The 144179-nt window shown below is 39.7% G+C and overlaps 6 protein-coding genes across 8 annotated transcripts; 2 read left to right on the plus strand and 4 right to left on the minus strand.

Moving 5' to 3' along the window:
* Nucleotides 1-16039: 16039 nt before the first annotated feature.
* Nucleotides 16040-40833, plus strand: LOC127618419 (vasopressin V2 receptor-like). Its single transcript, XM_052090855.1, has 6 exons — nucleotides 16040-16405; nucleotides 16729-16974; nucleotides 18788-18934; nucleotides 24205-24404; nucleotides 24561-24877; nucleotides 40365-40833. The coding sequence occupies exons 1-6, from the start codon at nucleotides 16040-16042 to the stop codon at nucleotides 40562-40564; spliced, it is 1476 nt and encodes a 491-aa protein (XP_051946815.1). The 3' UTR covers nucleotides 40565-40833.
* Nucleotides 40834-47668: 6835 nt separating this feature from the next.
* Nucleotides 47669-67123, minus strand: LOC127618501 (SLIT-ROBO Rho GTPase-activating protein 3-like). Its single transcript, XM_052090991.1, has 24 exons — nucleotides 66967-67123; nucleotides 64574-64663; nucleotides 63360-63531; nucleotides 62740-62902; nucleotides 62158-62220; nucleotides 61919-62047; nucleotides 61164-61292; nucleotides 60854-61075; nucleotides 57507-57608; nucleotides 57168-57353; nucleotides 56900-56984; nucleotides 56775-56799; nucleotides 56512-56608; nucleotides 56358-56418; nucleotides 56163-56240; nucleotides 54147-54275; nucleotides 51535-51640; nucleotides 51214-51438; nucleotides 50641-50702; nucleotides 50376-50544; nucleotides 50000-50098; nucleotides 49345-49476; nucleotides 48669-48735; nucleotides 47669-48372 (listed from the first exon to the last, which is right to left on the minus strand). The coding sequence occupies exons 2-24, from the start codon at nucleotides 64638-64640 to the stop codon at nucleotides 48217-48219; spliced, it is 2724 nt and encodes a 907-aa protein (XP_051946951.1). The 5' UTR covers nucleotides 64641-64663; nucleotides 66967-67123; the 3' UTR covers nucleotides 47669-48216.
* Nucleotides 67124-67772: 649 nt separating this feature from the next.
* On the minus strand, nucleotides 67773-76813 carry LOC127618803 (caspase-9-like). The gene is made up of 10 exons (XM_052091437.1): nucleotides 76477-76813; nucleotides 75877-76078; nucleotides 75228-75332; nucleotides 75008-75060; nucleotides 72122-72298; nucleotides 71914-72003; nucleotides 71521-71668; nucleotides 71062-71250; nucleotides 70435-70544; nucleotides 67773-69448 (listed from the first exon to the last, which is right to left on the minus strand). Exons 1-10 carry the CDS (start codon nucleotides 76606-76608, stop codon nucleotides 69341-69343), a joined length of 1314 nt encoding a protein of 437 aa, XP_051947397.1. The 5' UTR covers nucleotides 76609-76813; the 3' UTR covers nucleotides 67773-69340.
* Nucleotides 76814-81638: 4825 nt separating this feature from the next.
* On the minus strand, nucleotides 81639-97036 carry LOC127618945 (polynucleotide 5'-hydroxyl-kinase NOL9-like). Its single transcript, XM_052091647.1, has 13 exons — nucleotides 96709-97036; nucleotides 96058-96572; nucleotides 89002-89224; nucleotides 87976-88106; nucleotides 87496-87640; nucleotides 87283-87379; nucleotides 86978-87075; nucleotides 86602-86763; nucleotides 85801-86035; nucleotides 85574-85688; nucleotides 84107-84281; nucleotides 83427-83560; nucleotides 81639-82084 (listed from the first exon to the last, which is right to left on the minus strand). Exons 2-13 carry the CDS (start codon nucleotides 96517-96519, stop codon nucleotides 81968-81970), a joined length of 2094 nt encoding a protein of 697 aa, XP_051947607.1. The 5' UTR covers nucleotides 96520-96572; nucleotides 96709-97036; the 3' UTR covers nucleotides 81639-81967.
* A 297-nt stretch (nucleotides 97037-97333) lies between these two features.
* On the plus strand, nucleotides 97334-105808 carry LOC127618819 (telomere zinc finger-associated protein-like). Of its 2 annotated transcripts, none has more exons than XM_052091453.1 (11): nucleotides 97334-97474; nucleotides 98391-99125; nucleotides 99342-99625; nucleotides 99816-99924; nucleotides 100688-100780; nucleotides 100883-100969; nucleotides 101186-101340; nucleotides 102340-102476; nucleotides 102656-102820; nucleotides 103785-103873; nucleotides 103975-105808. In XM_052091453.1, exons 2-11 carry the CDS (start codon nucleotides 98391-98393, stop codon nucleotides 104404-104406), a joined length of 2286 nt encoding a protein of 761 aa, XP_051947413.1. In that variant the 5' UTR covers nucleotides 97334-97474; the 3' UTR covers nucleotides 104407-105808. The 2 variants fall into 2 exon arrangements, with proteins under 2 accessions (XP_051947413.1, XP_051947414.1); XM_052091454.1 differs by having other exon boundaries at nucleotides 99345-99625.
* A 7060-nt stretch (nucleotides 105809-112868) lies between these two features.
* LOC127619181 (kelch-like protein 21) lies at nucleotides 112869-123799 on the minus strand. Of its 2 annotated transcripts, XM_052091974.1 has the most exons (6): nucleotides 123635-123799; nucleotides 118591-118655; nucleotides 117375-118454; nucleotides 115353-115758; nucleotides 115151-115223; nucleotides 112869-114888 (listed from the first exon to the last, which is right to left on the minus strand). In XM_052091974.1, the coding sequence occupies exons 3-6, from the start codon at nucleotides 118399-118401 to the stop codon at nucleotides 114556-114558; spliced, it is 1839 nt and encodes a 612-aa protein (XP_051947934.1). In that variant the 5' UTR covers nucleotides 118402-118454; nucleotides 118591-118655; nucleotides 123635-123799; the 3' UTR covers nucleotides 112869-114555. The 2 variants fall into 2 exon arrangements, with proteins under 2 accessions (XP_051947934.1, XP_051947933.1); XM_052091973.1 differs by lacking the exon at nucleotides 118591-118655.
* Nucleotides 123800-144179: the final 20380 nt, after the last annotated feature.

Genomic DNA, 144179 nt, shown 5'->3' on the forward strand with positions numbered 1-144179 from the left:
AAAGAAACAGATATGAGGTCACTGAGATGTGGAACTTAACTGCTCATATCAGGCCCTTATTATTTTCCAATGGGGCCCTGTAAAAGTTCCTTTCAATAAATCTCCAGAAGATAAGAATGGACTGTGGCCTGCTCACTGTCTGCTTGATTTGTGCTGTAAATGCATTCTGCCTCCAAGATATTTGTACAAATGCATAACAAGAGGAGAGGGCCAAGAGACACCATGCATTTGTGTCTGCTGTGCTAAGGAGAAGTGTTGTTGTGCATTAGTAAGAAAGAGTACCTGGCTAACTTTGGATATTTTTTTCTTGTCCTTCATAATACGTTTTCATGCCCTTGTTTTAGCTTGAGGCGAGGACACCGTTGTTAAAATGCAAAATACAAAAGTCCATATTTTCTGTCCATCTTAACTCTTTCAGTCACACATTGCAGCTCTATTTTCAAGAACGTAAGGCTGACTTTCATTTATCCATTTGGAAGATACTTCTATCCAAAGTGACTTCTGGTTCATTCACAGTATACATTTTATCAGTTTGCGTATTGCCTAAGAATCAAACCCCTGCTAGGGCCATACTCTACATATTCAGCAACAGGGACATTTTACAGGACTTTTAAAAGACCCTTCAAAGAGAGAGCTTAGTTAAATTACAATTAAAAGCTATGATATGCCATTTCTTTATGGAGTACAATATACTTTAAGCAAATCATTTGCAAAAAGATCAAAGCAAAGCAATGATGTTTCACAATTTACAGATATGGGAACACATTATGTATTGTGTTAATGTCAATCAGATGGCCTTTTCCCACTAAAAACTGCCTAGAGTGCACACACACCCAGTCCGGGCTAATGTAAAAGTGGTAGTGGTGGTGGCGTAGTGGCTAAAGCACAGGGCTGTTAATCAGAAGGTCACAGGTTCTAACCCCACAGTCACCACCATTGTGTCCTTGAGCAAGGCACTTAACTCCAGGTTGCTCCGGAGGGACTGTCCCTGTAATAATTGCACTGTAAGTCGCTTTGGATAAAAGCGTCTGCCAAATGCATAAATGTAAATGGTAGTAAATGTTGACAAAGATTGCCCAATTTAAACAGCCCCTAAAAAGCTTATATTTTTTTTCTTTGTGTCACAGTGGAGATGTATGTATAGGACCACCTCGCATTACTCTGCTAGCTCCTCCCCCCATTTTACAACACAAGAGACCTGAGAAAAGGGTGTGGAAAGAGAGAGAGAGAGAGAGAGAGAGAGAGAGAGAGAGGAGACAGAGGGTGAATGAATATAAGAGATATGTTTAATATAAGCAAGGATCAAATACAGTGCACATGTAATGAGGGAAATTAAAGCTCATTAAGTCTCAGGAATGGTGGTATATTTCTTGGAATAATTCACATGGCTCTATTTGGGCTACTTTAAGAAGCATATCTCTGTCTTCTAAGAACATGGATGTGGATGAAAGCTGCAAAACTGAAGCTTCCTAAGTTCACGAGGGTCTGTCTTGCATAGGGTAGTGAAATAACTCAGCACTATTCATCAGCTGTAGCTGTTATGTCAACTAATATACACAAGGAGTTGGACCTCTGGAGAATTGAGTGAGGCTATTCAGAAGGCACATGGAATACAGCTGATCAGACTTCAGAGTAAGTTTTTATATGAGTTGATATTACAATGAAAGTGTGTTTTAAAATGTGCTTTCTATATTTTTCTTGTCTAATGCAAAAGTGTCATTTCAAAAGTGCAGAGATCATTTGAATGCATTTGTTATGCTATAAATGACAAATGAGTAAGTAGTATGGTGGTGAAGACTATTAAAATGTGTATTAGTGTTACTGAAGCACAGATGGTACAGCATGACACTAGCAACAGCAAGGTCATGGGTTTGATTGCTATGGAATGGATGAATTGATAAATGAATACCTGAATGCACTGTAAGTTGCTTTGGATAAACACATCTACCAAATACACAAAAAAAGGTTTTTAAAAAATGTAACAACCAATTGAATTTAACTGAAGATTAATTTATTCGTTCAATTATTTTTATTGATTAGGAATCATAAAGAACTGTAAAAATCATGATGGATTTTTTTAATGTAACTTGCATTGTAATTTTAGTTTTAACTATTTTTTTGTTTGATTAAATTATACAGTATTTTAGAGCAACACAATAAAGTGGGAAATTCTAATAGAGTGAGAACCATGCACTGAAAGAGGTAAGAGATATAAAGATCTGTCAATACTACATGTGCATGAATGCACACATATGCACCTACTTTCTGAATATAAAATAACATACTAGTTTGAGAATGACTGCTTCATACTGTGAAACCAAATCACAATTAATTTGTTTGACCTTTGGTGCAAGATTAATGAGTTCCACACATGCACAGCGATGATGTGGTCCTGTCTACACTCTTTAAGCTTACTGCTTAAAAGGAAAATACTGGGTACAAGTTAATTAACAGTATCTGTGGCATAATGTTCATTATCACATTAAATGATTGAGACTCGTCCCTCCTTTTCTTAAAAAAAAAGCTAAAATTTAAGATACAGTGAGCAATGGAAGTGATTAGGGCCAATTTTTGGAGGATTAAAAGGCAGAATTGTGAAGCTTATTATTTTATAAAAGCATTTACAATTATTCTTCTTGTATTATTTGAGCTGTAAAGTTGTTTAAATCATCATTTGCTGGGATTGCAGGGTTTACAGCATTTTTTCGTCATGGCAACGAAGTTGTCAAAATTATATCTTTACACAGAAAAGGTTATTTTAAAACGATTTTTTAAAAAAAACTTCAGACTTCTTAAAAAAATTTTGTTTATGTCTTGTATTTTAACATTTACAGATTGGCCCTATTAAGTTTCATTGTAAGTGCCCTACTGTAACAATTTTTTTTTTTTTAAGAAAAACTAGGGAGAACATTATGCCATAGAATGCTGTCAGTTGAACTTATACTGAACCCAGAATATTGCTTTAATCAGAATACTGCTTTATTCAATATTTAGTATAGTACAGTAAAAGTGTCTCTCATACCTGAAAGATGGACGCTGCCTGGTGGTTAAAGCCTAAAATGGAAGCCTAAGGCTGGCTAATATGAAAGTTGCATTTTAATGTGAGGTGTATGGATAATGGTCTAATCATGATTTAAAATAAGGCCTAGACAGTCTATGCAGTTTTTTTTTTTTAGTGGCCTGTTGTAAGCAAAGATTTTGTATTAAAGAATAAAAAGGTGGAACTTTGCCAAGTGGCCAAGTGATATTATTTTACACAGATTTAAAAGAACTAGTTCTAATGGGCCTTATGAAACTTCAATCCTGCAGGCGGGTCCTCAAAATGATTTTCAGTCAGTTAATTTTGCAACACTGAATGTGTTTATACTATTCTTATCAGGTATGAGAAGCTGTTGAAATCCAACACTGAGGTTTTGGACATGAGGCCATAAGGAGGTTTTTTTTTGTTGAGGCCATATATTGGGGTGCAATAGTTTAAATTCATAAGGTGCTAAATATTATGGAAATAAGTCATGATATCCTTTCTTATTGAACACCTGCAGGCATCCATGATGGTGTAAATGTATTTGCCATTGCATAAGCAATTAGAGGCTAAAACGAATGAATTTTTTTGGAAGGAAATTGATGCATCCAACTGTTATCAGTGGCGGTTTTAACCACCATGCAAACCGCGCAATTGCGTGGGGCCCCGGACGCCGAGAGGGCCCCCACCTGTTAGGAAAACTCAGCAAAATCTACTTGAAGTGATATGTTGTTCTGGGTACAGGCACAAACACCCCATTGTCAGCGCTCTCAGAGTCCTTCACGTTAGAAGCTGCCGGGTTCAGGTCAGTAGGACTTTGGGTTTGTAATTTATGAAAATATATAGGCCTTCTGAACTTGTTTCACTCACACACTCAGATATGCAAGAACGAATGAGTTAGGGGCCGTTCACACCAAAAGTTTTTTTGTGTGCGTCTGCTCTGTTTTTTCATTGTTTTCTTATGTAAACGTGTTGGACGAGCGTCCTTGACTGCTGCACCACGCCTTGCTATTTCTTCAGTATTTCTCGCAATGACTGGCACATTTTTAGACACTGTTTGATGTTAATAAGAACTTCAGGTTTCAAAAACGCACTTCGAGACACATGCGTTCTGTTTCATTTGCTGCGCTGCATCTAGACTGTTTTTAGTGCAGGTGTCACAAAGATTTAATGTTCAGGTTGCAAAGAGGTGACTGTTACAATGTTTAACATTTCAGTACTTGATAAACGGCAATGTTTTTTCCCCTTCTGCACTAGTGTGCTGAGGGGCTGCCGTGCCTTGTATGTTTACTGTTACTGTTATGAATGTTGCCTATGATTCTTAAAAGAAATACAGCTTTTTGCAGCATGGTGACCAATACACTGCAGCATCAGAATATAAGATCCAGGTGAAAGTAAATTAAATAAGACAGAAATATGATACTAATGTATAAATCCTCAAAGTAATAATAATACTGTATCATGTTTAATGACAAACTGGACAACATTAAATACTGTAATTGATGGGTTAACATATTCATAAATACCAACTCAATTCCAAAATTCTACTGAGTGAAGTATTAGGTTTTTGCACACCCTGTTCACAAAAAGAAAAAAAAAGTGTTTTGTAAAAATATATGTAGGTGAATATTGCTTTTTTACCTGTGGAAAAACTGGAAAACATGCATTCATTCTATTTAACAAGATTTATATTTTCATTAAACATTTTAAATGTACTTGGCTATAACAGCTTATAGGATGAATTTTAATTTATGATTTAAAATCAAATGTATGTATTTTTTTAAGCAAAGATTTTCAAAATGGGGCCATTTCGTTGGTCAGTTGCTTGGAGCCTCAGAAATCGTAAACCTGCCGCTGACTGTTATGCAGCCCAATCTGATTTCTAGACACTCGCCATGTTGAGCAATTATTACGACCGTATTTGGTGTAGCATCTGAAATGCTGAACAATCACTGGAAGTCCTATTATTTCCTGTTACAATTAATTTGAAATTACATTTGGTGTTTGTCGGAAATGTCTTGGGAACACAAAAAATACCGCAGCACCAATAGACCTTATTCGCTTTATAGGTATAAATAGGAAAAGACAGAAGTTGCAAACGTGGTTGGGGGGAGTTATGGGTGTTGCACAATTTCTTGGTGGGTATAGGACTTTAATTAATCACTTAGAATTAAAACTTGCCAAAGGACAACATACTCTGAGGACCTGCCTTTTAAACATGTTTGGGAACAGGAAGACATTGTATAATTAGACATAAATGTAGCTTTTAGACATTGAGTGAAAGGAATGTTCCGGGTTCAAAAGAAGTTGAGCTCAATCAACAGCATTTGTGGCATAGTGTTGATAACTGAAAAAAAATATTTCGATAGAAGCAAAAAAGAAGCAAAAATTGAGGTTACAGAGATGCCTTTACAATGGAAGTGAAAGGGGACAAGAAAAGGAACATGGCCAAATTGTGGGGGGTTTAAACAGAAATGTGAAGCTTATAACTTTATAAAAGCACTTACATTAATTCTTCTGTTAAAACTGCATTATTTGAGCCGTAAAGTTGTTTAAATCTGCATTTTTACAGTCATTTTAGGGTTTTAGGGTTTGTTTACATTACATCGTCATGGTAATGACGAAAAACTGGTAGTGAACCCGGAACATTCCTTTAACATGAATTAGAATAAAAAATTATTTTAAAAAGTATGTATAATTTTTAAATAATTAAGTGAAAAAGTTAAGAAGAAGAAAAAAAAAATATGTTTTTAGACTTGATTATAGCTTGCTGCACATATTTGAAATGACTTGAAATTCTAATCAATAATTTTTTATTTTAAGCGGATTCTACCCCATTTACAAGTATAAAACTAGTACAGAACCTGATAATCAGCTCCATGGATAATGTGTAACGAATAATAGACCAAGATTCTTCTAATATAAAAATTATTTTCCTTTATTACAGTACATGCTTCCTTCATGCTCTGATTATAGCATAAACCAGACTTGATTACTTGTCATTCAGCAGATTCTTTTTCTACAAAGAAACTCACAACAGCACACTTATTTCATCGACAGTCCAACTAGAGAAAACTAGGTGAAGGTCCCAAGTATATCATCACATGAAAAACACTTTCAAGTGGTCTGCATAAAAGAAGCTTGCTAAATCAATGTATCTTTTCCATATCATCAGCTTTATTTAGCCTAGGTCAACATTTCTGCTCTGCCATATAAGTGGATCCCTCAAAGGGAAATATTCAAGGAAAGGTAGAAAATGTCAAAGCAAGGGTAAATTGAACAGCTCATACATCAGCTGCTTTAGGGGATGACCTCTGGTATGACAGGGACAGTCGCGTTATTTATGACTGGACCTAGAAAGCCATGCAGCATAAAAAAGTGCATAAAAAAGTCATTCCGTAAACAGCTTAGGAGTTTAACTATCTTTAAAATCAGAAAAAAGTCTATACTTGCTGATAGAGAATGCAGTATAGAACGTTTGATAATATTTATCATTACAGGTATTATTTATGAGTTGGTGCATATATCAGTGTTTCCCAACCTGTTTTGTCTTGCACTACCTTTGTCCCATTAATAAATATCAAGTACCCCATCGTTGACAACAAAACAGAAATTTGTTCCATTTAACACATAATACAGCACAACATTTAGGGTTTTCATTACTATAGTCAAAGTAACTTTTAAACAAACAAAAACAATTAATACGTGCATGGGGTTCAAAACAGACTCACCAAGTAGCACAAATCTGCTATTAGCATTTCCACACTAATGTTTTTAAACGTATATATTGATGTTACACATGTTGTTTCCTTACAAAGCAACTTAAAAAAATCCTGTGAGTAATCATTTGTTTAGTTAAGTTTTAGATCAAATCATCAATTTTTTTGATTAATTAGTTAATTAATTTATTAGTGGCTTTATTAGTTATTTTTGTATTTTTGTTGTAACTAAGGGATAATTCACTCAAAAATTTAAATGTTGTCATCAGTTACTCTTGTCATCTTAAAAACTTGCTTGTATTTCCAAAATTTTATGACTGACTGACTTCTGTGGACCACAAAGATGTGAGGTAGAATGACAGCCTCGGTCACTATTCACTTTTATTGGAAGGAAAAAGGATGCTTTAAAAAAGTGAATGGTGACTGAGACTAACATACTACTTTTCACACTACCTTTCCTTTTTGTGTTCTATGGAGAGAAAAAAAAAATACTTCTAAAATTACATTAATATTTATTGGGAAAGTATATTTTATTTGGGAAAAATCAATTTAAGTAGTTTTATTCTATTGATATATTACCTTGTATATTTATAAGCATAATTTTTACTTTATAGGGTGTAACAGAGCAAAATCTAAATCTAAATCTTGTCAAGTAACCCCTGGGGTAACCTGGTTGGGAATCACTGTTTTATATGACCTTCATATGATGTCTTGACTCTTGAGGTTACTTGGTGTTATGTTTCATATGTTCTCATGGGTGGATAGTGAACTGCACCTTCACTAAACTGCACCTCAATAAAAAGAAAGACCTAACATAGGTACTAACACAAAAGCCCACATAATTACACAGAGAGACATATAGGTCATGCACACAGTGTAAAGACACCTCACACTGATTTACAATGAGGTGATTGTTGGAAAAAATTGTTACATCACAAGTCAGAAATAAAGAGACAGAAAGAGAAAAGGAGAAAGGATGTGCCGAATGTCATGCATCACTGGACACTAGCATAAAACTTTTGATAAATTGTACAATGAATTGCTCTCAGTCTAGTAATTTTCCTCTGAAAGCACCCTTTCTTGTTATTCTCATCATATTTGGGCAGTCTATGCATCTTATTGGTGGGTGTTCTCATCTCGTGTCCTGTATCCATTGCTTACCCCACATCCTCCTCCTTACTGTTTATTTGACTAAATGCTACCACTCATTCTCAAACTGTCAATTTAATTTATGCAACTGATATTTTTTGTTTGTAATTTTTATATGCATGGGCAAGAAAATAAACCACATTTTATTGGGATCAAGGAGCAGTTGATAACAGACGGATGGAAGCAATTGAAAACTCAAAGAAATGAGCAATGGAAAATAGTCAATAAGGGTTGAGGGATAGATTAACAGGGTAGAGGGTGATGGAATAAGCTGGGTGGGATAGTAGGAGTCAAATCAAGTCAGGGGAAATATGGGAAAGAAAGCAAAAAAGAGAGGACTTGTATCAGAGATAGGAGGGAAAAGGCTGACTGATATTTCCTAGGGGAATTAAAGAAATCAAATAGTGGTAGAGGAAGCAGATTTGTCTGCTTGCTTTTTGTGTCTGTGACATTGCTAAACCAACTGAGATCAACATAGGATCAACTCATAAAACAGGATTAATAGGAGTTAAATTGTTGGCCATGTCAACTAAACAAAGCCATACATTTATTTGTTTATATGTAACACATAACCAAACATGTAATTTATAATAATGTTTCTGGTGAAGGGTATCTCTATTATCTTTATCTTTCAACTGGAGGGTCACAACCAGGGGTATAGATTCCAGGGGGGATGGGGGAGGTAACCCCCCAATAATAAGCGATATGGTGACCTTAGTGGGAGCCTCTCTGCTGGGTATTCCCCCACGGACCTCCCACTCCCCGTCACCCTCGTATGCTCCAACCGAGCGCTGGGGTGAGGTTGCCGGTTCGTTTCACGGCATCGGAGAGCGGGTTTGTCATGTCTGGACTTCCACCGATGCGGAGCTGACGGTCATGCTTGCTCAGCAGCCGCGAGTGTTGGGCTGGAGTGGAATCCCCCCCCATACCCTTGCGGCTTGATGATTGGTTCCTGGGGCAAGAGCGCCGCTCACGGCCATGCTCTGTCCCCGTTTCTTTATTCCCGGAGGTGCATGATGAGCTCACGCGCTCGTGGCAGGCACCTTTCAATGCCCGCATGCGATCCGTGAGCTCTTCCACTCTCACTACCCTCGATGACTACATGGCGATTCCCCAGGTGGCTCAAGTGGTTGCGGTGCAGTTGTCCGAGGCTCCCATTCAGGGCTTGTAGGCTGACGTTGTCCCTGACGGCTAAGGCCTGAAGCACCGCTAGACATGCCACCTCCGCATAGCATGCCATGGCACTGCTGCAGAGGCACTCAGAGAACTACACGAGGGTAGTCCTGACCCGGGTCTAATGCAGGAGCTGCGCTCGGTGACCGACTTTGCCCTCCAGGCCACGAAGTTCACAGCACGGGCTCTCGGGCAGGTGATGCCCACCCTTGTGGTCCAGGAACGCCACCTCTGGCTCAACCTGGTTGAGTCGCGAGAGGCTGACAAGGTGCGTTTCCTTGACGCCCCCATCTCCCAGGTTGGGCTGTTTGGCGACACCGTTGGAGACTTCGCCAGGCATTTCTCAACGGTGAGGAAGCAGACAGAGGCCATACAGCACATCCTGCCCAGGCGGAGCCACAGACCCCACAATCCATACAGCACATTGCCCAGGGCATCCCTCTGCGGTGCCAACACCGACACCAGCACCGCCACCCACCTCACTGCCGGCCACCAAGAACCCCAAGAAGGCTTCAAAGCACCCCTGAGATGGGCAGTCCCTGGACTCAGGAAACTGCACTATGGGAGCTGGTAAGCAGACCACTCCCTCCCCCGCTAGAGGGTCGGGTGGAGAATCCTTGTTTCTTTACAAATTTTCCAAAAAAAGAGCAGTTTTCTCAGCTCCTGGGCTCTATTTCCAGTCTCTTGCAGGTACGGCGCCCTGGAACCGGACCACCCGCTTCCACGTGCCCAGCCGTGGCACAAGCCCGCCCCCGAGCCGACAGTCTCCACAGGCCACGAGGACGAAAATCTTCCCCCAGGCTGTTCCGGGAACAGTCACAAGGAGCCAGGTAAGTGCTTCGATGTCTCTAGACTCAGCACCCTGGGCTGTATTACCCTTGGTTCCTCTCGCACGGAGCTTGGGGACATGGCTCGCACTCCCCAACCCGTTGCGCTGGTTGATCAGGACCGTCCGACTTGGCTATGCGATTCAGTTTGCCAGGCGCCCGCCCAGGTTTAAAGGCGTCCGCTCCACCGCAGTGAGAGGAGAGAACACCGCTGCCTTGCGTGTGGAGATTGCCTTCCTTCTACGGAAGGACGCGATAGAGCCTGTCCCTCCAGCCGAGGTGAAGAAGGGGTTTTACAGCCCCTACTTCATCGTACCCAAAAAAGGTAGCGGGTTGCGGCCAATCTTTGACCTGCGAGTTCTGAACCGGGCTCATCACATACTCCCATTCAAGATGCTCATGCAGAAACGCATTCTAGCGAATGTCCGGCATCAGGATTGATTTGTGGTGGTAGACCTGAAGGACGCGTACTTCCATGTCTCGATTCTTCCTCGACACAGACCCTTTCTCCGGTTTGCCTTCGAGGGTCAGGCATATCTGTACAAAGTCCTTGTCCCCTGCACCTTCACGAAAGTCGCAGAGGCAGCCCTTGCCCCACTAAGTTAAGTGGGCGTCCGCATCCTCAACTATCTCGACAACTGGCTAATCCTAACTCACTCGCAGGACATGTTGTGTGCTCACAGCGACCTGGTGCTCAGGCACCTCAGCCGCTTGGGGCTTCGGGTCAATTGGGAAAAGAGCAAGATCGTCCCTGTTTAAGGCATCTCTTTACTCGGTATGGAGTTGGACTCGGTGTCAATGAACGTGCACAGTCAGTGCTGATCTGTCTGCACGTTTTCAGATTTAGTTTAGTAGATTTGGTATAGTGAACACCGTGAAGGTGTTGTATAAGATTAAGACGGGCACAGGAGGATGATACATTTATTCTACTCAAAGCCTCTTCCCATACATCATCAGATATATTCTCTTCCATCACTCTTGCCCACTCTTCTCTGATTTTGTTGATTAAGAGGTCGTTAGGGGACATGATTAAATTATACATTTACGAGGTCTGTCCTTTGAGTGTTGTGGGAGTCAGTAAAATGTATTCAGCTAGTGAAGTAGGCGGCAAATCTGGGAACGAAGAGCTTTGGTCCAGAATAAAATGTCAGACTTGGAAGTACCGAAATCAGTTGGATGGTGATAATTGAAATTTTTCAGTAAGATCAGTAAAGTTTGCAAACTTGTAAGGCCTATTTTCTGCCACTGAGCAAATGTATTAGCTAATTTCCCAGGGTGGAATAAGTGGTTATTGCAGAGGGAGTTTAACATAAAGAAATCATTAAGTTTATTCATTTGTCTAAATTGGGACTATATTTTAAATGTGGAATGCACTATATGCATATTTAAGCAGCCTCTGAACTTTGACCTTAAAAATTATTTTCCACAACTTTTTGTATTTAATAAAAGATTAAAACATAAAAAAAAAGAAAAAAGCCAAAAAATATCATTAAAGGTTAGGTTATAGAATTATACTGTTTAATTTAAAATTTTGCATTTGATTATTTTTTTTGGCTATTTGAATGTCTTTTCATGACTAAAAAAAGTCAAGGGACATGTTTGTCAACATATTTTGATATTGACCCAAATGTTGTCAGAAATAACCTATTTTGTGAGACACAAAGCTTTTGTAACGTTAGTAGGAGGAGGCAGACGAGGAGTGCGGATCTAAATGCGGGTCTTTATTTGCAAAATAACTAGACAAACACTGGAACAAATAAAACGTCCACAATGGTAAAATGAAACAAAAACACGAAAACATTCAAAGGGTATAAGAACAGAGTGAGCAGGGCAAAACATCAACATCCAGACAACTACAAACAACGATCGACAAGGAATGGAGGAACAGCAGGGTTTAAATACACAGACATGATAACGACAAAATGACATGCAGTTGAGAACAGTGACACGGAGATGGCAGTGATGAGGGCCGGGAATCATGGGAATTGGAGCTCATGACAGGTGACAAGAGAAACACGGGGCAGACAACAGGGGATCGTAACATAACCCCCGCTCTAAGGAGCGGATACTAGACACTCCTAAAAAGAAAAAGAAAAAATACCCAAAAAACAAAACAAAATCGTCCAAGGAGTGAGGGGGGGTGGGGGGGGGGCAGCCAGACCAAGGAGAGCACAAAGGGAAGCCAGACAGTCCAAGGGGGCACAAGGGGCAACCAGGCAGTCCACAGGGGCACAAGGGGCAGACAGGCAGTCCAAGGAGGCACAAGGGGCAGACAGGCAGTCCACGGGGGCACAGAGGGCAGGCAGGCAGTCCAAGGAGGCACAGAGGGCAGGCAGGCAGTCCACGGGGGCACAAGGGGCAGACAGGCAGTCCACGGAGGCACAGAGGGCAAGCAGGCATTCCATGGGGGACACAAGATGGGGACTGGGTCAGGAGGCCTGGGAGCTGGCCACAGGCCAGGGACAGGTTCAGGAGGCCTGGGAGCTGGCCACAGGGCAAGGACCGGTTCAGGAGGCCTGGTAGACAACATCGTAGAAGGCTCAGGAGGTGGAGCCGAGGGAGGCGGAGCCGTGGGAGGCTCGGGATGCAGAGCCATGGGAGGTTCAGGAGGCGGAGCCCTAGAAGGCTCGTGGAAGACTCGAGGGGTGGAGCCGAGGAAGGCTCGAGAGGCAGAGCCATGTAGGCGGAGCCATGGAAGGCTCTGGAGGCAGAACCGAGGGAGGCGGTGGCGTAGAAGGCTCTGGAGGCGGAGCTGAGGGAGGCTCCAGGATTGAAGCCGTGGAAGGCTCGAGAGGCAGAGCCCTGGGAGGCTCAGGAGGCGGAGCCCTGGAAGGGTCGAGAGGCAGAGCCCTGGAAGGCTAGAGAGGCAGAGCCCTGGAAAGCTCGAGAGGCGGAGCCCTGGAAAGCTCGAGAGGCTCGAGAGGCAGAGCCCTGGGAGGCTCGGGAGGTGGAGCCCTGGGAGGCTGGAGAGGCGGAGCCGTGGGAGGCTCGGGAGGTGGAGCCGAGGGAGGCTCAGGAGGCGGAGCCCTGGATGGCTCGTGAGGCGGAGCCCTGGATGGCTCGAGAGGCGGAGCCCTGGGAGGCTCGGGATGCGCTTACTCTGGGACGGTTGTGGCTACAGGCGCTGGCTCTGGGACGGTCGAGGCTACAGGCGCTGGCTCTGGGACGGTCGAGGCTGCAGGTGCTGGCTCTGGGACGGTCGAGGCTACAGGTGCTGGCTCACTGACGTTCGATGCTACTCTGGCTCACTGACGGTCGGGGGCTGCAGGCACTGGCTCACAGACGGTCGGGGCTGCAGGCAATGGCTCACTGACGGTGACAGGCGTGAACTGGGGAGCGGAAGCTTTTCCTCTCCTCCTCCTCCTCCGGGGGGACGAAGCTGGCAGCGCTGGCTCATTGACCAAGGCAGGCATTGGGGTTGGCTCGCTGGCAGGCGGGGCAGGCGTGAAGGGACGAGCCATGGATGACTGGGGGGTCACCACTGTGGGAGGAGAGGCAGGGTCTTCCTCAACGATGCCCACAGTAAACGGCGAGCCGCAGGCCAGCAGAGTCTCCTCCATGAATTCAAGGAGAGTCCCGCCGCGCGTCGCAAGTGGCAACCGCTCCTTGAGCAAATTGTTTAGGTTATCCCTGAAGAAAACCACCAGGGAGGAGCCGAGGGAGGCTCAGGAGGCGGAGCCCTGGAAGGCTCCACTGGGTGCAGTTTGAGCCACTGGGGTGCTCGTTGTTGTCCAAGACCATTTGTGGTTTTCTGTTTTCCCTGGTGCTCAGGACAGCATCTTTGTGCATGGTGCTCATCAGCAGGACATTTTTCCCTTTCTTGGGGCAATAGGGGATGACAGTGGCTCTGCCAATGAAGGCAAACATTGAAGATTTTACCTTCCTGTTCTTCATTGCAAGAAGCTCAGAGGGAATTTCCAGCTTGTTTTTCTCACTGTCCCCAACATGATAACCTTCCTTTTCAGCAGTTCCTCACCCAGGCGTATGATGTGAAAACATTGGAAAGAAAGTGTAATCGCTTGGATTGGAAAAAAAGTGTAATCGTGAACCCACTTGTCCCATACATCCCGTATTGCTGCGAGTTTGTCACACTCTCATCAGCCCTGCCTTTTTTCTCTTTCATCAAAGCGAAAGACACGGGAGAAAACATGGAATGTCTTTAGAGACATGGGGGCTAGAAATATTGCCCTTCCAGTGTCAGCATTCCAAAGGCTTGCTGTTGCTTCTCCTTTTGACTTGTACACTCCTGCCAAAATAAGCAACCCAACGTAGGCTTGCAAGTGGTTCACATCCAAGTCTTTCCAACTGACCCCATACACGCACCTCCCCTCTATAATTTGTTTTTTGTTTTGGATATGGTTAACAGCATATCTGGTGGGGCCTGGAACCATTTTGATGAATTTAGCAGCTACACTGTCCCCAAGTAGGGAGAAGGACCATAATAACTTTACATTTTTGGAAGGTAATGTGCCTGCTGGTGGTTGAGAGACAATAAGAGGGTCAACACTAAGAGTCTCATTCTCATCAGAGGAGGATGCCTCATAATCAGGGTCCTCCTCAACATTATCCTCTGTCTCAGACACATTCTCCTATATGTCACTTTCACTGTCAAAAAACTGTGACAAAACCTCATTGACAGAAAACCTTGGCTTAGAGGTCATTTTCAATTGAGAGAGAGCATAAAGAGAGAGCCCACAGAACACCAAGTGAAATGGTTTAGAAGGCTGCTGTGCATGCTTTTATATGTTTGCTGCTCCCCTATGTTGGGTGAACAATCAATGTCCTCGAGAGAATTATGTTTTCCCTTCCCCCATGCCATGTGAACTATCAATATCTTGCAATACTACAGGAATGGTTATGTTAGGTTAGGGGTTAAGTTTTTTAAAAAATTATAAAATTGCATGTTCTAGTGACCTCAATATCATCCAAAACAAATGTTTGTAAAATGTTTATATATCATATAAGTTTTATACAGCTAAAACAGCCTGGGGACAAATTGACCCCAAAGAACAGTAATGCTACAAAATGTGTAGAGGACATTGAAAACATTTCATCATGTTAATTTTATGTTTACCCAATTGTCCTCATTAAATAAGAAGCAAAAAAAAATATATATATATATTATGTCAATCATGTATTTAGAGACATTAAACATTGAATTGGGTAAAACTGACCACAAAGATAATAGGAGGGTTGTTTGTATTGTACTACACTTACATTTAAGAGTTGATACTCGTGATATGGCTGATAAGATTTTAATGGAAGACTTTATTATTTGTATATTATACTGTACAGCCTCAGTTGATAATGCAAGTGAACAGTAATACTACAATATTATGTCTATGCAATGCACACAATAACACCGTAAATTAAAAACATAAAATGAGGATTCAATAATATTGAGAATAAAATATACTTTATTAAACATAAAAATAATATGCTTAAATATGAAATATAACAGTTACAAGAATCAATTTCAGAAGTCATAAATATAAGTAAACATATTGCAGTAATTTCCCTCAACAACGCAGATACATTGTGATCGGTTGATCGAGTAATGTTTGATTCCTACAAGCAATATTAGGTTCAACAACCCTACCAGACAACATATACAAGCATTATAGCAGGTAAACAAGTTCCCAAATAAATATATATCCATCCAGACTGCAGCAATGCAGTCCTGAACTGTGAGTGTGACTGACTGACTGAACTGAACGCAGTTTCTCCAGCCGAAACACGAGAGAGCTGGTACTTCTTTCCTGTGTTTACGGACATGACATTATTATGCAAGGATGAACAACATACGCCAGTGATTTTGCACAAACTCTGACCTGACAGCGCAAAATACAAATAATTTGTAAAGGCTAATCATAGTGAATCAGGGTAAGGTAAGACAATTTTTTGAACACTGATTGTTTATCTACTCAATCAATAATAGTAATTTGTTCATTTTTAACCATTAACTTAGTGCAGCTTTAATAAAATCCCATTTATTTATTTTTAAATATATTTTTGTTTACTTTGTCCTATTTTGTTACTGTGTTGGTTCACCACTTGACATCCAGTAAAATCTGGGTCCAAAATCACAAGACATAGAATAACCAATCTATATCATATCATCTAATGAAAATCAAGGCATTCTTGCAGGCATGGAGACCTTTTCAGAGGAGGCAGGTTGGGATGGATCTGTCCATGCAGCTGTTGGATGGACCAACTTGTCCTCTTCAATCTCTGAGCATGCTGGAGTAAACAGTACTTTCAGAGGAGGATCATACTTCTGGTTGGTATCTCAGAACAGCTCAATAAACCAGACTCCACCAACTGCTTTGCCTAGACAGCGGGACATGGTTCTTGCTCAGGCAGAGATTGGAGTTCTTGGTCTAGTTCTTGCTCTCACGACACTTGGAAACAGCTTTGTACTATGGGTTCTGCTGAGGAGACGCAAATATAATGCACCCATGCACCTTTTTATGGTCAATCTGTGCGTGGCAGACCTTGTGGTGGCATTCTTTCAGGTGAGTTTCACTACACAAATTACCCTTAAGTCTATCATAGTATCATGTCTTATAAGTGACGATGTATCAGTGTTGCTAAGTCACTTATAATGAAGTCACGAATAGATTTCTAGTACAATAAAGTCTGACCCACCAGTAAAAGCAATTAAAAGTCATTATTAATTGGCATAGTTTTTTGTGCTGTTCATTTTGTCACTTATTTTGGTCTTGTTTTGTTGGCAGAGGTTGTTTTTTTGTAGCATGATCTAGCAACACTGAAATCCATGCTAGCATTCAAAATAGTGAAATCCTTGTCAACAGCAGTAAATTGTAATATTCTGCAGGTGCTCCCTCAGCTTGTATGGGATATCACAGAGAGGTTTCAAGGCCCTGATGTACTGTGCCGCTCAGTGAAATATCTCCAGATTGTGGGAATGTTTGCATCCTCTTACATGATTGTTGCTATGACAGTGGACCGCCATAATGCCATATGCTGGCCCCTGCAAGCGTACAAAGGAGGAGCCATTTCACGCTGGAATAAGCCCATCATGGTGGCCTGGGTTCTAGCTCTTGTTCTTAGTGTGCCACAGGTACTATGGTTGTTTATTCTGGGTGTCTAAAGCCTACTACATTTCAGAGGGTATAGTGTACATGAGATCAAAACTGACCCTTTACTTAACGCATGTTCCTCAATGCAAATAACAATAGACAATGCATTTGTTTGCACTTCTGCAGTTAATTAAGAATGTAAATTCTGGGGCCTGAGTATCTCAGCGTGTATTGACGCTGACTACCACCCCTGGAGTCACGAATTAGAATCCAGGGCATACTGAGTGACTCAAGCCAGGTCTCCTTAGCAACCAAATTGGCCCAGTTAATAGGGAGGGTAGAGTCACATGGGGTAACCTCATTGTGGTCGCAATTAGGGATTCTCATTCTCAATGGGGCACGTGGTAAGCTGTGCATGGATCGCGGAGAGTAGCATGAGCCTCCAGTGCTGTGAGTCTCCACGGTGTCATGCACAGCAAGCCACATGTTAAGATGTGCAGATTGACTCTTTTAGAAGCGGAGGACAACCTCCACCACCCGGATTGAGGTGAGTAACCGCACCACCAAGAGGACCTACTAAGTAATGGGAATTGGGCATTCTAAATTGGGAGAAAAGGGGATAAAAATGAAAAAGAGAGAGAGAAAATGAATGTAAATTTTAGGATTTGAGACATTAATATAATTACAATATCTTTTTGTTTAAACATTGGCCCCTATCACTTAGTTTACCAATTTCACTACTACACATAAATAACTAATATTGGCATTATATTCATGCTGTTTAGTCAGAGGGGAACTGGCCTCCACAGTGAGCCTGGTTTCCCCCAAGGTTATTTTTCCCCATTAACAAACATCTTTGGAGTTTTGTGTTCCTTGCCACAGTCACCTTAAACTTGCTCACTGGGGGTCTGTTTTATCTATTTTAGGGCACAATTTACAATCATGCCATTTTTTTAAACCGCACTATTTACTATATTACAGCGTTTTCTCTTGAAGCATAATTTTCTGTAAAGCTAGTTTGAAATGATGTGTATTGTGAAAAGTGCTATACAAATAAAAAGGACTTAATTTGGTCATATTGTGAACAATTCATTCATCAATGCGCATTATTCCAAATATTTTTTACTGTTTGTAATATTACGTAAAACGTAACTTACTCTTTCACTTAAATTACTTTTCTTTAACCCTGACATCTATGTTTAGATGTGACAGTGCAAGCTATTAGATAATGTTAGTCAAAAGCAATTTAGGCCTTGAAACTCGCATTCAAGTCTGGCTTTATTCTGGAATTGTTTTCATGATCCAATCAATACCCAATTAATAAAATCAAGTCCTATCCTATATTTTTTCCTGCTTAATATACTTTGTCACTCAGAAATATGCCACATTACAGAAGTAAAATGGGTTGGAAACTGGGTTTTATGTTAACTTAATTTAACCCAACTAAAAAGACCAGTTTAACCAGTATGCAAATCCCATGCTGGTCTAGACGGTGGACATACTGTAGCTGAACATAGCTAGTGAAGCTGGTTGACCAACAATGTCTTTCTGATGAAGCTGGTAAGCTAGTTTAAAAGCCTACAGCACACCAGCATCCCATGATGGGGGATCAGCACCCTAAATGTAACATAAGCTTGAGATGCTGGTCTTTTCAGTAGGGTTCTTTCATTGAGTATTCTAATAATCCTGTCAGCATTTATAAATTCTAATTTAATGATTGAGGCTTAAGTATAATAGGGTTACACATCTGCATAGAATCACATTTGACTGTAGCCAAGATGTATTATTTCCATTTTCTTATAATGGTTCTTTTATTGATGCTGTGTTTCCCATCCCATGCCGTCTTCCCCACAGGTTTTTATTTTCTCCAAGTCAGAGGTCGCCCCAGGAGTGTTCGAGTGCTGGGGGCACTTTGCTGAGCCCTGGGGACTGAAGGCTTATGTTACCTGGATGACTCTTGCTGTGTTTTTGCTTCCTACCTTTATCATCACCATCTGTCAGGTACTGCTGGTGTTTGTGCATTCCATCTATGATGTAACAAGTCTCTCTTGGTTCTTATGCCATTCAGTATGCTTGATTAAGACAGTACTGTCTTTACTGGCTTGCGTTTCCTTTGTTGTGCATGGTTCATTAGCTTTCAATTCTGCAAAAAAGGGATTTTTGTAATTGCAACATAAATCATTACTGCATTTATCAGGAACGTTTAAACCTGAGTTGTTGTACCTCTACCGAGAGGCAATTTTGGATTATCCTCCAATTTCCAACTGTAGATACTGAACACCTAAATGAAACTTTTGACTGGAATGCAGAGTTATCCAGCACATTTATGACTGATTAATCTGATTACTGACTATACTACATATAAATTCCTTATCCTGTTAGGCTTAGTACTTGTTCATAAGAGCAGTCTTCATGAGTTCCAGCTATCTTGTTTATCTCTTCGCTTCTTTTGTGCAATTACGTTTTCTATTTTGGCTACTGTGAGCTGTTTTCGGTCACAGAAAAGGCTGATTAAATTCTCTTAACACTCTCTCTCCCTACCATGCCATTGTAATGTCTTGCAAATAAATAAATGCTTCAAAAATATTTCAGTAAATACTTTATATAAATAGTAAATAAATAACTCATAATTAACCAATTTTGCTGTATCAGGTCAATCTGAAATGGATATGTGCAGGTACATTACAAAACAAATGGATTTCATTTTGGCATATTTTTAATTCATGTCATACTCCCTATAAAATGGTTTAAACAATAAATGTTTTGTACTTGTAGCACCTTACATACCTGTGCATCTCTGATCTGGCTCAGTGCTCAATGATGAATATGCGCATGCACAATAGGCTACCGGCTACCTTAATATTGCCCACGACGAGGCAATTCACAATAAACCCTCCTTTATCGGTTAATAATAAATAAAATTGTAAAATTTAAAATGTTCACAAGCATTCATTTTAAATAACAACATATATCAAACGGTATCAAACAGAAACAAACTGTACCAAACAAACCGGTTTCCATTTGAGTGTGAACATGTATACCAATCCCATGACGCTTTGCCGGTGGTGTGGGCAGAACTTCTGGTTCAGCGTAAACAATCGATAATTTTTGTACACACAGCATTAACAATGACAGAAACTTGAGAACAAATGATCACATAATTAACGTGAGGTGATATTGTTCTTCCTCACCTATCTGTTAATGATTATAGGTTTGAGGATAATGGCCAAATATTGCAAATAGAAGCATTTTAGTTATTTTATTTAGTCTTTATCCACCGATGGAAGAAACTGAGCAGACAAACCTGAAAAGCTATGCAGCGTATTAGTGCCTTCACAGCTGTAAATCTGGACATGTTTTGAGAAACGTAGATAATTATGTTTATTTTTAAAGCATATATTAAGTCTAGTCAGAACCTGATGGTTTGTTGTAGACAGCAGGATGCTTGTGTATTTCAGGAATCGATTTTCAAATAAAATACAATTATTTTCTGGGAGATGACTGTACAGAAAGCTCAATCTAGCTTTATGATTGTTAGTTTACATACATAAAATCTGTATCTAAATGCTATAATCTACATTAAATATTTTAGTGTTGACTGAACAACTGATCCTTTTGACAAATTGAATTTATTGTTCTTGTGTAGGAAATAACAATGTCTTAGCAGCCACACAATAAAATGTACCATACATAAATAAGTACATGCAATACAAATAAACATTTATTTGGACATACATTATAAACATTACAGTACACAAAAGTTAAATGTTCTCTGTAAATCAACTATAAAACAGTATGTATTATTAAAAGCACTACCTTTACAATAAATTGAACTGGTACTGAATTAATCCAAACTGTTTTCAAAATCACTTTTTCCCCATAAGGAAGACATGCACATTCTGGGGGTTCAAAAGGGTTCAAAACAGTGTTACAATGAATGCAAACTTTAATACAGTGAAAAAGACACTCTATTAGCATAACATAACATGTAACATGTATATAAATAAATACAAATTTCCTACATTCTTTCGAATGTCCATGTACTAAAATAAAATATTTGATGGCATTATACCTTCATTTACTATTACTATTATTTCGATTGGCCTTGGAAAATGAAGCAATGTGATAACAATTTTACCTGGTCAGAAAAAGTAGCCCGTTAGTTTACCTGATGAACTTTCACCTTTTGGTGTGTGCTTCTAAATCACTAACACCTTTATTAGCAGCTGACTCATAAGTGCCATCTTTACATGTCATACATTCTGCTTCCTACGGATCTCGACCTGGACGAAAGCATGGGATTTTTTTGCGTAAATTTTCAGTAAATTTGCACTTTTCTTTGGGCATTCTTTCCACTCAGCTGTCATTTGCTGCTACTGTCAAGCATCTGTTTAATGGCAAACACAACAGCGCTTCGCGGAGAGATTGACAGGCAGGAATTTGGCCAATTGTTGCTGCAAGCAGAGCCGGATTATCCATAAGGGCACTTGGGCAAGTGCCCAGGGGCACCAACCATTCACAACCACTAGGGGGCACCACATGACACACGCTTTAAAAATATTTTTCGTATATTGTTATATTATTAACTTGAAATTCTTGAAAGACTATACATAACTTGTTTATGAACACTAATTTAACAATAATAATAATAATAAATTATAAATAAATGAAGATTACATGACCACTATCACTCCCCCTCCCAATCTGTCACAGTTGAGTTGGTCCACAACAATTACGCGCAAATGTGTCATTTTTTTAACGGCTACAGAAAATGAATCAAAATCGAAAATGGACAGATGGCAATTGAGTGGTTTCGCAAAAAGAAGATTTAAGAAAGAGAAGGATGCTAGACGTTTAGCTACAATAAAAAATGTTCCAGGGATCGACAAATTTTTTGTTAAATTACTAGTTTTTTGGGAGAACACGGGAATTGCAGACACCAGCAGCACTAAGTCTGACACCGCTGGCGCTGCTAGCGGGGGAGATGCAGCAGCTGCTAATGTTAGTCAGGGCGTCGGCGATGACCGCCAGGCGAATGAGGATATTCTCCTTGTCCTTGGGGAGACAGGAGCGAGGAAGACTTCGGGTGAGGAAGAGGACATTAATGAAGATAAATATTAGGGGTGGGACGGTACATGTAAGTTATTCAGTATTGAACCGAAACGAATGCACGAATTTACACGGAGAATACACGGTATAAAAATAAATAAAACTAAATAGCGATACATATCGCTCTATTTCGCATAATGAACAGTCTGATCAAGATTGCAATGCTGGAGTGTGTGTGTGTGTGTGTGTGTGTGTGTGTGTGTGTGTGTGTGTGTGTGTGTGTGTGTGTGTTTGTGTGTGTGTGTGTGTGTGTGTGCGCGCGCGCGATCGAACTGTGTGTGTGTGAGAGAGACACTGATCTATTATAGAATGTCATTATATAGATCAGTGGAGACTAGAGAGCGAGAGAGAGAGGCGCGGTCGCGATCGAACTGTGTGTGTAGTTTGACAAGTTAGGAAATTACATTTGAGAAATCACCTTGATTGTGTCTTGTCTGATTTTTTTTTTGGGGGGCTTTTGAGGTATAGTGCCCAGGGGCACCACACTGTCTTGATACGGCCCTGGCTGCAAGCCTCTTATAATCGACCAATTGGTATGCGAGAAAGCGGGACTTACAAAGAGGAGTAAGTCATCATAATGTAACTACAGCCGAATCCCGGATATTTTCGCAAATTTAGAAATCCTGGCCGGACGCATTTTTAAGGTCCGAAAAAGAGGACATGTCCGGGAAAAAGAGGACGTACGGTCACCCTACAATAATGCTATTGTTTTATATAATTCATTGCTCTCAGTTTCTGGATGTCTGTTGTAACTGGACCGTAACGGTGGATAATAGAAGTAATCTCCGCTGATGTCTTCTTGCCAATAAAATGATAAGTGCACACAAACAAATTATTCCAAAGCTTTTTCAAACAGGTTTTCCGAAGTCAATCCTTCTGTAGGCAGCCAATGGAAGCAACATGTGTGACTGGAGCACTTTTCGAGTGGTTCCTGATCATAACATGGCTGTTTTAGATAAGACTTTAGTTTCGCTTGATTATTTGGATAACCATTAACTGCACACATTGTCTTAGACATCTTAAACATTTAAAAATCTAACCAAGCAACACTCAAGCAAGCAGTGATCGGTTACACACAAAACGGCAACCAATCGCACTTCCGCTAGCTAACCGAAAATTCAGCCAACATAGCGATATACAGTGGACACGCTGAGAATATTGTGGACTGTATACAAAAATGTCAGTGCATGCGCAGTACTTAGTGGCAGAAAGCCGATGGACTGTCGTATTCAATTTGACAGATTAGATGATTAAACTAAAGTACGAAACATAACCATCATAAATACACAAATATTCTTAGCTAAACAATTATTATGATAATATGTGTTAATAACAAAATTGTAATGCTTTATATGTTTACTGCAAAGCAGTGAGTTGAAATGATCTCCTCCTCAGTCCAATCAGCTCTGTTGATGGCTTGAAGCCAGAGCAGTCAAAAAAAGTTTACTGTTTGTGGACGGTTTCTGCCACCACTTCTGTGTGTTAAGTAAGAGGTGACGTTGCCAAAGGATTGGTCTATTTGGCTACAAATAATCTTAAAGGGATAGTTCAACCAAAAATGAAAATTATTTTACTCACAGTTTTCCCATCCCAGATGAAGATTTTAAGAAGAATATATCAGTTCTGTTGGTCCTCACAATGCAAGTGAATGGATAACAAAAACGTTAAGCTCCAATAAACCATTAAGGCATCGTTAAAATAAATCTTGAGTCATTAGATCTTTATCTTCAGAAGCCATATGATAGGTGTGGGTGAGAAACAGATCGACAAGTATTTTTTCACTATAAAAAGTAGTGAAAATGGAGATCGATAATAATCATTAATAATAATAAAAAAAAAGACTTATTTGGGTGAACTATTCTTTTAACTCCAATCTTTCAACTGGTTTGTCCATTATATATGTTTAAATGCACAATTATATTACAAAGATCTTTTGTAACTCAAGAAAAGTGTGCACATCAAAACCAAGTTGGGGACAGGATACCATTCAGCAAACAAATGAAAAATAGCATTGTTTGTTCTGAAAGAAGTGCATAATTTCTCCAAACTGGTCAGAACGTCAGTATCATTTTGTTACATTAATATCAATGTAGAAGTATTTACTATTTTTCCTACTTTTTAACACATGCCCACATGTATTAACTGAATTTTTGTGCGCCTAGGTACGAATATTCAAAGAGATCCATGATAACATCTACCTGAAATCAGAGTGTGTGGTTTCTGTTGACATGAAGAAGAACATGGTGCTTTTTCACTTTCCCAGCCTCAAAAAGCAGGCCAGCAAATTCAGAGAGCGAGCAAGACACTCTTGCACACCACAAGAAGATTTCCATAAAAAGAACAACAGTGACTCTTCTCATTCTAATACATACAACACTGAGGACACACCTCAGCCAGATTATTGTGACCATTCGTGGCAGGAGAGCTACTGTCCCAATGAACTAACCTCACAGACTCACACTTACAGTTCACAGTCCCCTGATGTCCTGCCTCACATTCAGACTCACCATCATACCATCTGTAACTCTGCCTCTGTCCAGGACTACAACCAGAGCAGAATCCCTTCTGCTGAGCCTCAAAATGCTTGCTGTCATTCCTCAAGTGGTTCCTCTGATCCTCTCAGGAATTCCTACAACCTCACTGAGGACTGCAACACTTCATCAATCCCCTCTTTCCCACCATGCCCCCTTCCTCCACCTTTCAAAGGTGTTTCCAAAGCTATGTCTAAAACAGTGAAGATGACTCTGGTCATTGTGCTCGTCTATACCTTGTGCTGGTCACCCTTCTTCATCGTACAGCTCTGGGCTGCCTGGGACCCTAACCCACCTGACCAAGGTGAGAAACACAGAAGTCCTTACAAGAAAGATACAGTGGTATTTGGAATAGATAAAGGTTTAACACCATTTGTTTGTAAATGCTACTTGATTTGATATTTTTTAATTAATGAAACAACAAATTTTAAATGTGGATAAATGTCCTAATGAGTCTAAATAATTATGGTGGCCATTATGGAGGTAAAACCATGAGTTACAATTGAATTAAATACATCAGGTTATTATTTATAGTAATTTATAAAATAATAATTTATTTACAAGAGCATTGAATCATTGGATTGTAGAGGAGATTTATAATGGTTGCAAATTATCCAGAAGATGTGGAGCCCATCAATGCAATGAGTGAAGTCAGTGTTTACTGTAAATGCCCTACATCTCTTGCTCTCTTTTTATTTTCTCTTAGACACCATGCATAGTTAAAGGCCATGTCTTAAAGGGATAGTTCACCCAAACATTTTAATTGTCTTATCATTTACTTACCTCTTATGAAATCCCAGAAGTGTATCACTTTCTTTCCATACAATGTAAGTGAATGGCGGCCAGAACTTTGAAGGTCCAAAAAGCATATACGGTAGCATATGACCATATGACTCCAGTGGTTAAATCCATATCTCCAGAAGCGATATGATAGGTGTTGGTGAGAAACAGATTAATATTTAGAAGTCATTTTTTTTATAAATCTCCACTTTCACTTTCACATTCACTTTTACATTCTTCTTCTTTTGATTTTGGCTATTCGCATTCTTCTTGCATTTCATCACCTACTAGGCAGGGAGGATCATTTTTAATGAAAAGGACTTAAATATTGATCTGTTTCTCATCCACACCTACAGAATCATATCGCATCTGAAGATATGGATTTAACCACTGGAGTCAAGAGGATTTTGTGCTGACATTATGTGCTTTTTTTAAGCTTTAAAGTTCTGGCCACCATTCACTTACATTGCATGGACCCACAGAGCTAAAAGTATTTGTTTGTGTTCAGCAGAAAAAAGAAATTCATAGAAATCTGGAATGGCATGAGGGTGAGTAAATGATGAGAGAAATTTCATTTTTGGGATAACTATCCCTTTAAGACCAATAAATAACCTGTTTCCATCCCCTGCTGCTCTTATGTTTCTAACAAGATGTTGATATCTCAGCAACACCACAGACCTCTCTCAGCTGCTTTTTGCACTGTGTACAAACATACAGTTCTGTACATTCAAAAAGTATTCACACCCCTTCATTTTTTTCACATTTTATGTTGCAGCCTTATGCTAAAATGATTTAAATGATTTAAATCTATTTCCACATATGATCTCTGGAGCTCAAACAGAGTGACCATCGGGTTCTTGTTCACCTCTCTTACCAAGGCCCTTCTTCCCCGATTCCTCAGTTTGGCCAAGTGGACAGCTCTAGGAAGAGTCCTTGTTGTTCCAAACTTCTTCCATTTACGAATTATTGAGACCAATGTGCTATTGGGTTACCTTCAATGCAGCTGAAATTTTTGTAGCCTTCCCCAGATCTGTGCCTCAACATAATCCTGCCTCTGATCTCTGCTGGCAGTTATTTTGACATCACAGCTTGGTTTTTGCTCTGATATGCATTTTTAGCCGTGATAACTTATATAGACAGGCGCGTGCCTTTAATCATGTCCAATAAAATCATGTCCAATCAATTGAATTTGCCACAATCAAAGTGTAGCAACATCTCAAAGATGATCCAGAGAAATGGGATGCACCTGAGCTAAATTTCAAGTGGTGTAGCAAAGGGTCTGAATACTTATGTCAATAATGTGATATTTCACTTTTTCTTTTTAATACATTTGCAAAGTTATCAAAAATCTGGTTTTTGCTTTGTCATTATAGGGCATGGAGTGTAGATTGATGTGGAAAAAAATAATAATTTAAAGCATTTTAGCCGCAACATAACAAAATGTGGAAAAAAATTAAGAGGTCTGAATACATTCTGAATGCACTGTATGTGCTCCAGCGCCAGCTGCTTTTGATTTGTATCAGCTGGGCAAATAAGCAATTGAAAGAACAGTTAAATGCCTATATAAACAGTTTATTTTCTGTTTGGATTTTCTTACTGCCATTCACATAATTGAAAAATAAATTATATTTATTAAAATATATATTTTTTATCACAAAATGTGAATTTAAAAGCAATTCAATAATTTCGGTAAAGAGGAGCTAAGTGCTTGTTATTCCATCTTTCTGATGAAAGTGTCATGGAAGTCCAAGGCGTGCGTGTCGCGCTCTCGCTCTCTCTCTCTCTCTCTCTCTCTCTCTCTCTCTCTCTCTGTATATGGGCAAATACCAATCGAAAGTGATCTTTCCTCTGCCCTACTCACACCGAAGGACAGATCTCTTGATGTGGGCACTCTTAAGGGAGAATGGCATTACTGTATGAACGAACCCTTCGCTAACAGTCTTGTTTATGTTTGTGAATTTAATTTTCTTACTTTCATTTGGAATGATCCTTCGTCAAGGGAGAGGACTGGTCATAGGGAGAACCAGGATTTTTCCCAGTGAGCCGGCCGCAAAAGCAATAAGCTGAAGCGGGCCACCATGTTATGCCAAACAGGCCACAACTGGCTGAAGAGGGCCACAAAACGGCACCGTGGCAACACATCTCTGCTCAACAACTTTTGAGCCAGCGACACCCACGAAATCAACAACTTTTAGGCTGGTTTGTATTTAAATCCAGGGCCGATATCTCTTCCCAGTCTGCCCTTTGTGTTGTCCACTGTGTTTGGCAAATGCCCTATGTTTCTGTCATCTACTTTCTCTGCTTTGGTGCTTTTCATCTTTCTGTTATATCCTGTTTCAGATTAAAATGTATAGGTGAAGATTTAAAGCCAGATAATTTTCAATGAAGGCTCAGATCAGAACATTTTCTGGATTAAATGTCATCCCCAGAATGTTATATTTATTTAGATGTTGATTCAACAGTGAGTTGGGCAGACAAAGAATTTGCTTGCACACAGGGCTGGACTGGGAACAGTAAGAGTGCATATCGCTGCAGCGTTTTGTGGTCCGTTCTGCATAACGCGGCAGCTCATTTTAGCTTATCACGCCCCATTCGGCACGTTTCGTGGCCGACCCACCGGGCCGCTCGGTTCTCCCAATGGCCAGTCTGCCCCTGATCGGCCCCAAAGTGCAATGGCCCACCAGGAAAATGCCCGGAATGCCAATTACCAGTCCAGCCCTGCTTGCACATTAATATTAATTGTAAAAAAATCATAGACTCGTGAAAAACACAAGTAATTTTGCGATCACACACACACACACACACACACACACACACACACACACACACACACACACACACACACACACACACACACACACTCACACTCACACTCTCTCACACTCTCTCACACACTCTCACACACTCTCACACACACACACACTGCAGTTTTCTTTTAAAAAAAAAACACATCAAAAAATGTTACGTTTATTGTTTCCTGAATAAAAATAAAATCCATGATTAAAGAAAAAACCTTATGTACTTTATTATAAATTACATTTACTTTAGGTTTAAATAAATAAACAATAAACAAAGTTTTATTGACATTCGTAGGGAAAAGTTTATCAAGTTCATCTATTCATGGTGAAAATTATTCTAATTAGTACTTTCATGTAAAATATGATTTTATTAATCACTTTAATAAAAAAAAATTTTAATAATGTGAACAATTCTCTCAAGTATTTTTTTTATGTTATTTAATATAAGTTCTTAGTACTTACAGTACTGTTGAATGAAAACATGAAAAAAAATATGTGAAGTCATTGACAAAATGAGTGACCACTACTATTTTCTGAAACTACAGTTCCCTCTCGAGAGGTCTCTCCTATTGCGTAAGTAGCTTACGCTATGGGAAAACTCAGTTTCTCGAGAAATATTGAAGTCTTTATGTAAAACGCATTGCAGCTTCACAGCATACAGCAATGAGCGAGGCAGCTCGGTCATTGGCTGTGCTGTGGCAACTTGCTCGAACCAATGACGGGGCGACTCTGAACGCGCGACCAATGGGCGCTTCGCACTCGCACGCTCAGAGCCCGCCAAGATGGGCGTGGCTAGGGCTATATATTAGGCGCCCCGTCATGAGAGTTCTTTAGATTTATTCTCCTTCAGCGAAGACCTTCTCTTCGCTGGATCCTCCAGATTGTTGGAGTCTTTTCGCCCGCCGTTGAAAAGCCTACAGCAGGACTGCTAAGAGGACGCCGGCGCCTTCAGCCGCCTTCGAAGCCTTCTGCTACGCCATCCGGCGCGCATCACTGATATCCTTTTTTACTTACAAGTGTTCGCCTCTGCGACGCTTTTGATTTAAGTAAAAGAGCAATTTTCGAGGCGTTGTTCCAAATGCCTTTAACCTGTGCCTCGTGCAGAGGCCCTCTTCCTGACGGGGACCGTCACGTTATCCGCACTCGCTGCCTGGGACCTGACCACGCAGAAGCTGCTCTCATTCAGGGCGGATGCCCCGAATGTGACTCCCTGGGCCTCGCCGAGTGCGCTTCGCTTTGCCGCCTTCGCCGCAAACAAGCCTGCTTCCACCGTGCTGCCGTCTCCTCCGTTCGAGCCGTGCAAGAAAAAGCGCCGCTCACAGAGGCTGCCAGAGCACGCGGAATTCAGTGACATCATGCCGGGCCAGTCCCCGCGTGCTTCACCACTACCCAAGATCTCCCCGCCGCCAGTCCATTTCACGCAGGCGGACCAGCACCCCTCCAACAGAGCGGTGGGTCTCGTCTCGTTTGGCGCGTCAGGGGACGACGGTGAAAAGGATGACAGCCTTTCTATTGATGCTGCATCCGACGACTGGCCGGGCTCGGCCTTCGACCCCGCGCCGTCGACATTAGCGGACACGAGCACGGGCACCAGCATGGACTCTGAGATCGTCCGCATCCTGTCCAAAGCCGTGGAAGACCTCGGGCTCGACCGGTCTTCTCCGGAAGAACCCGCCCGCAGCCGGCTGGACGAGTGGTTCCTGCAGGGGCGCCAGCAGGCCCCTCGACAGAGACCCTCCCCTTTCTTCCCCGAAGTTCACGACGAACTCACAAAGTCGTGGAAAGCCCCGCACTCTGCTCGCCTGAAGCCTTCTTTCTCTTCCTCGCTCTCCTCGGTGGACGGCGCGAGAGAAAGAGGCTACTGAGGAACCCGCCCCTCGAAGAGGCTGTGGCCAACCATCTGTGCCCACCCTCCACCGCTGGATGGAAAGCCAAAGCTTCTCATCCCTCGAAGCCCTGCCGATCTACCTCAGCTCGCCCGGCGCGCATACGCCGCCGCCGGCCTAGCTGCGCCAACGCTTCATTCCATGGCTGTTCTACAAGTTTATCAGGCCAAACTTCTCCATACCATGGACGAGTCGGGACCTGAACCTGAGGCTTTCAAGGACCTGCGCAGCACCACTGACGTAGCCCTGCGAGCCACAAAGGCCACCGCCCAATCCATCGGCTGGGCCATGGCTAACCTGACTGTCCTTGAGCGCCATCTGTGGCTGACGCTAACAGAGATGAAGGACGCGGTAAGGCGCCATTTCTTGACGCGCCTATCGCTCCAAGCGGCCTGTTCGGACCGGCGGTAAAAGAGTTTGCTGAACGCTTCACTGAAGCTCGGAAGGATTCGCAGGCTATGCGTCACTTCCTGCCCAAGTGCTCCAGCTCGTCAGAGCCGCCAGAGACCGCCTCAGCAGCAGCAGCGAGCCAGGGCGGCGCCTCCCGTCTCCCAGCCAAAGAGCAGACCTGAAACGGACGCTCGACGCCATTCGCATTCCGCTAACCGAAGGAAGCCGCCTGAGCAACGGGGTCCTCGGCCCAAGATCGTGCTGAACCCGGAGCCTCGTAAGTCTTCCTAGCAATAGGAAGAAAAAGAGAGAGTGCGTGTCTCGCAAAAGCCGGACCACTCTCTCTAAAACGTGTGAAACATTACCCAGTCCCCTTACAGGCGGCTGGAAATGTCTGTACAGCAGTCAATGGGCCAGTCACAGAACTCGCTCACCTGCAATCAAACGCCGTTTTAACGGCAACACACAAAAATCACAAAAAGAGTCATTTTCTGCCTGTGTCACTAAGGGGTCACGTGTCCACACTAAAGTGCGCATTCCCACGTATCAATACTGTCCAAACAGTGCCGAATACTTCCCCAGCTCCAGCTGGACGCACCATATATGTAGATCGTGTGCCTATTGTCATGTATGCACCACTACACGCAAGCACTGTTCCCACAGTTATAAACAGTTATAAACACTTCCCCTATAAATACTATAAATACTATAAAGGTAGCGCGCGTGCCTGCTGTCCTGCATGCACCCCTACACACAAACACTGTATAGCCAAAAAAACCCCGCCGTGAGCGGGAGGCTTTATGAAAGTGGCGCGCGTGCCTACTACGGTATATGCACCCCCACCCATAAGCACTGCCCATACAGTTTCAAACAGTTCTCTGTCTCATGCCGCAAACATCACAGATGCGACGCGCGAGCTAAGAAACTCCCGCTAAGAGCGGAAGCTTTATGAAAGTGGCGCGCGTGCCTATTACAATGTATGCACCCCCACCCGTAAACACTGTCGATACAGTTTCAAACATTTCTCTGTCTCATGCCGCAAGCATCACGGATGCGACGCGCGAGCTAAGAAACTCCCGCTAAGAGCGGGAAGCTTTATGACAGTGGCGCGCGTGCCTATTACGATGTATGCACCCCCACCCGAAAACACTGTCCATACAGTTTCAAACATTTCTCCAGCTCATGCTGCAAGCATTTCGGAGATAGCGCGCGTGCCTGTAATCTCACACGCACCCCTGCACTCGGCACTCAACAAGGCTGCTCAGAGCGCGCCCGCGCCTCTGACAGCTGTAAGCTCAGTGTTAGCACAAGGCAATTTGCCGGTGGGGCCCATACGTCACTGCGACACGCCCCCAGCCAGCATTCAGCCCATATCTGTGCGAGCAAAAGCCTGGGAAAAAATCCCTGACATGCCGAAATGGGTTTTGAACATAATAAAACACGGTTACTCGCTTCAATTCGCTCGCAGACCACCCAGCTTTTCAGCGGTGGTCGAGACGAAAGTGAGGAGAGATGTGTCACATGTTCTACGCACCGAGGTGCTCAAACTAATAGAGAAGGGCGCTATAGAAACTGTTCCTCCCTCTATGAACGAGGCAGGTTTTTACAGCTGCTATTTTCTCGTCCCGGAAAAGGACGGTGGCCTCCGCCCCATCCTAGATCTCAGACATCTGAACAAAGCTTTAATGATTCAGCTCGTTCAGAATGTTAACGACCAAACATATCCTCGCGCAAGTTCAGCCCGGGATTGGTTTCTATCAGTGGATTTGAAAGACGCTTACTTTCACATTCGATAGCACCTCATCACAGGCCTTTTCTGAGATTCGCTTTCGAGGGACAGTCATACCAGTACACAGTACTACCATTCGGCCTATCATTGGCCCCCTGTACATTCACAAAATGTATGGACGCAGCACTTTCCCCCCTGAGACAGCGGGGAGTGCGAATACTGAATTACCCCCGACGATTGGCTAATCATAGCACAATCAGAGAGTCAGTTAACGAAGCACAGACCTTGGATTATCAGCCATCTAGACCTCTTCGCCTCCAGGGAAAATGCGCACTGCCCCCTTTTCTTCTCAAAGAGCACGGACGCGCTCGCCCAAGTCTGGCCGAGCCGCCCCTTGTATGCTTTTCCCCCGATCGCGATGCTACCTCAGGTCATCAGTCGGATCAGGGAAGTGAAATGTGCAGTGCTCCTGGTAGCCCCTCTCTGGAAAAACCAGACGTGGTTTCCAGAACTGATGCAGATGATGCAATCTGCCCCATGGCCGATTCCGCTGAGGCTAGACCTCCTCAGGCAGGCCAACGGGATGATTCTTCATCCCCGCCTCGATCTGTGGGCCCTCCATGCATGGCCCCTCAACGGGTTCCCGAGAACCTCCCCAGTGGAGTTTTGAGAACCATCACGGAGGCGCTGAGCCTCTACTGAGACGCTTATATGCCCAAAAGTGGAAAGTGTTCAGTGACTGGTGTGATACCAAGAGCTTGCACTCCAAATCGTCGCGAGATACCAAGTGTACTCGCCTTTTTGCAAGAGCTGCTGGAGGCGGGCCGCACACCCTCCACGCTCAAAGTCTATGTGGCTGCCATAGCGGCGTCACACAATCCTGATAAAGGACGCTCATTAGGAAAAACGACCTAATCATTTGTTTCCTAAGAGGCTTAGGAGGATGAACCCCTCGCCCCTCGGTGCCGATCTGGGACCTGGCCACGGTCCTGGGCGACTCAAGAGTGCCCCGCTCGAACCTCTCCGAACCGTGCACCTTAAACAGCTCTCGCTCAAAACTGCGCTCTTGCTGGCGCTCGCCTCAGTCAAGAGAGTGGGCGACCTACTGCACGCTGTCATCAAGCGCTGCTTGCCTGGAATTTGGACCTAACGACTGCAGAGTTGTCCTTAGGCCAAAGCACGGGTATATTCCTAAAGTGCTCTCCACACCCTTCAGAGTACAGGTGATATCTCTGGCAGCTTATCGTCCCCAGCGGATCTAAAGTGATACTAATTTACTCTGCCCGGTCAGGGCACTCAGAGTATATTTGGAACGTTCTGCCCCGTTCAGACAGACGGAACAATTATTCGTATGCTTTGGCGGCCGCACTAAAGGTCTCGCAGTTTCAAAGCAAAGAATATCGCGCTGGTAGTGGATGCTATAGCGCTGGCTTATGAAGCCAAGGGCCTTCAATGCCCCTTAGGCGTCAGAGCTCACTCTACGAGGAGCATGGCCTCCTCCTGGGCGTGGTCAAGTGGGATACCCATTGAAGATATTTGTGCGGCGGCAGGCTGGGCCTCGCCTTCAACATTTATCAGGTTTTATAACCTACAGGTCCCCTCATTGCATTCCAACATTCTATCAGCCTGACTGTAGAATGGACTGGAGTATGTATATGCTGAGCATTATCTCCTCCCTTATAGGTCTGTCTCTGACTGACTTAGAGGTTTTTTATGCATATCAATACATAGAAAAATCAGTACATAAGTTATGTGCTTGTGTTTTTACAATGAGCGCCCCACCATGGACCTCCTTGGGGCAAAGGCGCTCTGTATTTTCCCATTATATAGCTCACCGTTGGCCGGCTTGTTGGATAATCACTTTGCTTTAAGGCTCAGGCATCCGCCTCTGGCTTTATAGAGCGAAGTCAGCATGCACAGCGTTTTGCATGGTGTTCCCATAGCGTAAGCTATTTACGCAATAGGAGAGACCTCTCGAGAGGGAACGACTCGGTTACTAACGTAACCTCGGTTCCCTGAGAGGAGGGAACGAGTATTGCGTAAGATGCCGTGCTTGTGCTTGGTCAGTTCGCTTCAGTCGATTGAACCTAAAGAACTCTCATGACGGGGCGCCTAATATATAGCCCTAGCCACGGCCATCTTGGCGGGCTCTGAGCGCTGAAGGCCGGCTACCATTGGTCGCGACGCTCAGAGTCGCCCGTCATTGGTTCGAAGCAAGTTGTCGCAGCACAGCCAATGACCGAAGCTGCCTCAGCTCATTGCTGTATGCTGTGCAGCTGCAATGCGTTTTACATAAAGACTTCAATATTTCTCGAGAAACAGAGTTTTCCCATAGCGTAAGCTACTTACGCAATACTCGTTCCCTCCTCTCAGGGAACCGAGGTTACGTTAGTAACCGAGTCGTTTTCATACTCCATAAATATATGTATTTTTTCTTAAAAAGTTATGTTTTCCAAAAAAGTACTTTTTCTTGGCCATTTGTCAACTACCCAAATATCATTAAAACTTGTATTATATACCATTTGCAAATATGCAGATATCTGTTTTAAACAGATGTAATTCACAAACCTCACAAAAGTCCAGCGTTTTCTTCCTGTCAAGCACTCATCTAATATCTTCCTCTGAAGCGGGTAAGCAGAAGGTTGTTGGTTCGAGCCCCACAGCCACCACCATTGTGTCCTTGAGCAAGGCACTTAACTCCAGGTTGCTCCGGGGTGATTGTCCCTGTAATAAGTGCACTGTAAGTCGCTTTGGATAAAAGCGTCTGCCAAATGCATAAATGTAAATGTAAGCGCATGTTCTATCAGCCAGAATCCAAGCTTCAGGATCAAAAGTTCCTCTCATTCACAAATCATGATGGTCACTCCGTAACAATCCAAGCAGGCGATCCAGGCCGTTTAAAGTGTCAGGAGATTGAGGCTCACGCAGGATCTGCACGAGCGTGTGAGTGCAACCAAAATCTTTCTAGCAAATCCACTGTCGGCCATGTTTGGAACACTCTCGGGAGGCTATTTCGAGTCATGCCGGTGCAGCTCCTATCTACTTGAATGGGGAAAGACCGAAAACTCCAAAACAGTTGTCCAAGATTATGATCAAAGAACATATTTCAAATCAGCAGTAAAATCTCACATAATTGCTATCAGAAATGCTGCTTCTTTTCCCAGCTTTTATAGCTAATGTGCATGCACATCCTCAAGTTGATTGACGGGTGAAGAAAAATGAATATCTAATCTGAACTACAAGAATCTGCTATCTATCTTTTCCTAAACTAGGGGTGCCCCTGTCTCAGTGGAGACACCAAGAGAGACCTCCTTCTTTCTGATATATTAACAATTTCTTCATGTGCAAATAAATTACTAACATTTTATGACTAAGCAGAAATCAGAAGAAGCTGCTATCTGTAATGATTACCTTGTCTTGTTTCACCGTTGCCCTTTGTTTACCATTTTTGTCACTTTTGTGTTCCTTACTTTTCACTTTTGTCCCTTGTGTAGCTCCATAGTCTCCCTGTTAGCGTTCATGTTCTCTGTCATTGTTTTCACCTGTCCTCATTCGTTTGCCATTGGTTTCTGTTCATCACCTTGTTAACTTGTTTGAGTTCTGTTTGTTCATTGGCCCCTTTTTCCCTTGTTCATGTATTTAAACCCTGCCTGTTTGTTCAGTCTCTGTCGGTCGTTGAATGTTGTTGAATGTTCGCGTTCCCACCGTTCCTATGAATGTTGATGTTCGCTCCCATGCCTGTTTTCCCGTGTTCCCAGTTCCTGTGTTTTCATGTCTTGTTTTCATTTTGCCCATCGCGGTAGTTTCATTTGTTATGTCTGTTTATCTCCTTGGTCAATAAACCCGCGTTTGGATCCTACCTTCTGTCTGCCTTCTCCTGATTACCCACATCGTGACAGAGACAGAACGACCGACCACAATGGATCCAGCGGCCCAACAGGCCAACTACCAGCTGCTCTGCTTGAAGCAAGGGGACCGACCGATTGAGGACCACGTCCAGGACTTCCTCGAACTGGCGTTTGTCTCCGACTTCCCGGACTTAATCCTGGCATCTTTCTTTCGGGGAAATTTGAATGCCTCACTAAGGGAGCGGTTGCCACCAGCGACGCTCGGCTGGACTTTGGAGGAGATGGTGGAAGAGGCTCTGCTGGTCAGCGGCTCGTCACTCACGGTGTATGTGGCAGAGGAGAATCCTGCCTCACCTCCCGCGGTGGCGACCTTCAGCTCGCCCTTGGCTCTTCCTGTCACGCCAGTCCCACCTGTCAACGAGGTCACCCTCACGCTAGTCGCCTTCCATGAGCCAGCACGGTTCACTTTGTCTGCCCGGAGGAGGGAAAGAAGACGGGCTTCCGCCTCCCGGCCCGCGCCTGCCCCGGTCTGCGAGCCAGAGTCCACGTATGTAACTGTGAGTGAGCCAGAGCCCACGCATGTCACGGTAAGCGAGCCTGAGTCCTCGTCAGCCACGGTGAGCGAGCCTGAGCCCTCGACCGTCCCTGAACCAGCGCCTGTAGCCTCAGACGTCAGTGAGCCAGTGCAGATAGCCTCAAACGTCAATGAGCCAGTGCCTGTAGCCTCAGATGTCCGTGAGCCAGCGCCTGTAGCCTCGACCGTCCCCGAGCCAGCGCCTGTAGCCTCGACCGTCCCAGTGCCAGCAGCCATGACCGTCCAAGAGCCCGTGCCAGCAGCCATGACCGTCCAAAAGCCAGTGCCAGCAGCCATGACCGTCCCCGAGCCAGCGCCTGTAGCCTCGACCGTCCCAGTGCCAGCAGCCATGACCGTCCAAGAGCCAATGCCAGCAGCCATGACCGTCTAAGAGCCAGTGCCAGTAGCCATGACCGTCCAAAAGCCAGTGCCAGCAGCCATGACCGTCCAAGAGCCAGTGCCAGTAGCCATGACCGTCCAAAAGCCAGCGCCAGTGGTTGTGCCCGTCCAAGTATCAGTGCCTCTCGAGCTGCCCAGAGCTCCTCCTCCCGAGCCTTCCAGGGCTCCTCCTCCCGAGCCTCCTAGGGCTCTGCCTCTCAAGTCTCTCGAGTCTTCCAGGGCTCCTCCTCCCGAGCCTCCCAGGGCTCCGTCTCTCAAGCCTCTCGAGCCTTCCTGGGCTCCGCCTCTCAAGCCTCTCGAGCCTTCCTGGGCTCCGCCTCTCAAGCCTCTCGAGCCCTCCTGGGCTCCGCCTCTCAAGCTTCTCGAGCCTTCCAGGGCTCCGCCTCTCAAGTCTCTCGAGCCTCCCAGAGCTCCGCCCCTCAAGTCACTCGAGTCTTTTATGGCTCCGCCCCTCAAGCCTCTCGAGCCTTCCAGGGCTCCGTCTCTTGAGCCTTCCAGGGCTCCGTCTCTCGAGCCTTCCAGGGCTCCGTCTCTCGAGCCTTCCAGGGCTCCGCGTCTCGAGCCTCTCGAGCCTTCCAGGGCTCCGCCTCCAGAGCCTCTCGAGTCTTCCACGGCCCTTCTCCCTGAGCCTCCTACGGCTCCACCTCCAGAGCCTCCTACGGCTCTGCTCCCAGAGACTCCAGAGCTTTCCAGGGCTCCGCCTCTCGAGCCTCCTTCGGCTCCACCTCTCGAGCCTCCTACGGCTCTGCCCCCAGAGACTCCAGAGCTTTCTAGGGCTCCGCTTCTCGAGCCTCTTACGGCTCCGCCTCCCGAGCCTCCTACGGCTCTGCTCCCAGAAACTCCAGAGCTTTCTAGGGCTCCGCCTCTCGAGCCTCCTACGGCTCCACCTCTCGAGCCTCCTACGGCTCCGCCTCCCGAGCCTCCTACGGCTCCGCCTCCTGAGCCTCCTATGGCTCCGCCTCCCGAGCCTCCTATGGTTCTGCGCCCAGAGACTCCAGAGCCTTCTAGGGCTCCGCCTCTAGTGCGTCCTACGGCTCTGCCTCCTGAGCCTTCCTCAGCTCCTCCACCAGAGCCTCCCAAGCCTCCTACGGCTCCGCCTCCAGAACACCCGAGCCTCCCTTGTCTTCGCCTCTAGAGCCTCCTGTGGCACCACCTCCCTCTGCCCTGTCTCCTGGGCCTCCCATGGCATCGCCCCCTGAGCCTCCTGAGCCTCCCACGGCTCTGCCTCCTGAGCCTCCCACGGCTCTGCCTCCTGAGCCTCCCACGGCTCTGCCTCTTGAGCCTCCCACGGCTCCGCCCCTGATCCTCCAGAGCTTTCCATGGTTCTGCCTCCCTCGGCTCCACCTCCTGAGCCTCCAGAGCTTTCCATGGTTCCGCCTCCCTTGGCTCCGCCTCCTGAGCCTTCCTCAGCTCCGTCTCCTGAGCCTTCCAGGTCTCCGCCCCTAAAGCCTCCTACGGCGCCCCCTTCCTCGGCTCCGTCTCCTGAGCCTTCCTCGGCTCCGTCTCCTGAGCCTTCCTCAGCTCCGTCTCCTGAGCCTTCCAGGCCTCCGCCTCTAGAGCTGCCTACGGCGCCACTGCCCTCGGCTCCACCTCCTGAGCCATCCTCGGCTCCGCCTCCTAGGCCTTCCTCGGCTCCGTCTCCTGAGCCCTCCTCAGCTCCGTCTCCTGAGCCTTCCTCAGCTCCGTCCCCAGAGCCTTCCAGGTCTCCGCCTCGAGAGCTGCCTACGGCGCCACCGCCCTCGGCTCCACCTCCTGAGCCATCCTCGGCTCCGCCTCCTAGGCCTTCCTCGGCTCCCCCTCCTGAGCCTTCCTCAGCACCGTCTCCTGAGCCTCCCTCAGCTTCGTCCCCAGAGCCCCTCTCAGCTCCGCCTCCAGGACCTGTCCCTGTCCGATGGCCTCCTCCCAGGCCCCCTGAACCGGCCCCTGCTCTACGGCCATCTCCCAGACCACCAAGACATGTCCCTGTCCTGTGGCCACCTCCCAGGTCCCCTGAACCGGCCCTTGCCAAGTGGCCAGCCCCCGGGTCATCTAAACCGGCCTCTGTCCTGTGGCCACCTCCCAGGCCCCCCGAACCGGTCCCTTTTCCTTGTCTGCCCCTTGTTGCCCCCTGGACTGCCTGTCTGCCCCTCGTTGCCCCCTGGACTGTCTGTCTGCCCCTCGTTGCCCCCTGGACTGTCTGTCTGCCCCTCGTTGCCCCCTGGACTGCCTGTCTGCCCTTCGTTGCTCCCCTTGGTCTGTCTGCCCACCACAAGCTTCCCCCCCCAGTCAATGGACATTTGTTCTTCCTGTTTTTTGTTATGTCACTTTTGAGCGTCTGGAATCCGCTCCTTTAAGGGGGGGCTCTGTAATGATTACCTTGTCTTGTTTCACCGTTGCCCTTTGTTTACCATTTTTGTCACTTTTGTATTCCTTAGTTTTTTTGTATTCCCTTGTGTAGCTCCATAGTCTCCCTGTTAGCGTTCATGTTCTCTGTCATTGTTTTCACCTGTCCTCATTAGTTTGCCATTGGTTTCTGTTCATCACCTTGTTTGAGTTCTGTTTGTTCATTGGCCCCTTTTTCAATTGTTCATGTATTTAAACCCTGTCTGTTTGTTCAGTCTCTGTCGGTCGTTGAATGTTCGTGTTCCCACCGTTCCTATGAATGGTGATGTTCGCTCCCATGCCTGTTTTCCCGTGTTCCCAGTTCCTGTGTTTTCGTGTCTTGTTTTCATTTTGCCCATCGCGGTAGTTTCATTTGTTATGTCTGTTTATCTCCTTGGTCAATAAACCCGCGTTTGGATCCTACCTTCTGTCTGCCTTCTCCTACCCACATCGTGACACTATCTACCATTTAAAATACAATATTATTTTTTAGATTCTTTACAAATTTTTGCATAAAATGTAGTAATTATAGTGCTAAATAAATAATACATTTTTAGCAATTTTATGTTTAAGTTATTTAAATTGTGTGATATATTGTCATTGGTCATTAAAAAACCCATATCGGTTGACCTCTATAAAAGACTATCATGCAGACTTCCCCTTAAATTAGCACATTTTGGGCTGTCACTATACACATTGTGGTTTATATTAGTGGTATAATGAGGACCATACACCACATGGCCAAAAGTAAGTGGACACACCTTTCTAATGAATGAGTTTAGTTATTCGGGTAATTCTAATGTTTTGGCATACTTAAAAATTCTTGAAAATTCTGTGTTTCCAAATTGGTGACAACAGTTTGGGGAGGCTCTTTTCGGTTCCAGCATGGCAATGCCCCTGTCAACAAAGAAAGATCTATGGAGAAATGGTTTACTGAATCTGTTGTGGAAGAACTTAACTGGCCTGTACATGGAAAGACTTGTAGTGTATGATATTTTTTCACTCATTCCTCTCCCTCATTCTCAGGTGTGGCTTTCACCATCCTGATGCTATTAGCCAATCTGAACTCCTGCACTAACCCATGGATCTACACAGCATTTTCCAGCAGTGTGTCCTGTGAGCTTCTCGCTCTGCTGCGTTGTCGCCCAAAACCGGCCCGCAGGAGCTCACTGCACGACCACTCCAGTGACATAAACACCTCCACCACCAAGGACAACCAGTTCTGAACCCTACAGAATAACAAAGTCACCCTCCTCTTAAGTGTAGCAGATGTGGAGATTTATAGCTGCAGGTGTATCGGCCCCACGCACTGTGATATAGAAGGTTTCATGACATCCTGTTGTCATGAGTAATTGCAAGGGAGCCACATTCCATTCAGGGCAACTGAAGATGCAGCTTTGACAGAGTGAACCATATATGCATGGCAGCATGGCATATTAATGACCAAACAAATTCAATGTATTACATGAGGATGAATTCATGAGCATTTAATGTAAACAGGGCTCAATAGACCTCTGAATATGAGATTGATCTTTCTTGTTTCATCTATCAGAATAAAGAACTTAATGAACTTAATTACACTCCAAAGAAAAATGAAATAATTTTTTTAACCATGTATTTTATAAAACAGCTGAAGTATTGTAGACAATTGTGAGTCAGATAAAAATAACAGTCTTAACTGCTGCGGAGGAGGGAGGGATCAACGCGTTAACATCAGAGCCAGCTATTTCATCCCATTTATCAGTCTTTCTGCCATAAGTCTACTTGAGATTCAGCGCTTTCATGGCAAGGACTGAGGAAGAGGATGAATTATGAGATGCATGCATGGAAACTATATCTAGGGGACAATTCTAAATTTATGCCAAAAGGAGAGAATATTCAAAACAAGAAGAACAAAATGCCAACATAGAAACAGCTCTATAAAACTGCAAGAGGATGGGGATTCTCAAAAATAAACAAACAACAGAATGCAAAGATAATGATTCCAAAAATGCAGGACTAAAAAGTTGAAGTAACACAATCCATATTGGACTGTTTTTTTCCCCCATACACTTTAATGCAGAAAAAAGAACAGGAACGTGTAACACATATTGAATCATAAATAGGCTGTGGGGAAATAACTGGCTAGTAATGGCTTGATTCAGTGAATCACCAGCAGGTTGCAAAAGAGCAATACTTTCAATTCCTTATTAACAGTTAAACTATTTATTAGGGCACTTGAAAACCGCATCCATAGCTTACATATATAAAGTTGTGCAAGATAGCATGATAGGAAGTCATAAAGAATATTGGAAGATAGTAAAGCAAGAGGAACTGAACTCTTATGATATCAGATTACATACAGTGCCTGTAAGTACACATACACATACAATGTAGAGAAATAACAAAAATTATATGGATACAGATGTTTATCTAAATAACTTCAGAAATGTAATTCCAAAATCCCTGAAATTATATTGTGGGGCAACATTTTCTCAAATGTTGGTGTGTCAGTAGCATTTGTTACTTTGTCATTTTTTTTCTTTAATTTATATTTGCATGTGTGCTCCACACATTAAAATATTTTTGGTTTAAAAATTTTGAAATATAAGGTTTTTCCCATATGAGAGAAAAAATTGAAGTGAAAGTTTGTGAACTTTGTAGAATTATCTGTAGTCCTGCATCAATCGTCCTTAAATAGTCTCCCTTTAAATTATAGTGAAAGTCAAAGTGGATTTGATTCATGAAATCTTAAAACTCTTACAACAACTGACCTAAATTAACCTCTCCATACAACAGATGACCCAATGGGATCACAATGTGCTTAACACAGTCTAGGTGTTGATATCTTAGCACATTGATTTAAAAAGTTTTGTGGGCCTTGGGAATGGGTTAAAAAACCATTTGAAATCTTTGGCAACTGTACATCCTTATTCAGGCAGATGGTGTTCAAATGGAGGAAATTCAGCCCAATTGTTAGTCTTCCCAGGAGTTTTTGAAATCAGTGTAAGAGCAAATGTAACCAAATGTTACATTTATTTTATTGTTGTGTACCTTACTGCTGATAATATGTAATGATAGTAACATGTACATTCCAATTTGAGAATTCTAAATTGTAATTTCAGTGTATTAAATATAAATATCTATTCTTGGGAGATTTTTTAGACGATGCATTCCTTGTAGAGCGACAAATTCTTAATTTTTCCATAATTTGTGCATTGCCAGTTGCTAAATATGTGCATGAAAATGTGCTATGAATATGGTACAAACATGCAACTGTTCCCAGACAAATCAACAATTCACAATAAAATAAAATGATTACTTTATGGAGAAATAGAAATGGAAATATGATTTGCTCACATGCAATACAAAAAATATGCCCTTATACTATACATGTATAGTATATACATTACAGTAAATATACACCCCTCTGACATACACATAACCTGTAACCTGGTTAAAACCTGTAACTTTGTAACCTGGATTATCCATTGAATCCTGTTAAATCAATTTCTTCTGAGAACAGGAAATGCAATGAACACCAGTATTAAACTAATGTGAACCGCTCAGCAAGTGATTAAGCCTTAACGCTATATTAAACACAGTTTAGGTGCCATAATACACGACAGGGCTGCGGAATATAGATTTTAATCTCTGAAACATTCCTATGAAAAAAGCCATAATTTTTTCCGATCCCTAATGCTTTGCAGGACAGCTATGCAGTGCTTATTAATGGCGGGTTTTCAGGAGGACAGCAGAACATTTCTTCCTTTTTATGCTGTGCCCAAGGCCATTCTTTAATTAATTGCTGTTGCTTTAATAGAGAGGGTTTATAGAGATATAAAGGGAGAGTGTAGCCTATTTGTTGAAAGGTTGACACTGAATGGTCAAACCACACCATGAATGAGTATTAAGGGTCAGATATAAGATGGGAATATGAAGTGTGGAGCGGAGGGGGGCGGGGCCGGTCGGAATATCGCGCGCCCGGTCCCCAATCAGCCTGATGAGGCGCGCGAGGGATAAAGGCGGCCGGTGACGATTGTTCGAGAGAGAGAGAAATTACGGACATGTCCGTCATGTGTGCTTGTTTATGTGTTTTTCAGTTTCTCATTAAAATATAATTTATGTGGACAAGCCGGTTCTCGCCTCCTCCTTGCCCATCCTTCAACTGTGTTACATGAAGTTTACGAAAATATTTTTATAAGATCACTAACAGACTTAGCAGTCACTTAAATCAATATAGAAAACTATATAACTCCAATAAACAGCATAATGTGGCAACAAAGGTTTATAGGGATAGTTCGCCCAAAAATGCCCATTTACTCTCATGACATTCCAAATGTTTATGACTTTCTTCTGCAGAACGAAAATTACGATTTTTAAGAAGAATATCTAATCTCTGTAGGTCCATGCAATGCAAGTGAATGGATAGATATTTGTAGCATAAATATCACATAAAGGCTACATAAAAGTAATCTATACGACTCCTGTGGTTTAATATATGTCTTTTGAAGTATTCCAATCACCTTGGGTGAGAAACAGATCCTTTTTCAGTATAAATCACAATGTTTACTTTCAGAATGTGAAAGTAAAAGTAGTGATTTATAGTAAAAAAAATAAAAAGTACAAAATTTTATCTGTATAGTGATCTGTTTCTTACCAACACCTGTCATATCACTTCTGAAGATAAAGATTTAACCACTAGAATCTTATGGACATGGTTGGGAGGGTTACTTTTGAAATGTATTCCACTACCGATTACAGAATACGTGCTGTGAAATGTCATTTGTAATGTATTTCGCTAGATTAATCAAGGTAAGTAACGTATTCTAAATACTTTGGATTACTTGTTCAGAACTGGTAGATTTGTTTTACTTGTTTTGACGATAAAAACTCTGCCAGTACAGCAAGACAAAATACACATGTTAAAAATACATTATCTGAAAAACCTAAATATCTTATGTAGTGTTGTTTCTAAAACAAGATTAATCTAATTGATCTTGTTTTAAGGATTTTTAGATATTTTTACAGGAAAACAATACAAAAGTTATTATCAAGAATATGATTTTTGCCCTAATATCAAAAGTCTTACTAGAAAAATGAAATTACGATCCAACGTGAATATTCTTCATGAAAAAATATGATCGTATCTGGTAACGTGCATGTAAAATGGCTTGTAAAATAATAAGGCCTCTCAACAACTTCTTAGACAGTACAACTTTGTTCTTCCTGTTCTGCAGGACAGTTGATGTGTTGCAAGCTGTTTCCTGTTTCATATCAGGGTGTGTCGACAAACTGCCATTCTTGTGTTTCTTGTATCTGTACTCTGTCCTAAGCCCTCATGTATCTCATATCAAATATGTATGTCACATCCAGAAAAGGTAAAGAATGATTTTATTGGTTAGTCTAGTGGAAGTGTTACTTTGCTGAACAGTATATAATGATGTGTTGAACAATAAACATCGGAGAATGATATGATATGCTTTGGTGTATGCGTGTCATTCTCTCCTCATGAGGATCCGGATCGAGAACAGCAACTGCAGACCTGAATTTAGATTTTAAGGGGCACTCCTAAAATTATTTACAGTTCTTGGGGGCTCGTCCGGGATATTTCCAGACAGGTAGGACAAAATGATATACAATTGTGAGAATCCCCGTCTGTTGAAATATTACACGCAAAATTTAATAGAGAATTCGACAGTTATGACTACAGTCGGGGGATCCTTATTTTGAAAGACAGATAAGGAGGCTTTATACCTCAAAATGTGACTATAGTCAAGGGAACACTATTTTGCAAGATAGATAGGAAGGAGAAAAAAACTCAGTTCTAACTTGCCAGTATACTGTAAACAATATCGTCTATCAAAGCAAAAAGAGGAAGGTATTGTTCCAATAATACAACAGTGCCTGAAACAAGGTATTTTGAAACCAATTCAATCACCATATAACACACCAATTAATCCCATGAAGAAAGCTAATGGAACATGGCGATTAACGCAAGATTTGAGGGTCACTATGGTCAACAGTGGTTCCTGATGTGTGCACAACCATTAAATCCATCCCAGCAGATCACACTCATTTTAATGTTATTGATTTGTGTTCTGCCTTTTTCATTGTGCCAGTCATGCCTGTTATGCAGCCCCTGTTTGCATTCATGTATGAAGGCCAACAGTACCAGAATATTTAGAGACTTGCCTGCTGTGTTTTCTGCTGTATTGCACGCTACTCTGAAGACACCACGAACCTGTCTATTGCAATATGCTGATGTCATCCTGGTGTCCGGCCCGGACGTCGAGTCATGCACAGCCACTTCGACCATTGTGTTAAATGTGTAATCAAAGGCTGGTTTCAAGGCATCCAAGAAAAGCTGCAATGGGTGAAACTGAAAGTTTGATGTGGCCATATTGCCTCCGGAACCACGCCTGCCCATCCCTGGCAGGTCAGCGCTGACGAGTCTCGAGGACGTCCCTACAGGACCCCCTCCTCTGACTACAACACGCCCCCTGCCGGGTGCGCGGAGCAAGGTAAGTGCTTTGAGCTTTTTCTCAGCACCCAAGCCTCGGAACGTGTGTTTGCCTCCCAACGTTTTGGGACGTTGGGAGGCAAAAAAATTACCTGCTCCCCCCCGCCGCGAGGCCCCACCAGGTACGTCCAAAATGATCGTCCCGTTAGTGCCCCTCGAACAGAGTTTAGACGCATGGCTTGCGCTTCCCAGTCCATCGCGTTGGCTGGCCAGGACCATCCGACTCGGCTACGTGATTCAATTTGCCAGGCTCCCGCCTTGTTTTAGCGGTATTCGCTCCACTCTGTTGAATGGCGAAAACGCCAGCACCTTGCGAGCAGAGATTGCCACTCTGCTACTCAAGGACGCGATAGAGCCTGTCCCTCCAGCCGAGATGAAGAAGGGTTTCTACAGCCCTTTTTGATTGCCCCAGCCGCTTTTTAACTCTATGATGAGAAATATATAGCGAGAAAAGGTTCGGCTGGCTGGCTGGCTCCCATGCAAGTCATGTCGTCTGTTTCCGTATGGGTACGGGGAACCTAAGAGCGGTATATGACACCTTATATTGGGGGCGTTGTGGAGGGTTACATGCACCCGACCCAGCTGCTTCTAGCACGCAACAGCCTGCTTGGACCTGGCTCAGCAGCCACGTAACATGTGTTAGTGCATGCCGTTTTTAAGTGGGACCCCTTGTGTCACTAAAATCGACACAACGTCGAGTGAGTGAAAGAAGGGGAATGTCATGGTTACTGTTGTAACCTCAGTTCCCCAATGGAAGGAACAAGACGTTGTGTTCCCCTTGCCACGTCACTATCCCTACCACTGTAACGCGCTGTAACCATATTCTCGGCTCCTCAGTGAAAACCTGTCTGGCATTCGCTCGCCCGCACCATAGTTCAACCAAATATTAAAGTTCTCTCATAATTTACTCTCCCTCATGCAATCCCATACTTTCTTTCTTCTGCTAAAAATGTGAATGGTGAATGGTGGCCAGAACATTTGAGCTCCAAAAGCACATAGTAGTATAAAAGTTATCCATATGACTCCAGTGATTAAATCTATACAGTATATTCAGAAACGAAATGATAGGTGTGGGTGAGAAACGGATCAAAATGTAAGTCCTTTTTTACTATCAATCACCACTTTCACTTCCCCATTCTTCTTTTGTTTTTTGCAAATCGTATTCTTCATGCATATCACCTCTTACTGGGCAGGAAGGACTTAAATATTGATCAGTTTCTCACTAACACCTATCACATCGCTTCTGAAGACATCGATTTAACCACTGGAGTCATATGGATTACTTTTATGCTGCCTTTATATGATTTTTGGAGCTCAAATGTTCTGGCTACCATTCACATGCATTGTATGGTCTACAGAGCTCATTTTTAGCAGAAGAAAGAAAGTATGGGATTGCATGAGGGAGAGTAAATTATGAGAGAACTTTAATATTTGGTTGAACTATCCCTTTAAAGTCTAATTATCTTAATTGTTCATTCCATTCCATGTTCATTAAAGTGGAAAATTCTGAAATTGTGTAAGACTGAAATCAGAGATGTTAATCTTACCATGAAGAGAGAAGCTAAAACTGAATAAAATTATTTCTAAGGGCAGAGAGAAGTTTTCAAGCAGCTTGTAAAAAAGGATGAATATTATTTTTATGTCTTAGAAGTTAAATGTGCTATATCATAAAGCTTATGTAAGAATGCCAAAAAATACTTTTGTTTAGGTTTTCTTAAAGGAATGGTCACATTTGAGGAGTCTGACTGCCCTCAAGTGTTTGTAAGGCAGCACTACAATCTGCTTTAACATTATGATGACAGAAAAAAACAGTCACTCTATACATGTTTATTCACTAATATGTTATTTTACCCCCCAAAAAGGCAATGTCATTACACAATACATTTCAATGATCACTCAAAAATTTTAAATCATTCAGTGATTAAATTTAAATAAGTTCTTGTTCCTTAAACAATGACTAAGAAAATGAAATATACTTTAAGTATACATAAGCATTTTTGACCACAGTCATGAATAATGTGTTTTTTTCTGGGATAATTGTGTAAGAGCTCTAATGGGGAGAGCTCTGAATTCTGATGGCTGAATTGAGTAATGACAATAAATTATAGAAAACATATGTTAAACAGACTTTAAGAAAGGAAATGGCAAGATATTATTATCACTAAAAGTCAGCTGTATCCACTCATACCCAGCCAACATAGAGAATTCACATCTTTGGGTTGAAAGCACCTCTGCAGTGCAAACTATAATAGCTCAGACATCTGTGACACTAATGTTTCACATCAATTTTCTTGTGTTTTTAAATGTAGTCACCCAAAACTTCCCCTTGTTCTCATTTTTTTTTCTTCATCAGTCTGTTTGGTCAGCTGATCTAAATCAACATTTTCCTTTCCATCCCAGTCCTACTTTGTTTTGAGGTGTTTGCACAGGAAAGGATGAGGAGATCTCGGAGGATGTAGGTACGTGTTGATCCTGGGAAGATTGTTTGGAATGGAGCTCCTTAAACACTGAGTGCATCATATCACTCACTTTCTGCAAGATGTGATGGACAAGAACACACTTTTGTTTAGACCAGTGACTCTTCGAGTGTACTTGGAAAGATTTTTATTTTGCCAAACATATGAAACAGAAATGATGATGGAACATTAAAACTATTAGGGCTTTCAGTCTATTCATAATGAATTAATCTATGAATAATTTATCTTTTGTTTGTAGTTAATGCATTAACACAAGAAAAGAAAAAAGGAAAAGAAAAAAATGGACAATACCACAAAATCACTTAGTATGGAGAACTCATTTGGATTATAACTTGGAACAAACTTCCTGACCTTATCCACTTCTGTTGAAGTACCCTCTCCACTGCCTCGTTCTATAGTGGATTGTCCCTTTTGAGGGCTGTCCGAGTGACAATACAACAAAGACAAACACTTCTTTAGCTGACATTTAGATACACATTCCAAAACAGCCATTATTCTAATTGTGAACATTGTTTCTAGAGATCGACCAATGTTGTTTTTCATATGTATTTTCATATGACTCCATTGGTTAAATCTACATCTTCAGAAGTGATATGATAAGTGTGGGTGAGAAACTATTTAAGACTTAGGATTTTTTTGAACTATAAATCATCACCCTAACCAGTGGCTGGATGTGAAAGTTAGAATGGAGAAGTGAAAGTGAAAGTGGACATTTAGGGTAAAAAAGGACTTAAATATGAATCTGTTTCTTACCCACACCTATCATATTGGGGTGAACTATCCCTTTAAGTGTTTTGGAATATAAAACTTTGGACAATATGTCTTCAACTATGTGAGTTCATCTTTGTTTTGGATTATGTCTAACTTTATTGGTTAACCCAATATTTAAGAACCAATAAATAATTAAGTGGAAAAGTGTGCAGTAAATATCAGTTAAAATATTTACCAAACCGTTTATTGGTCTGTCTCTAATTATGTTTATTAAAACCTCCATAAATAACAAACAAACAAAAAATCAATTACTCACTCTACTGTTTTCCGTAGAGCCCCTGGAGAATTTCCTGACCGCACATATTGTCCTGTCGGTATTTGTAACAAAACCTTTCCAGAAGTGACCTGACTGGAAACAACCCCAGCTTTGTCACTAGTGACCTTTAGCCTGGAGTATGAATAGAGTGAGAATTATTTTCTAGTTTAACTAGTAACTGAGTCATTAAATAATTGATCATCATTATGTGGTATGAATGAAGTTTTCACGTCACCTAAAGTTCACATTGATTACATGCATGTTTCATTTCCTGTGGTTATATAGACAATGTAGAAGTCACATCCTAAACAGATCATAGGGTTAAGCATCCCTGTGCTGCTTTACTAAACATCAGCAAAAACAAAAAACATCCAGTGAGCAGCAGTTCTGCTGGTGGAAATATCTTGTTGATGAGAGAGTTCAATAAAGAGTGGCCAGACTGGTTCGAGCTGACAGAAAGGCTATGGTAACTCAGATAACCACTCTGTACAACAGTAGTGAGCAGAACAGTATCTCAGAATGCACAATACGAATGCACTTGAGGCGGATGGGCTACAGCAGCAGAAGACCACGTTGGGCAATTTATTAAGACCATTATTAAATGTTGCACAGTGAGTGTAGTTTATGCTCATAAACAGTCTGTAAAGTGCATTACCGGGTGGTTTGCTCAACTCTCGGCTTTTCCTCTGTCTGGAGTCTACCACAGCTGAATTTCACAGCATCCTTCCCTTTCTGATTTTGCCATCCATCCACACTGAAGAACAGTGAGGGAGAGAGAGAGAGAGAGAGAGAGAGAGAGAGAGAGAGAGAGAGAGTTCAGAGGTGTTAAGACTCTGGGTTCTGCCTTGTGGTAAATGACTGCCTTCAATTAAAATTCAATTCTTGTCATCAAACTCCAACAGAGAGTGACATACTTGGGTATATATATATGACTTGATTATGAGCAGTCATGTCAATAAACATGAGAATCAATAAGTAGCTTCTTCAGACAAAGCTTTTCGACCCAAGAGATCCACATAGAAAAAACCTACCTTGACACACTAATATATTTATTTGGGATGAGACCCTTTGTCCCATTCACTTCCCCTCTCCACCAGTCAGAGGAAGCTTTGCTGTGTAGAATGAGACAGTCCCTATTTTTAAAGGACAACTCAGCTGAGGAACGGCCTGTGAAGTCAAACAAGGCCACTCCCTGCAGCTCTGCACATCAAAAACAGGCACTATGTATTAAGAACAGACCAAAAGGAATGAGTTCTTTTAGTCCAAATGTTGAAAAGTGAGTCATTTTAACCTTACCTTTTGCCTCTTTAATTTGAGATTGGTCTGATTCAACCTCTCCTTCCTCTGCACCAGCTTCACTGAAGACATGAAAAATATAAAACATGCTTAAAAAGATTTTTGCTTTGTGTTCATAACACATACTCTGTTCATGCATGTGTGTGTTTTAGGGATGGACGAGGCCACTTTCTTTTCGATCGAATAGTACTGTCAAAGCCAGTACTGATATTTCTATTATATGGAACGCTTTTGTGATTTCTATGCATAAAATGGGTCATTATAGCCATTTAAAATGATTAATAACTTTAAATAAACTGTAAATATTTTAACTTCTTGAAATGAAATAATTACTGCATCATATGTTGAGCAGGTGGAGACATATTTTCTAACATAGTTCATTTTCTTTTTAACTTTGAAGCTCATAATACACTGATTTTCAAGGTAAATATATAATAAAATCAAACATTTTGGATCAACATTTTTATGTGAGGATCAATCCTCTCAATTCAACAACATTATCAGGAGTATTAATATTTCAAGATCGATCTGCCCATCACTTGTGTGTGCCTGTGTGGGTACACTAATTCTTACCAGTCTTCTTCTTCCAGTGTCATGCACTTCTCATACACTGGCCCGGGTAATTCATTGTGGCTGGGGAAGATGCTCTCATGATGAATGATGATACTCGTGACCAAGAAATTGATCTGCTGAAGTGCTGTCGCATCTCCACTGTCTGGCCCCCTCACCAAACTGGGCCCAAAGCACACTGCCAGGTTATATGGCTGCATCATATTTTCATCACTGTACTGGGAGACACTTTACACACACGCACACACGCACATGCACATACAAACATTCAGTAGTGTGAAAAAAATGTAATAAACTGCTATAATATAGTGTTGCGATACTCACTGGTGAAGAAATGAAAAAAGATATCTCATGACAATTATCAGTGGAGAAGGGTATGAGGAGATGACAGACTTCAATTTTGCCAGTTTTTTTGACTCGTCATCTATTTCTGAAATAGAGAGGAGGTTAAAGTTTTGTGGCTTTTAGACCATTTCTATTAACTTTGATGTCATGCAAATGTAAACATTTAAAACTAACAGTCTATTCAGTGAACATGGACCAAGCGAGAACATGGCCTCAGCACCTGAACTTGTTGGGAGAGCACGGTGTCAACATTGGATTACCTACAAGACATGCCTTTCAGTATGTCGCATAAAACTTCCCGATTCAACACAGAAATTGTCCTCATCAAACCATTTTGAGGGGTCTTTTACCTCCTGAGACCCGAGCATGACAGTTGTGTGCATTTTCCATTTCTCTTTTTGATTTGTAACTAGTGGCACCTAATAAACATGCAAAAACAATAATAATAATAAAAACATAATTCTTGAACAAATAGTTTTCCTAAAATTTGATAGCGACATATGTGAACAGTGGGACTAAGTTGTGAAATAATAAGAAATGGAGTAATACCAAGCTATAGAAAGTTTTTTTTTATTATGTTTTCAGGAGTGTGGGTTATTCATGTTTTTCAGATGTTACAGACATTACATCAGAAATGAGCATAATTAATTCTGAATTAATTAATTATAAAACTGGCAACCATGTTGAAATAACATTATACATTATAAATCCTGAATCTATGTACTGACTACCATTGTCCCATGTCTGCTAAACATGTTGAGTGGTAAAAACATCATCTGCATCCTGAAACTTAATTTGAGGTTGGATTTTAGTTGTACATGCACTTAGCTGCATGGAGAGCTATAAGATGCTCCCTTGCTCCCTATTTAGTGAATGACATAACCTTCAGTATGTTGTCTGTCTGCACTGGTCTCAGAGAACTGTTCGAAATGCACCTTATTTTCATCCAAACTCCAACTAAAGCCTCTGAAAGCACAGTTTTGACAGCTTTTGGATGAACCCATTGATTTTCATTGTGAAAATGCACAGTGAATATAGGATTTCTAAGGAAAACATTTGCTAAAGTACAGATTAGTGCACATTGTGTTTAGCAGTGTTGTATTTAGCGATACATTGCTCAAATTAAAAAAATGGCATATCTGATGAAACTAGAGAGTCTAATCTTTGGACTCAAACAGGTTTCAATGTAACAATGTAACCCTGTAAAGCCTCACATGAAAGAATTGTCAGATTTGTATTTATTTATTTTATGTTTTTTGCACAGTTTTGTTTTTGTATATCATATATGATACATCATTAGGTCATTATCCTCCTGAGGCCCAGCAATTCATGTTTGTGTAAAAATCTAATCTTGAAGTATTATTGAAGGACCCCCTGGGATTTATAGAGATTCCAAATGTTTGAGAGTTTGGCCATGACAACTTCCTCTCCTTGAGCTATAAATATGAATTGAAATGTATCACAGTTCAACTCAGCACATCAAATGAAATATGAATGAAATATTCTTTTTCAATAAACAATTTTTATCATATGTATTTTATTCACCAAACACTATACTGACATTTGAAAAATGGACATTTTGGAAAACTTTTTTCGCTGGGTCTCAGTAACTCAAGATGACATCATAATAGCTTGTAATGTAAAATAATGAGATCTTTATAATGACTGAGCAGGCTGCATATATGAAATACACAGAAATATTAGTTCACACTTGAAATATATCTTAGGAAAAGTATGCCAGAATTTTCAAAGCTCTGTGATTTTTTATTTATTAATTAATAATATTATAATTTTTTGTGGTGGGTATGAATATAATGTAATTGTGATTGAGCTCAAAAGCCTGTTGTATAATATTATATACATGGATTTCAACTGGCTTTTTCAATCAAATAATATTTTTTTTTTAACCAAGCACAATTTGCTAATATTCAGCAAATACTCATTTTAAAATATCAGTAACAATATAATAATTTTTGTCACTTTTACTTTATAAAAATCACCAAAGGTTTCACACACCAAAAAAACATTTTTGGAAAATTTGTACAAATATTTTTCCACCAAGAAATGCCTGGAAACGTCCACCAGGTGTCAAATTTGATACAGATGGGCAGGGTTTATTATGTTTCTTAGCAGATATAGTTTTGTTTTGTGGCATTTCTCATAAAGTCAAACGCCACTGTGGTAGGCGCCATATTGTTTTGTCACATGACATCAAAAGTTTAACTCTTTACTGACAGCCCAGAGTCTTCTGAACTAAGATCAGGTGGTTTAAATTAATTTAAATTATGCGTTGCGCATATCTAAGGGCAAATACAACATCCATGCATGTGTACGCGGGGTCGCACGAGGAAAAATAAGACATAACACACACACACACACATACATATGATATTCCATCCATCCATCCATCGTCAACCGCTTATCCTGTGTACAGGGTCGCGGGGGCTGGAGCCTATCCCAGCTAACATTGGGCGAAAGGCGGGGGACACCCTGGACAGGTCGCCAGTCCATCGCAGGGCCACACATAGACAGACACACACACACACACACACACACATACATATGATATTATTGTTGTAAAATATTCTTACGACCACATTCCATCAGTTGGTCATAACTGTCCTCAGAGAAGAGGGGTTTCTCTAGCCCTCTAAAATAAAGCTTCAGTACTCCCGCTACTGAGTCCATGTCACAACGCCCATCAGTGAAGGGGTCATCTCCTATGGAAAATCAAAAAAATCTAAATCTATTATCAATGCTGTAAAAGGGAAGTGGAATATTTTCATGCCCATTCAGTGGATGCAAATTCAATGCAAAATAAATAAATAAATGTACAGTATCTCTGATAATTAGGTTAGAAATAACCAATTCACATGCCTAAATTTGGTATTTTAAATTGAGTTGCATGCACACTTTGTAGAACATTTGCTTTTTTGTCACCAACCCTCATGCTGCCAAAACTTGACTTTTTTTTTTTTTTTTCAAGTGGAACAAAAAATTATTTTAATATACTTTTAAATTATTTAAAATTTTTAAATAATATGTTGGGATTTGAACATTGCACACTAAACAAAAAGTATACCACAAGACATACTTAACCTACTAAATTGTTAAAAAAGTGTTATTGTTAACAGCTTTTCAGCCGGGTACCTTTCAGTGGCGCAAACAGGGCAATAAGTATAGTATGGGTATTTTATTTCCAGCAATTTTGTGTGATTTAGCTAGTGTTAATTTTGACCCTTTAATAAAAAGATGATCGTGAAGGTTAATATTATTAAAATTAATTGTATTCCAAAATTCAACTACCTGCAACAATCTCTCCCTATAGGTGTCCCCCTCTATTATTTCAAGCAATTCGATAGCATAGCAAAGTCCTTCATTTGGAATGGTAAACATCCCAGATTACATTTCAGTAAGTTACATAGGCTGATTGACAATGGTGGGCTAGGCCTACCCAAGATTGTTTTTTTTATTATTATGCTTTAGTTCGCAGAAATTTGGCCCATTGGTCGCTTCAACCTGAGAGAGCCCCTCCCTGGTTTTGTATTGAACAGGAAGTTCTTGCTCCTATTTCGCCAATGCAGAGCCTCTCTATCAAACAAACTGGAGAAGTTAAGTTACACCCCGTTATCTCGCATTTGCACTCGGTATGGACAAAAGTGTCCAGAGTGTTTAATTCAGACATTCATTTAAATGTTGCCTCGAGCATATGGATTAACACAAAATGATGTATTAATAAGTCCCCTTTCTGCTGGTGAGAGTGGATTTTAAGGGGGGTTACTACACTCGGTGACCTGTCTGAAAGTGGAGTGTTGAGATCCTTTGAAAATATGGTTCAACATTTTGGGATTCCCAGATCTCAGTTCTTTAGGTATTTACGTTAGCGGCACCACCTGCTCTGTCCTATATTTGAGAATAGCATACACCCCCCTTGAGCGGAAGATACTCTGGGAGTGGTGATTACTGCTTTTGGGAAAAGTCATGAGGCATCATTGTATTACTCCCTGCTAATTCAGAGTCTGGGGGACGTTGCTTTAACATCTCTCAAGAGATTATGGGATAAGGATTTAAACTTGGTATTGGAGGAGGGAGTGTGGTCTAGATCCTAAAAAACATGAAGTCTACATCAAGAGACGCAAGGGTGTGTCTTATGCAATTTAAGATTTTACATGGATTCTATTGAAACCCCTCTAGACTGTATAGGCTTGGTCTGAAAGACACACCCACCTGCTGGCGCTGCCAATCAGAAGATGGGGGACACAACCCATGTTTTTTGGTGGTTTGTTAAGATCCAAGAATTTTGGTTGAGGGTTTAGAGTTTTATGTGTGACATACTGGGCACTCAAATTTCATTTTACCCCAGACTCTGTATTATAGGCAATGGGGCAATCATTAATAAACACATAAAAAAATGGGTCCTAGCCAGTGTTATGATCGGCAGACAGATTGTTCTAAGGGGATGGATGTCGGCTGGAGCGCCCTCATTTCAAGAGGGGCGCTCAGAGATGGTATATATATATATTTATTTTTTTTCTTTGGAAATGTCTTATCTCACAGAGGTAGAGATATGAGCCTGGAGCCTGCACTCACTGAACGAATGTGTGTACCTTTCTCAAACTCATCCTTCAGCTGATTCACCACCATTTGAGAGCCTGGCACTCTAAACAATCCCTCATGATGTAAACCTTACCAGATGGGAAAGAGGGAATAGGTTAGAAAATCAGTGATTAACATAGAAAGAATGGAAGAAAGAAACATTAGCAACTGACTCAGTGTGGTTTGAAGATTAGACTTTGATTTACCATTGAGGTTGATGAAGCGAATGCAGCTCTCCACCACTGTAGGAATGAGCTGTCCTGTTGCCTAATGGGGAGAAAGTAGATGTGAGTCAGAGGCCTTCATCTGAACTCACTTTCGAGTGAATACAGAACACTTCTTGAATCAGAGAGAGTTTACTTGAATGTATGATAGTAGATCCCCATTGAACAGCCTCTGACTGATCTGGCCACAGTGCTGACTCTTTCTGTAACGCACAGATCTTTTGGAGCATGTTCTAATTACATAGAAATGGTAAACAGAGAAATCTTGAGTTATAATCAACACAACTCTAAACTGCTCTGTACAACTAAAACATTAAAAATTTAAAGGCACGTATCCTTTGGTCCAACCATTACCTCTGGTTGTGAATGATACCAATTAAAGGAGCTTTGTTTAATTACCTGGAGTAATCATCAATGCTTTCCACTGATAAGAAAAAACAACCAGAAGAACATATGAGATGAAATGATTTCCCTTGATCATGTGAAATGGTCTTATGGTATTGTGGTAAAGGACATTATATCACCTTTCTGAATGGCAATTTTAAGCAGGTCATGTTTGGCCTCCAGTTTTGATATTAAAGAGCTGTTAAACAGTTTGTCCCTGACTTTCTGGAATATGAAGCCAAAGTAATAGAAAAGTCAAATAAAAATAGACAATACAGTAAATTAAAGTGCACTTTTATTATTATTATTATTGGCATTATTATCAGTGGTGGTGGTAGTAGTAGTAGTAGTAAAGGTAGTAAAAGAAGTAGTAGTAGTAGTAGTAATATTGTTGTTGCTTTTGATTACCGTAAAGTACAAACTCTCAGTGTCGGGAAGGCTGGCTCGACGCTTAGGCTGGTTGGTCTTGCTGCTTGATATATCATTGCTTCCCTCCTGAGATGGGCTACTGGGGAAGTCAGAGGTGGATCTAAATGTATCATCAGCAATACCATCCAGCATGGAAGACTGAGCTGACTGAAGTATTTTGCTGGACTGCAATGGATTTTATTCACGTTCATGTTTAGATGAAAAAGAATTACAGTATATTGAGTACACAAACGTAAGTATTTAATCATCCAAGGATAAATTATGCATTCTATCATTTGAATTTGATTTATTTGTGTTTAATAACAGATGATTGTGTACCTCTTCAACCTCTACAGTAACTAAAGACAGCCTGGACTGGAGCTGCTGAAAGCGAGTTACCAATTCACTTCTCATCTCACACTTGGCAGACACCTCACACACCTGGAACAGGACAGATATAGACACAGATTTTGACAAACAGCCATTAAGGCCACTCCTGAGAACATACACCTTAAGACTAAAATATATACAGTAGGTAACACTTTACAAAAATGTTCTATTTGTTAACATTAGTTAACAACACAAGTTAACATTAACTAACAATTAACAATACTTTTACAGCATTTATTAATCTTGATAATTGTTAATCAACATAAAGTAATAACTGTTTGCTGTAAAACTTGGCCAGGATTTTACAGTAGATTTAACAGTAATTTCTTACAATAAAATACTGTTTTCAATATTTTCCTGTAAAATCAGTGTAGGCTAGGCCATTTTATGCCACAACACAAAGAATTACTGTGAAAAATACATTTGAATATCGCATAGCATTATGGGAAAATGGTGTTTCGTTTGACACCATTATGGTGTTTAGTGTTTATGGTCTTTGGATGAGACCTTATCTTAAATATTTCTAATTAAATTTCTCCCAATTAATGCAATTGTGTTTAGGAACACAATTTATTGTACTGTAATGTATAGAGATATTAATCAGTTTAGGTGCAACTTTATGTCGGACAATTAAGTATACTACACCATGTGATGCACTTAAAAGTAAAGAAATAGTATCACTGTAACCTTAAAACAGGGAACGTGCATCACAATACATATTTTTGGTTATGGTTAGTTTCTTATAGGGGATATGAGAAAGAGTTTCTCACACAATCTGGTTATTATTTATCATATTTGGGTCTGTTTTGAGTATGTGGGTCAGCCTGACCTAAACCAACTTGGCCGCCCATGGTGCAGGACTTTGTGATATTTAATTATATATTAATCAATATTAAGTGAACATTGTCTAGCACATTATTTAGCACCTTTTGAAGTGTGCGTATACCCTGAGATATGTTGCCAGATTAAGGGGAGAAATTGGGTTAATCCACAATATAACAAACACAAAATTTATTACACTTTCACATGTCATAAATGCAACCAAAAGCTATTCTTTTCTCAGTTTTGTCACATACACTCTCTCTCTCTCTCTCTCTCACACACACACACACACACACACACACACACACACACACACACACACACACACACACACACACACACACACACACACACACACACGTATGATATGTTTTAAAATAAGAGGGAAAGTGTTATGTATACCCTGTCTTGTTGCCCTTTTGTTTGCCATTTTTGTCACTTTTGCATTTCTTAGTTTTCACTTTAGTCCCTTATGTAACTCCATAGTCCCCTTGTTAGCGTTCGTGTTTTCTGTCATTGTTTTCACCTGCCCTCATTAGTTTGCCTTTTGCTTCTGTTAATCACCTTGTTATCTTGTTTGAGTTCTGTTCGTTCATTGGCCCCTTTTTCCCATGTTTATGTATTTATACCCTGTTTCTTTGTTCAGTCCTTGTCTATCGTTGTTTGATGTCAGCCTGGTGTGTGTGTGTGTGTGTGTGTGTGTGTGTGTGTGTGTGTGTGTGTGTGTGTGTGTGTGTGTGTGTGTGTGTGTGTGTGTGTGTGTGTGTGTGTGTGTGTGTGTGTGTGTGTGTGTGTGTGTGTGTGTGTGTGTGTGTGTGTGTGTGTGTGTGTGTGTGTGTGTGTGTGTGTGTGTGTGTGTGTGTGTGTGTGTGTGTGTGTGTGTGTGTGTGTGTGATGCGCGCATGCGCTTCCCTAGTCCGCTGTTTGTTTACATCGTGTTTAGTTAACAGTTTTTTATGTTTGATTTCCCCATTGTGTGTTGTTCCTTTGTGTTTAACTGTTTTGTTAATTAAATAAAGTTTAAACTGCGTTTGGATCTGCATCTCCTCGTCTGCCTCGTTGCTCAAGCGTTACAGAAAAGTCAGAAACACCTAATTTTTTAAAAACACAGAAATATTGATGACTTTTTTGTACCTTAATAGGGCAACGTATCCTGGGACATACAACTCATAAAATCCAAAATATCTCAAATATATAATAAAATTCAAAATTATATATAAAATTTACTATTTTCATGCCTGTTTTAGGGTTAAATGAACAATGAGGAAGGGATGTTTGCAAAGCTAAGCTACGATATGGCTGGTTTATCACTCATTAACTTTTTATCATGAGTTGTCAATCAGGCATGGAAAATATCAACACTCTGCATACAAAAATCAAGGATGGTTGATTTGGTTTGAAAACCATAAAGCATCTTGAGATAAAATGATGTCCTAAGTTGTGGTAGCCATGGTATAAGTGGAATAATTGACTCTGGCCCATTGAATTACTGAAAAATAATGCACAACCGAGGTGTAATGTTCACTCCTCTGCGTGTCGTATGTGCACTGTTTTTCAATAATTCAACGGGCCAGAGTCAATTATTCCACTTATACCACAGTTACCACAACTTAAGACATCATTCAGGGTTTTATCTCACACTATATTGTGTTTGTCCCTAAAATGCTCTTGTGAGTGGAACTACTTTCTTCCACCACGGATTCAGCATCTTGCTTTGATACAGTCCGAGCCTTCATTGCTAGTTCGAAAATGTCACTTTAATTTACATTTATGCATTTGGCAGACGCTATTATCCAAAGCGACTTAGCACTTATTACAGGGACAATTCCCCCGGAGCAACCTGGAGTTATGTGCCTTGCTCAAGAACACAATGGTGGTGGCAGTGGGGATTGAACCAGCGACCTTCTGATTAACAGTTATGTGCTTTAGCCCACTATGCCACCACCACTCCTCGACTTTACAACAAGCAAAGGAGGGTAGCAAGGCTTGCGCTGCTTTACTGGAGCACTTACTGGAGTAATAAGAAGTGCTATTTGTGTGTGTGTGTGTGTGTGTGTGTGTGTGTGTGTGTGTGTGTGTGTTTGAGTGATTGAAAGAGAGTAACTCAGAAGGCTCTTTGAAATAACTGAAATAATTTGGCAAAGTGAAATGGAACAGTAATGCAGTCAAGACCTGGAACTACTTCATAGCCATGTGCTTAGTTGAAAAATAATTGCCCACCTGAGAAATTCCGTCAACCAATCACAATCAAGCATTCAACAGGCTTGTGTATACAAACAGATGTTTGTATTTGATGTCTTACAGAAATCATGTTTCTTTTGAAAATCATTCGAACTGTGGTATTAGGGCAACAATATAAACTGTAGAGAATGAGAGCTTTCATTTGAAATGAAATGTCATGTGGAAAATAATCAAAAGTATATAAGATATAATGTTTTAGATGTATTATACAGACTGATTTTGTCATGCAGTACCTGGTCGCCTTCATAGGGTTGATACTGAAAGCGGAGGGGCATGCAAAAGGAAGAGTTGTTGGCCTGCATGACAGTGTCTCTGTCTTGGTTCTGGTTCAGTTCTGAAACAGTCGTGTCCAGCTGCTGCAGCCCAGAGCTCAAGTTCTGCTGTGCCAGCTGTTGACTTGTCAGGTAAAAACGCAAAACCTTTGATATGGACTGGTGGTAACCCAGGTCACTGCACTGAGAGAGCATGCAATAAAACAGCTCATATTAGACCTGCTCAGTATGGAAACCTATACAGTCTTATCTAGGTTATTTAGTGACTCACGTCTATGAGAGTGGAGAGATCATGAAGGTAGTATTTGTTCATGCATGCATTCGCTGCAGCCAGGTTGAGCAGATAGTCGTTGCGCGTTTTTGTGCACTTCAGCTGAATTTCTTGAACTTTGCATTGTCTCTGTACACACATAGAGAGCGAGAATGTAACCTGAAAAGTTAGTTCAGTCGTACTTATAAACACAAAAGGTAAATACAATAACCAAACACTATAATTCAGAAAGTGCCAGTCATATGCAGAGCGGGAAGTGGATAAATCTCCACTTTAACTTTTACATTCTTCTTTTGTTTTTGGCGAATCACATTCTTTGTGCATATTACCACCTACTGGCAGGAAGGATAATTTATAGTAAAAAAGGACTTAAATATCTATCTGTTTCTCACCCACACATATCATATCACTTCTGAAGATATAGATTTAACCAATTTAATCTTATTGTTGACTTTTATGCCGTCTTTATGTGATTTTAGAGCTTCAAATTTCTGGCCACCATTCACTTGGATTTTATGGACCAACAGAACAGAAATATATATTTTTTTAAATCTTAGTGTTCAGCAGAAGAAATAAATTTATACACATGGATGGCATGAGGGTAAATAAATGAAGAGAGCATTTACATTTTTAGGTGAGCTATGCTTTTAAGCTGGACAGGAGAAAGTATTTTAACACCAAAACACACTTCAGCTTATAACAATTTCACTCTTAGTAATATGGCAATTTTTTGGTATTAAAAAAGGGGGGTATACTTTCTCTATGAGTCTTTCCATCTTTTTGGAAGTACATTGCTTCTGTTTTTCCTCAAGTTTGGCTGCCTCTTTTAGTTTGCCTTCTGCAGAAAGGAACTCAGCATAGTACTGGTAATACGTCTTCATGGCCTGATTTTCAACAAACATATGAAGGTGAGTTGTCATGACATTTTACAATCCATTAACCTTCAGTACAAGCTAACAATCTTTACGATTCTAAAACACTGATGGAAACTCACTGTTTGTAGTTCTGCGGTGACCTTTAAAAGTCCATCCTGTAACTGGGTGCAAATGTCTCTACTCTGGAAAAATAAAAATATTGATTAGAGGAGAGACAAATGGGGGAAGGAATAGATTTTATTCTTACTGAGCAACCTGATATGATTGTTTTATGACTGTAATATAAAGTGTAAGTGGCAGGTGACTCTGCCAAAGGTGTTAATTTGTGTATTCCTGTGCACTGTTTGCAAACAAGTGTGGGTGCAAAGGAAGCTGCATGATGTGGGCAACTGCGCTGCTTCAGGTATTTTAGTAATGTGTGGGTGTTAATGTCTGCAAATTTGGAAGGATGTGAAAATGTGTGTATGTGTGTGTGTGCATGTTTGTGTGTGTTTAGGGGTAGGGTTAGGGGACAGAATCTATAGTTTGAAAAGTATAAAAAATCATTATGTCTCACCAACATGTGTGTGTGTGTGTTTAATGAATAAATATAGTAAGAAAATGCTTAAAAAAGTTTTGTTTAAAGGTTAGGGCTATGGTTTGGCTGGTGTTTATAAAAAGTGTTTTATAAAGTAACAACAGTCTATGCTGGGTTTGTGTACCCGTTTAGCCAGGCGTTGAGCATGCTCTAAGCAATGTGAAAGCTGCTGGGGCAGAGTGTTGCTGTAGCTGTCACTCAGCATGATGTGATCTCGGCTCTCCTGACGTGTTTGTGTCAATAACACCTGCCAACATTTAAACACTGACTGATGACTGGGCTCCTTCCTAAGAGTGTGATAGGAAGAGAGAAAGATAGAATAGTTATGATCTTGCAAGTCTCTAGAAAGCAATAGATACCCAGTCAGAGTATGTTTAAGAGTATGTTAGTAACCACATGTGTGGTTTATCATATTAACTATGGTCATGTTTGACATACAGCAGTCTTTATTTTGAACATGAGCTAATTCCAATGTTTAGTCATTTAAAGTTTGTTTTGTGAAATGTGTTGCTTGAAAGGTGAGCTTGTGCCATCTTTCTTTCAAAGTAAATGTTACTTGGTTTCATGCTTTGTTGGTATGGCTAATGCAATGACATATGTACATTTTTTAATTATGCATACAGTCAGTGTTCAAATATTTTTTTGTGGCCACTAAATACATAATGCAGACATTAAAACAAAATAATATATCAAGGTCATGAATAGTTCTTTATGCTTTGAAAGTGACTCTTTGTATGCCCTCACTTCCTGGTTCTAGAGGAGAATCTCTCAGAGAGTTTGTCCAGCGAGCGAGCGTACTCCCCCTCGATCTCGCCTCGTCTGCGCAAGTAATCAATCAGATCCTGCAACAGCTGACTCTTCTGCTCAATCTGACCATCAAATATCTTCAACTGTTCAGCCAGCTGCAACCGTACCTCTAATGGAGAGAGAGAGAGAGAGAGAGAGAGAGAGAGATATTTCTTTGGTTCCCCTCCATTTGATTACTCTCAGACAACACTTATCATAATTAGTTTATAAAGACAAACATTGAGAATGGTAGCCTTGCCTGAAAGTAAAAAAAAAAAAAGCCTTGAAATTTGAAAGTTAGACAGACAGAAAGACAGATAAACGATAGATAGATAAACTTACCGAGGGCTTCATTAGTAAGACCTGAACATCTATATATTCATGCAAATATCTAATCAGCCAATCATGTCGCAGCAGTGCAGTGCATAAAATCAGGCAGATACAGGTCAGTAGCTTCAGTTAAAGTTCACATCAACCATCAGAATGGGGAAAAATGTGATCTCAGTGATTTGGACTGTGGCATGATTGTTGGTGTCAGACAGGCTGGTTTGAGTATTTCTGTAACTGCTGATCTCCTGGTGTTTTCACGCACAACAGTTTCTCGAGTTTACTCAGAATGGTGCCAAAAACAAAAAACATCTTATGGAAATGCCCTGTTGATGAGAGAGGTCAACAGAGAATGGCCAGACTTGTTCCAGCTGACAGAAAGGCTACAGTAACTCAGATAACCACTCTGTACAATTGTAGTGAGCAGAATAGCATCTCAGAATGCACAACATGTCGAACCTTGAGGCTGATGGGCTACAGCAGAAGACCACGTCGGGCACTTTATTAGGACCATAGTGTTACTAATAAAGTGCTCAGTGAGTGTAAATCGATTGATCAATAGATAGATACATTTGGGCTATGGACCATTAAAAACCTTAACCTAAGCTTAAGTTTAGATATGATTTAGTATTAGATACTGTGAAGAGACAAAGAAGAATTTGATTTTGGTAACATTTTGTCTGTCTGAAATCTGTCTGGTAATAGTGGAAGTGCCAGTGTAAGCATGTAAAACAGAATTACAGCAGATCAGCAGATTTAATTTCTTTAGGAAAGAGTCAAAACTGGGTCCCACTTTCCCTTCCTCAGAAAGCCTCCAGAGTATGCATCGTTCAGTCATTTGTTACCTTTGATTTGTATGTCATAGTCAGCCGTTCCCACTCTGTCCCTCCACAGTTTGACGTGGGAAGACATTGTAGCCTCAACTGGGTGAAAATCTGCTAAGAACAGATGCCATGTATAAGTGTGTAGATATATAAGTGTTTACTTAAAGAAAAAAAGGTCAGAGCTGTTACTGGCAATTAATATTTTTACATTTTTAGAGCTGTCAATCATATGCAGCAACCCTTAGAAATATATAATATGTGCACTGACTTAATGTGGACACAAAATAAGTTGTTTGTAATATCATTTAATTCTAATATAAAAGTTAGTTTTCTTGAGTTGTCCACCTGTAAATTCATAAATTAATCCGGACTATGGACAATCTTAACTGTTAGAATAAAAGGCACATGTGTACATGTACAATAACATACTTTGATCTGGGACAATCAACCATTGTGTACAATTAGTATCTACAGAAGTGTTGAGAATGTAGCTTATTCATTTGTAATAAGACTGTGAAGATTATTACAGGTCTTTTTACAATATCTTTGATCATTTATTCTGATTGAAAATAACTAGAACATTTTTAAATTGTTAACTGGATTGTCCAGAGATATTTCAACACAAGGCTTGCTGTTACCACTGAAGTGAGCCAGACTTTGTGAGCTAGTGTGAAAAGTGAAATAATTTTAATTGGCATGTTCAAATCCCATCTATGGTCCCAACTAGGATGTCATGAAATTTCAGACCGAAAGGTTGTAGTTAAATTGCAGAAAATCTGTGTTTAAGTCTAAAACAGGTAAAAATGACCCACAAAATCATGGAAGGTACATTCACATTGCAGAAGACAGTGCAGTCATTTGGGGTTTCCACTCTACAGTAGAGTATTCTCATGCAACATGTGACAGCACAGCAGTCATCTTCTGCCATGACCTACAGCACAGTGTGCGTACAGTGCACTGTTCACTTTAATTGAACCTAAAATCTAGTCTAGGGTGTTAAAAAAGGGAAGGTAGCAAACTTCCTGTTAAGAGCATTCGAGAGCAAATCAGACAGTGGAAATGCACTCCTACCATGACTTATTACAATTGGTCACTCCACCTCTCTAACTCTCTCTCTTTCCTTCCAACACTCTTCACAGACACAACTTCCCCATTTACAGTATATCTCATGAAAATTCACCAAACATTGTTCACAAATTTAATATACGTTAAATCTTGCAAATATTGAAATACATAGTTTTGCATACATACACTGATAAAACAATGTCTGCAATTTTAACAGTAAAAGACAGTAAAAAAATGCTACAGTAAATAAACGTTAATTGGTTAACGGGTAGTTAGTTACCTTAAAATATACGGCAAATAATCATTTTACGATAAAATGTTGAAAACATTAACTTTTTTACATGTAAAAAGTATGATTTTCTGTATAATTAACAATAAAAATGTATATTATGTTTAACAAGAGAGTACATGTACTTTATACAGATAATTATTGTTAAAATTACGGTAAAAACAATAATCAGGTGTTCCCAGAATTTCCTGCATGATCAATCACATTTCATTATATTTTATGGGAATAGTTATGTTTCTTTTTATTTTTAATATTTACTTTGGGGTGTTCTGTGTTATATTTGGTGTAGTTTAGTAAATGTTTACTGCATTATTTAGATTTCACATATGTTACCCTGATGGTGATTAGTGTTTGTGTGAGTGACACTGAGCACTTTCTCTACATATTTGTTGGTTATATTCTTGGAAAGGCCACTATTGATGAACTTCATGTCATCATGTGCCTTTCTGTAAATCCTAAAATAACAATACATCATTTGTACAGATTCAGAAGGTAAAGTATTAAGTTTATATAATGCAATAATCTAAATGGTAATCCATTGTAAAATATACAGGCATCAAAAATACATCCTGTAAAGACTGAATCGTGGTGACTAATTCTTATTGAAAATTTCTGGCAACCACAGGTTCCAGTTTTTTACTGTAAATGTAACCGGATATTTTAATACAGTGTAGGTTTCCAGCCACTGCATTTACACTTTTGTTTAATGTCCTAATATTTAATTGTGTCTATAACAATATCTAATCTAGCTTACAGAAGGTTTCTTGCAGTATTTAGGAAGGAAATTATTTTAAGAAGAAAAAAAAAAACCATGCATATATCTATTAATGCAATGTGCAAGGCTAAAAAGCTGTTACTCATTTATTCTTCACATTATACTTGTATTTTTTAAATCCTGATAACCAGAATGTATGTAAAATTACCAAATGAGACATGCAGGGTGAAAAATACAAAAGCAAATCTTAAAAAATCAAATGCTACAGAAAATAAGCAATGCTTTTTAATTGCATCTGTACATCATCATGGTTTTTATTTTATGCAATAGCAGCTGAATACTTACCTATCTAATTCTGGCAGGTGCAAACACTAGCCTCCTCAATATGTTCCTCAAAATCTTGTCTGTCCTTCTTCGGTGATATATTTTCCAGTTCAAACCCCTGAGAAATTATCTGTCCTATCATATCAGATACAGAGAGAGAGAAAACTGTTCTGCTTCCTCTCTCTTACTCAGTCACTGCGCACTGACATTAAGCTGAGTAAAACTTCACCTTACTGGCCCCTCCTCCCCTCTGACTGTGACCTTCTCACTTTCAAACAAACACATTCACAATGAGTGCCTTTCACCATTTTAAAAGTGTTATATATACCATCATATTTACAACTTCCATGACTTTCCATGATTGTCATTCATGACACATTATAATAATTTTCTTTATATTTCTGTCCCAATTTCTATTTGTATGCAAGGTACCAATCCTTGGAATTAGAAAATTTAAAGGAACGATTCTCCCTACCTGTTTGACTTTCTTTCTTTACACTTCACATGTATGGACAAAAAGAAAGAAAAAAAAAAAGGATGCATTATGGAATTGGAACAACACAAAATGTAATTATGTGTAATTATTAACTATCATGATATTTCTAGGTTTTCCACAAACCCTGTACTTACAGTGTCACTGCTTGTTTAGATATCTGAAAGAATTCATGTGTGTGTGTAAAAATGGTGTTTACAATCTGTCGCAATAGCAGTTAGTATGACTTGGGCAGATCTTCACTTCCACAGAAGATCACAAGGCAACAACAGCAGCTAATGGCATTAAGAAAACATAAATGGTGGAAAAAGCTTTGATTGAATGACCTCTAAACTGATAGCTTTAATGACACTTTATTAAGACCTTTTACATTTTCTCAAACATAAAAATAGACAGGGAGACATGGATCAGACTGCATCACATGTCACATTTAAAGGTGTGGCAGTGGTACAGGAAATAGTACTATAATACTACAGAAGTATTTAAAATTTAAAGTACAAAATGTCAGTATACCAAATCGATAGAATTAATAACACAAACCTATTGCAATTTATCTCATTACAGAAGAGCTCTTTAAAGGTCTTTAATAGTTCACCCACAAATTTTAATTCTCTCATCATTTACTCACCCTTATTCTATCCCAGATGTGTATGACTTTGTTTGTTCTCCTGAACAACCAAAGACTTTTAGTAAAATAATTCAGCTCTGTAGGTCCTCACAATGCAAGTGAACGGTGACCAAAATTGTGAAGCTCCAAAAAGCACATAAAGGCAGCATAAAAATAATCCACATCACTCCAGTAGTTAAATGTATGTCTTCAAAATTAATACAATAAGTGTGGGAGAGAAACAGATCAATATTTAAGTCTTTTTTTACTATAAATTCTCCTCCCTGCCAAGTAGGTGGCGATAGCCACAAAGAATGCGAATTGCCAAAAACAAAAGAAGAGGAATGTGAAAGTGATATTGATAGTAAACAATTTAAATGGATAAAACATTAATTACCATAAAATCAACATAAAACAATCATAAAATAAAATTAATGACCATGAAATCAACAGCAATGATGTTGACTAGGTCAAAGCTTTCATTTAAAGACACGGAAACCCTTTTAAACCCTTACTGCTTACTGATAGTCCATCGCCTATTCCATAGCTGAGGTGCATCTTACTGTTGTAACATTTAAGGAGCACATGCTCAAAATGATCATCTGTGAGACTATTGCACTTTGGGGCAAGAATATGATGATATTGATATGAAAATGATCAATAAATTATTAAAAATGTATTGCTGTTGCCTTGTTAATATATAATCTATAAAAACCAACTGTAGTCCTTTTACGAGTGCATTCAAATGTAATTTAATCCAATTATAAGTACTTGATTTTTGTAATCTCATTAATTAATGTAATCTGTTACTACCCAGCACTGTATGTGTGTGTGTGATATATATATACACACACACACACACACACACACACACACACACACACAGTAATTTCTTGAGAAGATTATTTTTCCAACACCACAATTGTATTTACAACAACCACAAGAGTCTATTGTGCTTCCTTGAAGTGTCAAAAACACTCTCCTACAATCACGTATGACAGATTGTTAGAGAAATGAGAAAGTCACTTTTATTATTAATGATAATATTTCCAAGCTATGAACAGTTTAGTTGTAGTTATCTGTGAAATCTAACTTCTGATTCTTAGCATTTCTAAACACCATAAAAAAGGACTATTAAAACAAACACTCCAGTCCAGGTTCTGACTACATGGTTCTGTTCATGAAATAAAAAAAAAAGACAACTTGTTTTTTTTTTGATGCAGAATGAAGCATGTGGCAGTGTTCCCATTACAGCACACAGAGGCATCCTGAAGATCTTCGAGACCTCCGAGTGATCATGACTGCGACGTCTGAAAGTAGAGATGTTTTCGGAGGAAGTTGAACGACCCGGGCATTTGTTTATACAGGCCTTTGGCAGATATTTGGGAAACTGCATCATTTACCTATACAAAACAAGTACTTTTAAATTAAATGCTTTATTTTATGGCAATTATTTATCTCTTTTTGCCATTTTAAATGACTATCTCAGAAAAAAATTAAATGCTTATACATTACTGGTAGCGGTAGAAGTTAATGTGCAATATGTCTATTATTGTGTGTATATTGTGCATTATTGAGTGTATATTTTGTATAATGTGGATATTGTGAATTATGTGTATAATGTGCAGTGAGTGTATTGTGTATTAAATGAATAGTTCACCCAAAAATAAAAATTCTCTCATCATTTACTCACCCTAATGCCACCCCAGATGTGTATAATTTTATTTCTTCTGCAGAACACAAATTAAGATTTTTAGAAGAATACCTCAGCTCTGTAGGTCCGTATAATGCAAGTGAATGGTGATCAAAAAGCACATAAAGGCAGAATAAAAGTAATCCTTAAGACTCTGATCAAACTGATTTTAGGTGAGAATAGACCAAATATAACGACTTTTTCCACTATAAATCTTGCCATCTTGAAATCATGACTGCCAAGGAAACTGCTGATGTCAAGTTTTATAGTTAAAACTGAGTTACATTTTGGTCTGTTATCACCCAAAAACTTCAGAAGACATGGATTACCTTTTTGCTGCCTTTTTGTAGTTTCACATTATTTGTCACCATTTACTTCCTACAGAGCTGAAATATTCTTCTAAACATCTTTGGTTGTGTTGTGCAGAACAAAGTCATACACATCTGGGATGCACGAGGGTGAGAAAATGAGAAAACATAAATTTTTGTGTGAACTATCCCTTTAAGTACATCTACATATCTCATTTAGAGTTTACTTACCTATTCAAAGTCAACTGCAGTGTACATTCATAACAAAATTATTATTGAGGTTGTTTTGTTGCACACATTGCTATTTATTTTCTTTATTGCTTGGCACTATTTGAAGCAGCCTCTACTGACAAGAGTACAAAAAGCATTTGATGTGAGAAAGGCTTACCATCATCAGCATGGTCACCAGATCATCAGTGGCAGCATTCTGCTCAAGCACAAGATCAAGATTCTCCACATACCAGGAGCCAGCCTGCGTGTCCCTCCATGAGACATAGCCTGCAAATGTTTTAAAATGATGATCATCCATTTGCAATTGTAGTGTTTGGCACTATTCTACAAACAGTGTTACTCAAATCAAAGATTAGTCTTGCATTAACTAATAGAAGACTGTAGCCCTCAAGAATTTCTGATATGTGCAATAAAAATATTCAATCAGCAAACATGTTTAAAGGTGAAGTGTGCCATTTCTGCACCTCTAGATCACCAAACGGAATTGCAAAAATTCTTTCTCCCAAAACTCCCGTTTGCTATTGGTTGGCCAAAAGTAATAGTCCTGTCCTAAAATAACACCATTGGTTGAGCCTTTGTTGCTATGTAGGGCTGGTTGGGATGTTTAATCAAACAGAGTGATGTTGTGACAGTGCCACAGTATTTTGGGGAAATCAACGTATGAATGGCTTACAGTTCTTTCTGCATATTAAACTAGATAAGAGGAAGTATTTTAATGTCAAAATAATCACACAGCTTTAAAGACAGAACATGTAATTTTGTAGTCCATGACAAAAACAAAGACCTGGAAATGTTGAGTAAGATACTAGGATGTCGCTGGGTGTGGGCAAAGTGGCACGAGCATCAGGTTCATCGGACGTGCTGAGAGATTCACTGCTGGAGGACGGGGGAATAGCATCTGTCTGGTCATCTGTCCCACCCAGAGAGGGCTGCACCTCATCTGGAGAAACCTCAAAGCCTGTGTCCTTCTCATCTGCAAATGCACACAATATAGACACGACAGGATTAGGTTCAGGTAGTAACATGCATCTCAAATGCATCTCCTGGTATAACTTGCGATCATATTATTTATGATTTTGTGACTACTGTAAATCACCGTTTTCTGGGACGCATTAGAACAGATTAGTGTTTATACTTTATATATAACTTACTTCAAATAATTTTAAGTAATCTTGAAGCCCCCTTTTCTGAGGCCCCTTGGTGAGAACCACTGTTCTAAACTGCATATTTCTGAAATACCCACCTCCTCCACAGGCCTGGATGAAGAAAAGCTTGGGCTTGCCCTGTAGAGAAGGACAGTTCTGACCATTGAGGTAGTTTGTGATTATCTGAACGGGGACAGCAGGTCCATCCACACCATGAACTGCTCCAGGGAAACGATTGTGGTTTGCCTAAACATTTGAGAAAAAAAAGGAAGAGCACAAGAATATAATATAAGTACTGTTGCACAAATGTTTTTAATAGAAATGCCATGAATATATGATAGCATGAAATGAGCACTACAAAATAAGGAAGCAAATAAAATGGCAAAAAAAATTAAGAAGCACTTCTTTGTAAAGCAGCTAATAGTGCTCATAAATACAGAGCAAATGTAGCAGATGTTCCATTTTCGTAAATATAAAGGGCTGGTTTTTACCTCAGTGCCATGCGAAAGGATGATCACCACACAGCAGTCATATGCAGAATGATCCCTCTTTGCTAAAGATGACATCTCATGTCTTATATACTACAGAAGGGAGAAAATATTTTGTTCTTTTTTTTATTTGAATTTCTTTAATTGTATTAAGGACAGTAATATTTAACCTACGGTTATGTAAAATTAACTATAATAATAATGATCTTACTTTGCATTTCAAGTTCCTTTTCACAACAACCTCAAATTTAAGAGCTTTGAATCTTCTCTCCATCTTGTCACAGTCAATGTTGGACCCCTTTCGATCCTTTAGGTCAGAGCCTGGGTCAAAATCGACGTTGTTTATAATCAAGCACATCCCGCATGGACTGGCATCCATCTTATAAGACTGTACAAATAGAGTAATACATGTCATTTGTGAAAACAAAAAGCTTGTAAGTTTAGTTCAAAGTAGCAAAGAGGACACAAGAAGTGCTACAGAGTAACATTACAGTAACATTACAGCACTATCATTATAGTGTGCTTGCAAAAGTTACTTAAAGGAAGTGTTCACCAAAGACTAAAAATTCTGTCATCATTTACCAGAGGTTTGGAGCAAGTCACACATGTTAAAGTCACAAGCAAGTCTCAAGTCTTGACCATCAAGTCTCGAGTCAAGTCTCAAGAGCAGTGCAGACAAATCAAGCAAGTCAAGTTATTGACTCACCTCACGAAAGTCAAGTCCTGATGAGTTTCAAGTTAAGTCAAGTCAGTAATTCACCTCAAGCAAGTCAAGTCCTGATGAGTTTCAAGTTAAGTCAAGTCAGTAATTCACCTCAAGCAAGTCAAGTCCTGATGAGTTTCAAGTCAAGTCATTGACTCACCTCACGAAATTCAAGTCCTGATGAGTTTCAAGTCAAGTCAAGTCATTGACTCACCTCACGAAAGTCAAGTCCTGATGAGTTTCAAGTCAAGTCAAGTCATTGACTCACCTCACGAAAGTCAAGTCCTGATGAGTTTCAAGTCAAGTCAAGTCATTGACTCACCTCACGAAAGTCAAGTCCTGATGAGTTTCAAGTCAAGTCAAGTCATTGACTCACCTCACGAAAGTCAAGTCCTGATGAGTTTCAAGTCAAGTCAAGTCATTGACTCACCTCACGAAAGTCAAGTCCTGATGAGTTTCAAGTCAAGTCATTGACTCACCTCAAGAAAGTCAAGTCCTGATGAGTTTCAAGTCAAGTCATTGACTCACCTCAAGAAAGTCAAGTCCTGATGAGTTTCAAGTCAAGTCATTGACTCACCTCACGAAAGTCAAGTCCTGATGAGTTTCAAGTCAAGTCATTGACTCACCTCACGAAAGTCAAGTCCTGATGAGTTTCAAGTCAAATTGAGTCATTGACTCACCTCACGAAAGTCAAGTCCTGATGAGTTTCAAGTCAAGTCATTGACTCACCTCACGAAAGTCAAGTCCTGATGAGTTTCAAGTCAAGTCATTGACTCACCTCACGAAAGTCAAGTCCTGATGAGTTTCAAGTCAAGTCATTGACTCACCTCACGAAAGTCAAGTCCTGATGAGTTTCAAGTCAAGTTGAGTCATTGACTCACCTCACGAAAGTCAAGTCCTGATGAGTTTCAAGTCAAGTCATTGACTCACCTCACGAAAGTCAAGTCCTGATGAGTTTCAAGTCAAGTCATTGACTCACCTCACGAAAGTCAAGTCCTGATGAGTTTCAAGTCAAGTCATTGACTCACCTCACGAAAGTCAAGTCCTGATGAGTTTCAAGTCAAGTCATTGACTCACCTCACCGAAAGTCAAGTCCTGATGAGTTTCAAGTCAAGTCATTGACTCACCCTCACCTGAAAGTCAAGTCCTGATGAGTTTCAAGTCAAGTTGAGTCATTGACTCACCTCACGAAAGTCAAGTCCTGATGAGTTTCAAGTCAAGTCATTGACTCACCTCACGAAAGTCAAGTCCTGATGAGTTTCAAGTCAAGTTGAGACATTGACTCACCTCATGAAAGTCAAGTCCTGATGAGTTTCAAGTCAAATTGAGTCATTGACTCACCTCACGAAAGTCAAGTCCTGATGAGTTTCAAGTCAAATTGAGTCATACCACAGTACTATAAGAAATAGAGGTTACTTTTTTTTAATAATTTATTTTTGCTCTGAAAAGATGAAAGATTTACTTAACCTTTCCTTGTGGTTTTTGAAATGTCTGATGAAATTTTAGGTTGTGGTGGTTTTATCGGATATTTTTGCATTGCATATTGTGCATCTGGCAAATCTTTTTTATTCATATGGTCCGATTCAAAATCTTCATATCCAAAGGAGATTATTTTAGTATCTCGACAATTATCTGTCATTTTGGCGCATTGTGAGTGCAGCGTTAACTGCAGATGCAGATCAGTGGTGCTGGCGGGCTTACATTTTTGCATGTGAATTTATTGATGTAGCGATATTTTTTTTTAAATGCATTTCATTACTGTTTATTACAAGGTATTGAAAGTAATAATAACATTCAAGTCAATGTCTAGTCAAGCAGTTCAATTCAAGTCTCAAGTCAAGTAATTTTCTTCATATAGTCAAGCAAGTCCTTAAATTTGCCACTCGAGTCAAGTCATGTAACTAGAGTCCTCCACCTCTGTCATTTAATCACCTTCATATTTTGTTCTAAATTCATACAACTTTTTGTCTTCAGAGCACCACAAAAGCAGATGTCAGGCTGAATGTTAGTGACTGACAGCCATTCACTTTCATTATAACGAAAAAAAAATGCAACGATAACATTCATCAAAATGTCTACTTGTGTTCCATAGAATTTATTTGAAACACCATGAGAAAATAAACATTTTTATTCTTGGGTGAATTATCCCTTTAAGTACTTTTCATAAGGACACAATGATGGTAGAGCTGTATTTTAACTAAGCACTCCAGTTTTTGGGTAATTTCTGGGTAAACAATTCCTTTAATTACATGTAACTCCACTGGGACATTTCCTCCAGCTAGTGTACTTTCATTTGATTGGGATATAAATTAGGATGGCATCTGCATTAGAATGAAGCATTTTTGCCAATTAGCATCATTGACATATTCACGCAAAAACATTTTAAGCATTTACCTGTATACTGTCACGTCTCTGTCTGGGTGGTATTATCCTTTGCGTTTCAGAAGCTGCAGAATATAACATTTTATTCTAAGACCAGAGATTTTTCAGGCTTTGTAACCAAAAGGTCTTTATTTGCGCAATGTATTCAATTGTAAATACACTTGTAATATGAATATGAATATGAACTTTATATACAGTATACATGGTTGTGGTTTACATGACAGTGACTTACGTGGGCTAATGGGCTTGGAAACAGGCAACGTTTCTGGTCTCAGAGGTACTAGCCGTGGAGGAGTGAGATCAGGCCTGTCTGGTTTTTCAGGGTATTTGGGTGTCTCTATGTTCAATTAAAAGTTTGGATAAAAAAAAAGGTACAGCAATTCATATAACATAGACATACCATAATAATGAACTGTTCTGTTTCTATTGATAAGATAAGCTCAGAGGGACAATGGAAGGATAAGTAAATGCTACTGTGTAGAGGATTTATGCCAGGGCTCAGAGGTAAGGATTATTTTTCTGAAGGCCATGTCTGGGCAGTAGATCTTTACCTCCCTGCCAACATTTTCACTGACCCACCATAAAAATTTTACATTTTATTTTCAGTACTGCATTTTTGTCTTTGCCAGAATTTTACACTTATCATTAAATATTAAGCTTTATTTAAAAACAAATATTAGTCTTTATTATATTATTATATAGTCTTTTTGAACTTTGTCCTACAATGTCAGTGATTACCGATAAGCCAGTAGTTTAAGGAATGCAGCTTTTGTGTTTTACATTCTACTGTATTATGGGAGCATGACAATATCCGTCTGACTACAGTATATCCAAAGTTTATAGTTATCAAGTCAATTTAGTTTGAAGTAACACACACTTACGGACTGGCAGAGGGATCAGTACTGAAGGCTGCACAGGGATGGGGAGAGGTCGATGAGCTCCATCTCCACTCTGCAGGAGCTCTGCGAGATCATCATGGCCAGTCTCACGCAGACATTCTAGGAAGGCTGGGAAAGCCCGACTCCCTCTCGTCTCCAGGTCTGTGACCAGTTTTCTGGCTTGATCACGCCGGATTGCCTTGCTCTGTTAAGAAAACAATAATGTTTGAACTATTAATGTTTTCTTACCTTCATAATATGTGGAAAGTATATAATTGATCATTAGTAGTAATTTGAAGATCCTATATGATGCACAGCAGTTTGAACGCAATGATGACATTTAAATTGGAGGTCAGGTTTGGATGCTGGCCAGCATATTAAGGCAGCATAAAAGTAATCCTATGATTCCAGTATTTTATCAATGTCTTCTGAAGCGATCTAATCAGTTTTGGGACCAATATAACTCCATTTCCAAACACATACAAAATCTTTCAAATTGCTTTTACTTTCAGTTAAGCTCGCAGTGTAAAAACAACAGCCACTCCTTTGTCATTTCAAAACCCTGTCCCAGTTTCCCTTTTAAGAACACAGATACAAGTTTACCTGTATTTCGTCTATCATGTCCTGGGTGATGACCCCCTTTGACAAAAGCCCATCGCAGATGTCTGCTGGATTTAATGTCTCTACTAGATTGATTCGGTGGCGCTGAAGAATCCGTCTGTGCTTCGGGTCCATTCTGACAATTACACAGTGGTATTCAATGTGTTTCGTTGTGTCTGTATTAGTAGTTTTCAAGATAGCGTGTTTTTTTGTAAATCAATCTGTGGCAGTAATGTAGAACACACGAGTGCCCCGGTAAAAGCAGCAAAGAGCGAAAAACAAATGTGAAAGTTCCAATCGATTGTCAATCAACAAAGCGAACCTATTCCGATTCACTTCCGTATTTACATCACGTTGCTGATTACGTCACTCTCTCTAGAGCGTACTGGTGATTATAACCATAGACATCTCTATATAATATCTATGATTATAACAGCAGACTGCGCTCTTTGATAATACATAATGTACAGTTATGTTGGTCCAGAAAAGCACATATTTACGAACATCTTTCATATTTATGAGAAAAGAGCTACCTGATTGGTCGGTGAAACGTTAGAGGTTAGGGGTGCACTTACAGCTTTACCACCCAACCACTTAGCGCTCCCGATGAATACTAACGACTCTGCCAATCAGGTATCGTTTTTGTCATTACTCTTTCGCTGCCATTTTCTGCAGTGAGAATCGCCGCTTAAAGGGATCTAAACCCTAAACCAACTTTTTTTAGTTAATGATCTGTAAGCATGGGGCTTTATTAGTACTGGTCATTGATTCAAGTAATTTTTTTGACATTTGTGTATAAAGTGTTTTAATTCTACAATATATGGTGTAAAAACGTCTGAGTGCTGCCCTCTTCAGGTTGAACGGTGGCTACTGCAGTTGAATTTTCCTATTGGCTGTTGCGGTACTTCATGACGTAAGCGGTGACAGCTGACGTAAGCAGGTTCCAGCTCACCACGCCAGATTCATGTACATGTCGTCTTGCGACCGTGTGAGGAATAATAATAACATAGAGTCTGACAGCAGCTGTCAATTAATCCGTCACTACGAGTCTCAGGTGTGCCCCCCGCCCCGCTCAGCCCCGCACTCGGTTCGTTCCCTCTATCCCCGCCAGGGTCTGCCCACTTTTCCAGCATTTTCAAATATTTCTAGTGGGTGGAGTCAGACTCTGAGCAGGTGTTTAGTTACCCTTTAATGAAACTTAAAGTAATAATAACACACCTATTTTGCTGACACAAAAACACGACTAAAATTGTCATGTAAAACTTGCAAATATATCCATATCTAATTACTGCAGATACCACTCTAAATAGTGGAGATTATAACATTACAGGGTGTGTTTGTGAATAAATAAAAAGCACATCTGTTCAATACATTTGACTAGGAAATCTTAGACCGCTATAAACTGTAGGGTTTTTACAGTCCTTTAAGATTGTTGCTTGTCAGACTGTACGATACACATCGTAGCTGACTGTGTTCCCAATCGTCCCGAACAGTGAACGTGACTCACGTACGGGAGCGTTGCGGAATAGAAGTGAAATGGCGAGATTTGCCGCCCCGGAGGATTTGTTTTCTTTGAAAGTCAGGACAAAAGCAAGGCCTAATCACACTTATTCCCAAACCAGGAAAAGACTCTAGATTGTTGGACAATTTGCGACCTATAACTTTGCTAAACACTGACTATAAATTACTAACCCACATATATAATAATCGATTGAAACTTGGTTTATCCAAAATTATTGGGGAGACACAAACTGGATTCATTAGAGGCCGATCTATACATAACAACATTCGATTGGTTTTGGACTTGCTGGAATATAATCAAGAAATTGAGGATGATGGGGTTATATTATTTTTAGATTTTTATAAAGCCTTTGATATGTTAGAACATTCGTTTATTTTTAAATGTTTGAAAATGTATGGGTTTGGTGAAAATTTTTGTAATATTATTCAGTTATTTTACACAAATACCAATAGTTCAGTGGCCCTACCAACAGGTACTTCACCCAGATTTGATATCAAGAGAGGAGTTAAACAAGGTTGCCCCGTCTCACCCTCATTGTTTATTCTGGCTACAGAGATGTTGGCTCTCTTAATTAAAAACTCAAGTATTAAAAAATTAAATGTGTTTGGACAGGAAATTATACTTAGTCAATTGGCTGACGATACAACATTATTTTTAAAAGGTCTTGATCAGGTTCCTAAAGTAATTGAGATAGTTAGCTATTTTTCTAAATTCTCAGGTTTAAAACTTAATATTGCCAAATGTGAAATTATTACCATACGTGAATGCCCTCTTAAAATTGCATATAATATTCCGATTAAGTCGACTATCAAATATTTAGGCATGAACATTTCTAAGGATTAAGTCATGATGGAAAAGCAAAACGTCTGGAACAGATGGAATGAATGCAAAGGCAGGCTTGATGCATGGATGCAAAGGGATTTGTCTATCTTTGGAAGGATTTATTTAACTAAAATGGAAAGTCTCTCTAGGTGTATCTATCCTGCATCTTGCCTCTCTATTTCTAATAGAGCTATTAAGACCATTAATCAAATTAATTTCAATTATATATGGAGAAAACGTGTGCACTATATAAAGAGGGCACGACTTATTCAAATTATGAAAATGGTGGATTACAAGCCTTTGACTTCGATTGTATAAATGGTATGTTAAAGGTCAAATGGCTAAAAAAATTTATAACAAATGAAAATAGTTTCTGGTTTTTCATTCCCAGAGGTATATTTAGAAAATTGGGTGGAACTGATTTTCTATTGAGATGTGATTACACTGTTTCCAGACTGCCAATCAAATTATCTTCCTTTCACCAACAGATTTTATTATATTGGAAGTTATTATATAACCACAACTTTTCTCCACATAAAATCCCAATATGGAACAATAGATTTATTGTTTCTAAATATAAGTCTCTATGTGTTCTTGAGTGGCTCGAGAAAGGTATTTGGTCAGTTCTTCACTTGATAGATGAAGATGGGAGTTTGTTAACTTTTAAAGACTTTTGTGCTAAATATAATATACAATGTGAACGTAAACATTTTGAGCGTGTCTTAAATGCGATTCCAAAAAGTTTTATAAATCTTGTACAAAACACTTCTGTCAACATATTTGATGGACCTTGTGAACTTCCATCCCTTCTCTTCAATGGTAATGACCTCAGAGCAATGCTTCCCAACAAACTTATCCGCTCTTGTTTCAATTCTATAGTATATCCGACACTTCTGTATAATAACTGTGTTTTGCAATCTTATGATAAACAAACTATTAGAAAATTGCGAACACATTATATCAGCTTTCCAGTGGCTCCTAAAGCTAAGGAAACTCATTTTAAAATATTCAATGGGGTATACCCGTCAAGTGAATTTTTAAGACAACGATTTAATTTTGAAGTAAATGCCTGCACTTTTTGTCAAATTGACATAGAGACAACTGATCATCTTTTTTTTTCTTGTCTGTCTTCAAATACTTTTTGGGAAAATATGTCCTATTGGTTGGAATCAAAGATTCGATCACTGCCCACTTTTGCTAGGGAACATGTTATGTTTGGAATGATGTTGGAAGAGAAAAGAAATGATTTTCTTATTAATGTAATGTTGATACTGGGCAAATGTTTTATTCACAAGTCAAAATGTATGAAGACGAAACCTTATTTTTCTATATTTAAAAGAGACTTCATTTGTAATTTCTTTCCAGCGTTGGAATGTGTAAAAAGTAAAAAGGCCCAGAAATTGGCTGGAATATTAAGAGACCTTGAGCTCTTAAAAGAGGAATAAAGTGACCCCTCTGTATTTGTATTTTTATTTTATATAATTTTATTTATTTATTTTTTATTTTAACTGATATGTGCCTTGCCTAATACTTATTTATCTGTACTTACCAATGCAATTATAGATGTATATTCTGTTTTTTTGTTCTGTTCTTGTGTTCCATTGCTCAAATACCACTCCATCACGAGCATAGGCTATATAAAAAGAAATATGTTTTTTGTCAAATAGGCCTATAAAAGACAGCCTGATCACAAATACAACAAATTAATGCGGTAAAGTTAGTTTTATATTTGACATTCGTTTGACATCAGCAACAATACCCATTAAACTCTCAGTGCAAATCACATTTCCAAGCCAGACCAACCTGGACATACATGAATAGGTTTTCTTTGCCTAGCACAAAGCTGAATTTATTTGAATATATCAATCATGTCAATTTTATTAGCCCTATAAATTAATTAAAAATGTTTTAATTTGACATTCGATCACAAAAATATTAAATGTTCTTAAACTTTTTCCTTTCATGACACAAGCTCTGTTTATGGAATTTACATTCTATATGGTTTCAAATAAATATAGTAATGTAAATGTTTGTAATATTCAAATTCCATAAAACTCAATGACTGTATGACCTAGAGACATGAAACCAAGAATATTATTATTTATATAGCAAAAGACTTGTTTTGGGAGTAAATATTCAGTACTTTTTATACAGATTAAATTATCCCTATAAATCTATTTTATTATTACTATTACAAAATAAAATTGAAAAAGTAAATGCATGATCAATTTGAAGAAAAAGTGTGTTAAGAAAATGCAATAATTTATTTATTTTAATTTTGTAAGCTCTGTATTTATTTCATTCAGGGAATGATGATTCAAATTGCTGAAGTGTTACACTTTTCTCCAAGTACTTTCTGCTTATTTATTAAAACATTTTATATAAAATCAAAAGAAGAATAAAAACACTGAAAGAGCTTGAGTAGAGTGCTAACTGGGCACAAATGTTGCTATGGTGGTGCAAACGCGGAGCAAGTGAATTGGGGTGCGAGAGAGGAGTGGAATATCTCATCCAGCTGTCGTAACAGCAGTCACACTATACGGTTGCAATGCTAAATGTCTGACACTGCCAGATCTTCGTCGGAGGCTAAAGATCATCGCAAAGGCTATTAATCTGCAGTTGGTGAGCAGGTCTCACTAAATGTTTTAAGATTGCCGATTTTGTCCTACGACGACAGAAATCCTTTAGGACTCCTGAAATTAGTCTCAGATGGCAAAATCGTACAGTGTGCACCTGGCTTAATTCAATTCAGTGTTTATGCAGTATTTAATAAAAAAAAATTCAAGCAATTATCAAGTCATTTTTCTTGACAAAAATGAAACCCACATTAATATTTTAAAGGTCTGTATTATCATGATTTGTGAATGTGACTTGGGAAAAATATTACAAGGACTCACGATGAACATGTATTCTTAACATGTTAAAAAAAACTGTACCAGTACAGCAAACCAAAACATGAGGAACAACGGTCTCCCATGCAGATCTTAAACATGGAGCAATTCAAAAAGAGATATAGTAAACAACACGTTACCATACATTCTGTTTTCCCATAGTATACGGTTAAATTTTCCCACAATTTTCAAGGTATAAAACAATTCAATGATACAAATGGAATTTACAGATAGCATCTTCTCATCCAGAAGAGCTTAGTTATTTGCCTATTAAACTAGGTCTTGTCAGTCCTTTGTAGACATGGAGCTTTCCTGCCCCTGTTACTTCAAAGCTGTAGTCTGTGGTGATGTATGGCAATTCCACTTCAGCTCCAAGCTGGAACAGGAGAAAAGGAGAGGTTTAAGTACAAGGGTATAGATCATTTGGAGTCCCTTACACCGATCAGCCACAACATAAAAACCACCTGCCTCATATCGTGTAGGTCCCCCTCGTGCCACCAAAACAGCTCTGACCTGTCGAGGCATGGACTCCACAAGACCTCTGAAGGTGTCCTGTGGTATCTGGACCTTGTTGGTCCAGCATATCCCATAGATGCGCAATCGGATTGAGATTTGGGAAATTTGGAGGCCAAGTCATTACCATAAACTCTTTGCCATGTTCCTCAAACCATTCCTGAACAATTTTTGCAGTATGGCAGGGCGCATTATCCATCTGAAAGAGGCCACTGCCATCAGGGAATACCATTGCCATGAACGGGTGTACGTTGTCTGCAACAATCTTTAGGTAGGTGGTACATGTCAATGCCAGGACCCAAAGTTTCCCAGCAGAACATTGCTCAGAGCATCACACTGCCTCTGCCGGCCTGCCTTCTTCCCATAGTGCATCCTTCTGCCATCTCTTACCCAAGTAAACGACGCACACACATCCAGCCGACCACTTGATCTAAACTAAAATGTGATTCATCAGACCAGACCACCTTCTTCCATTGCTCCATGGTCCAATTCTGATGTTCACGTGCCCATTGTAGGTGCTTTTGGCAGTGGACGGGGGTCAGCATGAGCACTCTGACCAGTCTGCGGATGCACTGTGTGTTCTGACACCTTTCTATCATGGCCAGCATGAAGTTTTTCAGCAATTTGTGCTACAGTAGCTCTTCTTTGGGATCAGACCAAATGGGCAAGCTTGTGGTCCCCACGTGCGTCAGTGAGTCTTGGGCAACAATGACCCTGTCGCCAGTTCACCGGTTGTCCTTCCTTGGACCACTTTCGGTAGGTACTAACCACTGCATACCAGGAACACACCACTAGACCTGCTGTTTTGGAGATTCTCCAACCCAGTCGTCTAGCCATCACAATTTGGCCCTTGTCAAGTCGCTCAGATCCTTCCGCTTACGTTTATCCACTTCCAGCACATGAAATTTAAGAACTGACTTTTCACTTGCTGCCTAATACATCCCACCCCTTGACAGTTGGCATTGTAACAAGATAATAAATGTTATTTACTTCACCTGCCAATGGTTTTAATGTTGTGGCTGATCACTGTATAGTCAAAGATTAAAGACTACAAAATTAACCTGTGTAGTTTAGATTACTTCTATGTAATCTAAACCTTTGTAATCGTCTAATCTAATGAGACTTAAAATCAAATCAGGCAACACAGAGCAAGAAAATATCGCAGAATCATATGGATATTTATGAATTATACAGTTGATTCATACCTGCATGGTGAGAAGTGCTTTAGGCAAAGTGATCTCTCCCAGTAGAAGACAGTTCACGTGCCTCAGGATAGAGGGAGACACAGGAGTAATAAGGAAGTAAAGACCTCGCGCCATGTCCACACCTCTCAGAACACCTTAAAAACAAAAAGGCAACTCACTACCAATATTTACATTTACATTTATGCATTTGGCAGACTCTTTTATCCAAAGCGACTTACAGTGCACTTAATACAGGGACAATCCCCCCGGAGCAACCTGGAGTTAAGTGCCTTGCTCAAGGGCCCAACAGTGGCATCTTGGTGGTGCTGGGGCTTGAACCCCCGACCTTCTGGTCAGTAACCCTGAGCCTCAACCACTGAGCCACCACTGCCCCAATTCTTTTCCCAGTTTACCAAGTTGTTTAAAGCTGCAGTGTGTAACTCCAAAGTTTCCAAAAAGGTTTCCAAAATACTCCCCGCATTTATTCAAAATAACCGATTAATTTGAGACAAATGACAAATCTTTAACCCTTTATCGAGGGATAAAGGTGGCCGGTGACGAAAGTTCGAGAGAGATTATTACAGGCAGCTGCCCTGTAAGTGTTTGTGTGTCTTTTTATTTAATTAAATATTATTTATCTTGTTAAGCCGGTTTTCATCGCCTCCTTTCCCTGTACCCCCATTACAGGTATATACACACACCTAGGCCCACACACTGACAGATGGGAGTTTGGGAGAGCACAACAGGACCTCCTCTGCCCATGACCTTTTCACTTAGACAGCATAATCCGACTAGACTTGCATTGGCTGCATAGAGAATGTGGTTGGGTGCGACCTCACAGTGTGTAACCCCTATAGCAACCGATGAGTGTGGGACCTGCAGGAATAGAGAACAAAAACTTTCACATGAAACAGACAAGATCAGAGGAATACAAAAAGGTGCAGAATATATTGTTGCAGAAAACACAAAAAAATGCCATCCATTTGAAAAAATAAAATTAGGCCCATCTAAGCATTCTAGCAGAGCGTTTATGTTTGAATACATGTATTTGTGTGTAAATTAGATTTTATAGGTAATAGCCATAAATCTTCAGATTGAGAATATATTTCTATGAATTGATCCAACTTATGTATTTGAGATAAAGGATTTGTTTTATTTTATATGGTTAAACAAACTACATTCCCTTCATAAATGGGGGTGCAAATATTAAAGGCATATTCTGGGTTCAATACTAGCTCAGCCAAAAGACATTTGTAGCACAATGTTATTTGTTAAACAAAATTTTCAACTAATTTCCCTTTTTCTTTAAAAAAAAAAAAAAAAAGCAAAAATCGAGGTTATAGTGAGGCTTTTACAATGGAATTAAATGGGGTTCAGTTTTGGAGAGTTAAAAAGGTGCACTCAGTAATTAGTTCCTCGACATGAATTGCAATTTTGCAATACATGTATGAAATCATGAACACTCACATTAAAATGAAGACTCCAGTCATATCAGTATTCAGTAACATTATAAAAGCAGTTTTATTCTACACCATGACCAGCCGAATACTACTCGCTTAATCTCAGTAACCGTCCTGTTATTTGACACTTTCACTCATTGATTTAATAATCATGGCTGACTGTGAATACAAAATCTCTACAAAAGGCATCTGAAAATGAAAACTACTGATTTTAAATAATGCTGCATCCAAGCCACTAGGTGTCAGTGTATGTCCAAGATGACACAAAGACAAAAGATATGGAGTGCACCTTTAAACATAGAAATGTGATGCTCATATGTTTAAAAGCATTTATATAAATTTTTCTGTTAAAACTCATGTGTTATTTGAACTGTAAAGTTGTATAAATCATAGTTTTGACGATCATTTTAGTGTTAACAGTGTTACATCGTCATGGCATTAAAGTTGTAAAACTGGCAAAGAAAAGGTTAGTAAATGATTTGAATGCACTAAAAACACACATATTGTTTACATCTTGTGGCTATACTTTTGAAAGAGTTACTATTTTAATGTATACGGATTGGCCCCATTCACTTCCATTGTAAGTGCCCAGATTGTTTTAAAAAAAATGAGGGATGAGTCAAAATTAATTTTTGTGGTAGAGAGCTTTGCAGAAGTCTTCGATTATAAGCAATGACTGTATTGCTTACCCAGTTTTGTTGTGTTTACCTGGTAGGGTATGAAGCAGTGAAGTGGGCGGATGGGGCCCGGGTCTGGAGATTGCATCTTACTGAAATAGCTGAGCAGAGCCAGATCTCGCAGCTCATTACTACGCTGATGTCGCCTATGAGGAACATGGGATGAATGAGAAATTAACCAGTCATTTGTTTACTCTAACTATCAGCCTTTAATATTTGACCACAGATTATCATAAGTTTAAATCAAGAGGTGCTCACATTTTTCCAGATGTCCCAGCACATTCAAATTCTGAGAGGATGCTGAGTAATACATGAGATCGAACAGTTAGGTGACTGGTGGGCGGTGTTGGAGGGTGTGTGTGCCAGCCGTGAGCAGTGCTGAGTACGTCTGGGGTTAGATGTTGACATTGTGGGACATTCCCGTAACTCAGCTGCACCACGTGTGTAACGGAAAAAAGGCGAATGAGGTCAACGAGAATCTGAAAGCCCTGGCCTGAAAGAGGGGGAGACATTTGTGCATGTAAACAATAGTCAGTAACAGACAATTAAGAAACACAAAGATTATGAACTCCATTATAGCTGAAGTGTGCAATTTCTGAACCACTAGTGTCACTAAACAGGATTTTATATATATATAATTATTTTTTTTTTTAAAGAGGTTTCTCGAACACACTCCCATCTGCCATCCGGTCAGAAAACAAATAGTCCTGCCCCAAATTTAAAGCTTTAGTTGAGCCAATAGGTGTGATTGACCGCACGCAGCGCTGCATCTAACTTGATGCAGTGCATATCGGTTAGACATTTAGTTTGACTTTAGACAGCACCACCACCGTGACATATGCCATCAAATTACCACAGAAACGAGATGGGTCAGCCCATGCACCTGCTCCAAAGCAGCTTTACGGCTCTCTTTTCAACTTTTTTAATGCTTTTTTTTTTACATTTTAAATGACATATTTATAGATTAAAGATATCCATTAATGATTTCACTATTCCTTCATTTCAAATTAATATTCCCAAAGTAATTCCTTCAATTCACAATATATTTATATTGCTGACCTTTGACCCAGCCCATTGTGTTGATGATGACCGGACTCTCTCCACTGCAGTGGCGCCAGAGGGATTTGAGGGATTCCAAATACCGATCTATGTCAGCCTGACAATCTGTCTGACCATAGTACACCATGTGCTCTGGGTCATGCAAGTGTGTGAAAGGAGGCCCTAAAGAATGAAGCACACAATCACAAACATGCTCATTATTTTGGAAATGTAAAATGAACAGTATGTTGTAATGAAAGATTTAAATAAATTCAGAAGAAAGCTTAAAATTTCTGCATATAAATATCTGTTCAATGCAAAGAATCTGTATGAATGATATTAGTGAAAAAATATGTACTGCATGTGGCTGTATGTAGATATGGAGTATAACACATACCCAATAGTGGCTCTGTAACTGTACATAAGGAGAGGCAGCCAGGAGGGGTGAACTCGGTCTGGCCAAGGTCACACTCCAAATACTCTACACTTGCAGTGCTACACAAACACAACCACACATGACAAGTTAGAGAGGAATATTACCCCTTTAAAATCATTATGCATGCTGATATAAGGTAAAAATCATGTGCTACCTGGTGTTAGTCCTACTTGGAACTCAGGCTAGTCTACCAAAATGCAAGAACACCTGCATGCTTAAGTTCTTAATTTGTAAGTAAACTGATAAAACAAACTTCTTGAACTCACTGATTGAGCAGGCTGTTAATAAGGTGACGATTGAAGGTGGACTTGCCAGAGTTTTTCCCACCACACACAAGAATGATGGGACAGCTGTCAAACTCTCCTGTGGAAAAAAATACAACAAAAATGTGAATTTGACAAAATAAATTTGACCAGCATTGATAATCAGATCCCTCATACAAAAATGGTTGGAAGAGGATAACCACTATCATGTATTACCTGCCCAGGCACTGAGCAAGCTGCTTAGAGCCTCTCTGTAGCTGAATGACATCACCAGACCCTGTGCACAGGGTCCACGCAGAGCTGTCACACCCACGGCTGACAGAGCAGGGTTAGAGAGGGCAGCCTGAGACCTCAACTCCCTCTGTAAGATCCACATAAAACGGACCACAGTAAATGTGGGTGTCCATATAAACCAGCATGTTGTGTGGTAAAAATTGCAGAAAGCTGCTCTATGCAACTCAAACAGAATGGCAAAATTCTTGACCATTTATTGTTTGGACAAACAGGTAGTCCCACCAAAAACTCATGCCATTGTTTGAGCCAATATTGCTGTTGGGATGGTTGAGATGCTCAAATAAACAGAGCCACAGTATTAACAGCCCCTACACATTAAGCTGCAAAAGGCGAAAGCATTTTAAGGACACAACACTTTAATATTTTACTTTAAATGTGAAATCTGGAATGTCCCTGACTCACCGAGTTGAGTCCAAAGACCTCACTGAGTTCTGAGAAGCCGTGGAGAAAGCGAGTGAGGGGCGTGTCCAAGGGTTCCAGGAGAAGCACACAGGAGTCTGAGTCTACCACACTGATGAGCCTCTTACATGGCTCTAGACATCAAATACACAAATCCGCACAACTTAAAAATATTTTTTTGCACACTAAAAGGTTAAAGGATTAGTTCACCCAGAAATTTAAATCCTTTCATGATTTACTCCCCTTTAAGCCATCACAGATGTGTAAAACTTTCCTTCTTCAACAGAACCAAAGTGAAGATTTTTATAAGCACATTTCAGCTTTTTGTCCATATATACAGGTGCTATCAGTCTGTTGTCTCTTTGATGGTCCAAAAGGCATAGATAGGCAGCATAAAAGTAATCTACACTACTTGTCGATCAATTATGTCTTCTGAAGCAAAACGATAGGTTTGTGTAAAAAAATGAATACATAATTATACTTTATTAACACAGTTTAATTTACTAACTTAAATTTTTATACAATGTACGTCATGTAAGAGTTAGGTAATTTCAAACAGCAACCGAAAGCAATGATTTAAAATTAAAAACGTTTTAATCATCAATTTTTTTCTTACACCAACCTATCGATTTACTTCAGAAGACATTAATTGATCGACTGAAGTTTTGTGGATTACTTTTACGCTGCCTAAATATGACTTTTGGCCCATCAAATAGCAAGCAGACTGATGGGACCTGTATACTTCCATTGTATGGACAAAAAAAAAAAAAAAAGAGCTGAAATATGCTTATAAAAATCTTCACTTCGGTTCTGCTGAAGAAGGAATGTCATACACATCGGGAAAGCTTAATGGTAAGTAAATGAGAGGATTTAAATTTTTGGGAGAACTAACCCTTTAGGTTGATTCATGCAGGTAGAAGCTAATGAAAGGGATAGAGCACCCAAAAAGCTCTGGCATCTTTTACAGTCAAGATTTTCTGTAAACAAAAATAATGAGGGAGCCTGCTTGGCTGCTCCTATTAATGTTACCTGAAGAGAGGTATTTGCGAACAATGGCTTTCGCCTCCAGTCGCCCCTCTTTCTTGTTCTTGTTGAAGTGGGAGTTGTTTCCTAAAGCTGTGATGGTGAGAGGGCAGTGTGAAGGTGGAGAGAAAAGGGGGTAAGGCTGTTGGCCCTCCTCTATGGTGAAGCCCAACACCTCTACCCGACCGTAGAGGCAAGTGAGCAGGCACTTCCCACGGAAACACAAGACCTGCACAAACATCAGGGACAAAAGTCAGCCTACTTGCAAAAACTACAATGTTAATACTAACAATGTAAAAAAAGTTATTCAAGCCTTTAAACAAGTGGCAGAAATGTACAAGAACCCATAATTCAATAGGTCAGCATTGCAGTGTTTTAAAGAAATAGCAAAAAAAAAAAAAAAAAAATTGTTTTTGTCATTATTTACTCACCCTCAAGTCATTCCAAACCTATATGACTTTTTTTTTTTAAGTGGAACACAGAATGTGAATTTTTGATGAATACCCTGACCGTACGGTGGCCGAGATTTGCACAACACACCCAAATTAGCAAAGTAAATAAAAACAACAGAAATAACAAAAAAATACAACACAACACAAGCATAATGGAAATAAGTCACAGCACAACAAACTTCAGCCACAACACAGCAAAATTACAGAAAATAAATATTTTAAGCACTGTATTTTATGTCATTTGGCAGTCTGAATCAATTCATGAGACTTCGTCTTACTGCAAGTCATTACAAGAGTTCCCTGGTCAATGCTTCAGTGTACGAGCAGAGGCTACAGCCTGCATACAGCCAATTGTCGCGGAAGCAGGACACCTTGTAAGATATTTATCACCAATTATTGACCAAATTAAAACCATCGGCATATCAGTTAGAAGTATAAAAAAGCCAAAATGAAAAACCAATCGTTTATTTACAATTAATTAGTAAAACACTTTGTAAAAACTCTGAATTCAAATGCACAATTCATAAATATTAATAGCCACAAATTATTTAGATGGGTCGGTAGTACATATTACGTATTAATATTTACATAATAGAATTTAAATATTCTATATATTTTTCTCGTTTTCACATTAATGCAGAAAAAACGGCATAAATCGACGTGACCGTTTCAAAAGTGGCACGTAGCTATAGGCTACATGATGAGGGAAACCATCTGAAATGCTTTGAAACCAGCAGACATTTACTTCTGATACATCGGTATAATATCCATTAATGCTGCATGAAGACTGAAATCACAATATGGTCTTGCCTGATTATTAAACCTCAAAAGGCTGCGTTTTAAAATATAGTCTGCATTCAGTGCGTCAGTTAGCACTGTGTGAGCAAGTGGTGCCCTCTAGCGATATGGGTGGCATTATCCATTATACCACTTTGGTTAAAACTTTTTATTTTCCATTAGGGCTGAAATGATTAGTCGACAACGGCGAGAATAAAAAAGGGGTGCCGAAAATTTCCATTGTCGAATAGTCATTTGATGAGATCACATTAAACTCTAATGATAGCATGATTGGCCGATATATTAGTTGATTACATCTGTTTGCCAAGCTTTTAGCTAACTAGCTAACCACGTAGCTACATTCATACCTTGTCAGCTGAGTGGAAACTAATGTGTAAACATGTATTCACCACACTGTTTTTGTTCAGGTTTCGCAGTTTGGTACCCCCTTCAACCGAACAATTCCAGTTGTTGCATTTATAAAATGTAACATTTAAAAGTTTCCCCTGAACAGCAGAAAGCTGCCAATTTATCTCTCGTCTCACTACCTGCCCCTAATTGACTGGCAGTATTAAAATACTGCATTTGACTGATACTAAAGAGTAATACAGATGTTTATATAGCTATTTATTTTATTTTTATTTATTCTTTATTTAAATTGTCAGCAACTGACTGATACTAAACAGTACTGATGTTTATTTAGTTATTTATTTTATTTGAATTTATTTTTAATTGGTCAAACTTTGACCGATACTAAACATACAATACTGATTTTTATTTAGCTATTTATTGTATTTTTATTTATTCTTTAATTTTTCAGTGTTCATTTCTAGAATTGGTCAAATAGTATTGTAACATATTCTTTGTTTAAGAAAGCAGCCTTCTGAGTACCTTTACATAGTCATATTGGTGCAAAATCAGTGCACAATCCACATAGAAAAGGTCTGTTTTCATTCCAGCTCAAAAATGAGCTATATCAGCCACCATATCGGTAATCGTCCCCTCTAAAATTTGTATCGGTCTCAAAAAGGTCCAGAGGCACTCTAAACTTTCCAAACATCATCAGATGATGTAGATCGCAAAGTATAAGGGAATTTGTACAAAAAAAATAAATAAATACAGAAGCACTCTCCTTGTGGAATAAATGGAGCGGGAACTGCCGCTCGGCTGAAGCAAAACTTGTGTGTCAAGCATCCTTAAAGGAAACAACCTAGCGTTACATCTTTAATGCATTATAGCTTTACTCAAGTGCAAATAATATGGAAGCGGATCATCTAAATAACTACAAATCCCAAAACTATGACGATCAGCCTATAATCCCACCCACGTTGAGGTGGCACTAAACTGCAGTGGAAATGCAAGCTCAGAAACGTAAAGTGAGTAGAGTTGAGGCAAGCTGAACCGTAACGTGCAGTGGAAAGGTGCCATTAGATCGGGACATTCGCACAACTCATAGAAAAGGCGCTGACCACAGTCCTTTTCTATGAGTTGCGCGAATGTCCCGATCTAATGGCACTTTTCCACTGCACGACACAAACTGACCAAAACAATAACACAACTGCTAGCTGTTAGCTACTAGCTCATTGTGCTGCATAAAGCAGTTGTTGCATGGTGATTTTACACTAGTGTAACAGTTAAATTGGCCTGGTTGTTTTAGAAGCAAGCTTCCAGTAACTGGTCAACTAAATAAAGTGAAGCTTTCAAGCAGAGTATAGGAGTTAACGTAACTAAATGTACCATCCTCCATCGTGGCTGAGTCCAGGGCACTCGCCCTCCACCGTCGGACCACTTCCACTTTTCCTTGATGGTTCTGTAGTTACTTTTAATATTTTTTTACTTTTCCCTACACCGTTGGTAGGTCCGGTGGTAGCCGTGTGCGGCCAACAGCTGAGGCACTTCCTGAGAGACTTTTTCTTTTCACTCATCACTAACAAGTGGACCGTCTGCACCTCGTTTATTGACCACAGCGTGGTTTTGCACACAGCCATTTCTTTTTTCGCAATTCGAAAGTCACTTGAGCAAATTATACCACTATCGCTGTTGCTAACTTTAAAACTAGCGTGTTGATGTCGCGTGTCGGAAATCCAGTGACGCTGGTAGTGGCGATTCTCCCTTACACCAATCAGTGATCAGCAGGATTTTTACATCATATTTAGTATCGGCTCGCTTTGAACCTCGGCCGAGGTGGTACTAAAAAGGTAATCTCAGGTACCAGGTCTATCCACAGTGGAATACCCCCAAAAAAGTGAGCAGAGTGGAGTTGAGTCGAGTTGTACCATGCAGTGGAAAAGCCCCATATGGGGGAGCGATTGAAACTGCATCCAGCTGATGCACACTCTGTCGTGGGGACGCTTGTCCCCCTCACGCACACTTGCTGATCTTGAATAGAAGTATATTTTGTCTTTACTGCACTCTTAGACGTACAAGTGAAAAAAATACACTTATATTTAAGATACATTCTCTTAAAGCAAGCCTAAATGACTTGTATGTTACTTCTCAAGTAAATGCATCTTGTTTTAAGGATTTTTTGTCAATTTTACATGGAAAACAAAACAAAAACACTTGATAACAATAGTTTTTATTTGCAGTGAATTTCTTTACTGAATTTAACTTAATAAAAAGTATTTTTTCCCCTTTAATTCAATGAATGTCATTTAGAGGTATTTTTACATTTAATACAACCTTTTATGTCTGGGCACAAGCTAAATAATCGTTTAAAAGCTAATGATAATCGTTGCAATAATCACCAAATAGTTGAATAATAGTTCTAATAATCATTAGATTAATTGATTATCAAAATAATCATTAGTTGCAGCCGTATTTTCCATAATGTGATTGACTTTTCCGTGGAATTGCACAACATACACATAGTATGAATTTGTAATGCTCTATAATATTCACTACTGTTAGACCCATACATCACCGAGGCCGATAATATGGCCGATATTCTGAATTATTTAATAATCACCATTGGGCGATACATTTTTATGTTTGGATGATTTGATTCTTGAGGGCTCTGAGAATCACCTGCTTGCATGTGAAGCAACTGAGACATGTAAATGACCAGTCACGGTTAGTTTTTTTTTGTTACATGCCACCGTGCTACTACAATAATAGACCAGTGTGCAAAACAGTCTCATTTAAACGGTCCGCACATCAGAGGCAGACGCGTTTCAGCTCATAATGTTGAAGTGCTTGTCTGTTTCATTCTCCCTCTCTCTTTTTAACAATTCCATGAAACTTTTAACGGTCTTGTCTAATGATAAAAAGGCAAATATCAATAAAAATAATATCATATATAGGGCTGTCAATCTATTAATTTGATTAATTGAATTACATGGTGTTCCGATTAATTCACGATTAATCACATTTATTCGCATATACAAATATTTGCTGCCCCTCATATAACAATAATTCAATAATGATGAAATAATTATCTTTAAATATATATATATAAAATAGAAAATGTTAAGATAATTAAAATGCATTACATTCTTGTAGCAGAAGTGTTCATCACTGATAAGACAATATAAAAGCGGCTTTAGAATACAATGTATTGTTTACTACCATATTATTGAACATAAGTCAATCATTGGCATACAGTTCACAGCAATCCATTTCACAAGTGAATTTGTCAATCAGTTGGAGATTTATTATGAGGGCTTGTTTAAGGACCCGTCACACCTGCGTCAGACAGGCTTGTGTAGCGTCTCGGGTGCATGCATCATAAACATACATTTTTAGGTCACTGTGTCAAGTTAAATACAGTTTAATATTTAGAACACATCTTGAGATCTCTTAGTTCGAATTTGCACTCCATCAAGTGTTTTGAACGCAAGAATGAAACGCATGTCTGTGTTGTTCTGTCTGCTAGATGGTTGTTTTGTTCACTGTATAAACGGTGTGTTGCTCATACAGCTGAAGTTTCACTTACTGGCCTCTGGAGTAAACAGGTGGTACTACAAGCTTGCATTTCTCAAGAATCTTCCTTATTTCAGTCCGGAAGCATTGCGCTTAATTGCGTTCATTTTTTTAACGCGTTATTTTTTATAAAATTAATCGCACGGAATTAATGCGTTAAATCGACAGCCCTAATCATATACCATCTGCAAATATGCACATATCTCATTTAAACAAATGTAATAACCCAACCTCACACAACTTGTGCAGATCCAGCATCTTGTGGATTGCTCATAAATTTTCCTCTGAAGCACGTATTCTAACAGTCTCTCCTTAGTAGTTTTATTGATATTTGCCTTTTATAATTAGAAAAGTGACAGGGAACTGTTATTACATAACATCTGCAAATATGCGTATATCTCATTTAAACAGATGTCATTCACCGACCTCCTGAAAATCCAGTGTTTTCTTCCCGTCAAGTGCTCATCTAATATCTTCCTCATTCTATCAGCCAGAATCAAAACATCAGGATCAAAAGTTCCACTGATTCACAAATCATGACGGTCAGTCCGTGACAATCCAAGCAGACAATCCATGCCGTTTAAACTGTCAAGAGACTGTTGCTCACACTGGATTCGCATGAGGGTGGGAGTGCAAATTCAAAGTAAAAGTGATTCACGTGAGCTATGAGTAAATGCCTTATTCACTATATGTACAATTAGTTTGATTCTGTATTTTTTGAGAAAATGCAATTGCTAACGTGGACATGGTTGCAGGACTATTGTGTTCTTTTCTTCTTCCTAATTTCTTCATGTGCAAATAAATTACTAACATTTTGAAATCATAAGAAACTGCTATCTACCATTTAAAATACAATATTATTTTGTAAAATTATTTTTACAAAGTTAAAGTTGTGTAAAATTGAGAAAATATAGTGATAAATAAGAGTTTATAATTTTTTTTTTTAGCAATTTTATGTTGTTACTACTTTAAATTGTGTAATATATATATATTGTAGTACCACCTGTTTAGTTAGAACATCATTGTTGTACATCTTTAAAGTAAATTTTTTTTTAAAGTAAAACAGTGATCTAATGACAAAATAAGGTAAGTGGCAAGATATTGGTATCGACCCATTGTTTTTTTGTTAAAATGTATATTGGTCAAATTTTGTTATATCAGTGCATCCCAAGTGGCCGGTACACATGATGTTTCACATCATTGCGCAAATGTTGAGCAAATGTTGATTAAGTTATGTGCATTTAGAGTTATGATAGAAACCCACCAGAGCACTTAAGAACAAATAAGTACAGAATTTATATAAAAACAATAATATATACACATTTATAAAAATAAAAAAAGTGACAATTTTGTTGTTGTATCTTACTAATTTTGTCGAGTTGTGCCTTAATTCCGTTGTAGCTTATTTTCATTGTGCTGTGGTATTTCCATTGTGTTGTGTCTTATTTCCGTGGTGTTTTCAACTTTTATTTGCTTTGCTAATTTGGTTGTGTTGTGCACCCATCAGCCGCCATATGGCCACTCTTTTCCATATAATGATACTAAAAGCAGATGGAGACTGCCAAACTTCAAAATGACAAAAGAAAAATTATTAATATAAATTTAAAGTATTTTTAAGCCAATTGTTTGAGGAACGGACCAAAATGTAAGCTTTTATATGCACAACATTGTTGACCACAGGTGCTTTTTCTCCTTTCAGAGCTTGAAATCTCCAGTCCTCATTTATTTTCATTATACTGAAAAGAGTGGCTAGGATATTATTCAAAAATTCACCTTTTGTGTTCAACGAGGAAAGCAATAAATGTTTAGAATGACAAGACATGAGTAACGAATGACAAAAGGTTCATTTTTGGGTGAACTTTTTCCTTTAAAGCATAATAACAGAAGAGCTGGGATGTTTATATGAGATTACCTGGCCTTGTTGCATGACTAAAACAGCACGATTGCCGGCATGGTCAAGCTGGGCCTGGTATTGAAGACTGTCCTTCTCCAACTGTTCTTTGTCAGGTAACGCTGAACTCTGAAGGACAATTTTGGCATATGCACTCCATTCTTTAGAGTCCTCTGAATTGCTGCTGGCTTCCAGTTCTGTGCCTCCATTTGTGTGGACATGAGCAAAAGTCTCCTTTCCCTCCTCAGTATAACTGTTTACAGGGATCAAAGTCACAGTTTTTGAATACAACTTCTTCAACCGTTTTAACTTGGGTTTCTCCCTTTTGGCTATCTGTTGCTCCAATTTAGCAGTCCCAGAACTTGAGAGAACAGAGTCCAGTTTGCGTACTTTTTTGCACCACTTATTCTTGCCGTGACGTTTAGTGGCATTTCTTTGCTCATGTTGGGATCGAGAAGAAACTTTCTGAACTTTCATTGTCATCCGATGAAGTCCAACGCGACTAAAAACGACATAAACCCAGAGCAGGGGGACACCTATAAAGGAAGAAGGAACAAAAATGTCGGAGTCAGCACACCTGGAGTCACTAAAAAGTATCTGTCAAGAAAAAAGCTAAAGAGAAATGCTGTGATACAGCTCTTATACATAACTGCAATGGCACAGTTTACTTACCTGTTTAAAGCGGGAATCCGTTGTAATGTGATGTAAACTGTCCTGTGCATTAAGTTATGATTCAAGTCAGAAATGTGAAACACGCATATGAACGCCTGTTCACTGTATTACTATGAAACTGGCAGTGTCTCCATGTGAACACTAAAATCACGATGCACGATGCTTATGTGGTTCCACTTCACTAGACGAGATGAAGGTGTTCATTCCCCTCATTTGATCTTCTTTAAAACCGCATTGACAGCGTTTAATTAATGCAACCATGCGACTGAATGTATAAAAACATCCGACTTTGGAGCGAAACGTAAAACATGTCAACAACGAGACTCGGTTTTGTACAGCGCTACAGCAATGCGATGGACAACCAAATATTTCCCGGAAAAACATCAGCGGTTGATTTTTATAATACCATTGTTTATAAACTCTTATTCTCGATCTATAACTTTCATAAATGTGAAAAAATATAATAATTTGTGTTCAATGTCGCTAACGGAGATGAAACGTTCAATCAGGTATTATTTGAAGAGGAAAAAAAAAAATCTCACCCAGCGCAATGCATTGCATGGCCAACTACCATAGAGTTCCAGCCATATGCCAACGTCACGTCCTGTTAATGTTTCAACATGGCTTCTCGTTGTTTTGCTCAAAATAAGCGATTCATGGAGTAAAATATCTGAGTTAGTCATTAAAATAAATTAAAGTACACATATATGTTCCGTTTCAGTATATGAAAAGAGATATAAGAGTATTGATCTAGTATCCGCGAAAGGTAAGTCATTCGCGGTAAATTGTGCAGCATGTAGTTTAGGGAGCGTCTTTAAAATGCGGACATTGTGTTTTACGTTTAGGTAAGGTTAACAGTGTTCATTAGTCAATCAAAAGTCAGTATAGCATAAGTTAATAGCATAATGCACGAAAATATGTTTCAGCACGAACAGATGAAAAGGCACCCAATGCCTCTTCTTAAATGGCATGTTAAAATTTAGAATTTCCTAAAGCACAAACATTAGCTTATATCTTCGTGAATTACTACTATACAGCAGAAAATACTTTATATTAATGATGGGATGCACTAGCTAGACAGATTTATTTTATAACAATTAATTATACAAATGTATTCGATTTCTACTTATTTCGTTGTCTGTAGTTTCTTTATCTGCAAACCATTTTGTTATATATATTTTTTTTTTGATGTTTTACATTGTTTTTTAAATGAGTGATCTACAAGTTAAGCTAAGTTGACTGCATTTGTCGCATAATGTTCATTACCACGCAAAACTATTTTGACTTGCCCCTTGTTTATATATATATATATATATATATATATATATATATATATATATATATATACCATGATTTTAGTGTGATAAAATCACTTTCTAACCTTACATGTGAACAGTTATAACTTTTCAGCATGATGACATTATGCCAGTAAACCCTGCAAACCACCATAAGGGCTTTTATCACAATAAAATCCTGTAGATCAGAGATTTTATTAAACTAATTTCATTTTAAAATGTATAATATTTACCTCTCAAGGTGATACATTGAAAACAGTTTGAATGATTATGGACTGGCCCCATTCTCTTCCGTTGGAACTGACTTACCATAACCAGTATTTTTTTATATTTAATGAACCAGGGACAAATTGAAATATATTTTATTGATGTCTCCTTTTTGTCTAGATGGAAATACCTGCCCAGGGTATCCCTCATGCTCAGCGGGTGCTGTCTTTGCTCAACCGACAGAGGGGTTTTGGCCAGTTCTGTGATGCAATGCTGAACACAGCGAGTGGGCAGGTGCATCTGGCCCATCGCAATGTTCTCGCCTGCTTCAGCCAGCTGTTTCGGGATCCCAGTTCAAACACACCATGTGTACAGATTACCCTCCCGTTAGCATGCCCTGATGATGGACTTGAGCTGCTGCTTGATTACTTTTACACTGGTGATCTCCACTTGGATGATAGTAATTTAGAAAAGGTTAAAAATGCAGCTAGTGGGCTATCAGTGCCGGATTCCTTGATACATTGCCAGGGTTTGCCAAGTGTGGAGGCTTTACAGTCTCCTGACTTGAATGAAGATTCAAAAGACATACCACTTTTCCCCCTGACATCTGCAGATTCTCTGCCTGACCAGACAGCAAAAGGAAAGGCTGGATCTAGGCAGGGAATGAAAAATAAATCAGATGCAGCAATCACAGCTAGTGATAATGACCACCTTGCCTCAACATCTACGACCACCACACGATCTGGAAGGAGAGTGAAAGGGCCCAGCAGATTAGTTGGCGAGAGCCACTTGTCTACTGTCACAAGACAAGGAGCTGGAAGGAGAAAAGCATCATCTCTGGAGTACAAAGAGGAGGAGACTGCTGCCACTGAGGAAGGACATCTGGTCATTCATCAAGACTTAAGTGAGACTGAGGTATTCATACATCCATTCAAGCAAATATAATTTATGGTTCATTTCATATGCCTAGTTTAGTCATTTTTTATGTTTTATGATGCCCTTATTTATTCATATATTGATTTGAAGGAGAATAACGTTTTGTGTTGGGACAATAAAATATTAAGTTCAGTATAGATAGATAGACAGTTGTCAGAGCAAACCCCTTAACCTTCTACTACTTTCCTCTTTAAGCAGGTGGATGGATCTGTTGAGAATCAAAATGTTGATGTTGATGATGACAATGATGGAGGTGATAGTATGGAAATTCTTATCGAGGGCACTGATGAAGAGTACATGCCTCATGATTCACCTTGCTCGACCTCAAAGGGTCCGCGGGGAAAGCGCAAACAGCAAGAAAAAAACACATATAAAGAGAATGGGGAAGGAACATCAAAAGACACCAAGAAAGGCTCAGTCCAATGCCCTACATGCCACAAAACATTCCTCAGCAAGTACTACCTTAAAGTACACAACAGGTGTGTTCCTCTTTGTTATGCAGAGCAGGGATGAACTACGTCAACTTTAAACTGTGCATTCCTCTGAAGAATCATTGTTATTTTACCCCTTGAATGTCAAGAGGCAGTTTTGTTATGATTGAAAATTTTAAATAACATTAACCCCATACTCTGTCTGAATATGTTCTTCTCTGCTTGTTCTGCTTACAAGGAGACATACAGGAGAGAAGCCCTTTGAATGTGCAAAATGCAGGAAGTGCTACTTCAGGAAGGAAAACCTACTAGAGCATGAAGCCAGGAACTGCCTTAGAAGAACAGAGGTGGTAATTTTGATAGAAGGGAGCAATTTGCATGAAATGTAACCAAACATTTTTAAATGGCAAAATAAACGTACACTACAGACAATAACTATTGTTAGTTGATTGCCAACTGTACGGAAGGGTTAAAGGGATAGTTCAGCCAAAAATTACAATTCTCTCATCATTTAATCACAAGATGTGTATGACATTCTTTCTTCTGCAGAATATAAATCTCCACTTTCACTTTTACATCTGAAAGCCACATGTACTGCCTGTTTAGTTTCACTTTCGCATCTAAAAGTGAATGTGAAGATTTAAAGTAAAAAAAAAGACTTACATTTTAAACTGTTTCTTACCCACACCTATCATATCACTTCTGAAGACATGGATTTAACCACTGGAGTCATATGGATTACTTGTATGTTTCCTTTATGTGATTTTTGAAGCTAGAAAGGTCTGAACACCATTTATGTGCATTTTAAGAAACTACAGAGCTAAGATTGTCTTCTAAAAATCTTTGTTTGTGTTCTGCATAAGAAAGAAAGTCATACATCTGGGATGGCATGAGGGTGAGAAATAAGAATTTTTTGTTTTGGGTGAATTATCCCTTTAATCTTACTATTTTCTGCATTTGTAAAGAAATTCATACATAGGCATGATTTATAATTGCCTTCTTAACTAATTTCAAGCATTTAAGCATAAACCTTTAGATCAAAAGGTTTTTAAGATCATAATAATCATTAATTCAGCCAAGTGTGTCCACTGATATTTTTATTTGTGCCAGATATATTCCTGCTCCAAATGTCGCATGACCTTTAAGAAGCGACATGAGCTGCGTCTCCATACAGTCACACACACAGGAGAGATGCCCAATAAGGTATGTCTTCCATTGTGGATATGACCTTTAGTTAACCAAACTTTCCCTCATTGGCCTGACTGTAACTGGACATTGTGCCGATGTTGTGTTGTCCTGTGTTAGTGCACGTCATGTCCAGAACAGTTCATACAGAAGAAGGACCTCAGGATCCACATGATTAAAGTTCACGGAGCTCCTAAACCCCATGCAGTGAGTTGTTCATGGCCTTAATTCTAAGAAGAGAGAACTGGTCTGCAATAATATTATGCCCTGGAGTGAAACAGAATGATTAATTTAGATGATTATTACAATATCTCATTAGTGTATTTGGAACTGTAATATCCTATTGAAAACTTAACAAACATTTTGGGTATTACTAATAAAATGCTAAATAATAAAAGTTAATGTATTATATGTTCTGTCTAGTGCTCATTGTGTACCAAGTGTTTCTTGTCCCGCACTGAGTTGCGTCTGCATGAGGCAGCCAAACATCGTGGTGAGAAGCTGTTTGTGTGTGAGGAGTGTGGTCACCGGGCCTCCAGCCGCAACGGCCTACAAATGCACATCAAAGCCATTCACAGGTACAAGTAAAGAACATGCTTTATTTATTGTTTAAAATTATTTTTATTATTATTTCTGACTGCTTTTTAGGGGGCTTTCACACTTGGTTCGATTGCCTGTTCCGAACCCGAGTTCGATTGCTCCCCCCTCCCCCCTGCCACCGATGGACTGTGTTCACATTATATATTTGTATCCGAACCGCGGTACGCTTGCGTCATCAAGCTGCAGCTGGTGCGTAATCGTGTTGCTTGATAACCGCGAAATGAAAAGGCGTCAAAATTCAATGAATAGACTTGCTCGGTTCACATTTGTTCTTCTTTTTTTTAACCTTTGGTTTTGTTTTCAACATCAAGATACAGAAACACACTTGCGTCTGTCTGCCGCAAAAATACTGAAATCGTTCAAAAGACAGCGGGCTGTCGGCTGAAGACAATTTTTGCGAAGGCAAGCAGAAATCATCTCTCTGCTTGCAGTGCGTGTGCGGCAATCCCGCTTTTCGTCAAGGTAAGTGTATACACACACACACACACACACGCACGCATGGACGAAAGAGCTAACTTTTATCTAATATTTTGTAGAGTTAAGTGTTAGGATAGGAACTGACGACCACATTATACGTTATCAATAGCGGTTCACTTCTGCGGTTTGGTTCGATTGCGTTCATATCAGCAGCGAACCGTACTGGAGTTCACATGAACCGTACCCCAGACCACCTTTTTAAGCAGACCCGAGTACGGTTCGCGGGTGCGCACCCGAGTTCGGAAGACAGCGTTCACATCATCCAAACGAACCGAACTCTGACGTCATTCGAACTCGGGTGCGCACCAAAAGTGCTAGTGTGAAAGCCCCCTAATGACAAAGCTGAACCGGTGCTACAACTATGCATACTTGTGGTGAATAGACAATAAACCATGTTAACAAAACAGGACAAGGTGCTTACATGTGTATTTCATTTTGTCTTTAGCAGCTGGCCTAGTGCTAAGTATTATCAAAATGCATTTTTGCTGTATTCTCTTCAGAAATGAGCGTCCATTTGTGTGTGAGTTCTGCAACCATGCTTTTACTCAGAAAGCCAATCTCAACATGCACCTTAGAACACACACTGGAGAGAAGCCTTTCCAGTGCCACCTCTGTGGCAAGACATTTCGCACACAAGGTAAGTCTTCACATATAGTGATTTAACAGACCTTGACTGCAAACACCGAAACATATGCAGTTAATTTTTAAAGAGCTAAATCTACGCAATTCCTCTAATGTTTATGGTATACCACTTCTAGTAGTTCATATGTATTCCTTGTATTATATTAACTAACAATGTGCTGTTTGTGTGAGCAGCCAGTCTGGACAAGCACCACCGTACACATACAGGAGAGCGACCATATGCTTGTGAGTTCTGTGAGCAGCGTTTTACCGAGAAAGGTCCTCTCTTACGCCACATAGCCAGCAAACATCAAGAAGGCCGCCCACATTTTTGCCACATCTGCAACAAAACCTTTAAAGGTGAGTTATATGAACCATTACACTTAAGAAGGATTGGGAATGATATAGTATTAGGCTTTAACACTGATCATTTATGTTCACCCAAAAATGTTAATTCTATCATCATTTACTCACCTTCATGCCATCACAGATGTGTATGACTTTATTCTGCTGAACACAAATGATTTTTAGAAGAATATTTCAGCGCTGTATGTCCATACAATGCAAGTGAATGGTGGCCAGAACTTTGAGGGTCCAAAAAGTAAATTAAGGCAGCATAAAAGTTATCCATATGACTCCAGTGGTTATAGAAAAAAAGGACTTAAATATTGATCCGTTTCTCACCCACACCTATCATATTGCTTCTGAATATATAGATTTAACAACTGGAATCATATGGATTACTTCTTTGCTGCCTTTATGTGCTTTTTGGACCTTCAAAGTTCTGGTCACCTTTCACTTGCATTGTATGGACATACAGAGCTGAAATATTCTTCTAAAAATCATCATTTGTGTTCAGCAGAAGAAAGAAATTCAAACACATCTGGGGTGGCATGAGGGTGAGTAAGTGCAAATGTCTATTTTAATAAAATCTAACAAAAGAGATATTAAGGGATAGTTGCCTAAAAATGAACATTGCCATCATTTATTCACTCTTATGTTGTTTGAATCCTGATTGAGATGTTAGGCAGAATCACTATTCATGTTCATTGTTTGGAAAAAAGATGCAATGAAAGTGAATCCTGACTGAGACGAACATACTGCCAAAGATCTCCTTTTGTGTTTCAAAGTTTGTCATATAGGTTTGGAACAACATGAAAGTAACTAAATTATAGCATATTGCACATCTATTGATGTATCACAAGTGTATATATAGACTAGAAATATTAACAGAGTCCGTAATCTAAAATTGTCAATTGGTATTTTTGCAATTCCATTAATATTTTGAATCTTTGACTTCTAATATGCCATGATGCCCCATCAGCCATCGAGCAGCTCCGAGTTCATGTACGGCGTCACAAAGGCATGAGAAAATTTGAGTGTACTGAGTGTGGTTACAAGTTCACCAGACAGGTACCTGTCCAGACACATTAAATCCTCCTAAAGGAAACCAATTTCTTTATATACTTACCTCCTTGCTGCGTTAGATCTTAGTGTCCTTATTCTGTTTTCAGGCACACTTGCGACGGCATTTCCAGATCCACAAACGCGTAGAGAACTACAACCCCAGGCAGAGACGACTGCGCAACCTGGTTGTGGAGGATGAAAATTCAGCTCCCATACCTAGTTCTTCCAGTCAGACAGAGGCTCAGGCAGGGGCAGGGGACATGGTTAACTTGGTGATCCAACCAGATGCGGCTGTAGTGGAGCAGGTGGTGACAGCCCCTGCCGGAGGAGCAGGAGGAGATCAGACCACATATTCAATGACTGATGGGCCTTTGAATGGTGAGCAGACAGGGTTTGATGTGACTGAGAGGACTGGTGGTGAAATTGAGCAGGCTGGGTTTACTGTAGCAGATGTGATAGACCAGCCACTGCTGTACCCAATCCATCAATCCAGTGTGGTTGTGGAGCTGCCCAGCTCTGGAGTTGATGATAAAGTTTAAGTAGAAGAGACTTATTGGCTCCAGAGCAAACGCTACATCACCACAAAGATGTTTACGGAGGGTCCATGTCGGAGTGTGAAGTTTGAAAGTCAATGAGACAAGTCAGTCAATGTAAATAAATACCTTTCTTTTCACGTGCATAAAAAGGAGTAAGAAATGGTTTTGCTATTAATTTATTGTGTTTGGAATTGCGAAATAAAAAAGAACACTGAGGACTCGTTACATCAAATATGACATGAGACAAGATCATCTTGAATTTTCCAAAACATTGTTTTTGGGTGATTATCTATTGGAATCTAAGTAGTTTAAACTAATATATATATATATATATATATATATATATATATAACATCTCCTAACAAGGACACATGTCAAGGTCTGGGTAGATTAGATGGTAAGAGAATTCAGTAGTCAATCAGGTAGAAATCAGTTCTCGTAGTCAACGTGTTAAATGCAGGAGAAATGGGCAGAAGAAAAGACCTGAGACCTTTGACAAGGGCCAAATTGTTATGGACAGATGACTGGGACCAAGCATCTCTGAAACAGCAATGCTTGTGGGGTGCTCCCGGTCAGCAGTGGTGAGTACCTACCTAAGTGGTCAGTGGAGGGACAAACCATAAACTGGCGTTGGTCGCCAAATGTTCATCGATGCGCAAGGGCTTTGAAGGCATCCTGTCTGGTCCAAACTGACAGAAGGTCTACTGTCGCACAAGTCATAGAAAATTCTTATTATGGTTCCATGAGGAATGTGTCACAACACTTACGCCTGCAGTGTATGGGGCTGCATAGCTGCTGACAGGTCAGAGTGCACATGATGACCCGTGTCCGTTGTCGAATGTTCCTACAATGGGCACGTGAGCATCTGAACTGGTCCTTGGAGCAGTGGAAGAAGGTTGCCCGTTCTGATGAGTCCTGTTTTCTTTTACATCATGTGGACAGTTACTAGAGAACAACAAGACAGTTACTAGACAGTTGCTAGAACAAGTCCAATCCACGGCGGCTCCAACTCGCAACTTACAGGACTTAAAAGGATCTGTTGCTAATGTCTTGGTGCCAGATACCACAGGACACTTTCAGGGGTCTTTTACAGTAATTAGCTTTACCATAATTAACATCTGTTACTGTAATTCTACAAGAAATCTCCCTGTGATTCCATGAAATCTTTTACTTTTAACATATATTAATTGTTAGAATAGTCAGAATAATTATCTTTAAAAGAATGATAAAGAGAAGCTTAAGTACAGATAATTACTATTGTTATTATGAAAAGCTTCTGTAAATCTAAGACCATTTATATAGAAAACACACACAAAAAACCATGTCATTTTAAATTAACTGTCAGAGGTGTTGCAAAAAAAAATCTCTAAAATGTGTTTTTATTTTGTTTTATTCAAATATATTAATAAACTGTCAAAATAAATGCATTTTCTTTCTCTAAATGTATGTTAACTGTACTTTTGCACTGTCATTCTTCATTTAAAAAAATATAAACTGCTAATCCGCAAAAAACTAATTATCTTATTGAAGCAGGATACGATTTGTCTGCATAATACTTTAAAATCACTGAAATAGTGACATTTGCAGCAGCCCCCCCCCCCCCAAGAAATCTTACATAAAGTTATAGAATTAAAATTGTATGCATGTAGCAACATTTTTGAAAATAATTCACAATACTAATTTAAAAATACACCACCACTCGATTATGTATTTATTTATTTATTATTCACAAAAACAACATACAAAACAAAATACAAATGATTTTGTTCAGCATATTACAAGAACTCATTAGCAATGGCTTTAAATGCTTACGCATATTTTTCGCACAACACTTTTGTTGCTTTTTTCATTGGTTCATAATTTTTTTAAAGCTGACAAAACAATCTCTAAAATGTTTTTGCTCTGTGAAGAACGGCTTTTGTTTTCCGCCCCTGAAAAAAATACCATGGCCTTTTTGCCTTAAAATAATACAAATTAAAACATGATATCAAACCCACAAACACATATACATATCCACACATTCATATTTAAAATAATAATAAAAGCAGAATGAACCTGCAATGGAAAATTTGAACATTACAAATTACACTCATAAACACTTTGACTGAACATGATTAAATCATAGACAGTGGTTCCACGTGATTGAAACAAGTTCTAACAAAACAGAATCAATTTAAACCCAATAAAATGGACCATGTAAAACTAGCTTGAATGAATGGTGTTCGTTTACATTTACATTTATGCATTTTGTCACGAATGACGGTGAAGGTAGACTCGGGACGAGGATCTAAACGCAGCAAGTTTTATTAAACATAAAAGGCAGCACAAAAGAACACCAACAAAAGAAACATCCACGATGGGAAAAGGTAAACAAAACACGAAAGGCAAACAAAGGGTTAACATAACACGGAAGGATAACTACAGCGAAAACGATGGGAGCATAGGAAACGGGCATCTACTTACAACAAAGACCGACAGGGGAAAGGAGAAACAGACCAGGTTAAATACACAAACACAATGAAGACTAAACGAGAGACAGGTGAGAACAATGAAGAGTGCAGGCAGTGAGAGAGGCCAGGAATTGTGGGAATTGTAGTTTTGACAAGGACAGTGAAACACGGGGCGAACAACAAGGAAAACACGACATGGAGCGCGAACGGTGACGGGTGAAGTGGAAAACACGGAGCAGATAAGGAAACCATGACATAAACGTGATAGTGCGACAGAGAACACAGGGCAGACAACAGGTAACTGTACGTTCACACCAGAAGCAGCGAGAGCGTCCAAATTCGCTCTGGCTGCCCTGCCTTCGACGCTCAAGGACGCTCGTGGACGCTCTGACGTAGTTGAAATAGGCGGCAAAGTTTGTTCAGAATGCTTTGTTTTGTGAACTATATTTAAAGGGGGCCGCAATTTAAAAATCCAGACATGTCAACCATTTACTTTTTGCCGACCGATCACAAGTACTCATGAACTCTTTAAAATGTGAAAATAAGAAATCGATCGATGGCAGAAAGTAATTAAAATTACAGTTGTTTGTTATCAAAATAAAATACATTTGTAATAAAAACTATGGTCTTGGTCATATATTACAGGGAAACCCGTCACGGCAATAATTCGTTTCTCCATTTTATCTTCGGAACGAATGTTTGGTAGGAACCAAAGTTTACACGGTTATGTTCTCTAGACTTCGCTACAGTGGAGCACTTCTATATTCCAATAGGTTGCCGCCGAACCGCGTCACAGCTCATTACCATAATGTTGACTGCACTTGAACTTCCATCTGACGCCCACGCCACCCAAGACTCGCCGCGCCGCTTCTCGCCGCCGAGAGACGCTGGCTGTCATTGAAAATGAATGACTTCCGGTCGATTTGACGCTCTCGCCGCCTCTGGTGTGAACGTACGGTAATCGTGACACATTTGGCAGACGCTTTTATCCGAAGCGACTTACAGTGCACTTATTACAGGGACAATCCCCCCGGAGCAACCTGGAGTTAAGTGCCTTGCTCAAGGACACAATGGTTCATTTAACATGAATGAATGGTGTTTGTTTAACTTGAGTGAATGGTGTTTATTAAACATGAATGAATGGTGTTTGTTTAACATGAATGAATGGTGTTTGTTTAACATGAATGAATGGTGTTCGTTTAACATGAATGAATGGTGTTTGTTTAACATGAATGAATGGTGTTTGTTTAACATGAATTAATGGTGTTTGTTTAACATGAATGGTGTTTGTTTAACATGAATTAATGGTGTTTGTTTAACATGAATGAATGGTGTTTGTTTAACATGAATTAATGGTGTTTGTTTAACATGAATTAATGGTGTTTGTTTAACATGAATGAATGGTGTTTGTTTAACATGAATTAATGGTGTTTGTTTAACATGAATTAATGGTGTTTGTTTAACTTCAATTAATGGTGTTCGTTTAACATGAATGAATGGTGTTCGTTTAACATGAATGAATGGTGTTCGTTTAACTTGAGTGAATGGTGTTTGTTTAACATGAATGAATGGTGTTCGTTTAACATGAATGAATGGTGTTCGTTTAACATGAATGAATGGTGTTTGTTTAACATGAATTAATGGTGTTTGTTTAACATGAATGAATGGTGTTTGTTTAACATGAATTAATGGTGTTTGTTTAACATGAATGGTGTTTGTTTAACATGAATTAATGGTGTTTGTTTAACATGAATGAATGGTGTTTGTTTAACATGAATGAATGGTGTTTGTTTAACATGAATTAATGGTGTTTGTTTAACATGAATTAATGGTGTTTGTTTAACTTCAATTAATGGTGTTCGTTTAACTTGAGTGAATGGCTTTCGCTAAATATTAATGAATGGTGTTCGTTTAACATTAATCCGTTAAGTTCTCCTACATTTAAGCCTTCTTGTCTAGTTTAGCCTACATGTTTATATCACATCAGATGAAGTCGATTAGGTCTAGAACTAGGTATAATACCAGTTATAAATGTAAATTCTATTTTCTCATTCTTCACTGACTGTCAGAAAAGACTACAGAGGCAGCACACGGCATTAGCAAACTAATACATTTATTGGAATTACTTTTATGCTGTTTTTAACTACTTATTGGAGCTTCAAAGTTCTGACAACCATTCACTGGCATTGTATGGTTTAACAGAGCTAAAATACTCTTATAAATATTTGTTTGTGATCTACAGATGAATGTCATAAACATCTGGGATGCATGAGGGTAAGTAAATATTGAAAGATTCATTTTTGTGTGAGATATTCCTTTAAGTTTCAAAAATGGTTCATTTAGAAATATGTGAATAAAGTAATTTACCCTACATGTTTTGAAGAATCTTGAGGCGTCTTCTCTCAGCAGCACAGTGGTTCGACTTGTGAGGACACTATGTTGATCCTGAAAGTACATTTTTAATTTAATGTTAAATGTTGAACATGTTGAATGTGTTATTCAGCCTAAACATTGTGAATTATCTAAAACCCTTCAGTTCCCAACCCAAATTCATAACTTTTGTAACCTTCACAATAGTCTGAAGATAGGAAAGCTTTGGCCCAGATGGAATCTGTAGATATTTTGGGCTCTTTCCAAGCAGATTATTTGGGAAAATCTGGAGAATTTTGTGGATGGTATTTAAACATGGTAAAATGTGGTAAATTAATCTGAGAGTACTGTACACTTAATGGTTGCTAAAAGCATCACACAATTAGCCAAACTATTTCACAAACAACATGCAAGTGATGGGGAATTTGTAGATCTTTTAAGAAATGAGAAACGGTGCAATTCTTTCTGCAACCCATCCCAGGCCCGACGGGACCTGAGAACCCGACGGGTTTCAGGCTGGTGTCCTGAAAATATATGCTAACTATCAGGATATGCTCCTAATCAGAGGTGGGTAGTAACGCACTACATTTACTCCATTACATTTACTTTGAGTAACATTTTGGGGGGAAAAAATGCAATTAAAAATTTACTGGGATTAATTTTAGTTCATGTGTAATTTATTGAGAGATTAATGAATGGGACTTTCACGAGAGCGGAAGTTCACACAGCTGCGTGCTCTGTTACAGACTGGAGCTGTCACTCAAGCAGAATCCACCACTGCTGCAGCATTAAGCTCTTCAAATTGCAACACTTTCTTCGCTCCACACAGTGAACAAAATAATAGTTTCGTCATGCAATTTAACACCAAGTTAAGCGGATATTTCAAGATTAAAATCTCAGCTTCAATTTAAGGCTGCACGTCGAGTCAGTTTTGACTCTAAAGCTAACACGAGCTTTTCTGTTTAATGTGATGGTCATTTACAGGGTGATTCTATAACTGGTTCTTATGACATCAGTTTTCAAGTGTTCATTTTTAAATCGGTGCGCTTTGTCCCACATGTCATGAGCAGTATTTATGCATTTACCCCGATACTGGAAACTACTGCAATTACGTCGGTCAGATTATCTGTATAAATGCATGTAATCATCCAAGTAAAGTGTAAATGAACGTCACATTTTAACTTTTAAAATACTTAGGCCTTACTTGTTAGTCTTATTAAATAATATATATATATATATATATATATATATATATATATATATATATATATATATATATATATATATATATATATATATATATACAATAAATCTTCATTCTGTTTTAATATATATATGTTCATATAAAGAGTAAAAACATTTGATCAAATTTACATTATTGTATTTATTTATTTAATTTACTTTAGTATCTTTAAACACCAATGCATGCTGGCACAATTCTGTATAAATAAAAATAGAGTACATTTTAAAATGTATCTGTATGTTTTGCCTCTCTATATGTTATTATGTTATTTTAACACAGTAATGATTTGTTAAAGTTATTTACTACATTCAGCATGAAATAAAACATTGCAGTAGTGAAGGAAGCAGTAAACTCCCAGCTCCTAAGCTTTCCCCACGGTGGATTGTATTATGTATTGAATATAGGGGAGTATATTATGTCATTTGTGAAAGTAACGAGTTAGTACTTGAATGCTCTTTTAATCGGATACTTTCTTACTCTTACTCAAGTATTTATTTGTATTAGTACTTTTACTTCTACTTGATTATTTATTTTTTAAGTAATTGTACTTTTGCTTGAGTACAGTTTTTGGCTGCTCTACCCACCTCTGCTCCCAATGCTATATTTGCATACTTTTAGGGTTTGTACAGCCTCACACCATATTACATTATCTGATAGTTATGCTTGTAGCACATCCTGATAGGTATTATCTGCCTGACCAGATGTGCCACCTAGGTTTTTAACACATTTCATGTTATTGTATCCCCATGTTTTAACTTTACATATCACTGTTTTTACTGCTGGTAGCGCATCCTTAGCAAGTAGCACAGACTGTGTGAACACCGGGTTCGGGTCAGTTTTTAAATTAGGACTTCAGGTTCGGGTTTGTAATTAATGAAAAAATAAACGCGCTCTCACTCACGGACATGCGTGAATGGACAGATTGTGTAAATGAGAGAATTTTTATTTTTGTGTGAACTAATCTATATGACTCCAGTGGTTAAATATATATATATATATAATAAAAGAAGTTATGATTGAACTTGCAATTACTTTTGAATCCACTCGGACAGCAGCGAACATCTTGAAGTGCGAGCTCAGAGACAGCATCCAATCATAAGCATGTTATTGAAGGTATATTCCTTCTCCAAAATAAAACTCCTCAAGTTAGAAGCTACATGGGCCGTAGCAAGGTATTCTGGGCCCCCTGACTGTATATTGCTCTGGGCCCCTTTCCCATTCAAAAAATACAGTTTAGAATTTCTTGTGGGGCCCCCATAAGAACTGTGGGCCCCTAGAATCGTTTCCACCTTTCACCCCACTAGCTGCCCTGGCTACATGCATGTAAACCTTAAATACATGCGAACCGATTTTTTCATGTATGGTACAATAAAAAAGTAGATAGGCCTATTGTGTCCAAATTAATATGCACAACAATGAAGGTGTCTGTTCCAACTCAATATATGAATGTTTTTAATGAATGTGCTTTGCACATCACATAACATGTCAATTGATTCTTTCTATACAGTACGTTCATTTTGTTCATTCAGGCCAAATCCTTTTTAATTGGCGTACGATGTATTTTGAAATGATAGTGATAGGGGAATGTAATGATGGGTAATTTTACTTGATTTACATGTCCTATAAATGTAAGGAAGCGTAAAACACAGTAATTAACTTTTTAAATGTAACTATGGTTTTACACAGGTTTTTATAACTTGAAATGCACTTAGCCTGTTTAACAATAAACCTTTAAATTAATACAAATATAGTGATAATGTGAAAGTCAAAATCTGATCAAATGTAGTTTTTAACTGTCTCATAGGATATAATTAATACCTGTGGTTTTTTTTTCAGTTTATGTATGTAAAGTAGTGGTTAAGAAATAAATATTTGTAATTTTGTATAACTTAAGTCATATATTTTCTTGCAATTATACATTTTTTAAACTTATTATTAACAGTATATTTATGTATTTGACCGTGATTTATCATCATAACTAAAGCCATTTTTTATCATTTCAAAATTATGCTACTTTTGTCAATAAAGAACTTTATTTTTTATGGTTTGTTTTGTTAAAATTGTCATTTCAAACTGTTAAAAAACAGATATTTAATGCATTCCATTTATACAGAATTTCTTTGTTAAATCACGTAACACATTTCGATAAATGGTTTATTCTTGTAACTATTTAAAATTTCAATCAAAAAAAAAAAAACTATCTCAAATTTATTGGTAAAAACTAAAAAAAAAAAAAATTGTTTATTTACAGTGTAAAACAATGATAAAAACAACTTTACAGCTCAAACAATACACAAGTTTTAACAGAAGAATTAATGTAAGTGCATTTATATAATTATAAACTTCACATTTCTTACTTTAAACCCTCCAAAATTGGCCCCATTCACTTTTTTTGTGGTAATCAACATTATGCCCCAAATTCTGACGATTGAACTTAACTTGTATTAAACCCAGATTATTCCTTTAACAAGTCCATGGTCACACCTTGCTTTCATTGTATGAAAAAGAGCAGCTTCTACATTCTGCCAAACATCTCCTTTAATGTTCCATGGAAGAAAAACATTTATACAGGTTTTGAACAACTTGAGAGTGAGTAAATAATTACAGAATTGTCATTTTTTGCTGAACTTCTCTAACTGCATAATCTTTCATTTTTATCCTCATTATGGAGTCTTAGATCTTTCACTGAATATTCATTGCAGACAAGCTTCAGCCACTTTTCATTTCCTTTCATGACACAGTATCTTCCACTGATTTACTTAAGAGGCTTGGATATACTAATTTCAACTAAATGGAAAATTAGATTAGCCTATACTCCAATTCTGTCAAGGGTTATACAGAACATGTGAAGATAATACTGAAGGACAATTTTTGTGATTTTATCACATAAATGAAAAGACAAAGCCTTTTCCGCTGCCTGTCATTTATTTGTTGACCACAATAACAAACATTATGTCACAAATCAAAACATCTAATCCATATTGTTAAAATGATTTTGGCCACAAAGCAAACTAAACAGTCTTTAAGAAAAATAAAAGTATCACTTCTGTAAATAATCACTTTCATAAGTATTGGTAATATCAAACACACACATTTAAACAAGGATATGGAGATACTGAATTACTGCTTCCAGTTATTAGTACAGCATCCTAATGCAACTTTACATACAAATTTTAACATTTTTACATTATACAATAACAATAACTTCACATACTTTCTTGTCATTCTTCATGTCTTTAGCAAACAGCTCAATACAAACAGCTGTTCCTCAATAATCATTTTTAAAAACACTGCATATTCATAAATAAACTTAATTTACTATTAAAAGATGTGAGTTTGACACAAATTCACAGAAAATGTGAGAACTTAATGCATGCTACTGTATATTTTCTGACAAATGCAATTTAAGCCAGTTGAACATAAAAACATGTTATGCTGTGGAGCAGTTTTTCAATGTATCATCAAATTGTATCCTTCAAAGAAAATTATATTGTTTTTGGAAAGCCTTGGTTTCTCCAAAATATTAATTTCAGACTCTTCTCTGCTTATGTAAACAGCAATCTCTTTTCCACATTGCAGAATACTGAAATCCCAATCACACAACAAACATGCATCTACAGTTAAGTAGATACAAACACTTACCTTTTGGAATGATTGGGCTCTCAAAATGACATTTCTTTTTAAAGAGCAAATTTACATGTAATTTGTGATATGGACTTGAAGTCGCAATGTTTTGGATTACTTTACATACTGGTAACACATTGTAATAATATAAGTGGAACTTCCATGTATTTTCAAGGTATGGATTGCTTGGAATTTGCCAAACACTCTTGTAGGCACTCATTTATAAAAAGTCAATTTATTCTTTGATTTTAAACCCATGTTCATAGTAAACACATCCAGCATTAGAACCGCATGCAACAGTTAAAAGGCGAAATAATGCAAAAATTGATTGTCTATTCACCAGCTCCCTTTAATGCCAAGTTGAGGTGAATATGTGATAAAGTGCAAAACACCTAATAGCAATGCCACATGAATGACCATTTGCAAATGTCCAAGAAACCTTCAGCCTTGTGGATTTAACAGATCTTAATGCACTTGATTGATATCTTGGTTGTGGTTCTGATTGACATTGTTGTGGTTGTAAAGTGCCTGGTTGCGGTGTTGTCTGTGGAGGTGGATGGGATTTGCCTCAGGTATGTCAATGGGTTCGAAGGTGCTAGAGACCAGGGGCATGAACTGTCGAAATATGCTAACACTTCCATGCCAGAAGGTGGGCTGGGGCAGGTGGCCGGCCGGGGTCCAAGATCGAGAAGTGGGATCGTAGACCTCAACCACGTCGGACAACTCAAAAGTGTTATCATAGCCACCGGACACATAAAGTCGACCACCCAGAGCTGCCACACTGCCTCCAACATGAACCTGTGGAGTGTGAGATATTGTTATATACAGTTTCAGTCCCCATTCATTATAATGGCATGGGGGAAAAAATGGATTAATGGATTCTTTCAAATTTCTCCTTTTGTGTTTCACAGAAAAAAGTCAGGGGGAAAGGGGTATGGAATAATATGAGGGTTAATGATGTCAGAATTGTCTTTTTTTTGTGGTAAACTATACTTTTAAAGACAGTGTAAGAAAGGGCTTTGTACAATTTATGGATTTAGAGTTGGAAAATTGTACATACTTGCATCATGGGACTAATCTTGTCCCATTCGTTTTTCTGTGGGTTATAGACATCAACCTCAGCCGAATCGTCCCTGAAACACATTAAAGAAATTTCACTTACTTGCCTTTCACCCTCCATTCCCAGCTAAACACTAGGAACGTGACACTTTATATTTGTGAATATATATTATTTAATTGAAATCATTTAGCACAACGCTCACCTTACGAAGTAGATCAAGCTGTTTAAAGTCACTGATTTGGGGGCAAAGGACCATGGAGGCAACTCTCCACTGTTCATTAGGGTCCAGCGATTGGTGTCTGCATCGTAGCATTGAATAGCCATTGTGTCCTCTCCAGTTAAAGAGCCAATGGCATAGAGCTGCCCCCTGCATGATGTGGTAGAACAGTTATCCATGGGATGCAGCATGGGCGGAAGGGCCTCCCAGCAGTCAAGGGTATGGTCATAGCGTTCAGTGCTGTCCGAGGCAACCACATAGAGCTGGCCCTTCAGAAAACAAGAGCTGTGGTACTCTCGGGCTCTCAGCATGGGGGAGACTTCTGTCCACTCATTCACACTGGAGTTGTAGCGCCAAACGCAATCATAGAGACGTGATCCATCAGAGCCACCTATTACAAAATGAAGGAATTTTACATGACGAAGTGTAACTTACATTTTTAGGCCCAGAAAAAAAGACCTCATGATATCATCTGTTTTTTTTAATTGCCAAATTTGTCATTGAGCAATTGATTAGACAAAAATCTATGTAGTGCAACAAGAGACATCATTAATTTTAGGCAGTTTTCACAGAAGATAGACTACAATTTTAATTTGTATAACCTGCTTAAAGTTGATTTTGTCAGCTAGCATATACAGAAGGTAGCTTTAAAGCTAATTGACACTAAAAGCAACAAAACTACAATTTTGATTTCTTGTCGGACTGTGAACATATACCAAACAGCAGAAAACAACATGACTAGTTCCTTGAGAGTTGATAGGCCATACTGTTTCCTAATATTTTTGCACCAACAGAACTGAGCTTTTAGGAGAACCATTACAGAGACTTTGCTAGTCTTTCTTACCTACCGTGTATTGTTCTTACTTTTTAAACTTACCAATACCACACTAAATAATTGTAAATCTGTTTTATATCAATGTACCATTTTTCAACAAAAGGTAAGTCTCCTACAAATGATGTGCATTAAAGTATCCTGCTACTATATATATAGGGGTGACATAATTTGGGATTATAGAATCAGTTGAACAATTTGTCAATAACTGAACCTGCCAGTGCTTAGGCACCTTTTTAAACATCAGAACATTTGCATTTATGTAACAGCAAAGGGCACTTTGCCATTTTTTTTGTTTTGTTTGTTTCACTAATAGAGGCAGCATGCAACCGCCTGAGATGTTTTATCAATTGAAACATTGTCCATTTCTGAAGACAATTGATTTATTACCTAAAAGCATGCTGGGCATTGCTGATCTGGCAGAACACCATGTCCCATTACCATGCTCTCATTTAGCCAAATACACAGTAGTTTATTAATACAATTGCTGCCATGTCATAATAAATTATTTTGAAAGAAGGACTCTGAAGGTTCTCTGGAGACACTCTGGGATTTGCTATATTATATTACCCAAGTATAGGGCTGAAACAATTAGTCGACATTATCGACAATTTTATTGTTGGCAAAAATTTCATTAACTACGTTTCCATCCAAGGATTTTTTGCGAAAAACGTTTTAGCGCATCAAAATAAAGCTGATGGAAACAAATGTCGACATAATATTTTTATGTTTAACTCAAGCGTATAAACTATGTCGATACATCAAATGTCATGAAAAACTGTTTTGGAAACACTTCTTGTCGATAAAATTGGCATTAACGCAAAAATGTAGTGTCACATGACAGAGTTTGCCCCAATCATTAGCCTGTGTTAATCATGACGATATTATTGAGGTGCAATAAGGGGTTTTACACTGACACTTCACTCCATAGAGTTCAGCAGTATTAATTTAGAGATAGTCCAACACAGACCATTTAGAAAGTTAAACAACTTTTCAGAAATATTACTATTATTATAAAAATATTAATAATAATTTTTATGGTTGTTCTAACACAATTGTCAAAAATGATACATAAAACTATTATTGGTTCTGCCTATCAATTATCGTACAACAGAGCAAAAATAATTGCAACCGGTATCATTGTAAAAGAAAAATATTGGTTGTTCTTTACTAACCTGTTACATAAATGTCATTGCCCAGGGCTGCCAAGCTGTAGCCACCTCCGAGGTGGTCTGGAAATTCAGCTAAGTATCGCCACTGTCCAGTCTGAGGGTTGTAGCAATCCACAGTAACAAGCTCATCACAGTCCTGATCACATCCTCCCACCACCACCAGAATTTCAGCCAGGCCGGTGGACGGACGAGGGCGCATTCGATGCCCAGGTCGGTCATGGCGGTCATATTCGTATGACTGAAAGCTACGTGCCTCACTGACCAACCGTAAACATGCCGGTGACAAGTAGACCAGTGGATCACTCTCCACATGGGCCAGAAGGTAGAACCGTCGAACAAACGGGAGGCGTATCTGCTGCAGTAGCTCAGGCCAGTAATGCAAGCGGTGCTGCAAGTCAGCTTTGACCCAGCGCACGGCAATCTGGTACGCCGTTTCTTCCTTATCCACACACAGGCCATCATCAGAAACAAACTCCAGTAGTCGCTTCCAAGACAGCCTTTCAAAGTCCATGCTCTTCGCCAGCTCCATAATGTTCTTGAGTACAAAACGGCGAGCATTTGTGGCTAACTCATGGCAGGCATAAGCCTCTGCAAAGTCCTGGATCTCCAAGCAGTTGGAGACATCAAGCCTCTGTTCCAGGAAAGCACAGCATGCCTCTTTGACAGAAGGGAATTGGAAGAGGTCCGCTGTCTTGAGTAGGAGATCCACATTATCGTGTGTGACAGTGATGCGGCCTGTGTAGCAAAAGTCCACAAGGAGGCCCAAGAGTTCAGCTGATACCTCATACAGTACCACATGGTCCATTAGACTTTCTCGCAGCGTACCGGTAAACATAGCGCGAAAGTACATGCTGGCAGCTGCTAGCACAGTTCGATGACAGTGGAACTCTTTGCCCTCAGCACACAATGTGACATCAAAGAACTTGCGCTCAGCGCGGAGCTCGTGGATACCGCGGAGCAAGTTGATGGCATGGGCCGCATCAAAGAAGGGCAGCATAGATGACTGTGTTTGTAAAATTGGCTTCTCCATAGCAAATCCCTTTAGTCTGGCGTTTCTCTCTTTGCGAACTTCCACTCAGAACACTGGATTTATCCATAAACAGAGAAAATAAGTTTTATTAATAAACACATAAGCACATTTGTCTCACTTAACTTAGAGAGTGTGAAACAATTTCCTTAAAAGAGAAAACCTCAAATTTCAAATGTAGTTGCCACCTACCTGTGTTTCCTGTCAAGCGTTTAAAATTACAAAAGGACAGCATGTAAGAAGGGCCACAGTAGCTTCTAGAATGAAATATCATATGGTTATGATGAATGTGTGCAACCGTTGGTCTCTTAAAAAAGAGTGCTCGTCACTGTGTCTGGTTTATAAATACACCAGCAGTGTCCATTTTCACAGACTGGGGGGTGATTACATAACCAAAGTTAAAAGTTTAATGGAATAACTCACCCAAAAATGAACACTTGTCATCACTTCTTTAATCTCACGTCTTTCTATCTCTTTTTTTAGTGAAACACAAAATGAAAAGCACCATAAATGTAGTCCATATGACTCATGAGCTTTATTCCAAGTCTTCTGAAGCTATACAATAATAATGCGTGATTACCAATTTTCACTGGTAATCCTAAAATGAACAAAGAGAATTGTGAACTCTGGTGGAAGGAAATATAATAAGTGAGTAATGGATGTAATTATGAATGGTACTTTTGTATTGTATGGTTTTAGAGGACTTAGATATAGAATATAATATTGAAATAAAAGTCATATGGACCACTTTTTTACATGTGTGGTACTTGTGGAGCTTGGTCAGGAAACTGAATGAAAGTGGAAAAGCCCCTTGGACATTCTGCCTAACATCTTTGTTGTTACATAAAAGAAAGAAAACAATATGAGGTTGGAATAACATGAGGATTACTAAATGACAGCAAGATTAAACATTTTTGGGTGAACTATTCCTTTAAGAGTAAAATGAACAAAATATTACATATTGTCTACTCAAAGACAATTCCTTCACAATAACCTAAAAAATGTCATAACTTTAAAAGGCAATTTAGCAGTCACATAAATATTTATGAGACTGTTTCTCCTTGTTTGTATTCTCCAAGAGAGTCACAAGGCAAGTCAAGTGAACAAAGTATTTTTGCAGTGGTCAAAAATACTGTTAGTCTCGCCTACGGTAGATTGCAGTCAGTGAGTTGAAAATAAAAAGGTATTTCCATCTCCAGCGTCAGGTATCATAACAAGTTGTCAAACAAATGTGTCCTCGAATGCCCAAAATGTCTATATCCTGCATATGCTTGTGACATTCAATGCAGAGATCCACTTATGCAACAGGCAGCTTAGTGAAGTTTTATGAAGTTTTATGAAGGTTGACTCATCAATAAGGATGTGAGAAGGAAAGTGAGTGAGAGAGAGAGAGAGAGAGAGAGATGGGGCCTCAAAGGGTCAGAACACTGCATAAAACAGACCTGCTTTTGAGAGCAAATGTCTAAAACTTTCAGCAAGAGACCTAGGTTACATTTTGCATAGCAGAAGGACTGAGGAATAATACTGGTAGCTGTTTGATAAAAGAGTTACCTGAGTAATCTAACTGATAGAGATGATAACTATTTTTTATTGGGGTTCTTTAAAGAAGACATTTATCTTTTTTCTCCATAAAATAAATGTTGACTGTTTGCCAAACACTTCATTTGGTGTTCCATTTAAGAGTATATGACAACAGAATTGGGTGAACTATCCCTTTAAATGCCTTTCTTACAAGCATTTATTTTCATCTAATCCACATCAATTCTTGACAATGAGCTAGTGCTCTTAAAACAAACAAGCAGTTCAAAGAGAATCCAACTGCACTGCATAAATTGAGGGCTCTGTTTTTAATACATCATGGTTTATAAAGCAACCCTCTTGTTCCTATCATACCTGTTGGGTATTAGGCAACATGAATGCCAAAGTGCTCACTGGTAGTCTTGTTTACCAGTCGGTCCCAGAATAGTCTAGCTAACAGTAAACAACAGCAACCTTTCACAATAAGACACTCTAACATGTAAGTCAAGAGGAGAATGTGACCGCTTGACTTCCCGTCATGTCATGTGTAAATAATTTGTCATGATCTATAGTAACTAGTGAGTCATGTACAGGAAAACCCACTTGGTGACGTAACATATGCTGTCATATGTATTACAGAGCTGTATGTCATACGTATTACGGTGTATATATTATTTTTGAGTAAAATGCCTTTTTATAATGTTTCTAAAACATCAATAAGACTGTATACATGTTACTCAAAACTGTATCTGTGATGTTAAACCAGTTATGGATAATGCTGGCTTCAAAATATAGTGTAACAATCCTGTAGACAAATGCAAGTGATTTCCTCTCATTTTAGTGGAGGACTGCGCAGAGTAAAAGAACGATCTTGGGATTTAAGAATCGATATCCAGATTGTTCAAATGAAGATTGAGATGCATTGGAAAATCTATATTTTTACTCATGCCTATACTTGAATAATAATAATGCAATAATTATTTGACGTATAACAAAATCATAGCCTATTATTAGACTAATTTCATAACTAAAAATTTGTAATTTTACCAGACCTTAAAATTATTTGGGGAAAATAATTTCAAAAGTTCAATTAGAACTTTAAATCAGTAGCTGATGTCTAAATAATCTTAAAGTTCCTGACATGACATTACATTTAGCAGACGCTTTTATCCAAAGCGACTTACAGTGCACTTATTACAGGGACAATCACCCCAGAGCAACCTGGAGTTAAGTGCCTTGCTCAAGGACACAATGGTGGTGGCTGTGGGGCTAGAACCAACATCCTTCTGATTACCAGTTATGTGCTTAGACCACTACACCACCACTCCGCGTGTTATAGTTATAGTTATAAGTTCTTATAAGTATAGTTATAAGTTATAGTATAAGTTATAGTTCACACACACACAAAAAATAATTGTATCCATAAATGTAATCCATACAACTCCAGTGGTTAAATCCATGCCTTCTGAAGCGATATGATAAATGTGGGTGAGAAACAAAACAATATTTAAAGGGGTCATGACATGGGTTTTTTTATTGTATTATTATGTTCCCTTAGGTGCAATTATAGTATTAATATATTTTTTTTTAAGAAAAACTTTTAAAATCTAGTGATTTATGACCTTTTCCCACCCTGTTTCTCATCCTCTGATTCAAACAGTCTGTTTTGGGGGCGTTTTCCATTTAAGACTTCAGTGTTAACGCCCACTGTTATGATTGGCTAACGTCAGTGCCTATGTATCAATTATTGACGCTCCCAGCCAGAACAATATGCAAGTAAACTAAGTAAAAACACTGTGATTATTCATAATGAATTAAATTGCGCTTTAAAAAGTAGTTTAAAGTTTAAAATAGATTACTTACAGTTTGCATCGTCGTTGTTCCCAGAATAGTCGGCACGGACTTATCTTTGAGCAACAGTTTTCTGGCAAAGCCAGCATCATATTGAGATTTGTTCTCAAAACAGTCATCCTTAAAATGTACAGAACAAACGCTTAAGTTAACACTGCCGTGACTGGGACGTCCGCAAAAAATAAACTGCATCCATTTTTCCCTGACGTCTGGATCTTTCGGCAGCTTATTCAGAGGTTTTGTTTGACCACAGCCAGGAACAGCACATCTGTGTGGCATCGTAATTTTCCTGTGCACAAGTAGTCTCTGTCAGAGCTCGCTGTCCATCGACTGAACACTTGTGAGGCGACGGCGATACTGAAATGAGCGTAGTTGTCTTGCGCTTAAAGCGTAGTTATCTTGTGCTGGAGGCGGTCATATGCAAACGCTGGTACGTCACTTGTAACCGTCACGTCACTTCTAACCATGAATCCAGAACGAGCTGTATTTTGAGCTTGATTAAATAAATGATTCGTTTAGAATGGGGAGGACGTCTTAAAATATTAAACTTGCAGGACGTTTTAATGATACAAAGACCTCTTATATACCAAAAGATCAAGGCAAATTTGGTTTCTCATGTCATGACCCCTTTAAGTCCTTTTTTTTTTTTTTTTTTTACTGTAAATCTCCACTTTTACTTTCAATTTCTTCTTCTCTTGTTTTTGGAGATTCACATTCTTTGTGCATATCACCACCTAATGGCAGGCAAGAGAATTTATATTAAAAAGGGACTTAAATATTGATCTGTATCATCTACACCTATCATCCACACATATCACATAACCAGGTTAAAAAGACATGAGATAATTTTACAAGAATTTACAACTGTACTGACACGATCTGGTTTTCAAGGTTTCCATTCTAAACACTGGTTTTAAACACAGAAGAAGGCTTCACACACCCCTAAGGGCCCCTCTTCCATCTGCATAGGCATTGCACACCCTGTTTGTGTCTATAATCCACTAGTGGCCTGCAGTGTAATGTTGCACGTATCTGAGAAATTCTCATGATAATAACAGCAGCCACTGCACTGCATTCCACCAGCTCAAACCCAGAGAAGCAGAGCAAACACTTCACCCTAAAAAAAAGGCATTAAATAAGTCCTCTACCCATCACATTTCTTATGAGGACACTTGACTGAGCACTTGTTATAATGATAAGATGTGGGTAATTTATGTAAATCTGTAGTACGGCCTAGAATTGAATATTTTGTATGGCTTTATATGGTCAGCAAACACACTATTTTACCATTTCAAATGCACTGACAAATGTAATGCTTCTCAAATATTTTCTGTGTTAAATAAATGTAAAAACTATCAAACTTCCAGATGAAAACGCATTTATGCTTTGCACTAAAGGTTTCCAAGTACAACATCTCAGTGGGTAACCTCATAGCACTGCATAAAATGTAGCCTATGTTTACAAAGGTATAGATCAAATAATTAATGAACTACTGGTGTTAAACATGTTTTACCACTTCATTTGGCCTTTTGCTTTAGCTTACAATCAGTAGACCATCAAAATACAGCTATTTTAAGACTTGACCTGATTGCTATTGTCATGCATAGCATTGCTCATCTTCACCTATTGCCAACAATATGCAAGCAGCAAATGAAAACGAAAACGTTTCTCACATAATTGTCACACTAGCGTAATAAATACGGGAATTCTAAGCAAAGTCTCGCGTCATGATCACTATAGAAACAGACGTAAAATCGGTTTTCGACGCACTAACCGTCTGCTGTTTCCTTCGGCTGAGAAAAACAACACCACGACCGTCACATTTTCACCTTCATCCACAGACCTTTTCTGTAATTTTTGTACTTACCAAAAACTACAGTAAAACGATTTCGGTTGCTCTCAGCTTCGAATAGTTCAACAGACAGGGATTTCTTTTTCAGATATCAAACTAGCGTGTAACTTGGGAAGGGTGTCCGTTTTCTCTCCGCTCATGTCAGCGCCATGACTCCGCATCATCAGAGACCCTCATTGGACAGCCACTACACTAGTTACATTGTGACGTGACCTCAAGTTTGACTGTCGAAACTGCTACTGTTGTATGCCAACTGTTCAACACGTTTCGCATTTTTTTTTTTTAGCTCTATTTATGCTGCGTAAATCCGGTATGTTTGTACACAAAAAAAATATTTTTGCCAATTTTAAGATTTGGTTTATAAAGTTGATAAACAAAATGTATTCATCCAATGTACAAATTAAATTAATAAAAATTTAAATATATGTTTTTTTTTTTTATTTCATTAAAGATCATTTCTATAAATTTCTTCAGAAGTAAAACTTTTTAAAGATGCAGTATGTAAGATTGAGGAACCAATCAAACAATGACGTAAAGCACAAATAAACTGAACATGATCCACCGGCATCATGTTGACAGATGAGGTAGCAGTTACAGTTATTATTGCTTTACTACAAACTTTGAGACTGTATATTGTATTTGACTCTCCAGTCCTGGAACAGGGCTAAAACAAAGTGTGGATATAGGTCTGACTATGCAAGACTGTAGTTTGAAGTAATCACTTTTCTTTGCACGATACATTGACTACATTTATATGATAGCCTATGTCTGCTTTAGCAAGCTAGCCAGCTTTATCAATAGCGGTTAGCTAAATTTGGTGGATGATGACAGTAGCTGTTTATAAAATAGACTGTACATTATAAATATGTTGACAAAATTCAGTATTGATGTGATTCCATCACAACAGTCATTCTGAAATATCGATGCGCTATTGTTTTATAATAATATAATGTATATATTTTCTGTATAACCATGTTACGTTACACTAATGAATGGAGGTTTCCCCTTCTGTCACTCACTTGACTTTGTGTCGAATGAAGAATGAAGTTGCCGGGTAAATCCCCAGGAACCACCCCCCCCGGCACGCTCGCTTGCTTCAGTCCTAGCTCGGGATGAGTACGGCTTGCCGCGCGGCCACCTGGCATTCTCCCTTGAGCCCCCGGAATTGGATTACAACATCGCTGCTGCATCGGAAAGTGTCCATGCGTCTGACGCAGGGGACTCGACTGGGCTGCCGCCTTCGGGCCAGCCTCCCCATTCTGAGGCTGACATGCTTGCCTGGGCTGTCGTAAACGTGGCTTGCAATGGAACCCTCCATCCTCCCCACGGGTACACGTGGGGAGGATGGTCCCCAGGTGGACAGAGCGGTTGTGATCTACCTGTGTCCTGAGAACGCCGCCACCTGATGGGAATTCCCTCAAGGGCCTATAGGATGACGTCATCACTGACTTTGACAGCCTACAGCACCACCGGACAGGCCGCCTCTGCCCTGCATGCCATGACTCTCCTGCAGGTACACCAAGCCAAGGCACTCAAAGAACTGCACCTGGGTAGTCTCGACCCCGACGTGCTGCAGGAACTGTGCTCTGCCACCGACTTCGCGCTCAGAGCCATGAAGGTCACTTCGAGCCCGGGTTGATGCATATGAGACTGCTTCAGCACTGGCTTCAGACTGGAATCCTAAGATGGGCATGGCACGCGACACATACCCTGTGACAATCACCAGCTTTCAAACCGTGGACAGACCTCTGTTTTCTGCGGTCAGGAGTCCCCCTACAGCAGGTGTCCAGACGTGTCGTGGTCACCACAGATGCTTCTCAACTGGGTTGGGGTGCCGTGTCCAATGGGCACGCTGCCGCTGGCTCCTGGACAGGGCCCCGGATGCGTTTGCACATCAACTGCCTAGAGTTGCTGGCTGTATTCCTTGCCCTGCGGAGGATTCTCCCTCTGATTCAGGGCAAGCATGTCTTTGCACCACGCCGGTAGTGTACATAAATCGCCAAGGCGGCGTGCGCTCTCGTCTCGTCACAACTTGCCCGCCATCTCCTCCTTTGGAGTCAGTAGTGACTCAGGTTGCTGCGTGCCATTCATATCCCTGGCAACTGCAACACGACAGTGGACGCTGCTATCGCGACAGGTTTCGCCCAGCGGAGAGTGGAGGTTCCACCCCCAGGTGGGCCGATTCGGCATGGCACAGGTAAATATCTTTGTCTCCCACTCACTGGCCGCTCTGGTACTCCCTGACAGAAGATGCTCTTGGGACAGACGCATTGGCACACAGCTGGCCCCAGGGGTGGTGCAAGTAGGCTTTTTCCCCAGTGAGCCCTCTTGCACTGGTGCTGTGCAAGATACATTTACATTTAGGCATTTGGCAGAGGCTTTTATCCAAAGCGACTTATAGTGCACTTATTACAGAGACAATCCCCCTGGAGCAACCTGGAGATAAGTGCCTTGCTCAAGGACACAATGGTGGTGGCTGTGGGGATCGAACCAGCGACCTTCTAATTAACAGTTATGTGCTTTAGCCCACTACGCCACCACCACTCCAGAAGATCAGGGAGGATGTGGAACAAGTCACCTTTGTGGCTCCTTATTGGCCCACCCGGACTTGGTTCTTGGATCTCACACTCCTCGCGACAGTACCTCCTTGGAAAATCCCACTGAGGAAGGACCTTCTATCTAAGGCAGAGGTGGGGAACCTTTTTTCCATTTGAGTGTTTACGAAATTATTTGTGGGCCATACAATTGCTTGCAATTTCTGATTGTGGGTTGAAATTAATGTACGCATTCCGTTACGTGCTCACACACCAAAAACACTAAAAGGTCTGTCTATTATTGTTATCATTTAAAATAAAAATCATAAAAAATAATAATTTGAAAGGAATTTTTTTCAGGTTAATTGAATCAAGGCCATTTTTTGCTTTTCAAATTATTTCTCAAATGGCCTCACGGGCCGAGTAAAATGGTCTCGCGGGCCTTATATGGCCCTGAGGCCTGACGTTCCCCACCCCTGATCTAAGGGATGGGACACACTTTGGCACCCGAGCCCAGACCTCTGGAACCTGGAATCTGAGTGACCTACCACCTGCAGTCGTAGACACGATCAACCAAGCCAGAGCTCCCTCCACCAGGCAATTTTACACCCTGAAGTGGTGCTTATTCGTGAATTGGTGTTCTTCCCAAGCCGAAGACCCGCAGAGATGAGCAGTTCGGTCAGTGCTTGCATTCCTGCAAGAGAGGCTGGACCTTGAAGGTGTATGTAGCCGCTATTGTGGCCCACCACGATGCAGTGGACAGCAAGTCCTTGGGTAAGCATGACTTGATTATTAGGTTCCTTAGAGGTGCCTGGAGACTGAACCCTCCCCAGCCAAGCCTGTTCCCCTCCTGGGATCTCTAAGTGGTTCTCTTGGGCCTTCAGAGACCCCACTTCGAGCCGCTTGACTCAGTTGAGCTCAATGCCCTCTCCCTGAAGATGGCCCTCCTGATAGCACTAGCTTCCATCAAGAGGGTTGGGGACCTACAAGCATTCTCTGTCAGCGACACCTGCCTGGAGTTCGGTCCGGTACATACTCACGTTATCCTGAGGCCGCGACCGGGCTACGTGACCAAGGTTCCTACAACCCCCTTCAGGGATCAGGTCGTGAATCTACAAGTGCTGCTCCGGGAGGAGGCAGACCCAGCCCTTTCATTGCTGTGTCCGGTACATGCTTTGCATATCAATTTGAACCGCACGCAGAGCTTTAGATGTTCTGTGCAGCTCTTTGTCTGCTTTGGTGGATGGCGGAAAGGGAATGCCATCTCCAAACAGAGGTTAGCTCACTGGGTCTATGACGCAATCTCCCTGGCTTATCAGACCCAGGCTGGGCCCGCCCCCCTTGCGGGTTCGAGCACACTCGACCAGAAGTGTGGCATCCCTGTGGGCACTGGCCAACGGCACCTCCCTAGCAGACATCTGCAGAGCAGCTGGCTGGGCAACACCTAATAGCTTTGCGAGATTTTACAATCTCAGAGTTGAGTCGGTCTCATCTCAACCGACCTGGTGTTCCACTTGCACCCACCAAGTTGATCCAATGCGCTTTCTCTCCCAGGTTGGCCAGTAAGCATTGCTTCCTGGATGTTATTCCTCCCTAGCCTTCTGGCCTGAATTCAGCGGAGCGATTTGCGACTAGGCACACTATGAACCACAAGTATTTTGTACTGGGCACAGGCATAATTCCCTCTTCAGGCAACTCCCTGTGATGTATTTTCTGCGGAACGGTCCCCATATCGGCGGAACTGCGTCTCCCTTAGGCAGTCCCACTGCCCCCGGTCGCCTTGTTTGTAGAGCTCCTCCCTCATCAGGCAGACCTACCACCGTGCCGCTCCCATGAGCGGCTTCACAACCCATGTGGTGTATTAGCCAAATGTCACCTCCCCCTAGTCTGGGCAGGTTGTGGCCTCCGCGTGGTCTTTTCCCCCTGAAAGAATAGGGTCAGGAGAGACCGCCTTCCCCGACGCATTTCATAGCGTTAAAATTCACACTCTATGCGAGAGACATAGAGAGAGAAAAGGCCGTGGCTACGGGCTTGCTCCCATGCTAGTCATGTAGAACCTGTTCCCCCCTCAGGGGTGCTGGGAACCTAAGGTCTATATATGACACCTTTTCTGGGGGCATTGGGGAGGGTTAAGTGCAGCCGATACAGTTGCTTCTAGCACGCAGCAGCCTGCTTGCACCTGTGTCAGCAGTTCACGTAACACAGTCTAGTGCATGGCACTTTTGAACGGGACCCCTTGTGTCAATTCATTTGACACAACATCGAGTGAGTGACAGAAGGGGAACGTCACAGTTACTGTTGTAACCTCCATTCCCTGAGGGAGGGAACGAGATGTTGTGTCCCTTCTGCCACGACACTAGACCTACCACTGTAAACAGCCGTACCTTATTCTCGGCTCCTCAGTGCAAAAACCTGACTGACAGATGCAAGCCGCTTCTCTTTATATCTGTATGTCCGGGGGTGTGACATGCAAATTCTGCCTGCCAATTTCTCATTGGCCTTTTCTCAAGTTCAGAGGTACGTGAGGCTCCCGAGGAAGACCCATTGTGTTACTTCATTCAACACAACGTCTCGTTCCCTCCCTGTGGGAACGGAGCTTACAACATTAACGTGACGTTTTGCATTATCTTGAACATTGTCTAGCATTCATTTCAAGTGTTATTGTAGTTTATCTAAAATTACACAGATCAGTTCTTATGGCACTATATTTCAAAAACTTTGCGGTTATGTAAGCTTACCTGTCCAATAAGAAGAACGCCAATTCAGAGTCGGTTTTGATCACCAAAACTGAACAAAGTTCCTCCAGGAATCAAATGCCCTGCTGATGTTCACTCTAGTTTTTGCTCGACCACTATCAAGTTTCCGCTTAGCCAGATGGGATTCAGTAGATACATTTATTTATTTTTTTGGCATACTCTGAGTTTGTGTAGGAGTCGGTGTTGTGCTGGGAGCTGGACATTTGCTGGATTCCATCGCTAAGAAAACATTGCCTAGTGTTGCAAAATATCTGTTATCACTGTTGAATAGCGGAAGAGAAGCTACTTTCTGAGGCAAGGCTCTCGGGAGAGTGCATAAATGTCACATCCTTTGGAACCTAGGAAGTCCGGGAAGGGCTCGTTTTTTAGGTTGCGTTACAAGCCGTTCACACATTGGCAAAAAAAAGGTCAATATTACATGAAAATTGTTACATATTGAACCTGTTAATAAGGAAAAAATTACTGAGTGCACCTTTAAATTAGTTCATGCAAATTATCATAAAATAATAATATTTTGTTTGTGAATTAACATTTTATTAATATGTAATATGAATAGAATTCAACATATGATATATTGTAATACTTGTAATAGGCTATTGTTGGTTAAACAATTGAAGTTGAATACATAAGGGCCATGATCTATTGTTTTTTAACTGAAAGTCGGTGTCCTTTGGAATTTGTCATCTTTTCCATTTTTGATAAGTTATATTTGATAAAGTATACATTATTATAGAAAACCCAATAAATAGCTTATAATTGGGATTATGTATCTATCGTGGAAAATGGCTTTTTAAACATTAGATAGTATTTCAATTTTCAAATAAAGATATTTTTCTTAGTGTCAATGACTTCAGGTTCCCATTCTGACAACTCACTACAGTGTGACAAAATATGAGATTGAAGAATCTTTTCTAAAGCAGTATTTTCTAGGAATACAAATTACTGAACATTCAATGATGTTAGAGTTTTTGATGTGACTCTTGCTGGTATAGTCTGAATGTCTCAGCATTTAAACTTAGGATATCCAAGATTTTGATTAAATATATTTATTAGAATATTTCATGCTCCTTAACACTACTCATTATTTTATTCATGATTTGTAAGAAAAAAGTGGTCTAACATGCCCCTGAATGTCCTCTGGCCTTTGTGTGGAGCATCATCAATTTCATTGGTGATGAAAATGCTGACATTTTCTTTGGATAGAAAATAGCTTGGCTTACGTCCCATGCTGCTGCTTTTCATTGGTTAGCCATGACACCGAGTACATTTTAACATGCTCACAATTGATGTAGGGATCGCTCTTCAGGAGAGAAGGTGAGGAAACTGGCACATAACTTTGATTTATTCATCCTTGGGAAGATATTTTACCAGGGGCGTAGGATCAATTTTGAACCTGGGGGGACAGGAAATGCTAGGGGGTTCGGGAAATTCCCCGCTTTTTAAAATATTTTTAATATATATAAAACACTTAAATGCTCATTTCTAATGACTTTTCGGAACAGACTGTACTACTTAGTTTGGTTGTAAGAGGGTATATGCAGTGACAGACTGGGTAGATTATAAAAACAGAGAGAAGCAATCTAATATAACTACAACCAAATGACTACATACCATGAACTGTACAAAAACATACTTTATTTAATAAAGGACACATAAATGAAAACACACCATTTAGAAGATGATCAGGCTGGGACAGAGCCTTGTGATAAAGAGGTTGGGGCAGAGCCTGGTGATAAAGAGGTTGGGGCAGAGCCTGGCAATGGAGAGAGGCTGAGGCAGAGCCTGGTGATGGATGGAGACTGAGGCAGTGATGGAGAGAGGCTGAGGCAGACTGATGGAGAGAGGCTGAGGCAGACTGATGGATGGAGACTGAGGCAGACTGATGGAGAGAGGCTGAGGCAGACTGATGGAGAGAGGCTGAGGCAGACTGATGGATGGAGACTGAGGCAGACTGATGGAGAGAGACTGAGGCAGACTGGTGGATGGAGACTAAGGCAGACTGATGGAGAGAGGCTGAGGCAGACTGATGGATGGAGACTGAGGCAGACTGATGGAGAGAGGCTGAGGCAGACTGCTGGATGGAGACTGAGGCAGACTGATGGAGAGAGGCTGAGGCAGACTGATGGATGGAGACTGAGGCAGACTGATGGATGGAGACTGAGGCAGACTGATGGATGGAGACTGAGGCAGACTGATGGAGAGAGACTGAGGCAGACTGATGGAGAGAGACTGAGGCAGACTGATGGATGGAGACTGAGGCAGACTGATGGAGAGAGACTGAGGCAGACTGATGGAGAGAGGCTGAGGCAGACTGATGGATGGAGACTGAGGCAGACTGATGGAGAGAGGCTGAGGCAGATTGATGGAGAGAGACTGAGGCAGAGCCTGGGGATGGATGGAGGTTGAGGCAGTGATGGAGAGAGACTGAGGCAGAGCCAGGTGATGGACAGAAAGAGCACGTTGACTTAATTGAAGGTCCCAAAAACATGCTTTCTTTGATCGTTTGCAGAGATGAACTGCTCGCAAATTCTTGCTCTATCTAGACGATTCAACTTGTTCTGATGGATGTGACAGATTGCAGTGCTGTTTTGACATTGTGCTCCTTAGCCAGGTCTTCAGTCTTCTTAGGGAACTGAAACTTCTTTCTGCTTCTGCAGAGGAAGAAGGAACAACCAAAAGCAGCCTCACCAATGTCTCTACCTGGCTGAAGAGACTGCGGACCTCTGGCAGCAGATTTTTTAGTATGTTGGTAGCCTCAAGAGTGGTACTATAGTCGAACTGAAGCTTGAACATTGGCAGCTGTACCTCCAGTGTATGCCGATCTAGCTCTGGATATTGGCTGACAACATCTTGCATCTTTCCAGTCAGGAGCACTCTCTCTAATTCATCCAGGACTTGCAGGCTACTCTGTTCAAAGCGCTTGGTTAGTTGCATGTCCACAGTATCCAGCATTTTGAAGAAGTCAATGCGGTAATGCTCTTCAGTGGTTGCTGGGACAAATGCTGTTGCATTTCCTGTGAAGCGCTTGGGTGGCTTTCTGACATGCGGCATCTGGATAGGTTCAATACCTGTGCTGGTGACTAGCTCAGTGGCCCTTGTGTATATGCGGTGAAACATTTCATCTGACCTCTTTGCCTTCAGAGTTGACTTCACGCAGTCCACAGCTGCCGTCATGCCCATGACAGTTCCTGTTGACGTCTGTAGGGAGTAATTCAGACACTCTAGTTCTCCAATCACTTCACAAGCAAGAAGAAGCCCAAGCACCGTGGTCCCCTTTTGGAATCGCTCCAAAAGCCCCTAGCTGTGATTGTTGTTTCAGAGTAACCAGATGAAGCCATCTCCTCCAGACTGAGCAGCACTGCCTCATACTGCCCAAGAACAGCTCGAATAGCCTTCATCCTGACAACCCATCTGGTAGGGCATAAGGGCTTCAGTGTTTTGATGTTCCCATGTTCTGATTTGGCAATCTCTTTAAAGACCGTTTTAAACTTGCCTGACTGGTTGAAGAGGGTTCCAAGTTTGTGGACCAATGACAGTGCATCCATAACCACACAGGATGAACTGCAGGCAGCCTGTGTTACAAGATTGACGCTAATGTGGTCCACAATGGACATAGAGGGCAAGAGGCTGAATCTCCTTGATTTTGGTCTGCACTCCACCAGTCTTGCCAGACATGTTTGCAGCTCCATCGTACGTTTGACCACGGAGACCAGATAGCGGCAAATTCATTCTATGGAGGACATCAATGGCAACCCTAGCCAGATTTTCCCCTGTGGTCGAAGACACTTCATAAAGACCGACAAACTCTTCATGAGGTATTAGATCATGGTCCACATACTGGATGCAGATTGACTCCTGCTCTACCCCTGCAACATCTTGGGTGCCATCCATGATGATGGAGTATTGGAGTGTCGGCAAGTTCCACACAGCAGATGCTATCTCCCGCACAATGTTTAAAGACAGGTTCTGCAAAATCTCATTTTGAATTTGAGGGCTGAGAAAATTTGACCTCCTCTCTATCCAACTCTCCAGTCCCTCAATATCCTCTGACCTGAGACGAAGGAGCTGCCTGAAATTTCCCTCACTGTTTTCATGACCGTGAATAGCAGTACCTTGTCTAGCAAGAAACTGCAATGAGCCAACAATTTTTAGCAGATGAGACCTTGCCTGCTGTTGCTGAAGAGCCTTTGCTGATGATAACTGTGTGTCTATTGATTTTGCCTGATGTGTGTGTGTTGTTATGGCCACTTTGTGTGCTTGAGACATTTCATGTGATTTAAATTTTTCTATTGCTTTTTTCCAGTTTTGGAATCCTGTAGATACAAATGACTGATCTACACTTTTAGCAAGGGGACTTGTTTGATTTTTAAATGCTTTCATGCAATGGAAACAGAGTATACCTCTCACATCAGGACAGTAGTGTAGCCATATATAGTTCTTGTACCATCTATCCTGGAAACTAAGTGTCTTGTTTGCAAGCTGCTGCTGAATGATACATCCTGCCTTAGGTTGATATGGCCTTTGATGCTCTGTCTGGCTGACCTGCTCTGAAACCCTGACCTCTCTCCAATTCTGGCTGCTCTATAGAATGTACACGAAATAACACAAATCAAACTCTATAAATTGTTATCATAAAAGCCACTTTACTTAGCGTAGCTTATCATTATAAAGCTTCAGCGATAAACTCATTTTACATTCAAATATATACAGGTGCTGGTCATAAAATTAGAATATCATCAAAAAGTTGATTTATTTCAAGAATTCAACTTAACAGGTGAAACTAATATATTATATAGACTCATTACATGCAAAGTGAGATATTTCAAGCCTTTATTTGTTATAATTTTGATGATTATGGCTTACAGCTTATGAAACCCATGAAATCAAAATCCCAAAAAAAATAGAATATTACATGAAATCACACAGTAGTTAAACAGTAATACCATGGTCACTGAACCAGCTTTTGGTTCTTTTGGCAGTGTGGACAGGTGCAAATCCTGCCGGAAAATGAAGCAAGCATGAAGTGCTCTGAAAATGTCCTGGTAGACGGCAGCGTTGACTCTGGATTTAATAAAGCACAGTGGACCAAAGTCCTCTTTTCTGATGAGAGCAAATTTTGCATCTCATGTGGAAACCAAGGTCCCAGAGTCTGGAGGAAGAGAGGAGAGGCACACAATCCACGTTGCTTGAAGTCCAGTGTAAAGTTTCCACAGTCAGTGATGGTTTGGGGTGCCATGTCATCTGCTGGTGTTGGTCCACTGTGTTTTCTGAAGTTTACCAGGAAGTTTTAGAGCACTTCATGCTTCCTGATGCTGACCAACGTTAGCTAACTAATTAGCTAACATTTGCCTGTTTTACACAACATAAAATTAGATAGTTTGCTTCTAAGGCTATATTTGACAGTTTCAAAATACAACAAAACTGATGATCAAACTGAAAACCAGCAATCTGCCATTTCATTGGCTGAATTAGCCCAAAAACTGTTCAGAAACCGCCAAAATGCAAACAAAACCGCCCAAAATATGTTATCAGTATTTATTTCAGTATTTTTACTTCCACGTTTCCTTTCCTACGTTAACTTACCTCACATTTACATCATACTAGATTTACATACAAGAAATAAAAACACCGGCTGCCGAAGCATACATAAATAACCGATTTTTAGGTGCATTAGTGCCACCTCCTGGACTGGAGTGTTGCCCTCCTTATAAATAAATGACGCTATCAAAACCTTACGGCGAAATGACAATATCCTCCACACACACTCGTTTGTAAGGCGGCCTCCTGTATTTTTGCTAGTCGATTTTATTTCATCCAGTGACATGAAGGGTTTTAACTTCATTCATGAGATTTTGGGTAACTGCACAACTGACAGATGACTTTGAGCGCACCGCCAACGGTGTGTGTGTGTGTGTGTGTGTGTGTGTGTAACCATAGCGACAAAACGATGAAGGAACGCGATCTGTCAGTCAAGAAGATTTTCTAAAACTTTACTCCAGACAGACAAGTGTGGGAGGTTTTACCTTTGGATGCAGACCTTAACCCAATAGAAAATCTATGGGGTATTGTGAAGAGGAAGATGCAATACGCCAGACCCAACAATGCAGAAGAGCTGAAGGCCACTATCAGAGCAACCTGGGCTCTCATAACACCTGAGCAGTGCCACAGACTGATCGACTCCATGCCACGCCGCATTGCTGCAGTAATTCAGGCAAAAGGAACCTCAAAGTATTGAGTGCTGTACATGCTCATACTTTACATGTTCATACTTTTTAGTTGGCCAACATTTCTAAAAATCTTTTTTTTGTATTGGTCTTAAGTAATATTCTAATTTTCGGAGATACTGAATTTGGTATTTTCATTAGTTGTCAGTTTTAATCCTCACAATTAAATGAAATAAACATTTGAAATATATCAGTCTGTGTGTAATGAATGAATATAATATCCAAGTTTCACTTTTTGAATGGAATTACTGAAATAAATCAACTTTTTGGTGATATTCTAATTATATGACCAGCACCTGTATATTAATCATAAGAACAATTAGTTAAATTACCTGGTCACAGTACCAATGTATTCCGTTATCCTACACAAATGAGCATTCTGTCATATTCCCATTACCTGTGTCTCACTTGGCCCTAACTCTCCCTGTTCTGTGGTCTCTTCATCTCCTGTCTAGGAAAGTAACAAATGTTTGAGGACACAAAACTGGTTTCAGTGCAAACTCTGATGACATGCCGCTGGCCTAATTTGATCTAAAGTGCTTTTACTATGTGAATTTTAGAATATACTGTATGTAGCTATCCATTAAACTTACAAGCCTGTTGTCCTCTGTCCTCTTCCTCTTAAAGTACTGTAGGATGCTCATCTCTGTGTGAACAATTTGTGACTAATGTTACTTCTACATAGCTTAAGGACACGTATCAATGGCACATTCACACACTCTTGGCTGTTCATCAGCTTTGATAGCATATAGCTAGTTAACTAATTAGCTAACATTTGCCTGTTTTACACAACATAAAATTAGATAGTTTGCTTCTAAGGCTATATTTGACAGTTTCAAAATACAACAAAACTGATGATCAAACTGAAAACCAGCAATCTGCCATTTCATTGGCTGAATTAGCCCAAAAACTGTTCAGAAACCGCCAAAATGCAAACAAAACCGCCCAAAATATGTTATCAGTATTTATTTCAGTATTTTTACTTCCACGTTTCCTTTCCTACGTTAACTTACCTCACATTTACATCATACTAGATTTACATACAAGAAATAAAAAGACCGGCTGCCGAAGCATACATAAATAACCGATTTTTAGGTGCATTAGTGCCACCTCCTGGACTGGAGTGTTGCCCTCCTTATAAATAAATGACGCTATCAAAACCTTACGGCGAAATGACAATATCCTCCACACACACTCGTTTGTAAGGCGGCCTCCTGTATTTTTGCTAGTCGATTTTATTTCATCCAGTGACATGAAGGGTTTTAACTTCATTCATGAGATTTTGGGTAACTGCACAACTGACAGATGACTTTGAGCGCACCGCCAACGGTGTGTGTGTGTGTGTGTGTGTGTGTGTGTGTGTGTGTAACCATAGCGACAAAACGATGAAGGAACGCGATCTGTCAGTCAAGAAGATTTTCTAAAACTTTACTCCAGACAGACAAGTGTGGGAGGTTTTACCTTTGGATGCAGAACAGGCTGTCAGCTGCAACTTGAACAGACTGCTGAACAAAACAGCTGAACGTCTGAACGCAACTTTGTGGAGCGTACAGTCTGCGGATCTGTCTAGTACCGCGAGCAACGTGACTTTGAATTGGGCGTAGGCCTATTTAAAAGTTACAGAATGGATTCATTTGGAGACTCCGAAATCGGCAGAGATAGGCAGGCAATGCAAAACAAAATCTTACATTGGGAAATAGTGGGGGGGACAAAACTTAGATTTTGAAATGTGGGGGGGACATGTCCCACCCACGTATAATGGCTCCTACGCCCCTGTTATTTTACATTTAAGCCACATTAAGCCAGTCTGCAGTAATGTTATGGCTAGAGAGGAATGGATTGCCCTGAAACGGACCCTGTGTAATTTTAAGACTAGTTTAAGAACTCCTAATTATTTCTCAGAACTTTTGTAGGTTAGACAATTATGTGTTACGGTTGCAGCATCTACTGCAGACATCCAGAGTGACTGTGTTGGAACATATTATTCACTAGATGGAGCTATAACGCATTTTACGAACCAGTTATGTTAATTGCAGGCAGATCTCAAGAGTTATTTTCTTTTGTTCAGCCATGAGAAATTTATATATGCCTATTTATGTTATTTGTTTTACTGATATAGTTTGTTGTATTGTATTGTTGACAAGTCAGTCAAGTCAATTATTTGTATAGGCCTAGTGCGTTTCAAAATAAGTCTACATATTGTTTCAAAGCAGCTTTAAAGAAAACATGCCTTAAAGGGACAGTTCACCCCAAAATACAATTCTCTCCATCATTTACTCACCCTCATGCCATCCCAGATGTGGTTTAATTGATTTTTCTGCTAAACACAAACAAAGATATTTAGATGAATATTACAGCTCTGTAGGTTCTCCTCACAATGCAAGTGCATGGTGACCAAAACTTTGAAGCTCCAAAAAGCATATAAAGGCAGCATAAAATTAATAAAAACAACTGCAGTGGTTAAATCTACATCTTCAGAAGCGACACGATAGCTGTGGGTGAGAAACAAATCCATATTTACATTTTATTTATTTTTTTACTATAAAGTCTCCTCACTGTCCAGTAGGTGGCAATACGTATGGAGCCCCGTAGAGGACAAGGTGGGAATTGATTTTCTGAAATAGTTTTGCGTGCCCTCGCAATAAGTTTTGCATTTCCTCGCAATATGTTTTGCATTCCCTCACAATAAATGTACCATAGTTTTACTACATTAACCATATTTTAATCATGATATTCGTATAGAAACCATAGTGACAATACAGGAAAACGAAAACTATGGTAACAAAAATCATAATTTTGTGGATATTATGGTTTTCCTATGCAAATACCATAGTTTAACTATGGATTTACTATAGTAATATTGTAGTAACACTTTTTAACACATTTGTTAATTCTTTTATAACTGTTAATAATTTTGGGTAATGTTAATTTTATCACATACTAGCACATACAATCAAAAGTTGTATATGAAAATATTAGTTCCTGTACTATGAAGTAACAAAATAACAAAGAAAAATATTATTTTTTATTAAATATCATTTTTGACAACCATGCTTTTAATAAAGTATACTGTATCCATAGAGTAATCATGTTTTTACTATAGATTAACCAATGTTAATCTTGTGGTTACTATAGTTTTACTACAATACCTATTGTGGAACGTAAACTAATGCAAAGGGTACACAAAACGTATTGTGAGGGAATGCAAACTATTGTTAAGGAAACCAAAACTTATCATAAAGGGGATGCAAAATATCAAGAGGGACTGCAAAACGTATTGCAAGGGAATGCAAACTACTGCGAGGGTATGCAAAACTTATTGAGAGGGAACGAAAACTATAGTAAGGGTACGCAAAACCAACTGCAAGGGAATGCAAACTTCTGTGAGGGAACCCAAAACGTTTTGCGAGGGCACGCAAAACTATTAAAAAAATTTGAACAAAATAGAAAAAAAATCCTGCCCTGTCCTCTAAGGAGCTCTGTGCAAGAAGAATGAAAATAGCTGAATTCAAAAGAAGAAGAATTTGAAATTGAAAGTGATAGTAAATAGTGATAGAGACATTGATAGTAAAAATTGGTACCCGTTCACTTGCATTGTGAGGACCTACAAAGACAGAAATATTCTTCTAAAATTTTTTGTTTTTGTTCAGTAGAACAAAGAAAGTCATACACATCTGGGATGGGATGAGGGTGAGTAAATAATGAGAGAATTTTCATTTTTGAATGAATTAAACCTTTATGTCTTAAAGCTTGACCCAAAAGTGACTTTGACAAGGACAAAACAGAAAAAACGTACAACCAAGATGTTTAGTGGATGGAGAAAAACGTGCAGAGGAACCAGACTCAGCAGGGGGAGCACTATTTTTTTGTGTTGCAAAAAGTTATTCTTATACCAAAAATCTAGTGACAAAAATATGTGTAATAATAGTCATGTTTTCATTGACTAAATTCAATTATTCAATAAATGAATATGCTATTTATGCAGTGTTTAAAAAGTGAGGGTAATGATTAAAGCTCCAGATTAAGATCAACTGATGGCATTTGTGGCATAATGCTTTAAAAATTACCACAAAATACAAAAACAAAAAATGCACAAACATTGGAAGTGAACGGGGCCAGTCCTTAAACATTAAAATGCACACACTGTTTCAAAAGTATATCCACAAGACATAAACATTATATATGTTAACATGATTTTAGTGTGATGAAATCTCTATTTTACATTATTTTAATGTGATAAAATTGCATAGACTGGCCCCATTCACTTAATTAAGGTAAATGCCTTACGCCCGTTTCACCCATACTCCGTGTGCAGTGCGTATGCGGTGCGTATATGGTACAGGAGCAGCACGCGCTATAGTGCTTTCACAATGCTGCGTTTGCAGTGCGCTACTGATCCGCAGTTTCTGTGTGCCACAAAATCAAAAATGTGTAAGGAATTTTGATTTTAAATCCAAACGTTAACTTTGACATTGTTTAAGACATTGAAACAGTATGAAAATTAATTTTAATCTTTGTGATTCTTTGTTTTACATGTAGTTCGAGTTGTTGACAGAAGAAAAGCTATCGCGCTATATCTGTTGCTAATAAGGAGAAGAATGAGACGCATTTGCGTCTGTCTTTTTTTAGGGTAAAAAAAAATAATATATGATGGCATTTTGCAACTTTTGGGACTATAATCATACTTTTTAGTTTTTCTTGACCCTGTAATTTAGTAACTATAGAACACATTAACTGTAATTATGCGTATATGATATATATATATATATATATATATATATATATATATATATATATATATATATATATATATATATATATATATATATATTCAGTGCGGTGCAGCACAGCAAAAATAGACTCGGTCCGTAAACGATCGCTGCAGTGCTGTATACGCACCGCAACTGGAACGGATCGACGGACTGCATCCGCGTGCAGTGTAAAAGCTCTAACCTGTTAACATGGGTACGGAAAAAAATACGCACTGCAAACGGAGTAGCCTATGTGTGAAACGGGCGTTATCATAACAGCGATTTTTAGGTTAAAAAAATAAAATAAACAAGGGATGAGTGGAAATAATTTTCTGTAGTCATCACCATTTTGCCACAAATCCTGTGTGAAATATGCCCTAAATTGACTGACTGGAGAAATGTAGGCAGTGATCAGTGAAGCAAGTTTAAAAAAAAAGTGCAAGCAATTTAATTTCCATAGATTCATACTATTATACTCTAATACTTATACTACTCTATCTGTATTCTAAAAGTGATAAGGACAAACAATGCATCACTTTCATTTACTGCACATCTGGGCACAGATCTTTACTGCAGTGATCTGAATGTATGATCCGATGAGTATGACTGTACAGTATTCAGATCATGTCTGTTTGCATCTGCATAAATCAAGTGACCATTATGTTCTCATTTTCACCACACTTTGTGCTAATGTTAGCATGGATTTACAGCCTTGTGTTAGGGATACACACTGACTTTTGCCCATTCATAAGAAGAATTAATGAAAATGTCCACACAAAAGCTTTGGAATTAGTAATAATATAGTTGCATTATGTGGACATAAAGCAGGATTTAGGCACAGAAGCATAATGTTTCAAGGAAACCGATCAAAACTAATTATGTGGGCCATTTGTTATATTATCATTCTGCTGAGCAGAGCAATGGTGACAAAAACCCTCTGTCAGAGAGTGAGAGCGTAAATTATTGATACAGCTGTTAAAGCGTGGATGGAAATGCCAATAATCACTTCAGCAGATAGAAAGAGAGGGAGAGCAGAGAGAGAGAGACAGAGTAGAGGTTTAAAAAACATTTTGTACAGTCCTCAGCACACAGCGACAAACATAAGACTGCATTCAGAGTAGCAGAGCATGGCAGTGTTCAATGTGAATACACCGTTGCCAAAAATAACAATCAGTTCCCTTGGATCTTTAAGTAGAAACTAACATTTAACTGTTGTTGCTTTCAAATTAGCTACTGTAATGTATAGTGGCATTTTTGCTAATGCTAAAAACTAATGTTCACATGCTAATGAGTGCATGACATGTGCAATACATGTGCCTGGGTGAAGAAGGATAATGCATTCTATCCTGAGGTCATAAATCGCCAAGGAAATACCAGGCGAAAGGTCTAGCATTGTAATTAGAGGGCCCTCAGGAGTGTCTTGCCTCTTCTAAGCAGAGACTGAATATTTTCTGCTGCTCTGCTAAAAACTACTGATGGATCCATATATGCCACTGTTTGGAATGTGGGGGTTAGTGTCATGTGTGTGCTGAGAGTTTTTCAAAGCAACTTACAATTAATTCTGCAAACTGCTTTTGTTTGTAATTTATTTTATTATTAAATTACATATGGGGCTCTATTTTAATAGTGCTAGCACTAAGCACAGCACTATGCCATAAGTCTTAAACACAAAGTCAATGAGCATGGCCATGAAGTTTACATGCAATGAATTAGAAGAATAGAAATATGGACTTATAATATTTATAAAGGCTCCTTTACATTATAAAGTATTGTTAATAATTTTCATCTACGGACACAAAATGAATGGCTAGTATTAACAGTGATTGCATTGGCACTCCACTTCTACTAGTCGATTTAGATTTTTTAAAATTGTAATTAATGTATTGAAACACAAAGAAATTCAACCAAACACATTTCTACATTCACAACGAAATGAAAATGTATTATATTTATTTATTTATTAATAACTAAGTGGTCCAAAAAAAATCAAACCAAATCCAAACATTTTACATTTTACTCTGTCCAACTTCTTCCACCCCTTTTGAAGTGACTTAAAAATCACTTCTATCGGGAAGACATGCAGGCTTGAGTGAGGTTTAACATGTCATTTATTTGATGAAATTAAAACAGAAAGGTAATGTCTCTGTATGTTGTAGGCCCCGTCTGGCGATCCGAGGGAGTTGTACAGGGAACCGTCATATCCTGCCGGAGATAGGAGGCAGGGGCGAGGAGCCTACCCCCAAAAGAGAGAGAAAGTAGAATACTACCCCCAAATGAGATGATCCAGTTTGGTACGAACCAGGTCTTTTGTTAGGCGTTCATTCTGGAGAAGGAGAAAAATAAAAGATATGAGCATCTGAATTTGACATGAAATTTGCAATATCTCTGGCAAGCCTTTTTTTATTTTATTTTGGGCTCTCCGTCGAGGCCCCTGGTTATGCAGAATCTTTGCCTAAGATGAGCAGCATGATATGCGGCCCTATGTTAGGCCGGCGTTGCTGTGCAGTATGTTTGTTGAAAGATTTGATTATGAAAACCCTCCGACGAGGGAAGAGTTGTTTGGGTATCTTTGCCGAAGGTGGGCAACGTGTGTAAAGCCATACGATAATGGCGACGTTGCGTGCAGTCCCTTCGTTGAAAGAAGACATTTGATATGAAAACCCTCTGACGTGGGAAGAGTTGTTTGGGTATCTTTGCCGAAGGTAGGCAACGTGTGTAAAGCCATACGATAATGGTGACGTTGCATGCAGTCCCTTCGTTGAAAGAAGACATTTGATATGAAAACCCTCTGACGTGGGAAGAGTTGTTTGGGTATCTTTGCCGAAGGTAGGCAACGTGTGTAAAGCCATACGATAATGGCGACGTTGCGTGCAGTCCCTTCGTTGAAAGAAGACATTTGATAATTCAGATAATTCTGAAACTTGGGAATGAAAGCCCAAAATGTCTTCTTTCAAAAGATACTACACTGTGTCCATACTCCAAAGTCTCCAGTAAATACAACCATTTAAGTTCAGGCATGTAATTTTCATGGTTTGTACTGAAAAGGGGGCGCACATCAACGAGTTAAACTGTGATGCCATGCTCCCTCGGAATGCCCACATCATGGGCTTGGTCTTTCCTAGTGAGTAGGGCATAGGGATGATAAATTGTATTGGACAGCACCCATTACGTGATTTGGGCGAAGGCGACCAGCAATACGGGGATATCTTACTGAATGGAGTAATGGGACCACGTACAATAAACACTGACTGTACATGATGATATGCCTGAATAATTATCTTAATTCCCCGATGGGGAATGCTCGGGCATGCAGCACGGTGAATGACATGTGAATGAACCTCGACCAAGTTGCCCTCATGAGATCACGCGATTGCCTGCCATTACTATGAGAGTGAATGCGCTGTTGACATGAAATACTGGCTTTTGATATTGATGCGAATGCGTTATGATGAACAGACAGCATTGCAACTGTTTAATGAACAGGCAGCATGGCAACGGAAGGCCTAGACCCATGACTAAATCTGAATGCATTTGATGGATATGATAATGACTTAGCTTATTTCTGATGGAAACCAGCTGCTGCCTGAGCCGTTGAATTTGACGGACTTGGCGTGGAGCGCGCTCCTTCCGCCGGGCCGTGCAATACGATTGAGAGAGATCTCCTAAATGAATGAGATATGGGTGAAATCCGGGTTTGCTGGTTGTTTACTCCCCATGGGTTTGTTGTTGGCAGAAGTTGAGATGAATTGATGACGTCGTTGGAAAGGGAAGGCGGGCTTCCAGAGATGTTCTGTGCACTGGTTCTCCTGTGGCCTGGAGAGGTTGAAACGTGTCTATTTGCCGTGTTAGCACGCTGAAACAGCAATTCGATAGATTGTGAGCAGACTTATAAAGCACTTGCTTACATGCGATTGGCTAGGAATTACCCAGCTAATGGTGTGATGATGTATAGCTACTAGTCTTCCCACTAGAACTATGCTGCGCTTACATTTCATGACAACAGGTGGAAAGTAGCAAATTGTGCTTTGCAAAATGTGCATTCCACATTCATGACCACTACTGAGACTACCTCTGCACATGACCATCTCCATGTTTACAATGCACGTATACACTTTCTCTTGTATGCTATTTTTAATTTATGTTTCTAATGTTTACACTTATATGTTGGTGTATACACCTTTACTTGTGCACTATTTGTTGTTTTTTTTTAATTATTGTTGTTGTCTGTTTTTTGTTCTCTCCTTCATTTAAAGTATGTCTGAGGTTGCTGGGAGGATTCACAGAGTAAGAATTTC

The sequence above is a fragment of the Xyrauchen texanus genome, chromosome 25 (assembly GCF_025860055.1).
Source record: "Xyrauchen texanus isolate HMW12.3.18 chromosome 25, RBS_HiC_50CHRs, whole genome shotgun sequence".
NCBI lineage: Eukaryota > Metazoa > Chordata > Actinopteri > Cypriniformes > Catostomidae > Xyrauchen > Xyrauchen texanus.

What these genes read in the sequence shown, in the direction of transcription:
- LOC127618945 (XM_052091647.1), bottom strand. Translation starts at nt 96,519, where the DNA reads ATGACAATGAAAGTTCAGAAAGTTTCTTCTCGATCCCAACATGAGCAA. An exon ending in AGGTCTTTGGACTCAACTCG is followed by an intron (nt 87,641 to 87,975) that starts GTGAGTCAGGGA and finishes TGGATCTTACAG; the next exon opens with AGGGAGTTGAGGTCTCAGGC. An exon ending in AAGCACTTCTCACCATGCAG is followed by an intron (nt 82,085 to 83,426) that starts GTATGAATCAAC and finishes CTCCTGTTCCAG; the next exon opens with CTTGGAGCTGAAGTGGAATT.
- LOC127619181 (XM_052091973.1), bottom strand. Translation starts at nt 118,401, where the DNA reads ATGGAGAAGCCAATTTTACAAACACAGTCATCTATGCTGCCCTTCTTT. An exon ending in CAATGACATTTATGTAACAG is followed by an intron (nt 115,759 to 117,374) that starts GTTAGTAAAGAA and finishes ATTTTGTAATAG; the next exon opens with GTGGCTCTGATGGATCACGT. An exon ending in AGCTTGATCTACTTCGTAAG is followed by an intron (nt 115,224 to 115,352) that starts GTGAGCGTTGTG and finishes AATGTGTTTCAG; the next exon opens with GGACGATTCGGCTGAGGTTG.
- LOC127618819 (XM_052091453.1), top strand. Translation starts at nt 98,391, where the DNA reads ATGGAAATACCTGCCCAGGGTATCCCTCATGCTCAGCGGGTGCTGTCT. An exon ending in TACCTTAAAGTACACAACAG is followed by an intron (nt 99,626 to 99,815) that starts GTGTGTTCCTCT and finishes TCTGCTTACAAG; the next exon opens with GAGACATACAGGAGAGAAGC. An exon ending in CACATCAAAGCCATTCACAG is followed by an intron (nt 101,341 to 102,339) that starts GTACAAGTAAAG and finishes TATTCTCTTCAG; the next exon opens with AAATGAGCGTCCATTTGTGT.
- LOC127618803 (XM_052091437.1), bottom strand. Translation starts at nt 76,608, where the DNA reads ATGGACCCGAAGCACAGACGGATTCTTCAGCGCCACCGAATCAATCTA. An exon ending in ACTGATCCCTCTGCCAGTCC is followed by an intron (nt 75,333 to 75,876) that starts GTAAGTGTGTGT and finishes AATTGAACATAG; the next exon opens with AGACACCCAAATACCCTGAA. An exon ending in TCCTTTCGCATGGCACTGAG is followed by an intron (nt 71,669 to 71,913) that starts GTAAAAACCAGC and finishes TCAAATGTTTAG; the next exon opens with GCAAACCACAATCGTTTCCC.
- LOC127618419 (XM_052090855.1), top strand. Translation starts at nt 16,040, where the DNA reads ATGGAGACCTTTTCAGAGGAGGCAGGTTGGGATGGATCTGTCCATGCA. An exon ending in TTATCATCACCATCTGTCAG is followed by an intron (nt 18,935 to 24,204) that starts GTACTGCTGGTG and finishes TTGTGCGCCTAG; the next exon opens with GTACGAATATTCAAAGAGAT. An exon ending in AACAGTGACTCTTCTCATTC is followed by an intron (nt 24,405 to 24,560) that starts TAATACATACAA and finishes CCATCATACCAT; the next exon opens with CTGTAACTCTGCCTCTGTCC.
- LOC127618501 (XM_052090991.1), bottom strand. Translation starts at nt 64,640, where the DNA reads ATGTCTTCCCACGTCAAACTGTGGAGGGACAGAGTGGGAACGGCTGAC. An exon ending in TTACTGTAGAGGTTGAAGAG is followed by an intron (nt 57,354 to 57,506) that starts GTACACAATCAT and finishes AATCCATTGCAG; the next exon opens with TCCAGCAAAATACTTCAGTC. An exon ending in GAAGGATGAGTTTGAGAAAG is followed by an intron (nt 54,276 to 56,162) that starts GTACACACATTC and finishes GATTTTCCATAG; the next exon opens with GAGATGACCCCTTCACTGAT.